The sequence below is a fragment of the Betta splendens genome, chromosome 19 (genome assembly GCF_900634795.4).
Source record: "Betta splendens chromosome 19, fBetSpl5.4, whole genome shotgun sequence".
Lineage (NCBI taxonomy): Eukaryota > Metazoa > Chordata > Actinopteri > Anabantiformes > Osphronemidae > Betta > Betta splendens.
Window position 1 is genome coordinate 14834590 of NC_040898.2, and position 138357 is coordinate 14972946.

Sequence of the window (138357 nt, forward strand, 5' to 3'; positions counted from 1 at the left end):
ACAGAGCAGAACGAGGCCGGAGTGGAAATAACCAGTGTCCATGTGAAAACCAGCGGCTGGACGCGTGTGACCAGCTGATCGACAGCTTCATCACTCATTCTCGTTCAGCCCTAATGCAGACGTTTCCTCAGGATTCTCCAGTTTGATGAGAAAATGGCAGCAGAAGGAAATGACAGTGATTTAGCTCAGACAGGAGATTGTGGGGGAGCTTTCTCACTTGTGCAATTTGATATAATATCTCCATCTAATAACAGTCATTTCTCCAGCCGGAGCCTTCCTGGTTTCTAACTGGGTTTCCAATGACTACCTTATGAATTACCTGCGAGAGTTGTTCCACTAATGTGTTTTTAATCACCCTGAAAATCACTATCTTTGCTGCTAAACCCGCTCCCTCTCTTACTTGTGGAGAAACTTCTCACTTTCCCTTAATGATCCTTCCGAGCGCGGCGCCTTATTGTTTCTTCTGAGTGTTTCTGTTTGGGGGTGAGGACGGTTCAGACTTAATGGCGTCTCCCTTCACCAATCTCCAATTTATCCTCTGGTTCGCCTACATCATTTCTGACAAAGCAAAAAAAAACAAAGATGGCGCAACAGAAGGAGCCGCAGCGATGGTCCCGCGGATGTAGGGAGGTGATCTGAAACAAGTCAGATCCAGAGAACGGCGCCATCAGACTTCCACGCTCTCGTGATGCGGCGAGTAACTAATAAGGGAATTAATCCCAGCACTGCGGCTCGCAGGCTTCCCCTGTCTCCCCTGCTTCTCTAATCCATCATTTCCACCTCGTACAAACAAACACTCTGCTCCTTCACTCGTGTCATTGTAGCTATAATGGCGTGAACGCGGAGGCACCGAAACGCCATCACTTTAGGTGTCAGCTCTCGTTAGTGTAAACGTTGTGTACGTGCAGACGCCCCCGGCTGCTGTGAATGTGAGTGGGCAGCAGAAGGCGAGGCGCATTACGCTGCCGGCGTACCTCACCACCATTAAAGCTGACAGAGTAATGGTTTGGAAAAGGCCAGAGGGCTCCACCCATGACCCCCCTCATACGAGGAGGCCTGTGTTTCAGCTGAAGGACGAGACGCTCCTCAGACGCGCCAACAGCGGCACAGCAATAAGAGCAGAGCTGCATTCATGACTGTCGATCCAATTTAAGGAGGCTCAGAGGGACTAATGTGAGGATAATGAAAATACACAGCAGTGGATGAGACAAGCGTGACTTCCTCCAACTATTACAGTCAAACTTTATCCGCAACTAGAAGTTCACAGCTCACGGAGCTGCTGCACCTTTACGCCTGCGACCTGCAGACGACTCGGTCTGATTTGTATGGAGTGAGGCCTGTCACACACACCGGGCCGCGGGCCCGGCAGCCTGTGGCCCCGTGTTGGGCCCTTGGGGTGATCCATCATTCATAGGACTCCAATGCATCATCAGCATCAGGACCGCGGGTGCCTCAGGTTTCTGCACGACTCTGTGGAACTGGAGGCGTCAGCGACGATTAATGGAGAGCTCACGCGGACACGTCTTAAACCTGGATCGTTAGTCTGAGGTAAAGATCAGCACTGATCTGACCTTGATTTGAACTAATCAACAAAATAACCTGAAACAATCTAATATTCACACTCAGCTCAGCTGCAGCACGAACCAAGGGCGCTCACTGTGAGGTCCTTGACCTTCGCCCGTCACTCGCCTGCTGCTCCGCGGTCGAGACGTCTGCATTCATTCACAGGTTGCACTGTTTATGTTGAGAAGAGTCCGACTCAGTGAAGGATGCTGTCTCACATGTCAGACAGCATCCTTCACAGAGTCGGGCTCTTCTCTGACGGACGCGCTGCTGTAGTTCAGTCTGTGTTGGGATGAAGTCCAGCCTCTCTATTTGTTGACTCCTGTCGCCTTCCTCTGTCTTCCTGTGAATCCCGGCAGGATGACCTCATTTCCCACAGAGACCCATAATGCTCCTTTGTACATTATTCTCTTTGATCCCTCGTGCCGGGTTGCTCTTCTCTTACAGCACCACTCCGCCCTCATAATTTCCACTCACTGCTGTCTTGCACTTCAGTGAGAGGCTATTGAATATTCTGAAAGGGCTCTAACATCCCATGATCCAGCTGAGGATGAGGCAGCGCTGGCTTGGATTCAGACAGACTAAGCATCCGTGCTGCATTTGGTAAATGCATGTATGTCTGGTTAAAGGCTTTCTCTGGTGCCTGTGTCTGAGGGCGGATCCTCGTCTGTGGAGGTCAAGGCTGGGTGAGCTGCAGCCTCGGCCTCTCAGGGGCCGATCCCGTCTCTAAAGGCGTATTTATACATTCATATATTAGCTCCTTGAATGTTCATGCAGGCTTCAAGCGGGTTTTTAAGCTGTTCTGCACCGAGCGGGAGACGAGATAAATGGATCCACTCTGTAACGGTAAAGTGGAGAGGAGACGGGGTAAATATTCAGCATCGTGGGAGCAGTAGGTGCAACGTGAGCCCTTTCATTACAGCAGCACGTGGCTGCAGCCGGCTCAGAACTGGAGACTCTGAGCCCGAGCTCCTCCCGGCCTCCAGACCGAGTCACGACACTGGGGGGAGACGAGCTCGTCTGACTGTGATACCACCCACTGCCTTTAGAAGACGTCTTAATATCTTTTGGTACAGATCATCACCTAATTACCACTGACAAAGAGCAGCCGGAAGGTACGTGGCATTAGAGGAAGTAATGATCCCATGGTAATGAGAAGACGGGGAGGTTTTAGCTCCGTGTAGATACTGGAAGCACTGAGTGATGGAACCATGCGTGTCACAGGCCAGGAAGGTGAAGTTCTGCCCCAGAAGGAGAACTGATGTGGATTCCTGTGTACAGTCGTCATGGCAACAACCTCAATCTGACTGCCGTCTGTCTTCTGCTTTAAGTGGTTAATGAAGTCGACTGGAGTTGGGAGGCCGGTCGAGGTTTTAAAGGTTGCGCAGACGCTGAGTGACTCCAGGAAAGTCAGAGAGAGCGGCTGGTTCTCGCTCCACAGCGTCGGCACCGACTCAGACGAGAACAGGAGACAGGCTGAAATGTCACCGCGTTGCCAGGGAGCGTCTAATTTGGAATAATTAGCCGTGGGTGACAACGACTGCGAGGCTCTAATCAAACGGAGGAAGATTAGTGCCGAGCTCCCATGATGCACCTGCTGTGGCTGCTCAGACCGGGATAAAGAGCACTCTAGTTAATCCTTGGCTAATGCATCTGTTGGGTAATGGACAACAGGACCAAGATAACCTTCGTCCATCTGACAGCACGTAGGCCTGGACCGGGCCCTGCTTTGGGTTTTAATGGAGTTAAAACCAAAGGTGTAAATATCACATATTAGATCTTAAACGTTGTTTTTCATCTGCAATCGTTAATGAACCAAGTGCCAAACGCCGCTGTGTTCTTTCTTTTTCTTTCTTCTCTCGGATTTCAGTTGGATTAAAAACACCTCCAGCTGCTTTTTGTCTTGTTTACCACCTGCTCCGATACACAAACCTACATTCTGGTGAATTCATGTTTTTAATTTGCTGCTACATCACGTTTCCTGTGTTCGGGAACTAATACCTGAAGATTCGCGGGTGGGATTCTCTCCCACAACTGTCTGCACTGAGTGAGGGGTCAAAGGTCATGAGCTGCCATGGTTTAGGAACCCCTGTCATCCTGCTACTGTACCCAACAATAACAAAGAACCTTGTTTCCCCTTGTTTTGACCTCCTGTAAAAAGCCTGGGCAACGGTGGAGCTGCAGCTTCGCTCGAGGCCCTGAACAAAGGACAAAATGAGAAGAGCCTGAGGGGCAGGAGGTGGGACTGATGACTGCATCCACAGGATCAAACAGGTGACACATCCATTCCTCTGTAGCGTCGTGTGTATCACTTAGAAAAAAATATTAAACGTCCTCCTGCGAAGCTTCGCTTCAAGCTCAGGGTCGTGTGGGAGCTTTTCTGCATACGCTCTGAAAGCAGCATTCAGATCTGCAGCTCCGTGCGACCTGCGGTGCCGTCCTCCTCCTCTGCCTCCTCTTCCACGAACCGACAGGTCCACAGGGGCCGAGTCGTGACGGAAGCCGGTCCGGAAGCCGGTCCGGAAGCCGGTCCGGAAGCCGGTCCGGCAGCTCCACAGCCAATTTCACGTCTTCTCTCAGCACATTGAGATTCAGTGGAAGCATCAGACTCTCTAATAATCTGCTCATCGGCAGATGTACTTTCAGTTTGCCTGTGATAAGGCTGCGGGAAGGGATCAATACTTGACAAATCAATCCGATCGATAATCAGGGAGCTTAGTGAACCGGTGGTGGAGAGGATTCTGAAGCAGTCGCCCTCCTGCATTTTTAATCACAGGCGCACTTGAACATAACTTCAATGACACCGTCTTTATTTTAGCTGCATTAACTTTGTTCTTACTGATTCTCGCTCCAACACCGACACATCTATCGTGTCATGCTTGAAATTAAAAAGTAAATGACGGCTGCAGTCGAGGCTACGCCTACGTTTATCTCCCGACTCCGTGGCCTAAGTGAATCCAATAATGAGGCTTCAGTAAACTATTTGAGAGCATCTTTGGCTGCGTCTCATCCTGCTGATAACTGCTGTGCTGCCGGTCGCGCCGCCTCCAGGCTGCAGCCGATCATGTGCATCATCACCTGCAGCATCATCTGCGCTCAGCGCGTCTGAGCCGTGACCCCACTCTGCCTTTTTTAATGCGCCTGTGCTCACTTACAAAGTGTGATCATCCCTCAGCCTCGGGGTTCGCTTCTTCTAACTCCAATTACTACCTTTACACAAAAAGCATATTTTAGTGCGGGGAAACTATTTTTACAGCAGGCATGTCCAAGAAAAGGACTTTAAATGAGTTTTCAGCGCAGGATGGATTCACAAACGAACACTGCTGTGTAAATAAATTAACAGTTGCCCAAGGCCGGCTCATTAAAGATCCATCGTTTTCGGAGGGGAGACGGTAATTTGTAAGAAGAAATTATCAAAAAGCCGGGACAGAGTCTACATCGGTAAAGACTCACGCTGGACAAGTTTATCAGGAACAGAAGAGACTCCTACACATGTGGATACGCTGAGTTTCTGCATATTTGTTAAACTCCTACACGATCAAATAAGCTGTTTTACATATTTGTAAACAGACAAACAGCATTCGGTGCGGAAGTTGCTGCCTTTACAAACCGCGGTGAGTCATGGGCTCCAGCTTCTCCTTTGTCATCACTGTGAAGGGACGGCTCGGTCCAAATTAGCGGTCACACACTGCCCTCTACTGGACAAAGCTGACACTGCACGTGGAGAAAAGGAGTTTCTCAAAGCTGCTTGGCAAAGAGGATCATGTTTGTTGCTGCAGGAGCAAATGGAATAAGGATCCTCCTGGTGCAAAAGAGCTTTAGCTAAACCCAGCATGGTCATTTATTGTAATCTACGACTGAGCTGATTCTCCACTGCTCCCTGCATGTAATACATCCTCAGACACAAAGGTGGGCATTCACTCAGGATAACACAGATTATGTGGTAAAAATGGAACAGGACTAGAACATCTGGGCTGATGTTAATTGGACATGGGCAAAGTGAGGAGCAATGTGGCTGACGTATAATCTTCCTGTCATCAAGAATAATAAAAGACGGGCTGAGAAAAACGCACATTTCAGTCTCTGCTCTGTCGAGGGGAATGATTTGTGACAGAAAACAGCCGAGCGCAGTGGAATAAAACATGTGCAGTGTGGTCGTCCAGCCTGATTACTGAAACAAACCTCCCTCCATCATGACTGGCACCAGGCTGCTGAAACTTTTACATCCTGAGCGGTGGTAGAAGCACTGGATGCAGACGGCTGTGGACGCAGAGGTTCATTAAAGACGAGCGCTTTGAATGAATGCCTGAAGGTGACAGCAACACGACCTAAAGTATCCGACACAGAACCAATGGTGTAAATTATTGACATCCATCTTGAATAGTTCATGTGATCGGATTCAGGAAAGGCTTCACCTGCATAAGGTGTCATATAGAGCATACTAAAATGAAAACCAAGGGCAAACATCAGCTTAATCTGTAGAAATGTAGAACGACCTGAGATCAGCAGATCCACAGCCTTTACTGTCCACAGCAGCACCACTGGCTCATTAAATGTGTTCGGCTGCTGTGGAACTGTGGGAATACTCTTTGTGGGGAAAATAAATGAGAATTTCTTCAGTGGGTCCATTATGCTGCCGTTGGCTCTGTCTGTAAAGCATAATTCATCAGTCAGCAGGTTTGGTTCTAATGCGTGAAGCCTCAATGTTGTGGAAATGAACAGCCATAATTTACCTGAGAACGACCTGTCTCTGTCTGTTCGTATACAACGAAAGCCCAACACAGCGCTTTGCAGGAAACAGATTGGAGCGCGGCTGCAATTTCCTCAATTTCCTTCAATCTTCAAAGCAGCTCTCATGCGAAATGCAGAGCAGGTCCTCCTCAGTTGAACTCAGTTGAACAGTGTTTTTAAAACTTCATGATGCAGGGTCTCACCTGCGCATGTAGATTACACCCGCGTGGGGCTAACGGCTGCGTCCTCCACCGTTGCATTAAACAGGTCCGATAAGAAGCAACCACGCGTGGACTTGGAGCCTCGTCACTTCAGCTGCTGCTTCATTTGGCTGCTGCCTCACCCGCATGCAGCCTGACACCGCGCTGTCAGATAAAGCAGGATCACACTCTCCATTTCGGAAAATTGAACAGCACGTAAATAGAGCATGTGGTTTCTAACAGAGCCTTTCATCCTTCCACATGTTCTTATTTTTGTGCCAAGATCTTGACTATAAACATGTTTCTTCTTGTTTTGTGGGGCTTTCGTGGGTTTATGAGAAATTACAATATGAAAATACACAAGTTTACTTGATGTTCGCTTTTCTACAACCTTGACGATTGTTAGTGAAGCGCATGTCATTGTCAAATGTCATGTCTTATGTTGAAGGTGATGCTCAAGTCATATTGTGATGTTACTGTTAATTATTTGTGTACATAATCAAGAAATATTCTTAACATGTTAAAAACATGTTCTCCCCGTGCTTGCGTGGGTTCTCTCCGGGTTCTCCGGCTTCCTCCCACAGTCCAAAGACGTGCATTAGGTTGATTGCCCGTAGGTGTGAGTGTGTGTGTGAAGGGTTGTGTGTCTCTAACCCATCCAGGGTGTACCCTGCCTCTCGCCCATAGCCAGCTGGGTTAGACTCCAGCACCCCCGTGACGCCGCATTAGGGAATAAGTGGCTTGGAAAATGGATGGATGGATGTTAATTTACAATATACTGATCATGAAATGTATAAATAGATAAGCTTTATTTCATTTACATTACATTACATATGTCTTTAATTGTAACATATTATTACTTTAGAAAAGTAACAGAAGATATAAACATGTTCGACGTTTTTATGATTAACTAATATTTCGAGCGGAGTACTATGTAAAAGTATTGAAAATAATATGTAAAGACAGTTGCCACACAACGAAAAACGTGTGAATCGCTTTTCGAGCTTGTTGGTCCTGTGTTCTTGCCGTAGTGACGTATAAAAAACATTTGACCGGAAGTTCCGCCCTTTTGCGTCCATCTTCGTACGGAGATTAAGTGAGTTTCACATTTCTGTAGTACAAAATCAACATCCATCGTCTATAATTGTTAAGTTTACGTCTCGGGTCTTATTAACGTATTCTTGTTTTCAACAATAGCTATACGACGAAGTAATAATTTGTGTGCCCGGTCGTTTCTTGTTGGTGTTACTGCGGATGAACTAACCCCATCTTTCTCTGCTTTTCCTCAGCGCTCACACGGCAACATGGTAAGATTTCCTCTTCTAGTGAACAGGAATAGGGTCTAAATGGACTTTGGTGTAATGTGTTGTGCACATGTGGTATATTGCGCATTGTTGTGTTGTAGATAAAATAATCTGCGTGCACACAGGCTAATGTGTAGCATTAGCATTGTCTGCTAACAGGCCCAGTAGCAGTTTGCGCGAAGTCAGATATCAGTTATCAAGCTACTAACGTTTTAAAGCTACTTCAGTTTGAGCTTGCTTTAAATTTGAATATTCTGTGACATTTAGAGATAATGCGTCACATTTAGCTAACTAACGTTAGCATCTGTCGTTAGCAAGTAGTCCAAGCATCTCAGGCTCATGTGCCCGTGATGTATTCACACTCTTGCAAGAATAATGATGGACCAAGTGCCGGGTTTCGGGTTTTATCACAGAAACTTTGGTTCCACCGGTCCATTGACATCAATTCATGGCCTGATGTCAATGTGTCGTCACCTGCAATGATGCTCTGAAAAATCACTTTCTCTTGGGTTTGTTTGTTTGCAGCCTCGCAAAATAGAAGAAATCAAGGATTTCCTGCTGACGGCAAGGAGGAAGGATGCCAAGTGTAAGTTAAACCTGCCTGTGTGTAAATGTGTGTATTAGGACATGAGTGGCATGTTATGACTGATGCCAAAGCAAAAGCCGCACAGGCCCCAACTCAGCTTAATTATAGGGGGAATTATATTGTGTGGTTCATTCATTACAAGTGGAGAGTTACTTAATACATTTGAACTGAGTCAACAAATCTATTGTGGCATCTTTAGAAATGTCAACTTTTGTGTCTTTAAAAAGCTCCGTATCTGTGGAGACTTGTGTTAAAACATGTGTCTCCTCCCCACAGCTGTAAAGATCAAGAAGAACAAGGACAATGTTAAGTTCAAGGTGCGCTGCAGCAGGTTCCTGTACACCCTGGTCATCACAGACATGGAGAAGGCTGAGAAGCTCAAACAGTCCCTGCCACCAGGTCAGCATCAGCAAGTGCTTTTCTCTGTGCTCAAAACGCCAAAAAGCTGGTGTTAAGGTTTTCTGTGCCAGTCTTTTTTTCATGGTTTCAATTAAATAGTAACATATGAAGATTTAAAACGAGCACATAAGGAGCACTGTTTTGTTTTACTACGTTTGCCACAAGCGCTGCAGGGACACGATGCGTGCATTGACTGCAGAGGACAGCTCTGATTGTAGTAATGCGCCATAGATGGAAGCAGTTTACTCTAACAAAATAAGCCAACCATTAACATAGGAGACATTGCTGATGTGTTATGAAGCAGGGAATGAATTCAGCATGTTTATTGAGCCTTACGATTGTACTTGCAGAGCAGGGAAGTCAGAATTCATAAACTGTTTACAGCCCATTCTCAGCTGCGTTTAGATTTAGCTAGAGCTCCGCCGGGGATAAGTCCCGGTGGAAAATGACTGTGCCACTTCAAACAGAATTGCAAAAATCACTACAAAGAAAGTTTATAGTCTAGAAAACCGATTGTCTGCGGGCGAAAGAGCTGCACCAGAACTCAGGAGCAACACAAAGAACACTACGCAAACAACACCAGTTTAAGGGGTCAGGAAGCCGCACTGTTTGTCCATGTTGGACATCTAATGGTTTTCTCCTCTCTCCACAGGTCTGGCTGTGAAGGAGCTGAAGTGAATCTGATGTTCAGAGCTGTATACAATAAATATTTAAAATCCAGTTATGTCTGTTTTTTTTGTCTTGTGAAAGATGACAGCTGTAAAATGTTTTACAGTTTAGAAAATGCAGAAATGTGTAATGCAAGTAAAACTGAATCTGCAGCTGTGGAAACTGGGACAGTTTCCATGGACTAAAGTTAGTAAAATTCAACCAGTGTCTGAACTACAGGCAGGTTTGTTTTCCTTTACGCACCTGATGGTTGTAACACTCTCCGTTGTCCACCAGGTGGCAGCGCAGTATTTGAATCGATTCAAAGCACAAACACAAAGATGAAAAAATTAGCAGGATGAATCTAGACTCGTTGTGTATTAAACTAATCTACCGTTAGTCCGACATGATAAACGTTATCTGGGAGGCGCGCTCCCGCGTCTCTGGAGTACCCCCTAGCGGCGCGCGTCCCCGCGGGCTGCTGCGTGCGCCCGGCGCAGCTGTCGGTCGGACTGGAGCTGTGGGTCCGCACGCAGGGGACACATGGGCGCAGTGTGACGGCTGCTTTCAGGGGCACCCGCCGTCGGACTCGACTCTTCGGCCACGTTCTCGTCTGCGGGGTTTAATGGTCGCTTTGCTTGACGCGCGGCTGAGAGCGTTTCCGTCACGGAGCACGCTTCTGTCGGCGCCTTTGTTTGGGATGAGGCTGGACTGCCGCTGCTGCGGAGACGGGCTCCTGTAGGAACTTTTCTCGGGGCAGGGATGTCTTCGGCTCGGGTGGATTACGTTGCGCCCTGGTGGACTTACTGGCTTCACAATTTCCCTCACATCAACCTGAGGTTTGAGCCCATTGACCACAGCTTCCAGCCTTCGGAGGAGAACTACCAGCAGGTCAGTGTACGAAGATGGGACGCGGGTCGTTACGCGCGTCCGCTCCACAAATGGGACACGGTGTCGCCTGAAGGAGAACAAATAGAATATGAAATCACGTCATGCTTTATAATTCCTGACCTGCTGTCACTCACATCAGCTGTAGCACGTTTCTATTGTTGTATGTTGCTTTCAGGTCACTTTTGGAGTCAGTAATGTAAAGTGATGAGTGTTCTCCAGTGCCGTGAAGCCGCCACAGCTATGAGCAATGAACGGCCACACGTCGGTTGTTGGTGCTTCTGTCTGTGACAAACTGTGTAAATTAATTTGCTCTTGAAGCCTGTTTAACAGCGCGTACTCTCCATCTGAGACACGACGTGCGCATCCACTCATTTATTATAGGAGACACAAATAAGTTGTTTCTAACGACACAGATCGGATCTGGAAGCACACGGGGTGAATGGATGTGTCTCACTCATGGGAGTCAACAAGGAGATGCTCCCGTTACTCACAGAACAATACGTTCGTTTCAATTTAGCCTAATGATGCTGCTAGGAAACAAAAGAGCTCTTCGCCCGCAGGCAGTGAACGCAACACTAACGCATCGCCACCTATTAGGCTGATATACTGAACAGCAGATCCTTTTTCTGCACTCACAAAGCATCGTTACTACTCATTTGTTTCATTCCTGGGATCCTGGTAATTGAGTCCAATAATTACTTAGTTAATTATTAATTAAGGAGGGGACACTGTCCACTAATGAGATGAAATAAACAGAATGTGGGGCTCCTCAGACTGAAAAAGAATTTTGGATGAATAAGGAAAAACCTCAACCTAACAATAAAAAAGAGTCCAGTCTCCACATTCTTTCAAATTTTTAATGATTAAATTGTGGGGACGTTGCCGTCCATGAACACAGTCACTGAGCTATTTAATAAAGCAGATTTAAGCTATCACGCAAAGAAAAAGCTGCTGTAAAATGATCCGGGGTAAAGTGGGAAGCAGTTCAGTGTCCAGACATTAGAGCCTGTGGACCGGGCAGCCAGCACATCTGGACCGGCAGGAGAGATCCAGGTGTGGGATCCAACTGAATCCATCACAACAGCCTGGCTTCACAGGAGGAGAGCCGGTGCTGAACTGGTCCAATGCTCACAGACCTGCAGCCTGAAGCACGACCTCAGATCAATGTTTACAGGCCGTTGTTACAGGCAGAGGATCAGTGTCGGGGCAAGAACGTCCGTCACAGGACGCTCAAAGCAAAACCGGGCCTTCCAGAACAAACCGGCTTTCGCCCTGACTCCCATTTCGCATGCTCTCTGTGATAACGGCTCATTGATGGGACGCACGGCTCCAGGATGTGGGAATGGAGCGGCGCTCCCTCTGCCCGTGGTGAATTTGGGCCATTACATGTGCAGACTTCATGGGCTGTCACGTCAAATCTGATGAGCGCCCCCTGAACTGGGAGCTCTGGTGACAGTTTGCTGGGAAAGGCCCTGATCCAGCAGCGCAGGATGTGCAGTGGAGCGGCGCCGCTCGGTCAGAGGCGCTGATCCGCTGGCTGCAGCGTGGGCATGCAGTTGGCCGGGCGCCATGAGATGTGATGGAATGCACGAGGTCGTGATCCTTCACTGTGCTTTGTCTGCTGGATGTGTTGGCCCGGCCTCAACGCCGCTGTTGTCAGACGGGACATGAGAAGTCAGCTGACCCTAATGGGACGCTTAGGAGCCGTCTTCATCCTACAGCCGCATAACTCAGACCGATGAGCAGGACAGATAGTTATTCAGCACACGTTGATGAGGCCTTGTAGTAACCAATGCAAGCACAGGGCGGGCGCCTGCTTTGGCCAATATGTGGGTGTGTGTCAGCAGATACCATGTGTGGGTCAGCAGGTCCTCGTCCATCTGACTTCCCTGCTCATTTCCTGCAGAGACTCAAACAGGTTTACCCACAATGCTTTTCACGTCCAGCGCACAAGCAACAGTAATACAGAACAACAACGCACACATAAACATGCACACATGCACACATACACACATACTCACATATAAACACACACACACACACACATATACACACAAACACACATACACACACACACACATGGACACATACACACACACACACATACACACACACATACACACATATACACACACACACACACACACACACACACACACATATACACACACACACACATACACACACACACACATGCACACATGCACACATACACACATACTCACATATACACACACACACAAACACACACACACACACACACACACACACACATACACACACACACACACACACACACACACACACACACACACACATATACACACAAACACACATACACACACACACACATGCACACATATACACACACACACACATACACACACACACATGCACACATACACACATACTCACATATACACACACACACACAAACACACACACACGCACAAACACACATACAAACACACACACGCACAAACACACACACACACACACACACACACACAGGTTCCTGTTGAAGGCGTCTGTCTGAGGACACTGGATAAATAAACAAGCACAGAGTCAACACACTTCATCTTCATACAGAGACTCGTGTTTGACAGAATTAGTGAAGTCATGAGGATCAAACGTGTGTTTTCCCACTGTACAGAAACATAATTGATGCTCTCTGCTTTATAAAGTGCAGCTCTCATTTTCTTGTTTTACAGTCTCCAGCGTTGATTGAAATAAATTTGTCCAGTTTGCTGGTGAATCTGTTTCCGGCCTCTGGGTTGTTAATGCGGCCTCTGTGTTAACTTGTGTTGGTGAGATCGACGATGGAGAATTATTCATGGCAGCCACTAAAAATCCATTATGGCTGCAGCATCACAGCGGCGCTGATTGCATTGGACGTTCACCAGCTCTCATCGCCTCCTCTTTGAGACCATCGATCGCAGCGCCGACGGCCGTGATTGTCCTGCTGTGAGAACTGTGTAAACACATGATTCATGCGGTTCCGTGTTGCTGCTGCGCACACGTTCACAGAACCCTCCCCTCCAGGAGGCCGTTAACCCCCATCTGTCTGTGCAGCACTGGGAGCCGGTGATCAGCACCGCCTGACCTGCTGGATGCTGTAATGAGCCGTCCGTCCGTCCGTCCAGCGCTGGAGGGCTGCTCGTTGTTCACGGTGCCCTCGGCGCCGCAGAACCAACCTTAGCGGGTCAGAGCGGAGGCACGGAACCACAGCAGCAGAACCAACCTTAGCGGGTCAGAGCGGAGGCACAGACCCACGGCTGCAGAACCAACAGGCCTCCTCACCCGAGCTGTGGGGTTGGGTTTCACCTGACGGCCTGAGGGAGAGGAGGAGACGCTACCCAGCCATTCTTCCTCCTCTCCTCCACCTCCCATGGATCACTCTGCAGCCCAGCTGAACACGGGACCCCCGGGGCTTCGCTACGGCAGCCGCACGGAGCACTTGCTGCTCTGCTCGCACTTTACAGCTGCTTCAGCAGCTGCTTTAACCTTTAGGACAAACAGGAGACAATTACAGCACAATCCGACTAAAGGCCGCCGGGCATTCGCTGCGAGGACCTCCTGCTGTGAGGACCTCCTGCTGTGAGGACCTCCTGCTGTGAGGACCTCCTGCTGTGAGGACCTCCTGCTGTGAGGACCTCCACCTACACGCAGCCGGTCGCCGCCGCCGCCGCCGCGAGGCAGGCGCCGCTCGCTTCCTGCGGCTGCAGCTTTTAGCACCAGCCTGAACCCGTGGAACCCAGCGCCGCGGCTGAGGACACGCTCTGCAGCTGATGGAGCAGTAGGAGCTTCCTGCCTCCTCTTTCTACACCATGAATTCATCTTCAATAAACACACAGAGTTCGGAGGTCATGAGAGGAAAATCAGCTGTGAGACTGTGAAACTATAAATATAGCCTTTCACCTCCCACTTCCCTTCCTGCATTAAAGCGCCTCTCGCCTGCAAACGTCCTCCTCCGTATTGATTTTTGCCTTTTCGAGTGCATTTAGACTTTATCTCCTGCTGCTTTTTCATATTGTCCAACGCTAAGGACCCAGTTCTGTTGTGGCTGGTTATCGCGTCGGGGTTCATTATATTTAAAGGAGGCCCCTCACTGTCCCATCTGGTTCCTCCCTCTGGCTTTCATCACGCGTCTGATGGGACGTGGGGGTGGAAATGAGTGCCCTCGGGGTCGTTACCGCCTCATTATACTCCTCCTTTGTCCTACAGACGCGCGGCTGAGAGTGAGTGCAGCCTTTTACTGCACTGGAGCTGTTTACTCCACATCCTCCCTGCTATTTGAAGGGCTCATCCAGCTCTCTTCAAAGCCTGCACAGACGTTTGTGGTTTGTGACGAACACTGAGGTACATCCTGTGTCATCCAGACTAGAGGTTTGTCTCTATTACGGCTAAATCTCAGCGTTATGCAACACTCCGGCCTCGGGGCAAAGTCACTTACAATAGGAAAGTGGGCCGTGCAGTGAGCTATGAGTGGGTTTGAGCCATATGTGAGGAAGGAGCCACGTGCACCGGCCTCCACCGCCCTAAAAACCTTTACTCCATCATTCTGTCACCACTCCTTTGTCTCCCTTTGCACCGCAGAGATCGTGGGCACTGCCTTTCCACCCGGCTCCATCTTCCTCCAGCCTCACCCCCACCCCCTCCTCTCCAGCACGGAGACAATAGAAACAGAACAGAAGACGGTGCAGCGAGTGAGGAAGCAGAGCGGCGTTAACACGTGGAGTTTGCTTTATAGGAAACTACTCAGACCTAATTTAGGCAGTAGTTAAGAGGTCGGAGCTGCCAGTCTGGTTTTAGCAGACAATGAAGTGTGTACATGGCGGTCGGTGAAAGATAAATGGTGTTTTTAAACTTAATGGAAGGTTGGAGCTTGGAAGTGAAGCTTCCGGAGATGAGGTTGTGGTGTGTGCGTCGGTCCTCCCACAAAATGGATGCTACATAATTCAGAAGCCATTATTTTTACACTGCTGAGAATAAAGAGCAGCGAAAGACTGGAAGTGGAGAGTGTTGTTGTGGTCACGGCCGCTCTGAACGCAGGTTCCTGCAGGGAAGTGCACACTTGTAAAGCTCCATGCATCTTTTACAGGTTCCGACGCCCAAATGAGCGTTGGGTCCCAGGACTCGCTCCGCCTGCAGCCACGCTGCCTCCGTCCTCTGCAGAGGAGTCACAAGACAGAGGCCCCGCATTCAGGCACCGCTGTCACATGCAGATTAACTCAAAAAGCCTTTCACTCGTCCTCCCTCCACGTCGCCGGGGCACTAACCTGCCCGTTGTCATGACGACGGCGGAGGCTGGGTGGCCCGGCGCTTGGGCTCAGCGGGGGTCTGGCCTCCTTCTTGAATCTGCCCCCCCCCAAATCCTCCCTATTCTCCACCTGCACCCCCACGTCTCCATCTCATTACACCCGCTTTATCGCTCTTTAAACCCCCGTCCTTCACATCAGCACTTTTAGCGGCCCATCGGCCGTTTCCACACCTATTTTAATGGCGCTCAGGAGAATATGAGGAGGTTTAGAGGTTAATGACTCCTGGGGTCAGGCTCCGGTTGGCCCAGCCTTCGCTGCTGATGTGTGGCTTTGTAAATGGAAGGCATGTAGTCGTGAAATGGATGAGGACAAACGAGCCAGAAGAAGAAACACTGCAGGTCATTATGCTCCAGTCAGTGAAGCCACCGGAAGGTGTCAACATCTGTAAACAGCTGGTGAGGATTCCTCAGCGTGAGCTATAGCTCTTTACAGCCGTAATCCTAGAGATTCTTCCATTTATGGGTTTTAATCCCACTACTTGACTTGTGGGACGCGTTAAATCGCAGCATGAGAACAGATGGCTCAGCACCAACAAGATTTCAAGGGAAGTAAAAAGGAAGCGCGGGGGGACGGGGTGGGGGGTTCGGAGGGCCGAGCCTGAATAAATCCATCTGCTCAGGGTGGATGCAGAATTCATCGAGCTGTTGGGCCTTGCTGCTATTTTGGTCTCAGCGCTCGTCTCTGGCAGAAGGTGGGACGGGGCTAAAGGAGAGGAGGCGCACGAGGAGGTGCCAGGCAGAATCACGGGCTCCGATGGAGGCAGCTGGCCTCGTTTCTGGGCAGGTGCAGACACATTTATTAGCCTTTATTACCACAATCCTTCTGGAGAGAAGAAAATGTGATTCACGCTCCAGAGCTTCGCGCTGTGTCCTCACAGTAGCCTTTAACCAATAGTGTCCTTCAAAGCAGAACGGTTGAGTTCTGACACAGACACACTCAGAACCTAATAGAATATACACAACTGGGTTAAAGCCAGCGCCGTTCAGGCTGATGGAGGCCGAGTCAGATAAAGGTCAAACCCGTCTACGACTGCGCGGGTTCAGGGTGTGAGTCCTGCAGCATCTTACTGAGGCGACACCGTGTCGAGGCTGTTCACAGACACATCTCCTCTTCCCTCTCTCCCTCAGTCCCTGATCTTCCTGGGCTGCGTGGCGGCCGCCGGCCTCGGCCTCAACCTGCTGTGCCTGGCCGTCTACCTGAGCTGCCTGTGCTGCTGCCACAAGGACGAGGAGGAGGAGAGCAAGAAGCCCGGCTCCTGCTGCGTCACCTGGTCGGCGGTGGCCGCCGGCCTCATCACGTGGTGAGAGAGGCCGCTAGCAGCTGATGACAGTGAACGCACCTTCAGGCTGCTGACGCCGGCTGTGTGGAGTCAGTCACGCTGACCTCACTGGGACCCGTCCACGCTGTAGAACCCACAGAGCTGCTGTATCACATAGAATGAGGCCGCAGACAAAGGATTGGCTCATTAGCTCACAGCTTCTGCGCATTAAATAGAAAAAACATAAATATAGTAAAATGAGCAAACTACTGTGAGAATTATTCAGACTGGAGCCTTTAAAACCCGTGTAAATAAGGTTTCCCCTGATGTCATGTTTTCCTTCCACGCCGTAAACCTTATCAAGCGCAGCCTATTTATACAGCCTGTTTACATGCTGCATGGCTGATGCAGTAATGGAAAGCAGGTCACAGGTGACCGGCGAGGAGAACGGCACGTTTCATTACTCCCATCAGCCAGCGATGGTGGAGCTGTTGGGTCCTGTCGTCTGCAGACGAATGCCCAGCGTCTGCGGACGCGGTGAAAGCGTTCAAATTGTCTACATGATATCTGAAGGAGCTGCTGCATCTCATCACGTCTATGAGGAGATGGCAACGCTGCTAATGTGAAGCAACTTAATGTTGGGATGCGATGGAGATGAATGATATCAGCATCAAACGTCCCCGCGTACAAAGCGACGGGCACTTAAATCACCTCACGCGGCCTGTTAGGACAGCGGCTGAGACAGAGCCTGACCCCAGACCAGCGTTCTCAGTCATGTGACAGTCATGTTCAGCCAGCGGTATTAGATTAAACCCACAGCATCATCACCAAGCGCTTTCTCCAGAGAGGATCCGCGCGGTTCATGTTTCACTGACTCCAGCAGGTTTCCTCCTATAAATGCATCCTGCACTAATCACAGCGCGGCGCTCAGACATTCATTCATTCAGGGCTTTCTTTCTGTCCGCGGCGGCAAATGGCTCCTGTTCCCAGCAAGACAACCGGTCTTCATTACGCTGCCTTTCATTATTCATGTGCAGTTCCTTAAAATGTAAAGTGACTTAAAAGCGGCAGCTATTAAAGATTCATGGCGCAAAGAAATGAGAAGAACAAACTGGAAGAGGACGGAGGTAATTGGCGTTGGTGGAGATTCAGCAGTGACTTTTTCCCTTGGCAGAAGGTTTGACGCTCCAGGGATCGATCCATTGACATTAACCATCGACCTGCTGTGTGTCCGATCAGACCACATTAAACCACAGGCAGCGTCCGACCTCCCACAGAGACAAACACCTCCAGGTCTGTAAAGAGGCGACGTGTGCGTCATGAATTCTGGACCTAATCGCGCTCAGATGTGATCGCATCAGATTGACCCGTTTAGTTCTGGACTGGATCTGACGCGCTTACGTGGTCTGACTTAATGCCCTGAGACAAATGAGCTGGAAGGAAACTGTGGGAATTCCTCCCTATATCCGATTCGCCAGCTTTGATTATCAGCCTAAACGGACCGAGACCTGGACGTGACTGCTCAGAGGGTCGAAGACGGAGGAAGTGGCTTTATTATAATCTGCCTCAGTCCTGATGCCGTTTCCTCGTTCCTATTATGTTTGAGCCCATACGCTGTGATGTCCACGTTAATGAACGGACGTCAGCGCTGGTGTCCACGACATCTGCTTCACGAGCTACTGATAGCTGATAACGTTCATCATCCGTAATACAAACTGAAACCACATTTAGCTGCTGTAATCAGCCATCATGTACCGAACCACAGTCTAACTGAGCTCTAACTAAATGTTCAGTAACAGAATCGATCAATGCGTCTGGTTTTTCTCAGGCTGAAACCTTCTGAGAAACCGCAGCTGCTTAAAACCCGCACTGATTCCGTTTTAATTTGAAATGCCAGCTTCATCCCACAGGAGCAGTTTGAGCTCCCACTCAAACACCAGGCTGGAAACACACTGCGAGACACGAGGTGAATTACACCAGCGCTAATAGCTGCAACACAATCACCTCATTCAGCGACGCTCGTGATATTTATTTCCTTTTTAAGTGTTGCTGCTCAGAAAGCAGGACGTGGAGCGGAAGCCGAGCTGCCGCTGCAGGAGGACACGCGTCTTTGACCACATCGGCGTTAAAATGGAGCCGCGGCTCGCTCACCTTTTCCGGGGTCGTCTATGTTTAGCAACCTGCAGTTTATGGTTCGTATTTGCTGCACCTGAGGTTTCGCTCTGTGTTTGTATCAGTGCGTGTCAGTCGCGTCAGGTTAACAAGGCCTCCATCACTGCAGAAACCACCAAACCACAGATTAGTGGACTTTTAGCGAAGCTTTGGTCCAACACGCAGGAGTCGGGCCTCGGCAGCCCAGGTTCTGGCTCTGCTCTCGGCTTCACTCCTTCAGGCTCTGCACTTCTTCCATTTATTAACATGACAGCGTGGATTCCTGCTCAGAGCTCCGCGGCTCAGACCTAAGATACTCTTTCCCTTTGAATTAGGCTGTAGACGTTTCAAGGAGCAGCACTGAAGGGAGGAATGTAGGAAACGAAGGGGAGAGAAAGGAGAGGGGAAGGTTTCACACAAGTTTCTTCTCACTAATTAAATTTTTGTCCCAAAGAATGTGCGTGTTTGCCCCAGTTACTGTGACGTGATGCATTTAGCTGCTTCTGAACAGATGAAAGACGACGCGCCGTCATTGTCAGCGATTGTCTTGTTCCTTCGTCTGCTTCTTTTTACTGAGTCACATCGTTCCTGAACGCTGCCTTTTTCTACATTCAGCCAAACGCGCGCTCGCGTCGCATCTGTCACTTCCTGTCTCTCTCCAGACGGACGGTTGTGTTCCTCTCTTTAATTCGCCTCTATTTGCGTCTCTCCCTGTGAGTCATGTGAAAAGCTGCCAGATGCGAGGTTCACCTGCAGGGCGACGGTAATGAGACTCTCCTCAGACTAATCAGGGAAAACACTTCCCCTCAGCATCGACCCCTCACTCTGCCAGACGTCGGCGGCTCCAGGTGAACGTTGCAGGAAGCGCTGTGACCACAGGTGGAGTCTCTGCTTCCGCTCAGTGCTTATACAGACAATCAGAGCGGGGTGAGGAGGAGCCACGGGGTTGAGAACAGGGCTGTGGCTGCTGCAGCTTCCCTTTGGTTCTGACCTGACCTCCCCCGTCCTTCATCTGGAGCCACGCCGCAGGGAGACGGCGGTGCTTTATCTCCGCGGGGGTTCCTGTGCTGCAGGTTCTGGTGCAGAATAAAAGCCCAAACGGCGCGATGAGTGACGGCTCTATGACCCGTCAGGCCACGACATGAGAGACAGGCAGCGAGTACGGATAGTTGTCACAGTGAGCCCTGCCTGGCTGGTCTCTGAGGCACCACAGGCTACGAGACGTTACCCGACTCCACACTGTGACTGTGACGCTTCTGTCAAAGCTCATCTTACGTCCACACAGCGACGCGCTGAAGCCCAGACAGACTCGACTTAAGGCTGCATGTCTCTGTTGGAGGGGATTTTGTTTGTGCTGAAGCTCAGCTGAACAAATGAAATGCTTGGATGGCTGAATATGCAAAGTGGTTTCAAATCACGCTCACGCATCCCCAAACCCCTGTGTTGTATAATGTGTGGTTCAAGCAGCGCTGTTTACAGAACTGAACACGGCGTCTGCAGCTCAACTCTATGGATACGCTATTCGTTCAAGCTGCAGTGATGGACGGTCCCGTGAGATTAGCACACGTGACAACTGTCTATCAACAGTACACTTAAACACGTGAATCCATTACGGAGCACAAGCGCCAGTCACGCTTCAGCAGAGGAAACACGTACGTCTCTTTCCAGGAGTTGTGTCTTTATCCCTAAAAGTCATCACTGATGGAAAAAGCGATGATACAGCTTTATGTTAAAGAGGCATAAAATATTCATTAGGAGTGAGAAAAGTGCTGTTTCCTGCATTTAGTACATTCATCTGGCATCCTGTCATATACGTTTAGCCCCGGAAACACAAAATAATCATTTTCTGGACAAGATGTATTAAATTATGAATTGAGCAGCACTTCCACCGAGGCTGAAGCTGACCGCCAGCATTTACAAGTCAAGTGGGGTATTGTTCCTGGCGCATCAAAGGCTTACCTGTCCCTCTGTGGCTCCTCTCTTTGCAGCATCGCAGTGGGTGTGGGTTTCTATGGCAACAGCGAGACCAATGACGGCGTGTACCAGTTGTCCTACTCACTCTACAACGCCAATCACACGCTGGGCGGTGTGGACAGCCTGGTGAGTGCAAGTCAACTCACTTAGCCTCACGTGGACCACGTCTCTAAACACCCACATGCTGCACTTCACAGTCCTTGTGTTCTTGTGTTGAGTGACATCATTCAGATGAGAAGCGCATCCGGGCAGAAATGCTGCATTCACATACAGACCCAGAGGACTCCGCTTAGTCTTTGACTCCTTTCATTCCCCTTTACGGCTTTTTACCGCTACACACAAAATGACTAGTCTCTCCACACAATCACTTCCCTCCATTCTCCCAGCTGCTGTGGCCTCGGCACAAACGAGGAGCCGGCCTCACTTTAGCTCCGCGTGCACCGCCGGGCTATTTTTACCAGCCTCACTTCCCACCTTAGAAACTTGAGGGAGACGGCCACAAGTCGCTCACTGCTTCACATCTTCTGCAAATGACAAGCCATTTCTCCTTCCAGTCTAAAGTTCAACTCACAAGAATAAAGAAATGAGTTGACATTTTAAAAGCTGAATGGATTGACTTGATATTTGTGTAGATTGCTTCAGGGCTTTTGTGGCGTGAGACTAGTAATTAATCAGTATCCAGACTCAGGATCCCACCAGCACCCCTGACCCACTAACCAGTAGCCCGTACGGTGCAGGGTCGCTGCCCGCTCAGCGGGGGGTCCCGCTGTGCTGGGCCCAGAGTTCTCCAGAAAACGACTCCCCTCTTCACTAGCACCCACACAAACGCTCAACACAAGCCAACACAAGCTCAGCACAATGGAGTGAACCAGAATTGGAACCAGCACCAGCTAGGCTAAACCAGCTAACCTGCTAAGTGGCTAACCAGCTAACAAGCAAACAGGCTGCAAGAGCTGTCAAGCGCTTACAAGCCTGACATAAAAACCAACATGCAGCTGTGTGACCTCAGAACCCGGTCAACCTTTACCTTCAGTCCCTGTGCTTTGATTTTAAGCTTTTATTCCTTATCTGGGTTTTTAGGCACCCCCTCTTTCACCTCTACAGAATTCACACAATACACAACCTATTATGAACAAAAGTCTGAAAGGTCACAATTATAAAGTCCTGCTTTGTAAATCATGCTTTCCTCAGAGATGACCTTAAACTTCAGCGTTTCTATCCACAGCACCGTCCACTCAGGATGAGATGTAAGGATTAGAACATGTTCAGGCTCAGCTCAGACTTAGAATAATGTCAGACCTAATTTGAGACATTTAAATTGGCTGAGACTTGTATTTAAAACTTGAAGAATGTTCTGGTCGTTATTTCGTATTTTCTGAGCAGCAGTGATGCAAGCAGAGATGCTGGGGGCTGGGATTAGGTCTCCATTTGTGAGAATGGAGATAAATGTGGTGAATGTGAACTGCACACTTGGCCAAGAGGCCACAGAGGCCGAAGCACACTCACTTCAGCGCTTTGCACTGATGGTGATGGAGATCCCAGATTAGTCTAATCCAGCTGTCTGGATTTGGTTAATGCTCCATAAGTAGTGAGATGGAAGATGAACTGAGAGTCAGGTGGGAATAGTTCTTATGCTGCATTCGATACCCGCTGGATCAACTGTACAGCCAGTTTAAACACATTAGACTGGATTTAAACTCTCTAGTGCATCTGAAGGAAACAATGGAAGCTCCACCATGAACGGGAGGGTTAGAGTAATAAAGTGAACAGTATGAAATGAAACGACGGCAGGAGGATCACATCTGTTCCTGTTTCTGTGTAAAATCGTCGGTTTGTAAAGTCGCTGAAACAAGTGGTTGCACATGGTCGTCTTTATTTTTGGATCCGACATGTTCGAGTCGGCTCGGACGGGTCGTGTGTGAGTTCGCAGCTCACAGCTATAGACTGCTAAGGACTCCACTTGTGGAGCAGGACAAAGGGCCCAGTGTGCCAAACACTCAGTCTCCCCCCACCTAATCAACCATGCGCTCTGGAGACAAAGCCTTTTGACGGGGAAGAACAAGGAGCCGTGCTCGGCCGTCTGATTGGCAGAGTCGCAATTGAAATCTTCATTGAAATCCTGGACAATGACGGCCTGGCTGCTCTTTGGCCCACTCAAATGCCTTTTAGCGCGGCCCCTGGAGAATTAGCTTCTAAAGATTTAGCGTGTTGAAGAGGAAAGGACGGAAGTTAGACTTATTATTGTGGGGCTTTTTCCCAGCTCGTATTAAGAGCTTTATTAGTTACGGTCTGGAATATGTGCCCATGATGCGCGTATGAACATGAACATTCACACACTCAGAAGAACGCAAGAAACCTTAATGCTGACAGATGTGCATCACTCCATTACGTGGTGTAAAACAGAAGTAAGCGCTCGGTTGCTGGATGTCATGGGAGCGATGTGACATTAGAAGCATTTAGGGGCATTAATAATAACTGGTGAGAAGCTCTGGTTGTTAGTGGCTTCTGTGTGGATCAGTCGCTCAGCATTTGGCCACAGCTCAAACGTCTTGGCCGTCAGCCCATACATACTTCCACATTATTCTCCTGACGAGCTTCTTTTAAATAAAACAAAACAGTTCTTTGAAACTGGGGGTTTAGTTCAAGTAACAGTATGTGACTGTCTTGGGCTTAAGGGGACAGAACATGCACGGCCTCAGGACATCTGCACATCTGGAGGATGGAAAGGCTTCATGGCTGTGAGCAAATAAGCCACGAAAAAAAACAAGATGCCAACTCTCCAGCTCTAGAGTTGAACTGCTTTCAGCACGCTTTCACCGCTCCTCCTTCATTTCGCTCATCTGTCTGTGTGAGGTCTCAGCTCAGGGATTCATCAACAAACCCGTAGGTTCCTCTGAAGGTCAGCGTCGCTCGAGGTCTGTGCTGGTCAAGTATGTGAGAGAAGAAGAGGAAGAGAACATAATTCTAAATTCTGTCCTGCTGAGCCACCAAACACTTCAGATGCAGGTTTCATTTTATGCTCTCACTGACGCATTCAGGTTTAATTGAGTCAGATCTCCCCAGTATCAACAGAGGCAGCGAGTCATAGCATAGAAAGGTCTCGAGTGCTGATTCACCTCGACAGTGGATGTACAGCAGGCGACTCATGGCATGAGAGCTGAGGTGATTCAAAGAACATGAAATGCAAGAAGTGAACCCACATGTTCAAGTTCTTTAAAGTGAGATTCACAATTAATCTTTTGTAGGAAACATGTTATTTCATCTCAAAGACGCACTTTTACAGCGTTTCTCTGTTTCATGAAGTCGTCAGGATGAGAGGACTCTGTTTCCAGTCTTGATCCAGTGACTTGAACTCTCATACAAACAAACTGTCAGACACAGTATATTAGTATCAATACATTGACTTCTACCTCTTTGATACTAAAAATAAATTCATAAATAGAAGGAAATGGAGCCAGTGAAGCAGCCACCCCTACAGATTTACACAGTTATTCCCACTGATCTGCATTGTTTAACTTCTTCCTTCAGCCCACGGCCTCTTCTGCTTTTCCCACTTCTGTTATTTATCAGGGCTTCTTGTTGTTTTGTTGTTGTTTCCCTTCAGGGTTTAGAAATGAATGAAAGCTCCTCTGCAGTTTATCTTTAAGACGCGAGGCAGAAAATGCTCATCTGTGATTTGAAACATCAGAATCAGATAGAGGCCCAGAAGGCCGGGTCCGGGAATCGTATCCACTTGATCGGTGCTGATCACTTACACAGTGAGGATTAGACTGAGGCGAAGCAGAGATTAGCTGGATTAACCGTCTCCCCAAGCGTTTGAGATAAGACTCCATGCAGTGAGGCGGGACCCAGATGCACGCCTTCGTTTCTCATCTGTGATTTGATGATGTAGATAAGAAACCACAGACAGTCACGGGCTCGGGTCAGTGGGTGCGTTTCAAAATAAAACACTGTGTCTAATTATAACACGTCAAATGGTTGTGGCATGAAATTTTGTTTGTTCAAAAATTACAGTAGCAACGGCAAAGAGAATCTGAAAGTTTAGCAACGTGGCCACAGGGGGCGCCAGAGAGAACGGATCGATAGCATGAGTAAAGCTACTAAACAAACCTTTAATTTGACCTCATTTGACCTCATGTCTTCATGGACATCCTTCTGCTTGAGCATTTGGGGAACGTTTTGCTCAGATATTGGCGATATGGTAAAAATGAGGGATTGGTAACAAGCGGACACCTTCGTGTGTTTTGCTCTTCTTCTTGTGTGGGTTGCACGTTGGACACAAACCAAACACACCTCCCAAACACACACAGCAACAATATGAGCTGCCTGAATGCAAAGCGGCCAGAGCCCAGAGCATTTATTGGTGCTTTATTGCTCCATCAACTCCTCATTTCCCCAAAAACAGCTTCTCTGTTCAAGCAAAGCCCTGCGTGAACGCGAGGAAACGGGCTGAACCCGCGGAGAAGCTCCCTCCACACCTACAGCACAATGTGGGTCAAGCCCGTCACAATCACAATAGTAAATACAGGTTTGCTTTGGAGGATTAAGCGTCTCCTAAGGACTGGATCAGCAGTGTGACTCTAAACAGCTCATTAGTGAAGCATCAGTCAGGAAACGGCTGAAATACAAACTCCACAGCAGCGGAGCCTCTGCTTCGCCTCTGGACTCTGGAGTTCTGGCCGTGTTCCAGGCTGAGCTGTTTACTTTCATCGGACCTCTTCATCGCCACCCACTCTTCCAGCTCCAGCTCCGCCTGCCCTGCTGCTGACTGGCACCACCCCCCGGTCCTATTTTTAGGCTAATCTCACCTTTGTCCACTTTCCTGGGAAACTTTCTCAGGCAGAAACTGAGCTGAGTCTGAAACAGATGCTGCAGCGTAAACGGCGTTCACGCCACGAACCGTTATTTACACTGAGCCGTGAATGAGCGAGCGAGCGTCTCTCCTCAGGTGTCCGGCACCATGGGCGGCATGAAGACGGGCCTGCACCAGCACCTGGCCCGGCTGGACGAGATCTTCGCCACGCGCGGCGACTACGTGCAGACGCTGCAGTTCATGCAGCAGATGGCCGACAACGTGATCAAGCAGCTGCTGGGCCTGCCGGACTGGGCCGGCGCCGACGTCAGCCTGGCCTCCATCGCCGACCGCACGGCCACAGTGGAGTACTACAGGTGAGCCGCGTGCGTTGCTGAAGCAGAGGATCCAGGGTTTGTGTGTGTGTGCAGGAGTTGGTCTGTCTGTGAGTCAGCATGTTTAATGGAGCACAGCAGTAAACCTCCCTTTGATCCTCTCCTCCAACGCAGCGTCGGCCCCTTTTGACTAGAGGCACCTTCAGAGCTCCAGCAGACAGGTGGATTTTCCATCCTCAGCCTGACTCTGGTGCAGAGCTGCCTGAGAAGCTGGGAGGTCGTCTCTTTCCAGCTTTTCGCCTCTGTTGTTTGTGACCCCCCACGTGTCTCTGTGCCGCTCTCTGCTCTAATTGGATTAAGATAACACAGACCAGTGCTGCATCCACTGGAGGGGAGGATGAAAGGAGGCGGTGAGGGAGGGAGGGACGGGGGGTGAAAGAGAGACAGGGAGGAAGATGAAGCAGATGAAGGATGCTGCAGCGTGATGGAGGAGACAAGGGAAGATGAGGCAGGAAAGGAAGCGCCAGAAGGAGCCCACAGATGAAGACTGGGATCTGATCGGCCCACGCTCCTCAGCCCAACGCAGGGCTGTGGGCTCCGTGGGTCCAGTCCGGCCACTGCCGTGGCCCCTTAGGAGCAGAGAAGCGGCCGCGCTCCCTCAGAGCGCCGCAGTCACACACTGTTTGTTTAATTTTGCAGTAACTTGACCTGTTGCACGCTGGTCCCTGCAGGTGGCTCATCTACCTGCTGCTGCTCATCCTGGACCTGATCATCTGCCTGCTGGCCTGCCTGGGCCTGGCCAAGCAGTCGCGCTGGCTGCTCACCACGTGAGTACAGCCACAGAGAGGAGGCTGGGACGGCAGATTAGCCCAGAGCCAAGTGGGAGTAACGGCAAATTAAATAAAACAAACACCTCACAAAGTAAAGATCAACGTTGGTGCGTTCTGACTCTCAAGTTCAGGTGAAAACGAATTAAATCGCTTCATAAATTAAATCTGTGCTCGACACCGGTTCACTGTAGATGCGGAGGAGAACTGTGAGTGATGATGCATGAGGCTGAGATCTGGGTCACGTTTGCCTTCAAGCATCTCCGGCACCAGAACTTGTGCTGCTCGTCTCTACAACGTGAACCGGGAGCGAAGCCACGTGACGTTCAGCGGCACCGTCCTGGAGCTCGTCAGAACCCGAGTCACAAAGCGTCGGGTCTCTGGTGCTGCGGTGCCGTAGATCCAGTTTGGTTTCAGCCCGGCCTCCGTTGACGCAGCCGCGCGCCGCTCGTCTCTCTCCATCAGTCAGTTGAGGGTGTGAGCTGCACTGGAGCTGCCCCATTAACCACGACCCCCCCCCCTCACCCTGTGAGTCTCTGCCTCCCAGGAGACGCTCTCTTCCAGCAGACTGGAAGCGTTGGAGGCAGATTCGCTGCGGGGCGACCGACGCGCTCTGTGCTTGTAGTCGACACAGATACACCCACATGTGAGAGACGTGGAGATCACTGCTCATTTCGCTGTTTCCCTGCAGAGTTTCACTGTTTCTTTATGCACAGACGAGTGCAGAAGCGACGTGACATCACAGAGTAACAGCGTCGACCGAACCGTGAAATGTCGCCATGTAAAACCTGCGTCCGTCGTCTGCGCCGAGAAAAGGAGGCAGAATAATCAGAGCTAAGATAATGAGGTGCAGGAGGAAAGGGCTGCGTTCCCAGCTCCAGCTTCCTGAGTCCGGGCCCAGACCACGGGCTCGTCTGGTTCAGACTCTGCACCTCAAAGTCGCAGTTTCTCACAAAACATTCACACGATTTAATGAGCTGTTTTCTGAGTCACTCGCTAACGATGATCACGAGACCGAAGCATGAATCTGAGAGACGTGATCGTCGTGACGGCTAATTAGCATCGGCGGCGCGTTGCCATCTACGCTGATTCAATCCGCAGTGACGCGACCCGGTCCCCTGAGCGTCGTCCACTCTGAGGAGAGTGCACACGTGCAGCGTCTCTGGGAGCAGCAGCGCTCGCAGTCAGTGTATGAAAACAGAGCCCAGCGACGTCAGCGCTGACGCTGTGAGGTCATCAGGCGGAGAGTCTGCCCACACAAACACACAGCGCCTGAGCCGTTCTGCTGATCCCAGGCCAGTGAGACCGTAGACGCATCCTGAGCAGCGCGGCCGTTAATCTGCGCTGATTCAGTGGTTGTGGCTGAGGTGACCTTTGACCCCCTGCTGTTTGTCCCTGCAGGATGATGGTGTTTGGAGTGATGACGCTGATCCTGAGCTGGACGTCCCTGGGAGCCGGCCTGGCTGCAGCCGTGGTGAGTTCAGGGCACCGCCAACGGGTCTTCAGCAACAGGAAACTGCTCGAAGGCAGATCAGCTCCTGCAGGAGCTCAGGGCCGCGAGAACAGCGTTTCAAAAGAGCAACATATTGAAAAGGCCCGAGTCCTGGTCTCTGCCCGGCCTCACGTCATCATCGTCTCTACCTGTCGACTCCTGCACTGCTGATCAAGCATCACACATCTAAAAATAGGCTTATTCCCAAATCTGCCCCCGTCAGCACAGTCGTCCGAGCCGAGCTATGACTCACAGTAAAGACAGCCTCTATCTGATCTAATGGTCTGATGGCCGGAAATGTGAGTCTCAGCAGGTTAGTGCATTAGTTGCATAATGAAGTCGCAGTCGTCTTAATTAAAGCAGGCGGACGCGGCTTCGCTTTCTCTGAGATTTGCTGCTTTTCCTTCAGGAATTCGAGCTCAGTTGATCCCAAATCCCGGAGCTCCTCAGCGTTTCGTCTTTCTAACAAAGCGACTCGGCTGCTTCATCTTCATCGTGTGTGTGTGTGTGTGTGTGTGTGTGTGTGTGTGTGTGTGTGTGTGTGTGTGTGTGTGTGTGTGTGTGTGTGTGTGTGTGGCTCATTAGCGTAGCCCCCAGAGGAGGATCAGCTACACGCTGCATGTTTGTTCTGAGCTCAGACTTTAACATTCACAGCATTGGGCTCAATAGAAACAGGAGCTCTAGTTTCCTGTTAGTGAGGAAAGTGTTTGTCCAGACTCGTTAGAGCGGATTAAAGGAGCAGTTTTTCTATTTTAGTCTCTTCTTTCTGTGATGAGGGTCCTGGACACGGATGGATGATGATTGGCTCTAAATATTTCCACTCTTTTTGCTTTGTGTTGTTGGTTTCAGGGGACCAGCGACTTCTGCGTGTCCCCAGACAAGTACCTCATGAGCCAAACGAAGGGCGTCGTCGGTGCTGGTAAGACGTTCGTGTAGTGAAACGCATGAGACCAACTGTGGCGAAACGTCAGCTGAGCTTCTGTTTCCCCAGATATCCTCCATTACTACCTGTACTGCAACCAGACCCTGTCCAACCCGTTCCAGCAGGTAAGAACCGGGTCACATGGTTCCTGACGCGCCACAAGTCATAACCTTTGACCTCCAAACTAATCCATTCAATCCTCCAATCAAACTGAACCTGTAACATGCGCTGTGCCTTTATTTAGAACCATGAATAGAAAGACGACATTTGACCCAAATATCCAGTAACTGAACAGTTTGGACCTAAATGTCTAAACATCCTTCAAGCTTTGATGGAGAGTCAATTTCTCTGCTCTTTAAGCCTCATCACCGTCAAACTCTCTTCGAGAAAGACGGGACGAGCAGAGAAAGTTGAACGATTTACGAGACGGATAAGGCAGAGAAAGCAGAGGGAGAAAGAGAGAAGAGATTGAGAGAGAGAAGAGGAATGAGAGAGATGAGAGCCTAGAGAGAGAAGAGAGAGAGGAGAAGAGTTACGAAGAAGAAAGTAAGAGAGGGAGAGAGAGAAGAGGAGAGAAGAGCAGAGAGAGGGAGAGTAGAGAGAGAGAAAGGAGGAGTATAGAGAGCGGGAGGAGAGAGGAGAGAGAGAGAGCGAGAGAAAGGAGAGAGAGAGCAGAAAGAGGAAGAGAGAAGGGAAAGGGAGAGAGAGCAAGAGAGAGAGAGAGAGAGAGAGATGAACACCACCAGAGAGAGAAATAAAGAGGGGAGAGGAAAGAGAGAGAGAGAGAGGAGAGAGGTGAGGAGAAAGAGAGGGAGAGGAGAGAAGGGAGAGGAGAGAGAAAAAGAGAAGAGAGAGAGCGAGAAGAGAGGGAGAGAGGGAGAGAGAGACGAGAAGCAGAGAGAGAGAGAGTGAGAAAGAGAGGGAAGAGAGGGAGAGAGAGAGAACAGAGAGGAGAGAAGAGAGAGAGAGGGAGGAGAAGAGAGAGGAGGTACGAGAGGTAGAGCGAGAGTAGTATCTGAGTGCTCTAAGTTAGGAGACAATCGATCTTATATTATTATCGCAGAGCCTCTCGATAGATTCTCGACTCTCTCTCTCTCTCTCTCTCTCCCTCTCTCTCTTCTCTCTCCCTCTCTCTCTCTCTCCCTCTCTCTCTCTCCGTCCATCCTCTCCTCTGATCCTCAGTCCGACCTCCCACCGTGCTTTATTTCTCCGTACATCGTCTCTATAACGAGACAGACACGTGCCGCTGGAGCTCAGCGGGCTCTAAAGTTGCAGATTGAACAACGCAATCTGTTAAATCCTCCCAGTGTGAAGTTGTGCGACTGACTGGGCTCCGCTGGTGTTCTGCTTGTGGTTCGGGAGCAGAGGGCGCACATCTGTCCAGGCCCTGCTGCTCCACAGCCAGTCTTTTCTTCAGCAGGTGTAAAGTTCACACAAACCACTCCAGGCACCACTCCTGCTTCAGCTCCACTTCCTCCCAGAGCTCGGCCTCATTGTCGTCCGCTCTCTCTTTGTCCCACTTCTACTTGATGTGGCTCAGAACGAGCTCATCCAGGCGGATCAGCACAGAGTGTTCCGACCACGGACAGTCACGCAGAGCCGCAGAAAAAGCCAGATCAGAGCAAAGCTGGGACATTTGTGGACGGTGGGGTAATTGGCCGTCTCCTGTTTCAGCCCAACACGGAGCAGAGCTTTCAGGCTTCTCTCATTGTGTGACTGAAAACATCGTTTCAGATGTAGACGTGTTAAGTCATTTATGCTCATAAGTGATTACGAGTTTAAAAAAGGCTCCAGATCTGAATCTGAATGTCTGCATGTGGAGGCTTCTTTTGCCCCCTGCTGGTGGGAATCTAAAACTACAGGGCACAAGTTAAACGCTGGCGTCACACATTTTACCTGTTGGAGGCTTCAGATGTTCTGACTCCATCCATGATGAAACATGGACTCCTCTCATGTGCTTCCTCCTCCCTGTGTGCAGCCTCTGACCATCTTCCAGAGGTCCCTGACCACCATGCAGATCCAGATCCAGAGTCTGCTCCAGTTTGCCGTGCCTCTCTTCCCGACCGCTGAGGTAGCTCCCTGCTCCCGCCGCTCCTCCTCCGCGTTGTGCGGGAGGTGACCGTTGTCCTGTCCTCCACAGGGAGACCTGGTGGGGATCCAGCGCCTGCTGAACTCCTCCGAGGCCGGGCTGCACCAGCTGACCGCCCTGCTGGACTGCAGGGGGCTCAACAAGGTCTGTAGCTCCACTGGGTCGGGGGGGGGTCCTGGTGGGCGCTAACGGCCGCGCTAACGGCCGCGCTAACGGCCGCTCTAACGCAGGACTACCTGGACGCCATGGTGGGCGTGTGCTACGACGGCGTGGAGGGCGTGCTCTACCTCTGCCTCTTCTCCGTGCTGGCGGCCTGTGCCTTCACTGTCATGCTGTGTGCGATTCCCCGCGCGTGGAGACAAATCGCCTGCAGGTCAGTTCGTTCTCGGCGCCCTCGTTTCCTGCGGTCGCTGCAAAGGACGAGCCCAGTCATTTTTACAACCATGCATCATTTATTTAAGGCTCCATACGCTGGATTTGCATGTAAGCCAATGAAATATGCAGCAGACACATTACGGCTCATTCCGCTTATGACAATTAATTATACATATTTGCACCTTTGAACTGAGCTAAGCAGCTGCCGCCTCTGCTCCCAGGGAGCGGGACTACGACGACATCGACGAGGAGGACCCGTTCAACCCGCGGGCCCGGAGGCCGGGCTCCCAGAACCCCAGCCACGCCAACATGCACAGCTTCTGCAGCTACAGCAGCAGCATGGGCAGCCAGAGCAGCCTGCACCCGCCGGCGCCGGCCGTGTCCACCGCGCCCATGTCCCACGAGTACATGTGAGGAGGGGGGGGGGGCGGCGCCCGCGGTGGACGCGCGGTCTCAACGCTTGTCTCCTTCTTCCCCAGGAACCAGACGGCTCTGTTCGGGGGGAACCCGCGCTACGAGAACGTGCCGCTGATAGGACGAGGTTCCCCGCCCCCTTCGGTGCGTTGGGTCCCAGAGGCCACGTCCTGATGTGATGTCACTTCCTGTTTCTACATTAGTGTCTTTACTGTGACACAAAGCATGGGAGGAGAAGTAATGCTGTTAAGATTTAACCACGATGTGAACTCACCCCTCCTCTCAGGTCCTCACCCATAAACTCGCCCCCTGCTGGGCCTCACGCCTCCCGTCATGTGCGGCGCCTAAAAATAGAAACGGTCTAGATTAAATTTTGATGTTGCAGCCGGAGTTCGTGTGATGAAATGCAGGTGTCGTTCCTAAAGACCAGTCTTTACAGCCGATCAGAAGTGTTTGTTAATAAAAGCATGTACATGAATGTCTAACCTCTGCAGCTGTCGTCTTCCGCTAACGGCTTCTTTTGTGTATTTTTTGTTTGTTCGTTTGTCACCTGTGTGTTTCTTTCTTCTATCTTTCTTTCATTTCTGTATTTCCTCTCTGTTTAATCGACTTGTGGAGATATACTCTCAGCAGTATAGGAGCCGAGTAAGTGCTTTCAACTCTTCACCTCTCGGGGCTTTGTTGCACCTCTGTCCTTCTTCGCCCTGTTGTTGGGTTTGTGTGCGTTTTTCCTGTTGGCATGGCTGCGTAGTCACACCCTGTAGGATCAGAGCGACGTGTGGACCCGTGCTCAGTGTAGTCCTGCCTGGGCCGGGGCAGGGGTTCTTAGATCTGTGTAGATGTGGCTTAAAGGAGACTCCTCTGAACATGTCTGTTTTTATCTGAGCTGCAGCAGCAGTAACGAATCCATCTGCTCCAGACATCAAACCATATTTACAGTATTTTGAAAATACTGTAATTCTGTCTTTAAACAGAGGTGTTTGAGTGGATTGTTCCTTTAAGCCGATCCCCCTCCTCTAGCTGCTAGTGACGCTGGGTCCCCCCCGCCCCCTCACTGACTCTGCTCTGCTCCACAGTACTCCCCCAGCATGAGGGCCACCTACCTGTCCATGACCGAGGACCACAGCAGGCACTTTGGCAACGACTTCCAGGCGTAGAGGAGTCGGAGGCGGGCGTCCGTGGAGCAGGAGGCGGCTCCAGCTCCGTGTTGTCCTGTTCTGTGATGCTCGTACATAATTAACCACGCGCCTCCTGCTGTCGACTCCTAATCTGTTGTGTCCGTTCACTCCGTGAAGCGTTTTGTTTTCCTTCCGAGTGTGTTTTACTGTGGGGGACGATGGGTTGCTCTGACGCGTCTGAGCCCAGGTCCCTCAGAGGAACAACACTGGACCTGCAGTGTTGTTCCTGGTGCTTTGTGAGCGAAGCACCAGCAGCAGGTTTGATCCACTCACACACAGCGAAGCTTCACGACTCCTGAGACACGGCTTCTGTAAATAAGTTGGACAATAACAGACGTTTGTCTGGCTCTGATTTGATTTTGTGCCATTTTGATATGTTTTTCTAGTCTGTGATGATTATTTTGTGTATTTTCTAAAAGGCCATTAACTTGTCGTCCATCTGTTAACATTCTGCTCTAACCACGACTGATATTCAGGTAATTACTTCAAACTGGACGTGTATCGACTAACATTTCTTTCTGTAGAGATTCTTATTGCAGCTGTTGGTTATATTCTGTTCAGCATGTTACACTGTACAGGTACTGGGAGCGGTGCTTAATTGTGTGTGTGACCTCATTGTGATAAAGAAATAAATAAATAAACCTGTTTTTAGTACAACTCAAAGCGTCTTCATGTTAAAGATTACAGGATTAGAACAACATCTAAAGTTGTCTGCATTTGTTTAATTCTCGTCTCTAAATCATCATAATAGACTTTATTTCAATACCGGGTTTAGAATATGCACGTGTTTTAATGAACTGTAGTCTTTCATTCGTTTATTATTATTTTGTAGAACCAGAGAGGTTGTTTTCAGTTCGTCCAGCAGATGTCAACCTGGAGCTTCTCACTGGAAAGTGTATGAGGGAAGCTGAGGTTCTGTCACATATTTGGGTCAGAAGGTGAAAATATCTCAGCGGAAACCGTCAGTTTTAATGTGCACACATTCAAAGTGTTCGTTGCAGCAGAATCCCAGCGTGTTTGTCAGTAAGTTAAAGGAAGAACGGGACGGATCCCAGTCTTTACTGTAGGTCGCCTGATACCGGAATCACCAGGGACAACACGCACGCAAACACACGGAGCCTGAGGAGGAGGAGGAGCAGCAGGTGGGTTCCTGCTCCTCTGACTCCACGTCCCCGTTCAGAAGCCTTCGCGTCTCTAACTGCGCGCAAACAAACGGGAGGAGCGAGCGTCGACGCGCAAAGACGCAGAGAGAGAGGACGGAGTGAAAGGAGGACGCGGCGCGAGGCTGGAGCTCCCGGTACCGATCCATACCCACGGCCAGGGCCCGGAGACCGCGGAGCCGACCCGGTTCCGACAGAGAGCAGGATGCCCCAGAGTCCCGTCCGCCCCTGACTCACGCAGCAAGTGACCATGAAGGACACGGGGGAGTCCAAGGACCAGCAGCTCACTGTGAGTTCACTCTCATCCCCGCGGTTCTGAAACAGGTGAAAGTTCCGCAGCAGCGGCAACAGAACCGACCCGGTCCGGTCCGCTGCCGGGTTGTCAGCAGGTGATGCAGGACCCCATTTAAATGTATTTAGTCATTTGGCGTGAGTGTTGCTCTGCAGTGAACACGACTGGTTGTTATTTAACTAAGCCTGTCGTCTAATAAAACCCTGGAAAACGGTAAATTTGCTTAATTAATGAAAGTCTACATTTAAAAGAAAAAGTTCAGTCCAGACAGTTTTCAGGCCATGGTTTGTTAAAACATTATGTTCATTTGCAGTCGGACGCTGTTCCATTACTTGTGGCCCACCTGCACTGTTCTGCAGCCTGTCTGAATTATTGACGTGGCCTCCTCTTGTCCACTATAATACTCGGTCTGCAGGGTGCTGACAGACGCATGGCCAGTTTTTCCACCTGTTGATCAGTGGGATAATTATTACAGTAAAAGCCCAAACAGCCCATAATATGGAACAAACACCGAGAGACGGATCTCTGAGTGTTCATCAATAGGAAGACAGACTGCAGCGTTATTGAACATTAATGTAATAGTACGATGTTCCTGATAAATTGTCCTGATGGTCAGAATTTACCGTGTGAATTTGATGGAGCTGAATGTTCCAGATTGTTGTTAACTGTTTGTTGATCTCCAATCTGGAGATATTGATGTTAATTAAGTGATAGAAACAGGAAAAGGCTCTGGTTTGGTTTGAGGCCGCTGAGCTGAGAGGGAGTTTTGGGTTTGGGTCCTGTGGTTCTGACTCAGTGGAACACAGCAGCGTCAGGGCTCGGGGTAAAAGAATGGCTTTAAGTGCTGTCTCATTGTGACTGATGTCGCTCGCTCTCTGCAGGTCGCCCTGAGGATCCGACCCCTCAGCGACGCGGAGCAGGAGGAGGGGGCGTCGATCGTGGCCCACAGAGTGGACGACCAGGTGAGACCAGCGCCAGGATCCGGTTCAGAACCATCCTCCTGCCTCGACAGCTCCAACATCTGTGATTAGCCGAGGCTTGAAGGCTTCACTGTGAGCGAGAGAAGCAGGGGCTTAATTGGCTTCAGCGTCTTCAAAACATTCTGCTGATGGTAGTCGACTCCGTTCAGCGTCTGACAGACTGGAATAATGAGCTGTAACGAGGGGAAACTGATTATTGCTGTTGTGGATTCAACAGCTTCGTCATTTTAAAGTCATCCTGAAACTCCAGCTTTTTTATTCTTATTGAATTCAGTCTCCATCAAATGAATAAACAGGCTCATCGTTGCCTGTGATCCATAAGGACCATATTTAGCCACGGTCCCTGGTGGAGGTCATTTACTGTGGCTGCACCACAGGGGTGATGATGATGATGAAGGCCGTGTGAGTGATAATGAGGAAGCTGCCGCTCAGTGAGTGCATGGAGGTCGCGGCGGCTGACACAGTGACTCAGATCGGTGCGAACGGCGCGAGCGCTGGAGGCAAACGAGGTTGAGGCGGGAGCGGCGAGCGCTTTGATCGAGGTTTTACTAGAGAACACTTACAAAAGCAGATAATCCACAGCACCGAGGTCTGACTGGTGCGTCCGCCTTCTCGGAAGTAATTCAATTAAAGCAAGTCTTAAGGGCAGCATCAGCACTTCTGGCTGCCGTGACATCATTAAAATAGGCTTGGGGATTAGAGGCTCACACACAACAACAGGCCTTTGTTACCGGCCTCCTGCTCTTCTTCATGTGGCACAGAACGGTCTCTGTGGGCCGACGCCGGGCTCCTTCGCAGCCTGGATTAGTGCAGCTTTGCTCCACGCTCTTGTTGTGGAGAGTTGCTCGTTGGCGTACGCCGCGGTCCGTGTGCACTGATTGGCTCAGACGGGCAGGCGTGGAGCATATGGCCAACAGTTAGCGCTCAGACAGATTAGCGCCGGTGGTTGGCGCGGGCGCCGGGGTGCCGGTTCTGGGATCCGGCTGTCCTGGCACAGAGCAGACGACTTGAACGCGGCTAAGCCTGCAGAGATGAGCTCCCAGGACGGGCTTTGAGCTCAGGTTAAGCCTTGTGCCACCTGCTCCTCTGCTCGGTCGACCCCCACCAGCAGCCCACGACGCGTGGCTCAGTGGGCTCTGCTTTAGTAGTGAGCAGGGTCATTTATGGAGGAGACCTGTCTCCATCGAGGCCTTGATGCCACAGAGGAAAATGTGCATGTCTTCCACTCTGCGTGAAAAGCTCAGCTGTCACCTCTCTGTTTACGTCCTTAACTGACTAAGAATAGCCTCAGTCTACGATGAGTAGAGTAAAACACCTGGAGAGGTGATACAATCCGCCCTTAAGAGGCTAGAAGCTATGTTTAGCCCCCGAGGGATAAAGATGGTCACTCAGCCTCGTGAACGTGACACCAGAGAGCCCTATTGTATCTCACTAACCAATTTCACTCCCCGGACAAAAGGCCCGTGAGGCCGTACATACACGAGGCAGAGCATGTGAGTCAGAGGCAGGTGGACGTGCAGGCGTTTCACACCCAGAGGCTGGTTTAGGCCTCAGGTGTGAGTCAGTTGTTGTAGAAGCCAGAAGCCCCCAGAACGGGGTCGGCCTGTCAGCAGCACAGTGGGGAGTGCTGAATAGCGAGGCCTCGTCTCCATGGAGATGCCAAGGCAAGGTCACGGCCATTGTTTGAGTCCGTGTAGGAAAACGGGACAGACAGCGGTCGGCGCTGATGAGGTGCATGCTGGGATGTTTACCTGAGCCTGCACCCAGGTCACGTCCGCGTCCTTGAATCGCTCAGGGCACAGTTGAACGGAGGCTCAACCTGCTCCCTGCAGCAGCAGAACGTACGCACGCACAGCTACAGGGACCCAGAGGAAGCGTAGCGCTCTGAGAGCGAGGAGCAGCCGCACTCAGCGCTCGCTCTGTCGTTTCTACAGTGTTTGAACAGCTTCGTGTTTGGACAAGCGTGAAAGGAGCCATAAATAGCCCTGTTCCAGAACCAGGCCCACGGAGCACCCCCCAAACCCTGACCTGCGCCAACGGCCCAGCGCTAGCAGGCCAGCGCTAACGGGCCTTAGCTAGCAGGCCAACGGGCCTTAGCTAGCAGCCTAGCGCTAGCAGGCCAGCGCTATCAGGTGTTAGCTAGCAGGCCAACGGGCCTTAGCTAGCAAACTAGCGCTAGCAGGCCTTCGCTAGCGGGCCAATGGGTCAGCGTTAGCGAAGCGTGGGTTTGTTTTGGTGCTTTGCACAGGTCGACCTCAGAACAGGGCAGCACGTGGACACAAATAGCCCGTCTGACCCGAACCAGGGATTATCTGTGCTTCCCGCCACTTTCCTCTCCTGACCTCCAGAGGACACTTTCTGATTCCCGTCAGGCCTCGGGGGACTGCGAGGGTGTGGCAGCCGCTGTGGAGATGAGATTAGACGCTGCTGCTTCTAAACAGGTAAACACAGCTGACTCGACTGGAGACCAGCGGTTCATTACGCAGGTTAAAACCGAAAGAAACCAAACGGTGCATCAGGTGTGAGTTGTTTGTGTCTTCAGAGACTCACCAGGGAGTAATGACAGCCACCGAAGGGCTTTTACTGGAACCTCATCAAATAATGATATGATAGATGACACAAACAGCAGCGTCCTGGCTTTTCCACCTCATCTTTGACCCAAACAGGAAGTTCAGGCCAGAACCACCAACCTTAGGAGCAGTCAGAAGGTTCTGAATGCCCCACATTCGCTCTCACAGGCGAATGTGGGGCATTAGAGTAAATACATCTCCCGATCCCTGGGGTTTCAAGGAGCTGCTGGGAGTCGGCCTCCGCGGGTTCGTCTGTGTGACGCTCCAGTCAAAACAAGCTGTTGTTTCCCGTAAGCAGCTAGTTTTCCAGAAGAGCCCGAGTGTCGGCCGAGGTCCAACGTGATGGAAATGTTTACGCGCGGCTCCAAAAACAGGCTTATGAAAAAGGATGAGCGCTGAGTCACATCCAGAAGGATGAGACGCATCACGGCGGGGCGGTTCGGCGAAGGCCAGCGTGACCCGGGCGTTAAATGTTGCCTTCCATCCTACGGTTCGGTTTCAGCACAATGAGCCTCGCAGCCGCTTTCTTCTAAATAGCCTCGTGTTTGTTAAGACCCCGAGGAACGGAGACGCGAGGCTACGCAGAAGGACTAATGGCTGCCTTTGTGCCTTTGTGCTTGGCTCAGATGACGTCTTACACGCTGTCATGTCAAAATGGCCTCAAAGCCCTGAAAATAGCTGCTATTAGCGCTGCCTGTACTGTACGTCAGAACACAAATGGCTCCTACTGCTCCTAGAAGCTAACTTTGTGTGCATTCAATCCACCTGTTATTCATGAAAACCACACCTGCTTTGGTCCTCAGTCGAGCTGAGGCTGCTCTCTCTTTGTGAGTGTGAGCTGATGTTTTTCACTAGACGCTAAACCTACTTTTCATTCACTATTTTTTCAGAATGCATCACTGTTTTCTTCTTCGGTCGCCTAGCAACAGTGTCCTCAGGATGTAAACCACCTGCACAACCAGCGGAATTACTTTCCTCCTCCCGTTTGTTACCTGCTCTGAACAGGATGTGGAGCTGGAGCCCAGAGCGGCTCTGCGTTCTCCTACGGCTTCAAGTGTGTGTTTGTCTGGTTAATGGGTGATTGTCTTAGTCAACGCGGTGGCCGACCTCTGGCCTCCGGGCTGCTTCGAACCTTGATTATCCTCAGACTCTGGCATCCAGCCCCTGAGCGCTGCCAGTAGTTTGTTGTTTGTGCTGCTAATCTAATAACTGACACGCTGTGTTTGCTTGTTGTTTGTTAACATGAGTTTTAAATGTGTTGTCCTGCACGCACCTCACCTTCATCTTCACCTTCATCTCTGATTCGTAGCTGTGGTTTGATGCGGTGATAACGACCGTCTTGTCCTGGTTATCCCTCGTCACCATCTACGCCTCCACTCTGATATTACACGTGTTCTCCTGTGATCTCTGGTTGCATAAGTTGTTAGGAATCCTATTGCACCGACTTGTCAGAGTCGGAATTAGAGCAGCCCTCTCACTTGCGTTAATTTGCCGCAGCCAGACATCTTGTGTAACCTCAAATGAGGCGCAGCCCTCGCTATCAGGTGCACAACACACGCCTCCAACCATCGAGAGCCCCTGAAACGGGATCTCCTGCAGCATTGTCAGGGTGCGGAGAGGGCAGCTCTGAGGTTTTCTATCAGATAACCAATCCCAATTGTGTCGGCTGGACTTTCCAAAGCTTTGGTTGCATTTGTGAAAGAGCAGCTCGAGAGCTGTCCCTGCAAAGGTCACGGCTTAGATCTGATTGCTTTCTGTGTCTGATCTTGAGCCTTTGCTCTTTGAGGCGTTCTGGACACTGCACAGAAGTGGTTATTAAACTAGTCTGTCGTCATCCTGACAGAGACGAGGCCGGGACCCTGTGCAAACAGAGACGCTGCTGCAGCCTCGTATTAGGCTCACATTTGCTGTAGGGTGACGTTTAGCTAAAGGTGGAACCGGAGCGTATTAGACCAAACTAACATAAAGGGTAAAATGTGCCTCAGGTGAAACGGTGGAGAGATCGGAGGCAGCGATACGTGGCACAGACAAAGGCTTCCTCTTAATCTGCCCAGCGCAGCACGGCCGCCATGAGCGTGATAACGAGGGCCGTGACCTCATCACGTCGGAGGCCGAACAATGAAGCAGGACAAGCTGAGGTTCAGCCCTATCGCCTCCATCCAGGCCACGTTTTCTCTTATCGCTGCGCTCGCGTCACATCTGAGGCTCATCTGCTCCGTCTCCCTCACCCACAGTCTTGTTAGTTGAGGTTCAAATTTTAATGCTCATAAGAGAACGTTGGTTTTGGTTTTTCCTGCGATCTGAGCCGCCCTTCGCTGAGGTGAGTCAGGCACGTCCAACCAGAGCGGAGCGGCATCCAGGCTTTGAATTATGGATCTGCGGTGGGAGCTCGCGGTGCGATGAGCAGCCAGACGGCCGAGCGAGGACCTGAGCGGAGCCGGCTGATGAGAGCGGCCCAGAGCCAGGAGCGGCGCCGGGCCAGCGCTCCATCTCCTCCCAGTGCTTTTATGGCATTTGGACCCGGCCATCAGACTAATTGGTTGCATGTCGCTGCATGAGCAAGCTGTTGACTCTGGCTGATCCTTGTGCTAATGAATATTTCAGGATCCTTTTTCTTCCTGGCCACATTGTGTAGATTCACGTAGTGGCCAGTCGTTCAGTCAGCGCCTGAGGTCGACCTCAGTGCACCCAAAGCGAAGCCGGCTGTAGTGCCTGATCCACTGCGCTCACGGACAGAATCGTTAGAACTGCTAGAAATGAAACGGCCGTCGAGCAGCAAGTAGCTTTTCTTTTCACTGGGTCCTGGCGCCGAGCCGGCGTGTGGTGCACTGACGTCTTCAGTGCCTTGATGCATTCAATGAAAACTCCAACTCTGGTCCCAGAACCCAAAGAGAAACAGGAACCAAGAGTCAAACCTGTTCAGCCATCAGCTGAGTGTAATCAGTGATGCGTCCTCAGCGTCTCTGCTTCTCTTGGTCTGATCTGGTTCCTGTGTCTGGAGAGCGAACGCAAAGAAGAGTCAGCGTGCTTGTAAAGACCACTGTGATCAGCTGATCGTGTTTCCAGAGCAGGAAACTGATCAGACTCAGTCCTCATCAACCACGTCGCGCTCTCAGAGCTTTGCTCGTTGCAGTGGACATGAAATGACATTTCTCAGTTTCTCCAACATACAAATGTGTTTCCACGCAACATGAGAAAGACAGAAGTACTGGTTTCCATGAGACTGTTTGTTTCCTACAGAACCTGTTCTGCCACGAGCCGCTGGCACTGACCTCTGCCTCACCCGAGACCCTTTGTTTCCCAGAAGCCCCAGTTGAACACAGGACTCGTCCAGTATTGGCACCGAGGCCCTGACGCGGCCGCGGTCTCGTGTTCCGACACCAGCTCTTAAGAAAGAAAGAAAGACTTGAGAAAAGGAGCAGTTCAGAGCAGCAGCTGGTGCACGTGGACGACGTAGGGTGGAGCAGGGCCTGTAACAAAAGACGCACAGATGACGGACGGGAGCAGAGGCGCCATCAACACCCTCAGCGCTTAATGATTCACACGCTGCTGTTTGTGTGAGGCATTGTTCAGGTGTAGCTCGCATCATCTGGGCTCGGGTTTCAGCGAGGCCTGAAGAAGTCGGTGGATTAACCAGTAAAGCCCCGTTTAATCTGACCACGTGCCTAAACATAGTATCATGAGGTTGGAGACCAGGAGCACATAGGGCTTCTGGTCTGACACTGACTCAGACGGTCCCTCGCTGACGGGATCTTTCCTGTGAAACGCGATCAGAAGCCGTACGTCATGTCAGTTAGACGGCAGGAGAAAAGTTACAGCAGATGCAGAGTTAAGAGGAGGAAGAGGAGGAAGGGATCGCTTGCCCTCACGTGCTCCTCTGGATGCTGCAGCACCCCCCCCCCCTCCATCCGCCGCTGTCAGTTTATTAAAAGTGAATTCGCTCCTCTTGAATTTCAATGGAGAGGCTTCAAAGTGAGCGGCCCAGCGGCGGCGGGAGTCATCAAACGGGCCGGGTTTTTCTGCATTACAGCAGCTCAGAACCGGGAGGCGGCGTTGCAGCCTCCAGGTTCCTCACGTCTGTGGGCAGCGCTAGTTGGCCTCCTGCGTTCACACATGTAATCTCGCATCCTTCCTCATCAGATGGTGGTTCTGATGGACCCCATGGAGGACCCGGACGACATCCTGCGTGCCAACCGCTCCAGAGAGAAGACGTACATGTTCGACGTGGGCTTCGACTTCTCGGCCAGTCAGGTGAGCTGCAGTGTGAGCTCCCAGTGTTACGAGTGCCTCGGCGCCGCTGACTGGACCTGTGTGCAGGAGGAGGTGTACCGGGCCACCACCAGAGGACTCATCGAGGGCCTCATATCCGGCTACAACGCCACCGTGTTCGCCTACGGACCCACAGGTTGGTACCGCTCCGTCTCACACATCCTCCTGCTGCTGCTTCTCCACTGATCTAAAGCTGCTCTTCTCTGTTGAGCAGAAGTCGACCCAGAGTTACGGTGTGTGCTCGGCCCAGAGCACGCGCTCCCATAAACCGCCCGCTTTCTTCCCACAGACGGGCTGCCTGCTTTAACGCGCTGCCGCTGTGTTTCAGGCTGTGGGAAGACCTACACCATGCTGGGGACGGACAAGGAGCCGGGCATCTACGTCCGAACGCTCAACGACCTGTTCCGCGCCATCGAGGAGACCAGCGACGACATGCTGTACAGCGTCTCCATGTCCTACCTGGAGGTACCGGTCCACTCCTCCCATTCTGGCCGCTCAGAGCTGGCAGCCTCCCAATTAGACGCCGATAGGATCCGAGGCTGTCAGTTAGCGCCGGCGCAGGACGAGGCTGCGGGTGTCGCGTTTCCTGCTTTTGTGTCACACCTGGAATGAGCTGCTCAGAAAACGGCACATCCGGAACCCGCTTCTAGTGCCGTTCATCTCTGAGTGGTCATTTCTCCTCCTATCGATCCAACAGCTACTGTAGAACCGCGTATCATGATCATAGCTGAACAAAAGACTGTATTTTTCATTTAATAGCTTGTAAAATAAAGGCACGGCGGCAGCACGACTCAGAATGAGTCAGATTTGAAAGGAACAAGGAGAGAAACGCTGCCGGTGGCCTTGAATACTGAGAATCCAAAGAACGCTGGTTCTGGGCGGAACGCAGCCTTTGGTTCCAGTGAATGACAATGTTACTGAAGCAGAGCTCTGAGTCGTCTGGTCCTGAACCGAAGTCAGGATGATTTCTGACACGGCGCTGAGGCTGACGTGTGTGTTTGCGTTTCCAGGGACCGAGGCTCAAAGGCCACAAAGGCGCCTGGTTTTACAGCCGGCACATCTGCGCCGTTCCCCAGCTCACGCTCCGGTGCTAGTTACACGACGGGTAGTTGCTGGTTCATCCCAGTCGTTTAAATGAATGTTTTTCCTCCTGCGTTGAAGAAAACGCTGAGCGGGCAGTAAAGCGTCCAGCCGAAATGACCGGCCCTGATGCCGCGCTTAGAGAAGCCTGAACCCTTCATTGACCACTTTGTGTCTTTGTAGATCTACAATGAGATGATCCGCGACCTGCTGAACCCGTCCTCGGGTTTTCTGGACCTCAGAGAAGACTCTAAGGGAGTGATTCAGGTCGCCGGCATCACCGAGGTGTCCACCATCAACGCGCAGGAGGTGAGGCCTCACACCGCGAGCCGTTCCCCTCAACCGTCGGACGCAGCATCACCATCTGTGCTTCCAGATCATGGAGCTGCTGGTGCGCGGCAACAAGCAGCGGACGCAGGAGCCCACGGCGGCCAACCAGGCGTCGTCGCGCTCCCACGCCGTGCTGCAGGTGGCCGTCCGGCAGCAGAGCCGCTGCAGAGACGTGCTGCAGGAGGTCCGCTTCGCCCGCCTCTTCATGATCGACCTCGCCGGCTCGGAGCGGGCGGCGCAGGTGCGTGCGCGTGACGCTGATCCTGATTGGCTGTCACGACGGCCGACAACCTGTGGACTCTTGTTTGCTTTGCATCAGCTTTGGATGCGTCGAGGTAAAAGGCTGAAAGGCAGGTAGCGCAGCATTATTCACTGGAACCACTGCACAGGACCTGTTCTTTAATTGAGTGCTTCCATTCAAGCCACTTTTACTGGAGCACACGAGAAAGGGTCTGTGAGTGGAGCTGTAGGCTTTAAGCTTGAAGTCAAGTGACGGTTTGTTGCTCGCTTTTTCATTCCATTGGTTTTTAATAGCTTGTAACTGTAGCTACACCAGGAGGGGAGTGGGAGGCGCTGCCACCTACAGGCCGACAGCGGCGACGCGTCACGCCGCCAAAGCGTTTCCAGGTTTCTGCGTCCGCTGCCTCTCACGCCGTCTCTCTGTCCGTCAGACGCAGAACAGGGGTCAGCGCTTGAAAGAGGGCGCCCACATCAACCGCTCGCTCCTGGCGTTGGGCAACTGCATCAACGCCCTGAGCGACAAAAACGGCACCAAGTACGTGAACTACCGCGACAGCAAGCTGACGCGCCTGTTGAAGGTACGAGCCTCGTTTCACCCGCGTTTCACTCCTGGGCTCTGTGGAACTCAGGCGCTTCCCCTCTGATTGACAGGACTCGCTGGGCGGGAACAGCCGGACGGTGATGATAGCCCACATCAGCCCCGCCTCCGTGGCGTTCGAGGAGTCCCGGAACACGCTGAGCTACGCCGACCGCGCCAAAAGCATCCGAACGCGGGTGAGAGGCGGCGCCGCTCGGCTCCAGCCGCGAAGCGGCCTCATTCTGACTGCGTGTGTTTCAGGTGAAGAAGAACCTCATAAACGTCTCCTACCACATCGCGCAATACACCAACATCATCTCAGACCTGCGCTGCGAGATCCAGCGCCTGAAGAAGAAGATGGCCGACCAGGCGAGTTGGCAGCTCAGCTCCGACCGGGCCGACATCCGCCACGTCCAAGGTACAGCCTCTCTGTCCGTCCTGCTCCCTGCTCTCTCTGCTCCAGTCTAACGACCCTCCGTACGCGCAGCCGAGGTCCAGGCCCACTCCACCCAGAGCCAGGCAGAGATGGAGCAGCTGAAGGAGCAGCTCCTGGACGCCTTCCGCCAGCAGATGGAGACCAGGAGGAGCCTGATGGAGCTGGAGAACTCCCACATGGAGGTCCAGATGGACACGTCCAGACACCTGCTCACCATCGCAGAGTCAGTGTCTCATACTCACCACACGTATCCTCCAGGGAGCAGCCCTAACTGCTGCTCCCGTCCCACAGCTGGGAGCAGGAGCGGAGCCGGCGCAGGAGGAAGTGGCGAGCAGAGAAACGCAAGGAGAGCGTCAGTAAGGATGAAAGCGAGAAGGACTCCGACTCCTCCGAGTCTCCTCCCGACACCACCGAAACCCAGGAGGTGGCGGTGGCCCGAGAGAACCTGCTCACACTCATGGCAGAGCAGAAGAAGATCCAGAACCAGAAGGTAGGATTTCGTCTGGATGAGCTGCAGTAGCTGCACCCCCCCCTCACCTCCCGCTGCTCCTCCCAAGGAGCTGCTGGAGCGCCGCCTCCTGGAGCTGCGGGACCAGGCCCGGCGCCTGGAGGAGCTGCTGCCGCGGCGGGCCGGCTCCGAGGAGCAGCGCCAGGTGCTGGTGCTGCTCTGCAAGGTGCACGAGCTGGAGGTGGAGAACGCCGAGATGCAGTCGCACACGCTGCTCAAAGACAACGTCATCCGGCAGAAGAACTTCGTGGTGCAGCGCTTCCAGCAGCACCGGCACCTGTGCGACGAGATCATCCAGCAGCAGAGGCAGTTCATCGATGGTCAGTCGCCGCCTCTGGCTGCAGCAGCGACTGCGTGGTGTAGTGGGTGAAATGGGCTCGTGTGTGTGTCAGCTCACAGGCTCCTGGTCCCGCCCCACCTCCAGGACCTCTATGACGTGTACATGCGGGAGCTGGACGAGCGGAAACTGGACCGGGCGGTGGCCCTGGACGCGGCCACGACCCGACACCCCATGAAGGTACGGGACGCCGTCGCCATAGCAGCGTTTCCACACGCAGGCTCTTGCTAACAAACGCCACTCTGCAGGAGGCCTCGCTGCCCAGGATCGCTCTGCCGGGCCACGGGCCGGGCCACGGGCCGGGCCGCGACCTCCAGGACATGGACTCGGACCAGGAGAGCGTCCTGTGCTCCGACAGCAGACGAGGCCAGGCCAGGGTCCGCAGGCACACCCTGCCCCCCCTTCTGCCCGAGGCCGAGCTGTAAGTGGAGCCGACAGCCACGCGTCCGTCCTGCGCCGTCCTGGCCTCACCTGCTTCTGTTTCCTGCCAGGGACAACAGGGTGTTTAAGAGCAGCCCACACGCCAGGAAGATGAAGCACCCGGCTGTGATGACGCCGCCCCCCATCCACATCAACGGGAAGGGCGGCAGAGAGGTGAGGCGTCCTCACAGGCGCCAGGCGTCAACGACAGGCCCGTTCCTCACCCTGGTTCTTCTCCTGTCCCCAGCTGCAGCCCAGGGCTCCTGACAGCGGCCTGAGCTGCAGCCACCTCAGCCACAGCGCCAGCAGCCACCTGGACTCGTCCCCCGAGAGCAGCGAGGCCGGCGCCGACACCCCCCACTCCCTCAGCGGTGAGTACACGGCTCGGACCCAGAGCGTGAGCGTGACCGGGCCCGGCTGACGCCCTGTCCCCACAGAGCGGCAGCAGATCCTCCGCGGCGTCCAGAGCATCGCGGTGAAGGCGGCGCGGCGCCGGTCCAAGGCCCTGGAGCTGGACGCGCTGCGTTTGCCCCCCCCCCACTCGCCGCTGGAGCCCAAGAAGCAGCAGAGCAGCCTCTCCCTGAGCGAGGCGCCCCCCAGGGGGCCGCCGCTGCGGCGCGGCAGGCGGCCCAGCCCCGAGCTCCGGCACGCCACGTCCGACGACAACCTGTCCAGCAGCACCGGGGACGGGCCGGGCCTGCAGGGCACCTGGACCCGCCCACGGAACCGCCAGGTCAGCACCAAGGCCCAGACGCCCAGAGAGGCCGACTTCGAGGCTCGGCGCAAAAAGAGGCGCTCGCGGTCGTTCGAGGTCACGGGTCAGGCGGTGAGTGGGACCGGTCCACAGCCTGCAGATGTGGTGCCGTCACGCACCTGTCACGTCTTCCTCTCTCCCACTCGCAGGTTCCTCAGACCAAGACGACCACGGCTCAGAGGTTTCGCCCTCTGGACAGCACGTCGGACCCCCACCTCCACATCAACGGTCAGCCCCAGGCCCCCGCGCTGCGCCCCCACTACAGAGGGGTCCCTCCTCTCGCCAAAGTCAGGGCCGCACACGGCGGCCAGCACACAGGTACCGCCAGCGCCAGCGGAGAGCCAGCGGCGCCGCTCCGGTCCGGTTCTGTCATTCAGCTCTGCCTCTGTTGCTCCCGTCTCCAGGCTCCAACGCCGAGTCCTCCGCGGCGCACGCGAGCGGCCTGAAGCGTGCGCCCCCCCTGCGCCAGCCGCAGCCCCTCCTCTACATCACCTCCACAGGCACCGGGGCCCCGCGCTCACGCAGGCACTGAGCACCGGCGCCAGAACCAGCAGAACCTCGGCCCCAGCCCGAGGCGGGGGGATGGGGAGCGGCCCCAGCGACACAGTCTCACGCCGCGCGCTACAGGGCTGGTGGAAGGCGACGCTAACAATCCGCTAATATGAGCGTCTTATGAAGGAACCGCTGCATTAATCTGGTGAGGCTGCACCTCCCAGCGACGATGCAAGACAAGTATTTATGGAAATTAAAACAATGGCCTGCTGTCAGAACGTTTCAGCATCAGTGTTCCTCCCTTTGGAGGTGGCTTTAAGTTGATGACACGCTGATGTCTGAGTAAAGGTAATGCTGTGCTCTTCTGTTGTGTTCCCCAGGTCTCTGCCTTTTTACCCAAAGTAACTGCTGCATGTCCTGCTTGTTTGTGTAGATGTACAGTAAAGTACCACGAGATGCTTTTTACACTAGTTGGTTTTTAATGATTTATTTAACTGTTGCCTTTTGTTTTGTTGTGTTGTTGTCATTTTCATAATTTCTACTTTCTATGCTTTATTTTGTACATTTTTTTTATTAGTACCCAATAAAATCAAATGGAAACTCTGCGTGAACTGTATGTTTGCAAGACGCCACTAGATGGCGCTCATTTACCACACACCTGCTAATTATTTAGTAGTGTGCTTTGATGCTTTTATATATATGTCATATATAAAAAATAAAAGAAATTATGAATAAAACTAATACTAAAAAATAAATCTTCCACAGGAAGATTTCCAAGATTTCCAAGTTTTCTACAGGTATTGGTGAGCCCTAGCTTTTAATTTCTACTTCTGTAGCCGTAGATTAAAAAATAAAATGAGTACTTCAAACACAAGAAACATACGGTAAACTTAAAAATTCTATTTGTAACAATAACGAAACACAAATAATTTTCACGTTTTTGTCCTATTATTTTTATCAAGACAAAATCGGATATCCCGCCCCCTCCGCCATACTGGCAGTACCGCCGTCCAATAGCAAAGCCCTAGCTGCATGATTGATACATCCACTGGCCAATGAGCGCTGAGATTACGTCTCCCGGGCGGTAGTGCACGTAGAGCTGATTTGCAACCCGCCGAAGCTCCAGCAGAGAAGGAGGAAAAATGTCGCTGGAGTCGACGCGGACCGTTCTAGGATCAGTGAGCTCTTAGGAGAAAACGCACAGCAGTTCGGTGAGTGGGACTACCGGCACTAGTTGCATCCAGACTCAGGGCTGTAATTGGGTCTGTCCCGTTCAGAACCGCAGCGGTTCCGTGTTAAATTAGTGTAACGCGTCCGGCCTGTTGTTCAGAGAATAAAGCCGCCATGATGTCAGTGACGGCGCCGCAGATTCAACAGAAGGAGCCGCAATAACGGTCACTCAATTAAAGGGTTTAATGAAACTGTCACATAACAGAATAAAAACTCTGTTATGTGTTAGTTTCAGGAAAACAGCGTTAACGTGAGCCGCTGATCTGAAAGTTGATACGGGACAACCTAAGTTTTTCCAAATCTGCATGGACACAAGTTTGCGTCTTCAAACTGAGTGACAGTGGAGAAACCGCAGTGAATTTGAATGAAAGACATTTTCCTAGAACGTGTCTCAGTACAATTAAATGCATTATGACTAACTCATTTACGGCCGAACAGGAAGTGAGTAAAGCTACTAATTACATGTGGTGATTTGCAGAAACTCCACATGTGGCCAGATGTGAGGCGTTCAGGAGCCTTCTCCCCTCCTGCAGTATGTAGGGCGTTTGTGTAACGAACTCCAGCTTTGGGCAGATTAGCAGCCATGACGTCAGCAGCAGCAATGAGCCCACTCATGTTTGGCCTATTTAAGAGCATGTGTCGGTGAACTGTCCACTGAGCTTCTCTCTCTTCCTTCAGAACAAACCTGTGGCGCTGACATGGACTGTTTGACACTTTTGTTTGGCCAACACTACACAAGCCTCTGAAGGTTACTTGGTCTAATAATCACAGCCTCCTGACCCCCCAGCTACCGTGGTTCAGTTCCAGCCCAAGCATGGACCAGTCTGCCAGAGTGGTGAGTCTGGATGCCCAGGGCAACATGGTTTTCACCGTAGTGAAGCCGGTCATGGGCATCTTTCAGGTTTCCTCAGAGCCAGGAAACAGTGTGGCACAAGCCAGCATGGACCTACAGGGCTTGTCAGAAAGCACGCTGGTCCTCCCGCAAATGCCAGGACAGGCCCTGCTCGAGCCCAACCAGGTGGAAATGCACGCCATGCAGCCTCACGTCCAGCCCCAGGTGCCGGGTTCTGGCCCGGTCCAGTCTGAGGGTGCCTCGCAGAGTCAGGAGCTGGCAGCAAACTCCAGCTCGACCTCCGGGACCCAGATGCCGTTTGCAGAAGTGTCGTCACTGCTGGATCCCAACATGAAAGGCTCCAAAGCTCGTGAGTGGCCGGTTGCTATGGCAACCGCTGTGCCTAAAAGCTTTGGGTCACGGCAGCTGGTTTTATTTATACCTGCTTTGTGTCTCCAACCTTAGGCAAGTATCTCATCTCGTATGAAGAAATCAAACGGCGCCTGCAGGCCCCAGAGAGGATGTCCCTGCGCTCGCTGGCGGCGTACACCCGCGTCAGCAGAGGCCCGGCCAGCAAGAAAACGCTGCTGGAGTCGCTCAATGTGCTGGGCCTGACGCCGAGCACGACCACGTCCGTCTCCTCCGCCTTCTCCAAACTCACGGAAGGTGACAGAAACCCTTTACTCTGACAGCACGGAGGGCGCCGACACTCAGCCCGCTTTCGTTTTGGTCCTCAGGCGACACCAGAGCTCTGTGCGACGACATGAAAGACTTCGCCCAAGACTACATCGACTACGGCAACATGGCGAAGCAGCTCATCCCTGAGACCAATACAGTGCAACACTGGTCCAAAATCATTGAAACCAAGTATGTGCGTATCTGTACAACAAGGTGAGATGGAAATGAAGAGTATTAATACTTCATCTGTTCTGTCAGAAACCACCTTGAAGACATGAGGAAATGCTTCAAGGACCCGGTCAACGGCGGCGCCTTCGACAGCGTCACCCACGGCCTCGGTCTGGGAATGCTGGATGTGGCGCTGGACGTGGTCGTCATGGTGATCGAGCAGCAGATCCGCATCCTTTCCGGCGCGGCGGCGTCAGAGCCCGCCGACTCTGGCCCAATGATGCGACGCGTCCGCCGGCGCCACCGCAAAGTCCGCTCCCACGACCACGAGGTGGCGGCCGCGGTCAAGGAGGAAGGAAAGGGCCTCAGCCAAGGAAGGGGACGAGGCAAGATGAGGAAGAGGCCCCGGCGGGAACAGGGAGCGCTTGGCTGTGTGGAAGGCCAAGCGGAGCAGAGCAAGCCGCACGATGTTCTGACGCTGGTGTCCGTGGGATACGAGACGGTCTCCAGTGGCCTCAGTGCAGCTGGACCCGTTTGACACCGGCCCGACTGGTCCACAGAACCAGGGAGGGAGGTCAAACCCCTCATTGCCCAGTCGCCACCAGCCCTCAGGTAGCTGCTAGCATCCTCACCGGTCCCAGAGGAACCGTTAATTAGCCCGTAGTGACTGAAGGACTAGAACTAGCAACCTACGAGTCGACGGACGGCAGGTTTAAGACTGTGATATCAAACCTGTCACTTAGTTTTTTACACTTTTCTTCATAAATGTGATATAATGTGTTTCCTAATGAGCTTCATGGCTTCAGGTTGCAGCATGTTTGCACTGAGCCGGCTCTGGTGAGTCTTCATTAGCAGGTTTGGTGTCTGGTCACAGGAGCAGCTGATACTTCACATACATGTATGTATATGTGTTACGTATGTTTAGATTTGTTGCATTAGCTCAATAAAACAAAATCATCTTCACAACTCTGTTGAGCACTTTGCATTCTGGGAAAGCTGCCATCTCGTACTGTAACACCGACGCCTGCATGTTGCTGTTCTGCCTCTGATTCTCCAGAAGCTAAAAGGCAGTTTAAGGTGGTAAGATACACTGAGAGTCAGCCAAGTGCTAATACCTTACACACAAACAGGGAGGGGTGAGGAGCTTTAGGGAGGATTTACTGTGCATTAACCCTGCGAGGGAACACAACCTGCTGGAGAACAAAGAGGCATGCTTAAAAAACACAGGCGGGACGAAGATGATGAAGATGGGCTGCTTCTGAATGACGCTGCTTCACCCACAGCTGTCCACCGACGGCCGGACGCAGCAGGATGGGACACGCCACCGCCCCCCACACCTACAGCTACACGCGCCCCCCCCGGGACGACGGCGGCTCCGGCCGGCTGCAGCCTCACGCGCCCCACGGTGAGTGTGAAGCGGAGGGTGCCTCCCGTTAGCATGACGCTAGTGCTGCGTGTTCACAGCCTCGCTACTGTCATGAGCAGGGGCCACAGGTTCATGATGATCGTTCGTCTGCGTCGTTTCCCCACAGACAACCTGAACCACGCGCTGGGCGCCATCAGGGTCCTCGGCCTGGAGCTGATAGAAGGAGAGCTGAAACCACACCTGAACACGGTTCTGAGCAGCATCAAGGAGCGGAGTGAGTCAACTCCTAATGACACGCTGCTGTGACATCACAGAGCATTATCACCGAGCATTATGGGAACGTTGCTTCTAACAACAACAGGGGGCATTTTGTCTCAGGGCTGTTTTACCTCATGCAGTTTGAAGTGCAGCACCTCAGCCTCCAGTCCTGAGCAATAAGACCTGCAGCGCTGTGTGTGTGTGTGGGGGGGGGGGGGGGGGGGGGGGCAGGAGGGGATCAGGTGTATGACAGTTGTAAATCCCTGGAGACGCTAAGCTGTATTTGTCTCCTGTAGCATGAGGGGATAGAAGCTGAAGAAGCAAAGAGGGTCAAAGAGATAAAGCAGCAAGTAAAGAAGGGAAACGGCACAAGATTCCGCTCGGGTCCATCTGCTCCCGCGTTGAGACGAGTCACAGCAGCTGTGCCTCGCATGCACCGTAACCACTGCTGTGATGTGAACCTCTGTCCAGAGAAAGGTGCTGCTGAGCAGGTGGTGGTCAGTGGGATCCTGCCCGTGCTGGCGCTGGCCCTGAGGCACAGAGGGCCCGTCCGGCTGCTGACGGCGGAGCTGGTGGCTGAGCTGGCCAAGGAGTGTAAGTCCACGACGGTTCTGGTTCCGCCCGCTGTGGCCGGAGCCCGGGTTCATGCTTCTCTCTGCTTCTCAGCCGTGGTCCGAAAGGGTTTTGGCGACGCCGGCTTGGTCGTGGCTCTGCTGTCGGTGCTGACGAGTCCGGACCCGGAGCTGCTGCTCCACGCTGCCAGAGCCGTCTCACGCATGTGCTATGACAGCGGTGAGTATACGGGGGGCTTTGATGGACCCAGGGGATGATGTGAGCATCTGGCCCGGTTCTGTGTCCCGCAGCCAAGCAGCAGGAGCTGCTGCTGCGCCGCGGGGCCGTGCCGCGCCTCGTGGCCGTGCTGCGGCGCTTCCCAGACGACGAGGCGCTGGAGGGAGGGTGTCTGCAGGCGCTGTGCAACCTGAGCGGCCTGGGCGTGGCGGAGGAGGCGGGGCCGGTGTGGGAGCGGGCGGCCTCCGTGAGGGCGGGGGAGTGGCTGTTCCACGGCGTCTCGCCCCACGCCTGTGGCTTCGCCTCCGTGACTGTGGTGCGCGTGTGGCAGTGGGCGCCGGGCCAGTGCTCGGTCCACATCCAGGTCTTCCAGCGCTGCTCCCCTGTGTTCTGGAGGCTCCACGGGGGCGGGCGGAGTCCTCGCTGGTTCCCCTTCTCCACCCTGGAGAGCTGCTCCAACCTCTACAAGGTGATCAAGTTCTCCACCAAGAAGGTTCCTCGCACCAAAAGTCTGAAGACCCGCATGTTCCACACTCTGCTCTGATGCTGCCACGCGGTTCTGCTGCGACCCGGACACGTAAAGCATCTTCTCCCTGCTTCTTTGTTTACACACTGGGTTCCTGTGCTTGAAATAATAAATACCTTGACTTTTAATCTCCCACCACCAGGTGGCGGACACGTGCTTCCAACGTACATCTCTGCAGATTGTGTTTCCACACAACAATAATCGAATAACGGCAGGTTCTGAATATTTACAACAATATGAAAAGCTAAATCATTTTAAACACAAATGACAACAAACATTCCTCGTGCCGCTGTAATTATGTCTCTTATTGGTTTGAGGCAATCAATTCAAACTTTATGACTGTGGAACTGTTTAAATATTTCATGTGATCGAGATGAAGCATTATTCACAGGTAGACACACGAGGTGCACACAGTCCTGACTGGCCTGTGGAGCACCTCCCAAATGGAACGAATGTAAATAAATACAGTAGGACTCGCTGGAGGTCAGCGCTCCATGTTCTGGAGACGTCCCCAGAATCCGCAGCCCGGAGGACGTCATGTGTTCTAATGTAAAGGTGTCACGTTCGCCTGATGAAGCTGCTGCCTGTCTGAACGGCCGAGGTTCAGTTGAGGATTAGTTTTCATTTGGTTTCTGAGTCCTTGTGAAAGGTAGAGCTGGTGTAAAACTTTCTGCTCTTTTCATAATAAGACTTATAGACATAGATTTATACTTCATAATCTAGCAGCATTTCCTTGTGTTGTGCTTCAATATGTCAGAGAGACAACGACTCAAAAAACATCCCGCCATTAAGAACTTGGCTGAGACAAACTTGCGTGAAGTATTTAATCACTGTAACAGGAGACGCAGCAGCAAGTATATATTACTTTTAATATGAGACTCATTAATTATGCACGACGAACTCGGTTTATGCCCCCGAACGCAGCTCACTCAGCTGAAGACGCTTTTATTGCGCGTCTTTGCAAATGAGCCTTTTAAATTTTAATTTCTTGTTGTTTCCTGCAGACGCACACAATAACTGCATTAGGACTTGGTCGCTGAACTTCTCATCACCGCCTCCGTCCTGACTTTATCGCGGCCAACAGACGAACGCAACCAAAGCGAGGTCGGAGATCGGAGCGAAACCATAGCAGCGAAAGGAAACGGGCCGAGCGGAAGTGCTGTCGTTAATGAGTTAATGCACGTCGTTAATGAGGCTCTTCAGGGTCCGATTCCTGGGTTCTGATTCCTGGGTTCTGATTCCTGGGTTCTGATTCCTGGGTTCTGATCAGGACCATAACGTGCTCATGTCCCCACCGCCACGTCGGAGGCCCAGTACCGGCACGTCTTCTGCCCAGAACCTCTTGGCTGGTTGTTTACAGGGACCAGGACACGTGGTCGGGCCTTCAGACCCGTCAGCACCTTTCTCCTCGTCCTCCGCGCTCACACCTGCGGCTGCAGCACCGAGCTGTCCGGGTTATGACAAGCAGATGTTAAAGTCAACAGCGAGCAGCGAAGCGCCCGCCCGCCGCGTCGCAGACAGCTTATTTTTACCCAGAGATGTCAGGGAGCTGAATGGTCGGTTCAAACGCCAGCGCCTTCGCTGCTATTTCTGTGCAGACTTCACAGGCGAACGCGGCACAGATGCAGCTCACTCCTGCTGCTGTGAGCGACAGAATAAGGCTAGAAAACAGGCAACAACAGACATCAGGCTGCGCTTCAGGCGCGTGTTGGGTACGAGCATGTAAATGTGTGTCTGGAGGGGGAGGGGGGGGGGGGGGTGAGGCCATCTGTCCTGCCCTGTTACCTCCATCACAGGCCCCACAGACGGGGAGCCTCATCCATGGAAAGTGGACGGCTAATATTGGTTTTTGATGGATCCTCCATCTTGACATCATCAGCGGGGGAAAGTGGGAACACGGCGACGGGACAGAGGGAGGGAGGACGGCGGCGCACGCGGTGACGCGGCAGATGGTTGATTGAGATCATCACCGGAGGAGGAAACTCCAGGAAGCCAATTAGGGGAGGAGACGATGACGCGCGCTCGCTCCCAGGACCAATCAGGGCTCTGAAGCGCTGATTGAGCGTTTGACAGCAGAGACACAGACGCTGCAGACAAACCTCTACAACCACAACCAGGCTGCAGGATTAATGAACAATTTGAGGAGCTGATTAGAGCCGAGGCCTCTGGGACGTTCCTTTAATCAAGGCGAACGTGACAACAGCGCACTCAGCTGATGCTGGTGCGCGTGGTGAAGATGATGATGATGACGAGTCCTGACTGGTGTTTTTGCGAGCATCCGTCTGGAAAAACGAACCGAGCCGAGGATTCTGGAGGTCTGTGGTCCAAAGGGACGGTGCTGATGCTCACACCTGCCTCCAGCTCCAACAGAACGAGAAACGCAGCAAAGTTGTAAAACGCCCGACCAACTAGCTTCACCGTGGAGAGAGCGGGAAGCTACTGTAAATGCTACTGCTGCTCCTCGCAGTGAACGGATCAGTGACCTCTGAGGAAGCAGAACCCTCGGACCCTGGACCCACTGAGCCTCAGCACACGCAACTGGACAATCAGAATGAGCCGAAAGCGCCGCGACATGGAGGCATTCAGTCAAATACACGCGCGACCTAACAATGTCTTTACATCAGAACCGCACACACACAGAACGAGCACGACGGGCCGAAGCCAAACGCAAAATAAAAAGAGGAAACCTCAAATTCCTCTCACCTTTGCTGTTTTAATGACCAGGCGGTTGCCTGCTTCCTGTTAGTCCTACTTCCTGTCCGTCCTTTAAACCGGACCCTCAGCTTCAAAATGAAACTGGACTAAAACCTTTCTAATTTGCTTTACTTTGCCAGAATCACTGCGGTTAAAGTAATGCTTATAATTATTGAGTTTAAAGCTTCACCTGCGTCACCTCTTTCCCAGAAGATACTCATTTTATTCTGGAGATGCAGGTTTGGGCTCTTAGCATTAGCAGCGAACGTGAAGCGTTTAATAAAACAACCTCATCAATAAAACGTCCTCTCGGCTGAAACGAGGCTGAGGCAGCGACACTCACAGGCCTAATTAAGATACTGGGCTGATTGGGCTCTTCATTACATGTGCTTTCACACCGCTGATAGCGCTGAAGGACGCCTCGTGGACACGGGCCTAATGGAGCCTAATGCGGCACACGTTGCACCTCTCATGCCCGCGGGTCCGGGTCCTTCGGCCCCGCGCTGCCAGGCGTCCCTCCCTCCGCTCCTCCTCCTCCTCCTCCTCCTCCTCTCGTCTGATCTGTCAGCCGGTGTCTCCCAGCCTTCACTCTGTGACAGACGGTCTATGTCGGCGTCGTCAGTCACTCGCTGCCTCTCCGGCGCCGCCGTCTCCACCCGGCAGGGACTCCCCCTGAAACACAGCCGTCGCGCCGCGGATGAAGAGGCCCCGCGTCTCCTGAGACGGAGCACGTGACCAGAATATTCCTCTTGATTCTCCTGGTGGGGGCATTAGCATCGCTATCAGTGGGCGCAAAGGGAATTTTAATAGTGAGGATGAGGCTTGACCTTGAAGCTTTAATAGGTGGAACGCACACATTTAAACAGCGTCGGGACTCAGACGCAGCGGAGGTGAACACACGTCCTGTTGTAGCATTTTATTTGTTTCATGTCCTGGTTTCTCATCACAGCGACGGGAAACCAGGCCAGCTCCCGTTTCCATCCGTCTCCCTCCTTATTTCCTTTGATCCTAATGATATTAGCACTTTGAAATTCAAGCTATGGCATATTTTAATACCAAACGAAGACAAGTCCTATAGGGAGAGTGTGATGACAGCAGTGACGTGACGACACGCGCAGCGAGAAGAATTTCTTTTTGCTTTGTTGAAATTGAGATTTCTCTTCAAGCGTGACTTTTTGAATAAAGGGATCAGTGATGATGGGCTGAAGTCTGCGTTTGCTGTGTGTGTGTGTGGTGTGTGTGTGTGGGGGGGGGGCATTCTCCTCGTCCTCTGGAAACCAGTGTCTGCTCGCAGCAGAGCCTGCTGGTTCACACTATGGATGTAGGTGTTCCTGTATGAAGCAGCTTTGTTGGTCGTAGTGCTTCTATCTTCACAGTTGTCTCTTAAAGATGAAAAACTGATCACAGTCTGTGTTTCTTATGATAAACTGAACAGAACCTAATATTTGCCTGTTTTAGTCTAAGCAGATTTGCTGACTCTGATTTCCTTGAGTCCTGCTTGTTGTCAGCGCTCCGTCCTCCTCCCTGTGTCCTTCGTAAACAGAAGCAAACAGCGTTTGTTGGTCTCTGCTCAGTTTATTCTAGTGACGGCGTGAACAGAAACACAGGCCCAGCGTTGGGTTTGAGGCCGTGTTTGGACTCACTCTGTCGCTGTGTCCACAGATGGAGCTCATTTACTCTGTTCACTGTGAGCTGATGATGAGGATGTGGATCCACAGAAGTTTGGCCTCGGCTTATTAGCTGCACATTTATGATCCGTGATCGATTATGACTATTTATTATTTACTAATTATTACTATTTACTGGAAACCACCACGCCAAAGTTATTTCTACTTGACCAAAACACAGGAAGTTATTCCTTTAAATCCTTAAATGTTCTTTTTGGATTTATTAAGCAGATTTGTGATATTTATTGATAATAACCCACAGATCACTGTGTATCGGACTCATGCCGGTCGAGGCAGATAGCCGCCCACCGCTCTGCTCCTCCTCCCTGTTGTCCAGCTACACACCAGTGTCGTTGCTGGAGCCGCTCCACAGTTCCAGACACTGGGACCAGCTGTTTCACGGGGGTCTCGTGTGATCAGGACCAGAGGAGACGAGCGCTGCTCCATCAGGTGTTTCCTGGGCGAAGACAGCGCCAGATGAGAAACCTCACAGGAACAAACAATCCTTCCCCGTCCTCGTCCTCTTCCTCGTCTTCGTCCTCTTCCTCGTCTTCGTCCTCAGCCTCCTCCTCAGCCTCAGCCTCCTCCTCAGCCTCAGCCCCATCCTCGTCCTCAGCCTCGTCCTCAGCCTCAGCCTCAGCCCCATCCTCGTCCTCGTCCTTGTCCTCGTCTTCGTCCCCGTCCTCGTCCTCAGCCTCAGCCTCAGCCCCATCCTCGTCCTCGTCCTTGTCCTCGTCTTCGTCCCCGTCCTTGTCCTCGTCCTCAGCCTCAGCCCCATCCTCGTCCTCGTCCTCCATCCCAGCTGGCCACGGCAGACGGCTCACGTCTGATTTCCTCCTGTCCTTCTGTGTTCCATCCTTCACTCTTCCCATGTCCTTCGCTCTGCGTCTCTCCGTCGTCTCCTCTATTTATTACTTATTGACCATCTCCGTGTCACTCCCTGCTACGCGGCCCGATCTCTGTGCCTCAACACAGAGACACGGGGAATCTATGAAGACAAATGTGACCCCAAGGAGACGTGATGCTGGATCTATTTTCCAGCCAAAGTCAATCTGCCACCAGGTAACGAGGACAGATTCTCACTCGGATGCAGAGAGAGAGAAACAGAAAGAAGAGGGCGAGAAAATAAAATATTAATATCTTCAGAAAATACTGACTATGAGGCTGGAACACGGTTTCATCCTTCTTTTATGCAGGATAAAAGCAGCTTATTATATGGATATTATATGGAAGAGGAACTGGTAAATTATAACGATGAGACAATGGACTGAACGTGGCTTCTTCCCGTTGGCCCTGGGTCTGTTTGCTGACGCCTCTCATTATTCTGATTTTCTTTGGAGCACTTAATTGGTGTTTTGCAGAGTGGCCCGCAGTACCGCCGGCCCGCCAGCAGGAGCAGGGTCCTGGGGGTGCGTTCAGGTGCCGGAGCTGAATGTTTGCTCTCAATCTGTCAGCGCTTCGGCCGCGTTGGCAGCGACGCGTGCGCCGGCTCACCATCCTTCAGGCGGCGCCGCGACAGGACCCATCTGCCAGCCAGAACCCAGGGACGGGCCGGAGCGGCTCTGGCACCGGCTCTGGCACCGGCTGAGACACCGCTCCACCTCCCTTTAATAAGGCCGTGTTTGTCCCAGTCGCCTTCGCCGCCTCCGTCCAGCGTCACCCCCTCTTCATACGTCTCTGTTTGCAGCTTTGTCGCCTTCTTGTCACCGGGGATCTTGTCTAAATCTAAATCAGATCTATTTTAGACTAATGGAATGATCCAAGTTGGATCTTATTTTTACCATAAATCCCCCCTTAAAGCTGTTGGGTTCTCTTCTTATCCTTCACGCCATATTCCCACTGACTTAATGAAGTGTGTTTTGCACATGCAGTAGTGCTGTACTGTCCCTGCAGGCGCTGCTGCCTTCACTGTGGCCTCCACCTTTGCAGAGTTTTCAGATTTGACCCCTGGAGGGCAAATTAAGAGGAGGTCAAACAGGTGGGCGGCCCAGAGGTGGGAACAGGAGTTCTGGAGATCAGTGTGTGTGTCCGGCTAATTGGGAAGCGATTATCAGCCTGTCGCTGCTGGAGTGTGACTGACAGACTTTCAGGTCGGGCTTCAGTGAGTCATCCAGCGGCGACACAGGCGCCAGCGGCGGCAGCAACGCACACGGGGCGGATGAAACGGACCCGAGCACGAACGCAAACAGGCGTCTGTTTGGGCCGCGCTCGGCCGCGCACGCAGCAAACGTGGTTCCATGAGCTTAAGCTGTCGAGGGTGAGCAGGTTCAGCCGTCCTGAGGGCTGTGGTGCGTTCAGGGACTCCGCGTGAAGCCACACACTGGTTAAAGAGGGTGAAACGAGGTCTTACTCAGTCTGGGACTCAGCTCCTCCTCTGAAGAGTCTGTAATTATCATTAGTGTCATTACGGCCCTTCCACCCCCCCGCGCTCTGCACCTCCCACCGGCAAAGTGTAATCATCAGGGTTATCAATCACGGCGCTGCCGAGGGCCGGAGCTGCAGCCAAGTGATTCACATCCAACAACACCCACAACCTGCAGCAGCTGAAAACATTTATCCCCTCGCTCAAAGGTGGGACTTGAATTAGTCAACACCTAAAGTATTAACGTCTGATGGGTCACACAGAATATCACCAGCGTCGGTCCCAGCTGAACCCGGGGTTCTGGTGACTCGTGTCTATGTGAGACTTCAATAATGAACTCTTTAAAGGAAACAGCCCAAGCTGTGAAGGTGCTCGTCTGCTGCGAGATCAGTCTCCAAAAACAGCTAATTATTAATGACAGAGTGAGACGAGTCGACAGCATATGTTGCTCTGGAATATTCATGTCCTGAACGTTCACAGCGCTGGAAGCGTCAACCTTTAGGCGACGACCCGCTTTGGATGTTCTGCAGCTGCTCATTCGAGGACCGGGAGTTTGGACCGACTCTCAGCATCACGAGCAGCGAGCCTCGTCTTCGTCCGACCTCCAGTCTGTCCGACGAGGTCGTTGGTCTGATGCACGTGTGCGAATCCGGTACAGATGCTGTTTGTTTCCTTATTTCTGTTATGAGAGTCGGCGACAGAGACGAAGCCAAACTTAAACATGAATATTTAACAGAAGTCGGCTCCAAATCAGCAGGTTTTGTGTTGAATGCCAACATGTCCCACACATCACGCACGGAGCAGCTGGCCGTGAGTCCAGCAGTGGCCCTGAATTCAATATTGTACCTTTAAATATTTAATATGGGAGCTTCCACCAGGCTCCACTCGCCACTGCAATAATAACAAACTGAAGGTCGGAGATGAGCAGAGTTTAGCTTTGTGCCCGTTGAAGGTCACCGTTCAGTTACGCTCAGAACGTAAACATGTTATTTCCAGTGACGCCCGACGCCTCAGATTCTCTCTGGGCCTCGTGTGAGGAAGGTCGTGCCAGGAGCCCGGACAGGGACCCTCCCTTGGAGTTCCCTTCTGTCTGACAGTGGGGCCGAACCGATGGGGAGCAGCGCTGATTAGGACCAGGTGCATGCTGGGAGATCCCCTCCATACCAGACCAATGACCATATGTTCAAAAGCACAGGGCGATTCTAGAGACGCTGCAGATGTCTCGCTCTTGTTTTTTCACTCACCTTTAGACGCTGCACCACCACTGGGCTGAAGAGCATCCACAGTATTGTTATCTAGGTCTTTATAGTTTGTTGTTATCACTATGAATGCTGAAGAGCATTTTCTTAATGATCTAATGTTAAGTCCTCCTGAAACACACACTCTGGATGGCATAACATTAGCTTCAGCTTCTACTGTAAGGAACCTTGGTGTCATCTTTGATCAGGATCTTTTACATCATACATTAAACAAATCTCCAGAACCGCCTACTTTCATCTTAGAAATATAGTTAAAATCAGAAGCATCCTCTCTCAGAGCGATGCAGAAAAACTGATCCATGCATTTGTTACCTCTAGGCTGGACTACTGTAACTGCTTACTCATAGGATGTCCTAACAGCTCCTTAAAAAGCCTACAGCTTATTCAAAATGCTGCAGCTTAGAATAAGAGATCACATTTCTCCTACATTAGCTTGTCTGCACTGGCTGTCTGTAGGATAGAATTTAAAATTCTCACTACTCACCTACAAAGAAAAAGACCTCATAGTTCCTTATGCTCCCAGCAGAAAACTTTGTTCTGAGTTCTAGTGCTACTTGTGGTTCTTAGAGTCTTTACAGTTTTTATCGCTTACTTTGGCCTGTTTTGCATAACTAGGTTCCATTTATTGTCATCATCACTATTACAGCAGAGCATCAGACGCACGTAGCAAATGTGTAAACCTGTACACATTTTCTCCTCCAAAAAATTCCAGCAAGGTTTCCACTTGTACTGTGTGCCACTGTGTTTTTGTTTTTGTATTGTTTTAGATGGCCGCCCACATCCAGCCTGGTTCTGCTGGAGGTTTCTTCCTCGTTTTCCTCTACACTGTTGCTGTCAAATTAAAAGGCTTGCTGTATGTGGGATCTGTTGGGTTTAGTTGTGTAAAGTCTTAAACCTTACCCTGTAAAGTTCCTTGAGGTAACCTTGTAGTGTGCTATATAAATAAAATTGAATTGAAATGATAAAAACAAAGCTGATTATATGCAAACAATTGAGGTTTACAGCTTTTTTATTTTAAAGAACTAGAAAGAAAAAAGGAAAGGTGCAGCAACATTAAACACAAAGTCTACTTTCTGTTTAAGCTGTTGAGAACCAGAGTAAGGTTTAAACCTTGTTAATGATTACAACACAGTTAGTGAAAATAGCTTTATTTATTATAACAGAGTTTGATTATTTACACATTTATTCTTGTTGTAGCTGTTATAATTTCAGCACCATGACAACCATGTGTAAGCAAATCAGTTAAGCAATCGGTGCAAAATACATAAGCTGGGATGAACCTTAGGCTAACACATTCATAACTAAACAACTGCTGTACTGTGGTTTACCTTGGAGATTAATACTAATACCAATAATAATGTTAATGTATGTGCACACACACTCATACAAACATATACATATATCATATACATACACATATGCATTGTTATACATAATCTCATAATACGTTATAATAGCCATGACATACAACATCACAGCTACCATATTCACACATTATTGATGTTTGTGGTGATAAGTACCAGTAATACTTACAGTTGGGTTTAAAGCCTGTTTATCAGCTAAGGTGTTGAATCTCCCACTACAAGGTTAGTAAGGCTGTAGCTTGATATTATTCACCCAAAGGTGAGGCAGACGTTGGTGCATGAACTATGCCACTTGTGAAAGCCAGGGTGATGTGAGGGGCTCCGCCACTACGCCCATCCAGCAAGCAGAGGAAGGAATCCCAGCAGCCAGGGAGCCCACACACCTTCAGTTCAGGAGGGCAGGTGCTGCGACCCAAGCCGCCCACACAGAGCCCCCCAGGCAGAGCTGCAGCAGCCACAGAGACAGCACCCGAGGTCAGAGTGGGCCACCGGGGGTCAACGCTGTCCGCCCCATGAGAACCAGGGGCAAACACTCCCCCCGGCGGGAGGGTCGGCCTGAAAGAGTAGAGCCCGAGGACCCACGGTCCGTAGGGAGCCTGACAGGAGATGCCCCGGCGCCCAGAGTGGGGCCCACCCCCAGTCCACCACCCCCACACGAGCGGAGCGGGGCCTACCCCATTGGTCCAACCAAATACCTGGCACCACATTGGACACTTTGTCCAGTCTGTTACTGTCTGCTCCAAGGTTCTTAGTTGCTTGTGGATTTTTATAAATATATCTAGAGCCACATTATAATTTATAATAATTATGATCTGTTCGTCACCTTCAACAATTCAGCAAAAAGAGACATCAAGTGATTTTACTAGATGCCAGTTTTGTTGTTTATCCTTACTTGAATGTTGTGACAGTGATTTACAAATCTCTCATATTTTTCATAGGTCATCAAGGTCAACAGAAATTCATTTGTCATTTGTTTAACTTGTCTTTGAAAAATATATTATTTTTACAGTATGTCATAAAAACACCTACAGAATTAATACCTGTTAAGGTGAATTCTGCATTAAAAGGATAACCTCCATTTAGTCCAGATGCAAGTATGAAGACTAGTCCTACACCTGCAGCAGCAGATAGTAGAAGTCTAGTTTTTTTTACGTCCACTTTCTTTATCTCAATATGGTCTCCTGTTTTACGAAGTGCATGTCCAACGGATCTGGGTTCTGTGTTATAAGACTGGTGCACAATTGCAGGTGTATGGGTTTCCAGATCAGAAAAGAAGATCAGTGGATGTTCCTTGCTTTTTCTTCGTCTTATATTAAAGGCCATTTATCAGAAGACCGGTTCTTTTACCAGGTTAATTTAACAGTTTGTGAGCTTTTCCAGTAGATGTGTCAGCTCTTCGTCTATTCAGGACATGAACTTTATTGTGTTCAGATTCTTTTCTGTAAAGTAGAAGAAGACAATAAAACCCAACACAATAAAATAACAGCATGCACTCTGACCTCTGCAGCGGCTTGTAAGATACTGCGGTCAAGTGAGCCGTCGTTCGTCCAGCCGCGCTTCAAAAACGTCTTGCGCCCGTATTACGCGCTTTACAGCAGATCACAAAACACGCTCGTCGCGACTTCTTTTCATAGCGAGACGTCCCGTCGATTCAAAATATGGAAAACTACGAAACAAAATATTGCCTATATAGAAAAACTGTCGCCTAATAAAGATCTGTGCACTTTTACTGTAAAATTAAGCATTTATTAGTATTTAAAACTACCATGTCATACTGTAAAACTTTTATAATTAATAACTTGACTTTGGTGCATAGTTTCAGGCTCAGACCACTTTCTCTTTGTTCTACTAGAGGTGTACTGCATTACAGTATGACATGGTGGTTTTGAATACTAATTAATCCTAAACTATACAGTAAAAATACACAGATCTTTGTGTCGTGATAGTACACATCTAGTAGAACAAGGGGAAAGTGGTCTGAGCCTGGAACTATGCACCAAAGTCAAGTTATTAATTATAAAGGTTTTACAGTATGACATGGTAGTTTTAAATACTAATAAATGCTCAAATTTACAGTAAAAGTACACGGCTCTTTATTAGGCGACAGTATTTCTATATACGCAATATTTTGTTTGGTAGTTTTCCATATTTTGAACAGACCAGACGTGTCGCTATGAAAAGAGGAAGTCGCGACGGGCGTGTTTTGTGTTCTGCTGTAAAGCGCGTAATACGGGCGCAAGACGTTTTTGAAGCGCGGCTGGCTGAACGACGGATGAACGAACGACGGCTCACTTGCCCGCAGTTTTTAAGATAATATCGAATGATAACTGAGAGTCCTTGATTTACCTGAAGGCTGACGTTAAACATGTAGAAAATAAGAAATCATGACTTTGATTCAATTCAAGTCCTCTTGTATCTTTAGTCCTGCTGCATTGAGGCTCCCATAGTTTCTTCCTCAGGAGTTACCAACAGTACAGTCGTATTAGGAACGTATTCCGTGTTATTTAAACGAAAACTTTCCGCTCGCTTGTTGCCGCGCTCTTCCGGATTCACCTCTTTGCACGCGCCAATCGTGTTCTGACCGCTGCCGGTTCCGGGAAGTCACATGTGAAGTCACATGACTGAGTCTCTTCTGGTTTTCATAACCAGATAATCAGGTCAATAACTTACAGTATTGTTATTTGAATCTTTTAGGTTTACAGAACATTAATGAGAACATATAGAAATGTATTTATCCTTTACATTGAAATTAAACTATTTCTGCTTCTTCTGTGCACGGTAATCGCTGTTTACACCATCTCTATGTCTCTTCAGGTGTATCTGTACATTCAGTTCTTCAGCTACGTCCTGTTACGTTCTAAATGTTTCAGCATTTCATCTCGCTGCAGAATGTGTTTTTCTCCAGGTGCTGCTACAAACAAACGGCGGCGCTGATGGAATTACAGGTCACAGACAAGGTCGCCGTGGCGACGCGTCCTGTCTTAGAGAGCAGAGAGTCTTTTTCAGCCACCTCTGGGTTTCAGTCCAGCTGTTGGACCTGAATTCTCTTTTATCCAGCCAACACTTGCTGAGACACTTTAAGGCTTTTTATTCAGGGGGAGTCTCAGTGTTCACTCACTGAAAAAGGCACCAGTCGTTTGGATGTCACCTGTACAGGCCTCGCTCCCCACGTTCTAACACATGGAGTAAATGTAAAGCTGTTATTAAGCTGATCTACTGTAAATAATCAGTGTTCAAAAGTCCGTCAGATGCCTTTTACAACCTGTTATTATTACTATTAGTATTGTTGGATTAAAAGTATGGAACATAATCACATGACAAACAGCACATGTCGCCTGCGGTTCACCTGAAGTCAACGTTCTTCCAGAGTTTATAGCTGAGACGTGTCTCCTGAAGCTTTTATTAAATAAGGAAATAGGAGCAGAAATGAACAGCACAAACCTTGTGAATGACCTTGCATTTTAAATACTGCATTAAAATAAGGCTTTTAAAAAATTTTAAAACTTTGAAAACACATAATAAACAAATGCTTAGGAACAGACAAACTATTTATAATTGTAAGAAGTTTTAGTCTCTGTCTGAACTGTTAAGAGCCAGAGTGGGATTGAGCGTTGTTAATGATTACAACACATAGTGTCCTTAAAGGAAAACTTTTACCTTTAATACAGCAACATTTTGATTGTTGAGGTCAGTTTGACAAACTATGTATAGTATACAAAAAAAAACAAATATTCACATCACTCTTGATTAAGCTAAACAGACAGAAAGAAAAGGGATGACGATTGATTAAAATCTCAAAATCCAAATACAGTCAATAAAACATGTTCCTTCTCTCCCTATGTCTATGGCCTGTCTCAACCCCTTCGTCTCTGGAAGTTCGAGGCTGCTGGAGAGTTGATGAGTCAAAGATGTGTCGACGGTTGGTTGGAACTTGATTTTCTCCATGATGCTCATCGTGCCTGGATGAACAGCTGCCTGTGGCAGCTGTTTCTGCCGTGGTGTCTGTTTCTTTCCTCTTTTTCCCAGCAGACAAAACCTGGGGTTTTATGCACATTTTCTGCCCATCATTCTTAGTTTAACGTTTTTACCATCACCTTTTACACGTCCCATCATCTGATTGGACCCCTTACAGCGTGATCCACATCACCAATGACAACACATCATGTACACGTGATCTATTCCTTGTCTCACTTTGATCAACAGCGTTTCCTGTCCTCTTTTGGCCGTTCTCGTACTTTCCAATGACACTGGTTCATTAAACTTCAATTTGCCCACAACATTTCAAACTTGTAGCTTGAGCACTCATATTTGCAAGACCTGCACCTGAATCCTGCACTCAAACATTAAACTTTATTTCACCCTGATTACAAGTTCACAAACTATTACGTGTATTAAAAATTACTAATCATTCAAACATAATCAGACTGTTGTATTATTAATAATCATCTAAATCATCAAACATCAACTGACTGTTTGTCCACCTCTGCTCATTCCCAGCATGGAGCTGCAGACCTGAAGGACCTGAGGAAGTACATCCTGCTCTGAGCCTCTTGTTCACAGCTGACGACTTCTTCTGGTTAGAGTGTGATGCTGCTAATATCAAGGTTGGGAGGTTCATCCCCGCTTATTCATTTTGCACCGATTGTTAACTTAACAGAGTTGCTTGGTTTCAGCACAAGTTCTCATAATCAGAGAACCTGTGGAGATGACAGGACTCTGACTTGTACCTGAAGTCTGAGGATTCTTAATACAAACACTTTACCATCATTATCATCTTCTGTGTTTCCACAGTCAAGAGATAATGGGGCTGAGTTGAGATGTAGGATTAGGAAGATGCAGATCATCCTGAGGTCTGACCCATAAAACACAAACACAAGGTCACTGGTATGTTTACACTTAACTGTTGTTGCTCAGTCCTTAACCAACATTTATCGTTAGTGTCAATACAGGTTTAAACCTGTATTGACACTAATGCACATTTTTGCTCATAGCATTTTTGTTCATAGCAAACAAAAAATTCAAAAAAACAAAACAAAAAAATGTACAAATATCTTTTATATTAATGATATTTGACACCAGGCCGTCGCTCATCAACCAGTGGTTTCACCAGAAATTCATTTTAACTTCACAAATAATCATATATTGACTTTACAGTATTTGTGATAAAAACACCTAGAGCTCTAATAACTTTTATAGTGACTCCGGCTGTAAAAGGGTAACCTCCAGTTGGTCCAGAGGCCAGTTTAAGGACTAGTCCCAACCCTGCAGCAGCGAATAGTAATCTCTCTTTTTTTGTGTACACTTTCCTTTTCCTAATGTAATCTTCTGTTTCCTCAACTGTGTTTCCACAGACAAGAGATAATGAGGCTGAGTTGAGATGTACAGTAGGATTAGAAAGATGCAGATCATCCTGAGGTCTGACCCATAAAACACAAACACAAGGTCACTGGTAATGTTTACACTTAACTGTTGTTGCTCAGTCTTTAACCAACATTTATCATTAGTGTCAATACAGGTTTAAACAAATGCACATTTTTGCCCATAACATTTTGTTCACAGCAAACAAAAAAATCAAAAAAACAAAACAATTTACAAATATCTTTTATATTTTAAGGTTGTCAACCAGTGGTTTCACCAGAAATTCATTTTCACTTCACAAATAATCATAAATTGACTTTACAGTATTTGTGATAAAAACACCTACAGCTCTAATAAATTTTATGGTGACTCCTGCTAGTTTGAGGACTAGTCCCACACTTGAGGCAGCGAAAAGTGATCTAGGTTTTTTTGTGTACACTTTCCTTTCCTTATTGACATTGACATTGACATCTCCTTCTTTACAAAACAGAGGTACACAATTTGGATCTATAGACGAAACACAGTAACTCACTTCAAATGGCGAAAAGCAAACTTGCATAGAATCTTCCTCAGAAACTTCCTCAGAAAGGAAGATTAGTGGAGGTTCCTTGCTGCGCCTTCTCTTTCTTATTTTAGAGGCCATTACTTATGAGGAACTAGCTCTTTTAGAGTTCATTTAGCAGTTGGTCTGTGAGCTCCTCCAACGGATGGGTCAGTTTTCACCTGTTCAGGACATGAACGTTATTGTGCTCAGGTTTTCTGTAGTAAAAGACAATAAAAACAGTCATATAATGATAAATGTACACGTAAACATGAAAGCGTGTACTCTGACCACTACAGCAGCTCCTTAGACTGGTATCAACTGATAGCTGAGAGGTTTGTACTTACCTGAAGGCAGATGTTAAACGTGTAGAACAGAAGATTTAAAAATTTATTTGGACACAATTCAGGTCCTCTTAGTTCTGCTGCTTTGAGTCCAGTCCAATACGAGTCCAGTCGTATTTATGAGTTTAGTTACTGGTTTTCCGTGTTCTTCTTGTTACTTAAACCATGTGTTTCTTGTCTAGCCTGTCTTGGGACCGTGTGGAATCCAGAGCTGCGTTTCCTGTCCACTGCTTCTGCTCAGTCTATAGCAGTTTTTCCCAATAAGAGGACGCGAGGACGTTTTCAGTGGGACTTTTTTCAATAAAGACGCACCGTCCACACTCCTCAGATGTAGTGATTACTGTGTTTCCTGTAATAGTAACTGACCGCATAGAACAAACCCTCTCCGATCGCACGCGTTAAACGTGTTCTGACCGCTGCCGGTCACATGTGAAGTCACTGACTGAGTCCCATGCGTGAAAGACTGTAAAAGCCATGATTGTTTGTGGCGCAAATGTGATGGTGATGGTGGGGAATAAAAGTAAAGGATAATCGTTTCCTCCTCTTTCGCCGCTGCTTCCGTTTCTCTTCAGCTTCTTCTCTACACAGCAAAAATTGGAGAGTTGAAATTTGGAAGTTAAAAATTTCAGAGTTAATTGTAACTCCGAAAGAGTAATATTTACACATTCTGAGTAAAATGTTGTTCAGTGTTAGGGTTATTTGACAGTGTTGATCACAGCGGAGTCAAGGAAACTCTTCAGAGAGTTAATGATGCTCCACCCACAATGCACCCAGTTCTTCGGTTGAAAAGTCAGCGCCATTGTTGTTTCGCATGTGGACTGTGGAACGGTAAGTAAAAATATATATCTTACATATAAGCATTCTAGTTCATCCTGTGATTTGAGTTTTGAATCTCGTATCTAACATACATGGGTAATGTTTTTCAAAGCATATTGATGCTAAACGGTTATGTTGTAAACGTTGTACAGGTGATTAGAATTTCAGCTAGCATCGTGGTAGCTAGCTAGTGGAAACGTGTATAACTTCATTAAGGAGCTGCAGTTGATGGGATAAACTAAGTTATTGTAGTGTATATATGCTCTGTGTGCAAATATTAGGTTTGACAAATTCAGCTGCTAACATTAGTCATTTCTGTGTCTTTATCTTTGTGAGCAACAGCAACCGTGAACATTATTATCGTTACTACCCTGTTAGCGTGCATTAAACGCGGATATGTTTTCGGCAGTTGCCGCCGCATATTTTCACAAACGCGCTCTGTCCTGCACTTGCGCAATTGCGTGTGCATGCGCGCGTGTATTAGCGCGCTCAAAAAGTTTAAACTTCGTGGTGGTTGTTGCAGAGCACCGAGATGACTTGTTGACATGTGAAATGCGAGTTTTCAATGTGTACTGTTCTTGTATTTCTCAGATGAAATGCTGCAGGTCAGTTACAAGCAACGGTAAAGTGAAACTGGCTGTTGCTGAAGGAGCGTTGGACTTTTCATTAGAAAGTTTTTTGTTTTACTCATTCACTTAAAGCCTTGTTCCATAAGCTTCAGTTTGTAGTACTTTAATACACAAGCATTTATTTTAAGGGGTTAAATCATCAAATATTATCTTAAATGAGCCACATCTCACTTCTCTGTGCCTGTTAGTAGTTGCTCTGTAACTGTCATTTTGTGTAAAATAAGGATGGACATTTACTTTCTGATTTTATCTTTTTCAGTCATTGAAAGGTGTTGTAAGACAAGGCAATGTGGTGTTGACTGTTTTTAAAATGGTGAGTTATTTTCAAATGTGAAACTGGTAAAATGTAGTGTTTCTGTTCATTACTGCCAGTTTTGTGCTGATAAGCAGAATATGTACTCCTTTCAATATTTTCCATTAGAGTTCTCGGACACCTTATCAAAGATTACTGTGACGTCTGAATCAAGTTGCAGCTCAGGTGCATCAACTCTATTCATAGAAGAGATTCCAAACAAGCGACAAAGATCATCTATTGCAACACAGGTCAGAAAAAAAGCTTATTTACATTGGGCCCATTTTGATTCAGTCTGCAGAAATTTATGAATGTGTTCTTGTGCTTTTATTTTCTATTAGTTGGCTCAGGGTATGCTTAAGTTAAAGGCTGGTGGTGAAGAGGATCTACAGCAGTATCAAGCAAGAGAAACCCTTACAGATGCCACAAAAACACAAATGGTTAACAGACTAGTGGCTCACATCATTGATACTGGTGCGTATTTTTCCTGCAGTTTGTTTTCATTTGACAGTAAATGATTATGTGGCAATTATATATAAGAATAATAATTTGATATCTCTTGTCAGGAATGTTCCTACTAAAGGTTTCATCAAGCAGTTAAATTCAATACCAGAACTGAGTCAGTTGGTGCTAATAGCAGAAGGTCCCACTGGATGTGATGTTGATGAAACAAGAGGTGAGTTGTATTTTATATTTTTGTTTTGAAACGTTATTTGAAGTTAGAGTTACCTTTTTGACAAAGTAAACGCCCTATGAGAAAGGTCTACGTATAGTGGCATTTTCATTCTGTAAATTAACATTTATAGATTTAGATACATTTAAATATAAAAAGTAACTAAAATTTTGTGTCTTTTTGCCCACAATCTGGGACCAAGAAACGGCCTCCATGTTACATGTTCGCCGCCACCAGGACAGAAGTCTGTAAAAGTTTGTGCAAGTGATGCAGCTGAAAGCCTTGCCATCTTTCACATGGTATTTGTAACCTTTTGATATATCTGTTACTTATTTTGATGAGATCAAAATCAAGTCTTGTTGAGTATCACCAATGTCCTAGCATCAGTAGTGGTTGATGAATGGCTAGTCACTTGTTTGTTTCAAATATTTGCTGATTCCTTGAGGTATTTGATAAACTGTTCAAGGCTCACTTTGCTTTATGATGATGCACTTTTACACCTTCCTACTGCTTCTTCTGAGAACAGTGACACGTGTCTATCTACAGATCTGACCAAAGAATTCTACTATTATTTGGTTTTATTGCTTGAAGTGTTTTAACTGTGTCTCACTCTTGGCATGACAGTTTTTTCGAAACATTTGATTGTTGACCAACACACTATTCAAGTGAGACGTTTTTAAACTTCATTATGCATTCGAAGTACTGTGTGATGACTTATTTATTTATTTAAAATGTCTGAGCTTGAATTTTATAAACCACTTGATAGTCTTACAGTGTTGTAAGGTTTGTCTAGTATACCTTCCTTTCTGATGTTTGTTCAACTGCAAGACAAAAATAAATGTTGTTATGGAAATTTAAATGTGTTTGGAGTTCATTTAACACATTTTCAAGGTACAAGGTTAACACTGAACAGAGTGACACCATCACTCCCAAAATTGCAAAACATGTAACTCTGACCTATTTAAAATTAATTCCCTCTTAGTGTTACCTTAACACTTTTGTGAGTTTAAAAAGGTAACTCTGAGAAAGTGTTAGATATTTAACTATTTTAAAAAGGTTAGTTTAACCCCAGTCCAGATGGAACTATATAAACACCAGAAATGAGTCAAAATTGACTCTGAGAGTCAAATCAACACTGGACTTTTTGCTGTGTATAAACGTCTGTTCTTCTGGTTTTAATAACCAGATATTCAGGTCATTAATAACTGAATGCTGAAGAGCACTGACAGTATTGTTATTTGAATCTTGTTTACAGGACAGTAATGAGAACATGCGATTAAAAGTATGGAACATAATCACATGACAAACAGCACATGTCGCCTGCGGTTCACCTGAAGTCAACGTTCTTCCAGTTTACAGCTGAGCCGTGTCTCCTGAAGCTTTTATTAAATGAATTAATAGGAGCAGAAATGAACAGCACAAACCTTGTGACAGTTGGTTGTTTCTTTGTCATTAGACTGTTTCAGAAATGACTGTACATGAATTCTCAAATCAAAAAACAGAGGTTGAAGATCCCCGCTCCCCCTTTGTCTTGGATTAGAGGCCATTTCTCATAAAACCGGTACTTTGACCGGGTTCATTTAACCGTTGGTGAGCTTTTCCAATGAATGGGTCAACTTTTCACCCGTTCAGGGCATGGACTTTACTCTGCTCAAGTTGTTTTCTGTAAAGTAGTAAAAGACAATAAAACTCGTCAAATAATACACCTCTGCAGCAGCTTCTTAGACTGGTATCAGGTTTTTACTTACCTGAAGGCTGATGTAGAACACAAGAAATCAGGCTTTAGACAGTTTTTTTAAATCCTGTGTGTCCTATTGTATCTTCTATTGTATCTCGTTGAGGCTCCCACAGTTTCTTTCTCTGGAGTTACCTAGAATCCAGCTGTATTAGGAACATCTTTAGTTTAGTTCCTGGTGTGCGTGTTCTTCTTGTTATTTTAAAGATGTGTCCAAACCGTCTTGAGACCGTGTGGGATCCAGAGCTGCGTGTCAGCTCACTGCATCTGCTCAGTCTGTGGTGATTTTCCTCTGGTGGGTCGGGCCCTGTGGTCTGTAATGGTAACTGGCACCGCCGTTTGATCGCATAGAACAGATCCTCTGCGCTCGTTTGCTCACGCGCTCTTCCGGATTCACCTCCTCGCCGGTGCACGCGCCAAATATTTTCTCACTGCCGCGTTCCTGTTCGTGTCCGCGCTCCGTTTGGTTCCTCTCCGTATTTACAGTATGAACCTTGTGCGTCCGCAGGTGTTTTCCCGCGTGTCAACCGCCGCTCATTGAACGTGGAAAAACGCAAGTCTAACTCTCGAAAAACTGCTACTTACTGTATGAATGTGAATTTTGTCACAGATTCCGTGAGTATTCTTACTGAATCGCTTTTTTACGTGAAAGCACCAACTGATTCTGTTAAAAATTATTACATTTAGAGAAATGTTGCTGAAATCTTCTGATCATTAAGTCAGCCTTTTGAAAACCGGTAAATTTAAATTGAAAAGTAAATGAAGAGGCGATGGATGGTCCTCATGCCAGGCCACTTGGGAATGAAAGCAGAGGATGATGGTTTCTCTTCCTTTTCCTCATCTTCCTCTGCTGCTTCCGTTGTTTTTCTTATCTACTCAGCTTTTTCTCCATCCATAAATGACTCTTCTTCTGTTTTTCAGCCCTGTCTGTTGTGCAGCTGCAGAAGAAGCTGGAGCTGTTCAACTTCTAAATGAAGAAAGCGGATGTTTCTGCTCCCACCTGTAGATGAGTCGCTGTGAACCCGCCCTTGGCTCCTCCTCACTGTTGCGGGGTTGTTGTGTAACATGTTCCACTGCCAGCAGGTAGGGTGTGTCCTTGGGTGTCATGTACCTGCAGTGATGCGTCGTTCACCAACGAGCCGATGCTTCGTAGCAAACGAGAAGAGACGACTGCAAATCTTCCGCCGACATTGTCCGATTCTTCTGAAAATTCATACAAACGGGGGACTGCTTTTATGGGCGCACCATTTTTTCCAACAACCGACCGACAACCGAATAAGAAGCAGCATCTGAGTGCATTTCAATGATACTGGAGACGGCAAACCTGAGTGCAGACTTAAATATTATTAAATAAAATATTATTAAAATAAAAATATCTGTCAACCTCCACTAAACATTATTATTTAAAGTGTTTTAATGTTAACACCCAAAGGTTTGATTAAAATGTTAAACAGAAGTGACTGTGTATTTTTTTAATTGCATTTTAAAAACTGCATTAAAATAAGGCTTTTAAAAAAGTTTAAAACTTTGAAAACACATAATAAACAAATGCTTAGAAACAGACAAACTATTTATAATTGTAAGAAGTTTTAGTCTCTGTCTGAACTGTTAAGAGCCAGAGTGGGATTGAGCGTTGTTAATGATTACAACACATAGTGTCCTTGAAGGAAAACTTTTACCTTTAATACAGCAACATTTTGATTGTTGAGGTCAGTTTGACAAACTATGTACAGTATACAAAAAAAAACAAATATTCACATCACTCTTGATTAAGCTAAACAGACAGAAAGAAAAGGGATGACGATTGATTAAAATCTCAAAATCCAAATACAGTCAATAAAACATGTTCCTTCTCTCCCTATGTCTATGGCCTGTCTCAACCCCTTCGTCTGTGGAAGTTCGAGGCTGCTGGAGAGTTGATGAGTCAAAGATGTGTCGACGGTTGGTTGAGAGTCTCCTTCCAGAATGGTCTCGGCTCTGAACTTGATTTTCTCCATGATGCTCATCGTGCCTGGATGAACGGCTGCCTGTGGCAGCTGTTTCTGCCGTGGTGTCTGTTTCTTTCCTCTTTTTCCCACCAGACAAAACCTGGGGTTTTATCCACATTTTCTGCCCATCGTGCTTAGTTTAACGTTTTTACTATCACCTTTTACACGTCCCATCATCTGACTGGTCCCTTTACAGCGTGATCCACATCACCAATGACAACACATCATGTACACGTGATCTATTCCTTGTCTCACTTTGATCAACAGCGTTTTCTGTCCTCTTTTGGCCGTTCTCGTACTTTCCAATGACACTGGTTCATTAAACTTCAATTTGCCCACAACATTTCAAACTTGTAGCTTGAGCACTCATATTTGCAAGACCTGCACCTGAATCCTGCACTCAAACACTAAACTTTATTTCACCCTGATTACAAGTTCACAAACTATTACGTGTATTAAAAATTACTAATCATTCAAACATAGTCAGACTGTTGTATTATTAATAATCATCTTAATCATCAAACATCAACTGACTGTTTGTCCACCTCTGCTCATTCCCAGCATGGAGCTGCAGACCTGAAGGACCTGAGGAAGTACATCCTGCTCTGAGCCTCTTGTTCACAGCTGACGACTTCTTCTGGTTAGAGTGTGATGCTGCTAATATCAAGGTTGGGAGGTTCATCCCCGCTTATTCATTTTGCACCGATTGTTAACTTAACAGAGTTGCTTGGTTTCAGCACAAGTTCTCATAATCAGAGAACCTGTGGAGATGACAGGACTCTGACTTGTACCTGAAGTCTGAGGATTCTTAATACAAACACTTTACCATCATTATCATCTTCTGTGTTTCCACAGACAAGAGATAATGAGGCTGAGTTGAGATGTAGGATTAGAAAGATGCAAATCATCCTGAGGTCTGACCCATAAAACACAAACACAAGGTCACTGGTATGTTTACACTTAACTGTTGTTGCTCAGTCCCTAACCAACATTTATCGTTAGTGTCAATACAGGTTTAAACAAATGCACATTTTTGCTCATAGCATTTTGTTCATAGCAAACAAAAAATTCAAAAAAACAAAACAAAAAAATGTACAAATATCTTTTATATTAATGATATTTGACACCAGGCCGTCGCTCATCAACCAGTGGTTTCACCAGAAATTCATTTTAACTTCACAAATAATCATATATTGACTTTACAGTATTTGTGATAAAAACACCTAGAGCTCTAATAACTTTTATAGTGACTCCGGCTGTAAAAGGGTAACCTCCAGTTGGTCCAGAGGCCAGTTTAAGGACTAGTCCCAACCCTGCAGCAGCGAATAGTAATCTCTCTTTTTTTGTGTACACTTTCCTTATCTTAATGTAATCTTCTGTTTCCCCAACTACACATTCAAGGTTGGCTATTGGACTGTCAGAGCTAAGACTGTAATACGTTTCAGAGCTCTCACGTCTGAGAGCATAAACGTGCGTAAAATCTACCTCAAAATCTTCCTCAGAAAGGAAGATTACTTGCTTAGAATCTTCCTCAGAATCTTCCTCAGAAAGGAAGATTAGTGGAGGTTCCTTGCTGCTCCTTCTTTCACTTAGTTCAGAGGCCATTACTTATCAGAAACTAGCTCTTTTAGAGTTCATTTAGCAGTTGGTCTGTGAGCTCCTCCAACGGATGGGTCAGTTTTCACCTGTTCAGGACATGAACGTTATTGTGCTCAGGTTTTCTGTAGTAAAAGACAATAAAAACAGTCATATAATGATAAATGTACACGTAAACATGAAAGCGTGTACTCTGACCACTACAGCAGCTTCTTAGACTGGTATCAACTGATAGCTGAGAGGTTTGTACTTACCTGAAGGCAGATGTTAAACGTGTAGAACAGAAGATTTAAAAATTTATTTGGACACAATTCAGGTCCTCTTAGTTCTGCTGCTTTGAGTCCAGTCCAATACGAGTCCAGTCGTATTTATGAGTTTAGTTACTGGTTTTCCGTGTTCTTCTTGTTACTTAAACCATGTGTTTCTTGTCTAGCCTGTCTTGGGACCGTGTGGAATCCAGAGCTGCGTTTCCTGTCCACTGCTTCTGCTCAGTCTATAGCAGTGTTTCTCAATAAGAGGACGCGAGGACGTTTTCAGTGGGACTTTTTTCAATAAAGACGCACCGTCCACACTCCTCAGATGTAGTGATTACTGTGTTTCCTGTAATAGTAACTGACCGCATAGAACAAACCCTCTCCGATCGCACGCGTTAAACGTGTTCTGACCGCTGCCGGTCACATGTGAAGTCACTGACTGAGTCCCATGCGTGAAAGACTGTAAAAGCCATGATTGTTTGTGGCTCAAATGTGATGGTGATGGTGGGGAATAAAAGTAAAGGATAATCGTTTCCTCCTCTTCCGCCGCTGCTTCCGTTTCTCTTCAGCTTCTTCTCTATAGACGTCTGTTCTTCTGGTTTTAATAACCAGATATTCAGGTCATTAATAACTGAATGCTGAAGAGCACTGACAGTATTGTTATTTGAATCTTGTTTACAGGACAGTAATGAGAACATGCGTCTCTTCAGGTGTATCTGTACAGTCAGTTCTTCAGCTACGTCCTGTTACGTTCTAAATGTTTCAGCATTTCATCTCGCTGCAGAATGTGTTTTTCTCCAGGTGCTGCTACAAACAAACGGCGGCGCTGATGGAATTACAGGTCACAGACAAGGTCGCCGTGGCGACGCGTCCTGTCTTAGAGAGCAGAGAGTCTTTTTCAGCCACCTCTGGGTTTCAGTCCAGCTGTTGGACCTGAATTCTCTTTTATCCAGCCAACACTTGCTGAGACACTTTAAGGCTTTTTATTCAGGGGGAGTCTCAGTGTTCACTCACTGAAAAAGGCACCAGTCGTTTGGATGTCACCTGTACAGGCCTCGCTCCCCACGTTCTAACACATGGAGTAAAGCTGTTATTAAGCTGATCTACTCTATATAAACAGTGTTCAATCAAAAAAAGTCCGTCAGACGCCTTTTACAACCTGTTATTATTACTATTACTGTTGTTGGATTAAAAGTATGGAACATAGTTAAATGACAAACAGCACATGTCGCCTGTGGTTCACCTGAAGTCAACGTTCTTCCAGTTTACAGCTGAGCCGTGTCTCCTGAAGCTTTTATTAAATGAATTAATAGGAGCAGAAATGAACAGCACAAACCTTGTGACAGTTGGTTGTTTCTTTGTCATTAGACTGTTTCAGAAATGACTGTACATGAATTCTCAAATCAAAAAACAGAGGTTGAAGATCCCCGCTCCCCCTTTGTCTTGGATTAGAGGCCATTTCTCATAAAACCGGTACTTTGACCGGGTTCATTTAACCGTTGGTGAGCTTTTCCAATGAATGGGTCAACTTTTCACCCGTTCAGGGCATGGACTTTACTCTGCTCAAGTTGTTTTCTGTAAAGTAGTAAAAGACAATAAAACTCGTTAAATAATACACCTCTGCAGCAGCTTCTTAGACTGTGTGGTGGAAATTTTCCATAAAGAAGTAGATGAGAGAGAGTTGTCCTTTTGTGTGATTTATTGAAATAATAAAGAAAATAAAAATAATGGGGAAAGCAAATCAAAAGCATGGATGTTGATCGTGCACATCAACAAACCAAAAACCAGCTGGGGAGATCAGTGCACACACCACGAAGGTGTGATGCAAAGAGCCCACGATCCTCAAGTTGCTTCTGCCTTTTAGCTTCTCTGTCCGACTAGGGTGGAATGTCTTTCTAACCCAATCAAATTACATGCACCATCTCCTCCCTGTCGCAGTGTGTGTGAAGATATTTACATTCTCACACCTGCATTGCTGACGTCCAACTATCTGTGAGAAAGGAGCACCAAGTCTCAACAGACAGAGACACAACTCCCCGACCTTGGGTTTGGGAGCTAGAGTTGAGAGTCTATCAGGCAGAGACAACCATTGAACAATCTAGGTGAAATGTCAAATGCATACAGTAAGACAAAACATAAGATATTAATTGCAGAACATAAGTCATAAATCATACAATAACTGCATAGAAATAAGGAAGAGACAATTTTTCCCATAACAACTGGTATCAGGTTTTTACTTACCTGAAGGCTGATGTAGAACACAAGAAATCAGGCTTTAGACAGTTTTTTTAAATCCTGTGTGTCCTCGTTGAGGCTCCCACAGTTTCTTTCTCTGGAGTTACCTAGAATCCAGCTGTATTATGAACATCTTTAGTTTAGTTCCTGGTGTGCCGTGTTCTTCTTGTTATTTTAAAGATGTGTCCAAACCGTCTTGAGACCGTGTGGGATCCAGAGCTGCGTGTCAGCTCATTGCATCTGCTCAGTCTGTGGTGATTTTCCACAGAAATGAAGGGGCGATGGTGGGTCCTCATGCCAGGCCACTTGGGAATGAAAGCAGAGGATGATGGTTTCTCTTCCTTTTCCTCATCTTCCTCTGCTGCTTCCGTTGTTTTTCTTATCTACTCAGCTTTTTCTCCATCCATAAATGACTCTTCTTCTGTTTTTCAGCCCTGTCTGTTGTGCAGCTGCAGAAGAAGCTGGAGCTGTTCAACTTCTAAATGAACAAAGCGGATGTTTCTGCTCCCACCTGTAGATGAGTCGCTGTGAACGCGCCCTCGGCTCCTCCTCACTGTTGCGGGGTTGTTGTGTAACAGTTCCACTGCCAGCAGGTAGGGTGTGTCCTTGGGTGTCATGTACCTGCAGTGATGCGTCGTTCACCAAAGAGCCGATGCTTCGTAGCAAACGAGAAGAGACGACTGCAAATCTTCCGCCGCCATTGTCCGATTCTTCTGAAAATCCATACAAACGGGGGACTGCTTTTATGGGCGCACCATTTTTTCCAACAACCGACCGACAACCGAATAAGAAGCAGCATCAGGGTGCATTTCAATGAAACTGGAGACGGCAAACCTGAGTGCAGACTTAACTGTTATTAGATAAAATATTATTAAAATAAAAATATCTGTCAACCTCCACTAAACATTATTATTTAAAGTGTTTTAATGTTAATACCCAAAGGTTTGATTAAAATGTTAAACAGAAGTGACTGTGTATTTTTTTTATTGCATTTTAAAAACTGCATTAAAATAAATAATAAAAAAAAAAATAAAAAAATAAAAAGGCTTATGAAACAGACAAACTATTTATAATTGCTAAATTCAGCTAAAATTTAAGGTGCAAAGTGATAATAATTTAAGAGCAGACTGGGAGCCACAAGTGGCGGCTCATTAAAGAGAGCCAAGCCAAAAGAGCCGAATCTGTAAAAAGAGCCGGACTTCCCATCACTAGTGTGATGTGTGTTGTGGAAATCTTCTTATAAAGAAATCAACCAGAGATCATCAGTGTGATGAACCATCTCAAAGTTTACTCTCATGTCGACACGGAGTGGATCACAATTACATCTAAGACATAAGGCACATCTCACTATGTACAATCTATCCACTGAAGGACTGAGGACACAAGACCTGTATTTATACCCTGTTACAAACCCCCACATGAGCTGTTGACTGGTCTTTGATATACATGAGTGCATGTTCCCGTGGTCACTACAGTGAAAACTCCACCATTTGATAACCAAATGCTTGATGACCCCCCAGGAACAACCCTCAACCAGAGGCACAGCCTCTCATGACAAACACAAAATATCCCACATTCCTCCCTTTTTGACACTAAGTGTCAAACATACAAACAAGGGAAATTATTGTCAACATTTGAAGTTATTGTCCATTTACTGTGTGTCTCCCTTTTAAGTCATTGATGTTCTGTTGTTGCTCGTCTACATTTATAGAGGGAAACATGGTTTCCCTACTCACAAGAAGATTCCTTAAACCCGTTCTGTTTAAGGAGTTTCCGATGCTGCTCTTCTGTTAATTCCATCTCTGTTGTCCTTCGTTGTTTTTATGTTGATTTGTTTCCCACTCTGTAGACATTTAAGCAGTTGAAGTTGATGTTCCACTGACTTCCACAGTCAGCAATTCCGCCCTAGCAGAAGCATCGCTGATGACGCTTTCATCAACTTTCTAGTCATCTGTGGTCCAAAACAGTAGGTCAGGTCATCTCCTGCTTTCAGGGGGAGAATCGTCAAGGGAAGCTTAAAAGTATAAAACTGTAACAAGAAAACTAAAAGCACCCTGTTACACCCTGGACATAAATGACATCATCAATGACACAAAGCAGTAGCAGCTGATGATAGTTAGATGTTAGTGTTAGTAAGTGTTAGTGTTAGAAAAATAGAAATAGAAGAACAGTTTCTTACAGTGTGAAACAGGAAACGTTTCATAAAATATAAAACATGTTCAAAGTAAAAGCAAAAACTGTTCTAAAAGCTATTGTGGAATAGTCTCCAGTCTCCAGTAACCATGTTGTTACTGTAGTCAAACATTATAAAAATGCATTTTTAAGGAATTTGAATAAAATGAACATCAATAAACAATAGACTTCTGTTTACTTCAAAACCAATCATTTTGAAGGATCTAATCATTCACCTTTTCAAACCTTTGCTTTGGAGGTTACAGGTGTTAAATAGTTCCTGGTAAACAGTACCTTGAGACTTATTTTTATTTTATGTTTTTGACTGATTGATAATGTGGCTTCGTATATTTGCATTTGTGTCATTGGCCCCAATTTTAAGATTTAATTTGATTTGAATGTATTTTTAATCCAGTTTTGATTGTCATCTAGAAACCAACGCTATCATTCTCAGAAGAAATTGTCTAGGTTAACATCAATGATATTCAGTCTTTTTCAACTCTTAATATTGGATGAGAAATCAGAACCACTTTCAAAACACAAAAAATGTAAAAATCACAAACAAATATTTCGACCTCCTCTCTTTTGATACATGGATTTAACCCATGAGTCAATTGTGCTAAAAAGAAAAGAGATGTTACTGTAGCATGTGTACCTGGATTAACCCAGGTTCACCCTTCATCAAAACCTGATTTCACAAAGATGATATGGATTGAAAATGACAAGAACAGAAATAATTGTATACCGTGGTCCTTCAAACATCTGTATAAAGCATCTCATTAGAAAACTCATTTTACTGCAGATAATCTGAGGTTAAAACAAACAAAAGCATATAAAACAATCAAAAAAATCCCCAAAAGAAGAACAAAACTATATACTGTATGTACACTGAATTCAGTAGCACCTTCTATAACTCTTAGAAAGAAACATCTGTTTGTTTCTGTTTGTTAAATGAGACTTTCACAGAGTATGATTAAGTTAAATAAATGAAACAAAATAAAAATCAAGTCTGTGTTGCAGTCAGAAGTCCAAGTCAAAAAGTCATGTATAGTCACAAAAAATTATCCCATCTAAATTGTTATATGGAAGAGATCTCTTCAAAATCGCAAATCCATGGACAGTAATACACTCCTAAAAACTTCAATTAAGATATTGCTTAGTGATTCTATTAAATGTTTTGTTTGTAAATTTAGCATCTCCAATAATCCAATATTTCTAGGAAAATAGAATAGAATAGAATCAATCATTTTGTAAACCTTCCATTGCTTTGTCTACCAGTAGCTGGTGTTTTTCCCCCCTGGTTTTACTACCAAATCCTTTCTGGGCACTGCTCATGTATTGGTCCATCTGCCTGCCTATCTGGGCTGCTATGATGCCTGACAGGAGCTTCCATGTTGTGCAGTGGCAGGTTATTGGGCAGTAGTTGGATGGTGACGGCTCCCTTCTGGGGGTCCTTCAGGATCAGGAGTATCCGGCCTTCCTTTCTTAAAGTTCCATCCACTAGTAGCTTGTTTGTTTCTGCTGATACATGCAGTTCATCAGCCACCGGGCATTGCTGTTATGTGATGTCTCCTATGTTATCTGCACTATGACAAAGTTCATCTAAAACATGTTGAAGTCTTTCTTCCTTGTTATTACAATTTTTCAGAAAGTACTGTATACGGATTCTCAGAACAGAAAAGGGTTGATATTCTTTGTTCTTTTTTTGTCTTGGGTTAGAGACCTTATTTTATAATAAAGGACTGATAATGCATCTGCTGCTGCTGCTACTGATGATGATGATGCTAAGGCTGCTGCTGCTGCTGCATCTGCTGCTGCTGCATCTGCTGCTGCTGCTGCTGTGGCTGCGGCTTTGGCTGCTGATGTATCTGCTGTGGCTGCTGCGGCTGCTGCTGCAGCTGATGCTGCAGCTTTTGCTGCTGATGATAATGATGACGATAAGACGGCTGCGGCTGCTGACACTGCTGCTTCTGCTGCTATATACGCTTCCATATCTTCTGCTAATTCTTGAAAACATGCTGCCAAGGCAGCATGCCGATCTTCTTCTTCCGCTGCTTCCTTCTTTCTTTCCTTTATGTTACCTGCCTTGTTAAGAAGTCCATGTAAAACTTGCTGAACTCTTGCTTCCTTGATATTACACTTTAGCAGAAATGACTGTTTTATCAGATCAGAAAACTCAAGTGGTAATTCCTTGCTCCTCTTTCTTTTTCTTGGATTATAGTCCATTTTTCAGAAATCTGCTTCTTTTAACGGTTTGATTTAACAGTTGGCCTTCGAGCTGGGTCAGCTCTTTATCTGTTCAGGAAATGAACTTTACTCTGATTGTGTTGCTTTCTGTAAAGGAGTAAAAGACAATAAAACTCATCATAAAATGATACAGCACGTACTCTGACCTCTGCAGCTGTTTTTTTGAATGATATTCACACATAACTGAGAGGTTTTGACTTACCTGAAGGCTGACGTTAAACAACTTGAACAGAAGTAATCAAGTTTTAGACAAAATTAAAATCGTAGTAGTGCGACATTGAGAACGCAATCCACCGCAATCCTCCACAGAAGAAGAAGACCCACTACAGAACTGCACAACATTAGCCAGCTGAGTCGTAGCGTAGTAGAACCATACGTCTACGATCCCGAATCTGACCCTGAAGCTGAAGAGGAGGCTGTTGAAGTCGCCACATTTCGGCTGATGCAAGATGTGTCTCATTGGTAATGTCGCATTTACTTCAATTTAATTGATTTATGTAATTTGCAAAGCGACTAGCGGTTGCTAATGCGTATGCTAAATGGCCTCTGCCGCTAGAATATTTACAACACGACTTACCTGGAAAACTCTCGTTAATAGAAAACACTACTTTAGCTTACATTATACAAATAAATAAGTTTGAGAGCATAGCTGAAATAATATAAATACATTTACATTTACACATTTCACTGTTTTTGTCTTACTTGTGCTGCTGCTCTGAAAATTTTATTTAAAAAAATGTGCATTAATATTTAGAGCAATCACTGCATGACCTTCCTGGGAACAAAAAGCATTGGTTCAAATTATATATTGACCTAACGTATTTTTACTGCTTTTAATTATGTTTTTTGTCATTCTTGATAAATCTGACAGTAATATGTCTCTGTATCTAAAGTTGTTACAGGTATCTAGTCTACAGAGGCTAGTGAGCTGGTGCTGAGGATTCCTGGGGTGAAGAATCTGAGTTGCCATCTCTTCATGCTTGGGTTGTAGATGAAGGCAGTTTCCTGATGGATAAAACACTAAAACACTCATAGTATGATTCATGTAGACCACCTGTGGAATAACTCCTTTACCGTTTGAGTAAATGTGTTTTTTGTGTGTGCAATACTCATTAAGATTTTTTTTAATTATATATATATAATTTATTTGCTTTTTATTTATGGCCGGTTCACCTTTATAGTTTACCATATTAGAAAGAGAAAGACATGTAATTTCAATACTATGATTTCCTGAATAAAAGTGTTTTCCCTTCAGAAACAGAGTTCAGTGAAATACATAATAGTTAAAGCCAACTTTATTGTAAACCAAAAAAATACACCACTACTCCAAAGCTAGAACAAACTGTTACCTTCACACTCCAGTGTGCAATGTATAGGTTACTGAGTTAATTAAGAAGTCTGGGGGTTTGAGGACAGATGCTTTTGCAGGGCCTTGCAGATGAAATGCTTGATGGAAGTAGGGTAAACAGTCCATGTCCTGGGTAGGGGGTACACTCGGTTATGTTGGAGATTTGTTTCTGCAGCAGAACAGGTATAGTTGTAGACAGATGACCACGGAGATGTGGTGATCCTTGTTCCTTGGTCTCATCATTATTTGGAAGACTGAGCGGAAGCAGTCCTCTACCGGATGGGATGAGAGGGGGGAAATGGCGGAAGTCCAGTTTTGGTCTGTATCATTGTGGGGGTGGTGGTTCAGGATTTGCAGGGAGGACTTCCTGCAATTGTGACGACACCATTGTAACAAGGTCTGTCTCCATTGGATAAAGTCTCAAAATGTGAAAAAAGGAGGAAATGCACTTCTACCGTGCTCAGTGTGTGTGTAAATGTGACCCATAGAGTCATAGGAACGCTCCAAAATGTCTAAAAAATGGATTTTGCATGATATGACCCCTTAACAGTGAGATTCTGTGTTTGGGTCGTGCATTTGGGGTCTTCCCTCTCCTGGTTTCCCTGCGACCTGGTCAGCTGATTGCTGCCAGGTGTCTGTGTGAAGGGTTACTCACAGAGTGCTTTATTAGCGTGGCGTGTCCGCGTGGTGCTGGATGCACGTTGGCCGCGGGGCCAAAATCGTCGGTACCATGAGAGCTTCCCCGCTCGGAGCGTGTGCTGTCCGTCCTCGATCTCCAACGCATCTCCTCTCCTGTCCCCATTCAAACTCCGCCGGTTCGGAACCGACGGGGCGAGTCTGTAACAGTCTCAACTGATTGTGTCTGCTTTATTAAGATTTACAAAGGGAACTAACAATTTCCCCAACATAATGTAACTGAGCATCAACGATGTTATTTAAACTTGATGCATTTCCATAAATCCACAGTGTATGCTGTCACGCTGAATTTCTGAAGAAATGCTAAAACATTTCAAATAGCTAAAAGTAGATGAATGTATCTGAAGAGAATCAAGAGTTGTTTAAACAAAATCTTTGCAACAGAAACAAATTGAGGATAGTTGAATTAGATCTGCTAGATTTGTTTACTTACCAACTGCTGAAAAAGCTAAAGCGTTGCTGAAATGATAAAAACAAAGCTGAACATATCCAAACAGTTAAGGCATATAGCTTACATGTTTTACAGAGCTAGAAAGAAAAGATGAAAGATGCTGCAACATTAAACACAACTAAATGTAGCTGCAGGAGCTGGAAATGTTGAGGAAAACGGCTCCTTTATAATATATTTGCTGAAATTGAAGAACTGCTGAACGTGAGGTAGATGATTGAACACAGACCTGTGTTCTGCTGAGGTGGATGTTTACAATAAAAGGACACAGTTTTAGTTTCTATTTGAGCTGTTAAGAGCAAGGTTCAAGGTATTAACCTTGTTAATGATTAAAACAGTTAGGGGTAAATTATTCAACAAACTTTATTACTTTTGTGAGAGAAACATTTTTGGTGGTCTGTCAAACACAACAATCAAAAGTCAATACTATAAACTTTGTTCAGATACATGTCATAAATATGAGCTTGATTATTTACGTTTTTCCTGCTTATTATAATTATAGCGACATGATAACATGAATAAAGTTCAAAATAGGAACAATTATTTGCATTACTAGAAAGAAACAAAAGGTAACCAACAGAGTGACGACAGATTTGTTTGTATTTTACTGACATATACAGAAGTACTGTGTTATACAGACAAATGATATATTTACTAATACCGATCAGCCTCTGGCTGAAGGTGCTCCTCTGTCCAGCCACACACTGTGTAGGGGTGGAGGTGTTGTCTATAGAGAGGAACTGGACCAGCATCCTTCTCTCAGCTACAGCATGTGGGGGGTCCAGCTCCACCTCAGAACAGAACCAGAACCTCCTGATCACTTTGTCCAGTCTGTTACTTTCTGCTCCATTCATGCTGCTGCCCCACAGACCACAGCCTAAAACACTGGACCCACAGACTCATAGAACATCCTCAGCTGGAGCTGCACACGTTAAAGGACCTGAGCCTCCTCAGGAAGTACATCCTGCTCTGAGCCTTTTGTTCACAGCTGATGAGTTCTTTTTCCAGTCCAGTTTATTGTCCACTCACAGGTATTTGTACCTGGTCCAAGTACACTCCCGGGTATTTGTACTCGTTCACTACCTCCACCTCTTCATTTTTAATAGTGAGAGAGGTGACAGCGCTCCCCCATTTCCTGAGGTCTATCACCAGCTCCTTGGTTTTACTGAAGTTCAGTTGGAGGTGGTTCTGTCCACATGTCCACAAATCTGTTCACCACTTCCTGATACTCTGTGACATCACCACCCTGGATACGTCCTACAATAGCAGAGTCATCAGAGAACTTCTGGAGATGACAGGATTCTCAGTTGTACCTGAAGCCTGAGGATTCTTAATAGAAACACTTTACCATTATTATCATCTTCTCTGTTTCCACAGAACAGAGCTAATGAGGCTGAGGTTAAGTTATAGGATTAGAAAGATGCAGATCATCCAGAGGCCTAACACATGAAACAAAGGTCACCTGTATATTTACAATTAACTGTTGGCTGCTATTCAATCCTTAACAAACATTTAACTTCAAGAGCTTTGTACAAATGCACATATTTTTTCACTGCAAAGAACAGCTTCTCTGTTCTTCCTCAAGGGTTCTTAGTTGCCTTTGGATTTGCAGAAACGAACCTAGAGCCAGGTTATAATTTCCAACTGATGCTGTGATCTTTTTGTCATCTTCAACAACTTTCAATACAGAAAAATGAGACAGAAAGTCATTTATACTAGTTGCCAGTGTTGTATACTTTTTCTCACCTGAGTGTTGTGACACTGATTCACACATGTCTCTTATACTTTTAAGTTCATCAACCAGTGATTTCAAAGTCTCCAGAAATTCATTATTCAATTTTTTCACTCGTCCTACATCAAAATAATCATATACCGTCTGTACAGTGTCATTTACAACAAAACCAACACCTCCAGCAGCTGCTATGGCAAGTCCTACTGGTCCAGTTGCAAGTGCAACAACTAGTCCTGCACCTGTAACAGCTACGGATTTCCATTTTGTTTGGTCTGCTTCCTTTTTCCTTTCCTTTATGTTATCTGCCCTTTTATGAAGTTCATGTACAACTTGTTGAAGTCTTGCTTCCTTGTTATTAGACTGTTGCAGGTAAGACTGTATACAGATTTTCAGATCAGAAAACACAGGTGGATATTCCTTGCTGCTCCTTCTTCTTCTAAAAAAAAAATTCATTTTTCAGTAAAACTGTTTGCTTGGTTTTTAATTTAACAGTTGGTCTGTGAGCTTCCAAGAGCTGAGTCAAGTTTTTGCATTCAGGACATGAACTGTACTCTGCTGATGTTGTTTTCTGTAAAGTAGTAAAAGACAATAAAACTTGTCATAAAATAATACAGCATGTACTCTGACCTCTTCTGGTTTCTTTGGTATCGACTGATAACTATAAGGTTTTTACTTACCTGAAGGCTGACGTTAAATATGTAGTAGTAGTCATGATTTAGACAGAATGTGTGCACACAAGTGCTCTTGTTGTATCTTCAGTCCTGCTGTAGTTTCATCTTCTGGATTTTGCAAATTGACATTATTGTATGTTACAAAGAGTCCAGCTGTATTAGGAACATCATTTAGTTTAGTTCCTGGTTTGCCGTGTTCTTCTTGTTATTTAAAAGTTGTGATACTTGTCTAGACGGTCTTGAGTCTTTTAGGATCCAGAGCTGCGTGTCCTGCTCACTGCTTCAACTCAGTCAGTCTACAATAAAGTAAAAAGCAGAGGTAACGCCCATCCTCAGTTTATGACCTTTAAACCAATAATGTGATATAAAGCCCTGGTCCTAACAACAGTAACTGTAGATGTTTAACTAAAGGGAACGGTTTGACAGTTACAACACATCTGATATCAGATGAACATGAGTCATCTGAAAACATCTGCAGGCGACGGGATGCTGAGCTGGACATGAAGTCTGCGGTGTAGACAGTGAACAGAAACGGAGCCAGAACTGTTCCCTGTGGGGCTCCTTTGTTGCAGACGAGCATGTCAGACTTACAGTGGCAAGCCCTCACATACTGCAGTCGGTTCGAGAGGTAGTCCAGCATCCATGCAGACAGATGTTGGTCCACCCCATGTGCACCAAACTCAGCAGCAACGGTTGGATAGTTTTGAAAGCACTGGAGAAGTCAAAGAACATGATTCTCACAGAGCTCCCAGCCTGCTCCAGGTGTGACAGAGCTCTGTTCAGGAGGAAGATGACAGCATCCTCAACTCCGATACCGGGACGGTAGGCGAACTGCAGTGGGTCCATTGACTGGCTCATCATAGGACGAAGGTTGATTGGGCTGAGGGCTGTGCTGTCAGAAGTGTTGGAATGGCTCACAGTGGTGGTAGAGGTCATGGAATGCAGCAGTGGAAAAAGGGTGGGGGTGGGCAACTGGTCGAATCTATTGAAAAACAGATTCAGGTCGTTAACCCACTTCTGGTCTCCCTCAGCCTGAGTGCCGGGCTCCTTGTATCCAGTGATGGTTCTCACCCCCCACCACACTCCGCTGACGTTGTTCTGCTGCAGCTGCTCCTCCATCTTCCTCTTGTAGCTCGCCTTTCCCGGCCTGATGTTGCGTCCCAGGTCCTTCTGCACAGCTTTCAGCTCCCACCACGGAGGTGTGATGCAAAGAGCCCACAATCCTCAAGTTGCTTCTGCCTTTTAACCTCTCTGTACGACTACCGTGGAATGTCTGTGTGGCCCAATCAGACTGTATGCACCATCTCATCCCTGTCACAGTGTGTGAAGATGTTTACATTTTCACACTTGCATTGCTGACGTCCAACTATCTGTGAGAAAGGAGCACCAACTCTCAACAGACAGAGAGACAACTCCCCGGCCTTGGGTTTAGAGCTAGAGTTGAGAGTCTATCAGGCAGAGACAACCATTGAACAATGTGGGTGAAATGTCAAATACATAAAAGAGATGTTACAAAACATACGATACTAATTGCAGAACATAAGTCATAAATCATATAATAACTGCATAGAATAAGAAAGAAACTGTTTCTCCCATAACACGTAATAACGTGCAAGAACTCCCTCGGCAGGTAGAGTGGCCTCATGCTAACGGCTAACAGTTCAATGTCCTTGTTGCAGATCATGTGATGCTGCAGTGCAATGCTGCTGCAAGATGAATTTAAGGATCAGCATAAAGGCACTTCATCTGTCAGATACCTCTTGTTGTGTTACTTTATTATAGTACTTATAAAATAAGTTGTTTCTTCTTATTGGCTGTCAGTTGTTTAATAAAACATTGTATAAATTATATTGGTATTATTAAGCTAAACACCAAAACACAAAGTGGTAAACTACAGGTGTGAATGTTGTTTCAGAGGACAGTTTTGGAAAGTGAGCAGATTTTTCTATTAATAAAGTCAAATGACTTAGTAACATAAATAAAATACTCACATATTGTGATTGTGAGTGGAATAAAGGTGAAGATGATGGTGAGGAATGAAAGCAGAGGATGATCCTCTTCCTTCAATCACATCTGATTGAATCAAAAAAAGTCCGTCAGATGCCTTTTACAAGCTGTTATTATTACTATTACTATTGTTGGATTAAAAGTATGGAACATAATCACATGACAAACAGCACATGTCGCCTGTGGTTCACCTGAAGTCAACGTTCTTCCAGTTTACAGCTGAGACGTGTCTCCTGATGCTTTTATTAAATGAGTAAATAGGAGCAGAAATGAACGGCACAAACCTTGTGACAGTTGTGACGGGTCATTAAACCACATCTCCTGCCTTCACTTGGACACTGTCCTGTTGTTAACCTGGTGTTTGTATAGAAACCAGAGGTCTGACAGTCTGTCAGCACTGAGAAAGAGGAGGGAGTGGACACTATGTTGTGTCTTTATTGCCGTCACCACCATGTGCCCGTGAATTGGGACCGTCCCTGTTAAACAAGCCTGAATCCATGTTGGAGACGTTGGACATAAACTGAGGAGCTGAGAGGCTGTTTGCAGTCTCATCCTGAAGCACTAACCTTAGAAAATATGGAAAAAAGATGTAAAACAAGTATCGGCCATCATCTGCGTCCAGCGTCGGGTCTGTGGTGGGCTCGGGGTCAGAGGTCGTGGACCCCGACAGGTGCAGGAAAGCTGCTCCTGCTGTTTCTGACTCTCCATCTGTCTGACGGAGTAATCGAATGAATGTGTCCCATAATCTGTGGACATAATCTGCAATCTCATTTGGCCCACGGCCTGTGAAAAGTCTGTGTCATAATCTGAGTGATGATCTGGGGTGTGTGTGTGTGGGGGGGGGGGACTGGGTGGTCTTGGTCCTCCTGGTTCTGTAGGGCTCCTGGTCCAGTACAGCTCCCGGTCCTGGTCCTGGTGCTGTATGGCTCCTGGACCTGGTCCTAGTCCTGGTTTTGGTCCTAGTTCTGGTCCTGGTCCTGGTGCTGTATGGCTCCCGGTCCTGATTTTGGTCCTGGTCTTGGTCTTGGTCCTGTATGGCTCCTGCACGTAATCCTAGTCCTGATTTTGGTCCTGGTCTTGGTCCTGGTCTTGGTTCTGGCTGTGGTTCTGGTTCTGGTCCCGGTCCTGGTCCTAAATGGTGTCCTCCTGGTCCTGGTCCTGGTCCCGGTCCTGGTCCTAAATGGTGTCCTCCTGGTCCTGGTCCTGGTCCTGGTCCTGGTCCTAAATGGCTTCCTCCTGGACCTGGTCCTGGTCCTGGTCCTGGTCCTGGTCCTGGTTCTGGTCCCGTTCTCGGTCCCGTTCGGCTCCCGGTCCAGCCCAGCAGCCTCGTGGAGCTGCCACATCCTTTTTCCCAGCTGGTGAGCGTCCTGGCTGGTGATGAGCCCACTGATGTCACCTCCAGGCGCCGCTGCCGCTGCCAGCACGCGTGTTAGCGTGTGTTTATATATAGCTTCATTTTGACCAACATTTGACGCTGCTGCTGTCAAGAACCTGAAAATGAATCCATGTTGTTGCATTTGGGTCCGTTATGGAGAGAAGCAGAACCCCAGCAGTTCTGGTCCTGTCTGGATCAGTCGTGACGTTCTGAAACGGAGCCTGCTGCTCCTCATCCGTCCTCTGTGGAAGCTCATCCCATAATACAAACGTGTTCCACAACCTGAAGCTCGAAGCTTATTCTAATTAAAGGCCTGAATGTCTTAGTTCAGACCTTTGTTTGCTCAATGTGCCTCAGACAGCAGGTTTTAAACAGAAGGTTTGATGTGTGATGCGTTCAGGGAACTGGGAACAAACATTATTACAGCTTTAAAACAGCTGTTAGTCCTACGGTCTTTTCTGTCCCTCGGCTCTGGAATGAAAACATTCATTCAAGATGGCCGCCGCCTCTGCTTCTGTTGAAGCATGCGTCCTCCGGGGACGCGTCCCCTCGTCTGGTGGCGAACGCTGAACTTCACGGCACCGACTGAACCCCGGGTTCCTCCTGTGGAACCGCACGTGTGCGGGTTCGTCAGCGGAGCGTGAACACGTCCGTCCGTCAATCGGCGGTGACGGCGCCGGCAAATAAAGCCACGCTTCCACTCTTTGCTGGGAGCAAAACACGCCTCGTTGCAGCTCCACCGCCAGAACCTCCAGCCATCGAACGCCACAACAGGCTCTGCTTCACGTTTGGCGCTTGAAATAATCTCTCACAAGTCAAGACGTTTAACACAGCGTCGTTGGCGCTTTCATTTGAAGCTGCAGGCTTTTAAAATAACCCAGATGCTTCAATTAGATCCTGTTTTTCCAGGAGCAGCATTGATTGGAGCAGCGCGTGTCTGTACAGTATGTGTTAACACCAGGCCGTCGCTCTCTCACCTTGTTAACCTCTCTCCCTCCCAGCGAAGGGGCGAGCGAGGGCGAGCAGAGGAGGAGGAGAGAGACGGACGAGTGATGGTCCTATTACTTCTGTGCTGCTTCCAGCGCTGCAGGGAGGAAGAAATGGAGCAGCATCTGTAATAGAGCAGTGTGTTTGTGGACAGATTAGTCGGGGTCCGTGCAGCGGAACCGCACGTCAGAACCCAAAGAAACATTACGCTCCAACCTGCATCTGATCTGATCTGCGTTTATTCAAACCCTGTGGTCGGATTGAGACGCGTTTTTCATGTAAATGGAGGATGTTTCACGTCAGCCAGAGGAGACGCTGCTTTTAAAGCACGGTGTCAAACGGGTCGGACGGCTTCGAGCGCTGCTTATTTTTAGAGTCAGTTATTCAGGTGTGTTTATCTCCATTTATAGTAAGTGGATCTGTTGACTCGTGGCCTCGTCAAAGAATAAATTAAGAAGCAGTGAGAGGTAAAAGCTCGTTAGAAGGAGAATCATCTGAACCGGTCCAAAAGGTGAATTTGGCCCAATTAAAGCAGAACCAGCTGACGTTACAGCACTGACTGGTCAGTGTGAGCAGAGACCGGTACCAGCTCCACCTGCACTGGAGGCTGCAGGGCCCGAGTGATGGGAGTGGATGTAGAGCGTGAAGCCATTTAGGGGACAGGACATTCATTACCTCTGCAGCTCTGGACGGAAACACGGCCCCACGTTCTTGTTTCCACACACGTGACTTCATCTGCGTCCTGGAGCAGCTCTGATTGGGCCCACGGACCGCTGGCGCCGTAGTTCAGGCGTGAACGGGCCGTGGGAACGGAGTGGACCCCCAGACGTGCACATCTGGCTCCTCCGTCCTCGGAGCTGGATGATGTTCTCTTCCTCTGCTCCGTCGGAACCAGCGGTCCTGATGCTCATCAGACGACGTCTCCGTGGCGACGCCTGGTTCCTTCAGCATGCGTTTGCTCGTGAGCTGAAGGACGACGCCTGGGGTCGTCTGAAGGTCGTCTGAAGGTCGTTCCACCATCGCTCCACTTTACTAATAGTCGTCGTTTCGTCGGGGCACAAACCAAAATGGACCTTTCTCAGGTCAGGAGGCCTCGCGCGTCTTCTTCTCTCCACTGTTTAAACTCTGTTAGACGTCAGACAGTTCAAACCAGAGCAGACGGCTCTTTGTTCCTGCACGTGGCTGCAGCGGATCAGAACCGCGCCGGGCTGCCGGGTCAGGAGGGTGGGCCTGCTTCATTAGAGGCAGAGCTGCCTCCAGCCTGCAGCGTGTGTTGGCAGGCGCAGGACGTCTGTTCACACTCTGACCGCGTGAGGAAGTGGACGGTGCCAGTAGAACCCAGGAGGCGTCACCTTGGGAGGACGGAGGCAGCGCCACGGCGCCGCTCGCGGACCGCCGTCACGGCCCAGACATCAGAAGCCTCCAAAGACGTTTGAACAAGCAACACACTCTGTTTATAGTGCTCTGATTCAGCTCATGCAGCCAGATTTGGATCAGGCCCGGTCTGGAACCGGGTCCTGAATGGCCCGACTCACTCCCTCCCAGAGATGGACGTGATTGTGGGAAGTGAGCCTGAAGATTGGTGAAGTAATTAATGTTCCTGCCGGCCGGCAGATCCAATCGTCTGGGGTGGAGGCGGGGACATACACACACAGAGAGACACAGACACACACAGACACACACACGCATACACGCAGGCACACACACACACACACACACACAAACACACACACACACACACACACAGAGACACACGCACACACACACACACACACACAGAGACACAGACACACACACACACACACACGCATACACGCAGGCACACACACACACACACACACACACAGACACACACACACAGACACACACACACACACACACACACACAGACACATGCACACACACACACACACACACACACACACACGCACAGACACACACACACAGACACACACACGCATACACGCAGGCACACACACACACACACACGCACACACACACGCATACACACAGAGACACACACACACACACACACACACACACACACACACACACACACACACACACACACACACACACACACACACACACACACACACACAGGCTGAGCCGTCACACTCGAAGCCGCGCTGCTTTGATGAGTGACTCAATGCGATCGTCCAAACAGTCACTTCACAGAAATGGCCCCAACACAAGTTTCTCCTTTTCCTCCCATGAAGCACTCAGACGTGACACAGATTTGTCTCCTCCCACCTGTTCTCACGCCGGCTCCTCCTCCTCCTCCTCCATCCTATCTGTTGAACATCTCTCCTTATGTAACTCTCTCTTCCAGCTCCACTTTCTTCCAAACGACTAAATTCTCTCCACTTGCCTTTATTTCCTGCCTCCTTATCTCCCTCGTCTCCTCCCTCCTCTCCTCTCCTCCTCTCCTCCGTCTCCTTCGTCCTCTCCTCCTTCATCTCCTCCCTCCTCCCAGCGCTGCCCAGCCTTTTGTTTCAAGGTGACTGTGGAGCATCTGGAGCTGCTGCCACGTTAGGTGCCGTCCTCTGCGTGCGTGTGTGCGTGCGTGTGTGCGTGTGTGCGTGCGTGCGTGCGTGCGTGCGTGCGTGCGTGCGTGCGTGCGTGCGTGCGTGCGGTGGAACGGCCTCTGGCGGCTGCAGACGCCGGCCGACGGCCCTGTCAAGGTTGCTGGCCATGGTTTCATCTGCGCGATGTGAAATCAATTAGGGCGTGCGCCTGCGTCTGCAGCTCCTAATCTTATTAAAGAGTCAGAAGCAGGCGTTGGATGAGGCCACGCGTCTCCGAGCGTCTGCCGCCGGTGACGAGGGCTGATTTGGCGTCGAAGGGGGTCTTTCTAGACGCGCCGCCGTCCTGACGTGAATGTTAACGCCTCACGGCCCCCGACCGCTCCTCGTCTGCGTGTGTTTATGAATGTAAATGGATTATTTCCACGCATCAACATGTTTGTATGACTTCATCACTGTCACTGCTGTGTCTCAGGCGCTGCATTGATTTCTTGATATGCTTGACATATTAGTTGAGACAGGTCGTTTGTCAGACAGGCGTGTAGTGAATTATAATCAGTTCTTTGGTTAATGTCCTCAAACAGCAACAAATAATCATTTAAATAATAGAATAGATCCAACCGTGTGAAGGCTGCGTTGGGATCAAAGCCTCCTTCTATAGATCTTTAGATCTTCATCCTCCGATGAAACGCTGCTGAGTTGGAGTGGAGCTATTCTGGAGGAGCTAAGTGTCTCGTTCAGTTACTCTCTTACCTTCACAACTGTCCTTTTTAATTCTACGATTCTATAAATAGCGCGTTTAACTTTTTTAGGCTAATTTATTCCACAACACTAAAAGGAGCGTGTGAGTGATGATGGCCCAGTTACTATACTTATTATTATTTGTACAGGAAAAGATCTGATGCGCTCGTCCAGGCATGAATCAGGCCTCACGTCTTAATTATATCATTATGGAGACAAGCTGAGCTTCCTGCTGTGCGAGGTGGAAAGACGTCCAATTACCTTGAACTCCACGAATATGGGACTGTGGCCGCGTGGAGGATTAAATCAATGTTATGGTCCAATCTAGGCCAGCGCTCCAGTAACAAAGCCGGGAGTAATGGAAAAATCAAAGCTCTGAGTGTCCAACATTACTCATCCACACTTCTGAATGGAGTCTTATCTCGTCATGACAACAGCACAGGGAGAGAGTAATCGCCATGGCAACAGGTCACCTTGAGCCGGACTCCCATCTCTACCTTAGTGGAGGTTTAGAGCTGTGTCATGACGGCTCAGACGGTTCGTGCGTCAGACGGTCGATGTGAAGCTGAAGAACATGGTCGGCAGCGGCTGCGTATTTGTGTCAGGCATCAGCTGACGTGGCCCAAACACCAGAGCCGTGTTTCTCTGGGGGCTGCAGAAGATGCCTGACCCCCATATGATCAGAGTGGTGTCTCAATCCTCTGTCCCGCCTGCTTTCTGTGTCATCTCCTTTCTATCATTTCTACATTACTCCTTTCTAATCTGTTCATACAAACATGTAAAAGGTTTCCGCACCAGAGCAATAAAAGACGCCACAAAGAAAATTCAAAAGGCTCTTTAATTAGTCTAAGTGATTAATTACACGGTGAGGGAGCCAGGTAATATAGATACTAGAATAGTTTTCAATTACCTCATTTAAATTTGATCATTAAACGTTAGAGGAGATGCAGGAAAAGAGGGAATATAAAAGAGAGAATGATGAGTATCTTACTGTAAGTGAACTGATAGATAATACAATAATAAATAATACGACAAATCAGCAACAGCTTTACAAAAAGAAAACTCAGAATGTGCCATAAGTGTGATTAGAAAATGTTAAGAGTGACTATAAATTCCTATCATAAGTAGAATACATGAATATGACACGAACAGCCTCACATCACGTTTGTCTATACTGATATACAGCAGTACTTAGAATACATGTTTACCGAGGCCCTGTGTGATGTTGTGCTGCTCTGGGGCCTCTGAGGCCCAGTGAGGAGCGAGTCCATGGTTTAAGACACCTTGTGCTGGTCGACGCTGTCCCACTACGTTCACTGAGCAGGTTGTGTTCAAATGGACTGCTTTCACAAAGTCTCTGCCTCCTCAACTCGTCACCGAAGCAACATGTGAAGGGTTTAGCTCCAAAAGACAATGTCTAAAGTTACCTGAAAGTCATCCACTGATACTGTGTTTGAACCTAGAAAACTGCGTCTCGTGTGTCTGGAGGCTAAATGCTTGTGTGATCTCATGTTGGAATTAAAGTCTTCACGTGTGGCAGCTGTGTCGGAACCTCGTGCTACAGTGGCGGCTTGTTTTTGGTGGCGGTGTCCCGTCCTGGTCCACGGCTCCTCGCCTGCTCATCTACTTGACACAATCCCAAACACGACAAACACAGTATGAAAACTCTGCTTATGTTCAACCAATGTGCCAACACGTGGACTGTTGTAAATCTTAGTGCACATTAAAGCACAGAAAACACAGAAGCGTCATAGGAAAGCAGCACGTGATAAATCACAGCTGGAGAACATCCGACAACTCTGTAAACTTTGCAGACTTTGCTTTCCAACACACTGTCACATCAAAAATTACTTCAAGTCAGAACAACTCTTCAATACGATAAAAGCACTACACCTACAGCGGTCCTGTCCACATCTGGTCTAGCTTCAGGTCCCCTTGATTCACACTCAAACCTCAGACTCCAGACTGGACACCCGTCGCCAGGGCCGAGGAGCGCAGGGGCTGGCCCCCGGCGGACCGCCCGCTCCCTGAGCGGCCTGAGCCTCCGATCCAGACTGGGAGCCCTGGTAGACCCCGTAGGCCCCGTACACGCTGTCCTGGTACAACAGGGCCCTCTGGGCTCCGCATCGCCCCCCACCACAGGCCAGCAGCTGGCACACCGGGCTGGGGTTCAGGTGGCAGCCGGGGGCCTGGTTGTGGTGCTGCAGGTCCAGAGGGCCGTGGTAGAGGGGGAGTCCGGGGTAGGAATTCAGATAATGGGCGTACTGTCTGCTGAGCAGGCTGGTGGCCCTGCGCACCATGCCTCGGCCCAGGCCTGCCCCGTGTCGCACCGCCTCGCCGTACGTGGGCAGGTGGGTGGACTGCGAGTAGCGCAGCTTCTGGCCCTTCCGCCCGTTGGGCCTCCTCTGGTCCTCCCTTATGTGGAGGTAGGCCTGGTTCCTGGGGAGGCACAGGTTGTTTCTGAGGTGGGCAGGGTTGCAGGGCTTGGCCGCCGTGGTCTGTGTAAGGAGGCAGGGGAACAGGTCCGGCAGGGTGGACGGTGACTGGCTGGACAGCGACGACTGCGACTCATCCAGCGGGCGGATCTGCTCGCTGCCCCAGGTGGCTTTCAGGAACGAGGGCCGGCGGTGCCTTCTCCTGCCCCTGAGCACCAGGTCCTCTGGGGGCCACGAGCCGTAGTTCTCCACCCTCGGGCACATGGTCTCCCCTGAGTAGATGTTGTCAACGCTGGGGGCGGAGATGTGGTTTTCCTGGAGGTGGTTTGCTTTGAGCTCGCTCAGAGACACGGGGCCTTTCTCACTCATGTCCTGGTCCCTTGGTTTCCTCCCCTCCACGTCCTCCTCGCAGTGGAAGCTCCTGGACCTTCTTTTCCGTCGTGACAAACCTGCTGGGACGTGATGGCCTTGAGGCGAGGAGACCGGATGGGAGGCGTAGATGTCAGGGAGCTGGAGGTCGGCGTAGGGGATGAACGGGGAGTGCGGGTACGCGTCCACGTAGAGCCGGCCCGTGGTCTGGTAGTGGTGCGGGTGCTGGTGAGGAAGCGGCTCGCCCACGGCCAGGTGAGGGCTGCTGAGGCTGGACACGGGGAGGGGCCGGTCGTACAGACAGGGGGCGGAGCGGGCGGGCAGCGTGTAGCGCAGCGGCGTGGGCCTGGCCACGCCCCTCTGCTGCTTCAGAGAGTTCACGGCCATCAGCGGGGGGGTCATGGAGCGCTGCGGCAGCGCCGAGTGGTTCTCGGTGATGTAGGCGAACCCCCCGGGCACGGCCTCCGTGGACACCGGGGGCACGCGCACCGGGAGGCTGCCGCCGTGGCGGCTCAGCTGCTCGATGGTCTTGGTGGCGTTGTCCAGGGAGCTCTCCACGTTGGCGGTGGAGACCAGGTCCTTGGCGGTGCGAAGCATCTTCAGCATGTTGGCTTGGGCGTAGTTGGAGGTCAGGTCAGGTTTGGCCAAACCAGAGGAGCGTCCGGGGTCCTCCACGCCGTTGAAACAGCTGTAAATACCCTGAGAGCGGGAGAATGACAAAGAGACGGAGAAGAGAGAAGCATGAATCAGCTCATCATTCGTAATTAAAAGAAATTTAAGCCACAGACTATTTAACCTTGAATAAATCCAGTCATTTCACACTTGAGACTTCGCCCCATTGGTGACAATCCTCCACCAAACTAATAAAAACCCACTGGCAGTAAAATATATTCTTTTCATTAATATCTCATTTTGTCACTGAGGCAAGACTTAGTAACAAATTCATTATGCATTCTCCCGGGACTCAAAGGAAAACAGTTTAAGCTGAGAGGATTGCCCCGATAAACACACATGGACACACACACTGGCTTTAAGTCCCCTGCAGAACAAACCGTCTCCAACTGCATGGACAAACAGAACCAAATCCCATGACTGCTCTCTGCTTACAGTTGGCTGAGAGATCCTGAAACAGCCAAATTTAATTTGGCCCTTGGGGCAGCCCCATACGGATTAATGATCAGATAGTCATTTAGCCGTTAATCTGATAAAACCCAGATTCAGGCACAATGGTGTAATTACACAGTAGAGCAGCCTGGACCCGTCCACACTCCTGGCTGTGTGTTCTGACTCAGCTTCCACCTCCACGTTCCCAAACACCCTCATCAACAAACCGGGACTTGGGCTGATTGAAAGCAAACGCTAAACAATCAGATCTAAATGCTAAATAAACTTTCTCTCATGTTTTCTTTCCCCTCCTCTCTAATAAATGTGCCGTGACAGTTTAGCTAATTTTATAACGAGGCCTTCCAATAATATCCTGTAATTACATGCAAATACACACTTGCACATATTTATCATCACATGAAAGCCACTTCACAGAAAGCCAAGCCTTCAATCACCCAATCAAGCTGTTAGTCGACTAATCAAATTACTGTGAGCCAACCGGTCGCCTGACGACATCATCAATGCAAAAGGCTCTGAGTCAGGTTCTCCCATAATCGTTGCAATCAGCAATCAAGCCAACGGAGGTTTCGTAAACAATGAGGAGCCCAACTGCTCATCATCCTCAGACTCCAGCGTCTCACCCTGCTGATGGCCAACAGGAAGTCGAGTTTGTGGGACTTGTGCAGCGAGTGGCGCAGCTTCCAGTAGAGCAGGTGTTCCCAGGCGAAGACCAGCAGGCTGAGGCCCATGGCCACCAGCAGCATGTAGAAGACGCCCGCCATGTTGTCGATGTCCAGCTTGCTGCTCATCACCTCGTTCTTCTCGTTCTGGCAGATGCCCGACAGCCACACGGTCTCCAGACGCTGGGTGTCTCCTGTGAAGACGGAGGAGGGTAACTCAGGCGTGAGTTTGATTAGAAGCTAGACAAGACATCTGAGGAGTCTGGATTCAGTTTAGGTCGACCAAGGTTGGACCCAGAGACCAACATCCTTCTCTGCACACATAAACATGTGCACTGGAGCGACAGTATTTACATTTTTGTAAAACCGATGGCTACATAAGCAGATAGAAAAAGGCAAAATAGGATTTTAGAGGGATTATCAGTTATTTTGTTGCAAATCCAGTGGAGAACTGAGCCAAACCAGTGTCAGGCTTTGTGGCGTAGCTACATTCACCCTATTGAACGGGTCCAAGTGGCAGCTTTTGAACACGTCTCCATCATCATTACCATGAAAGCTACTCCTCCAGGCCTGCGAAGAGGTGGCCACCTCGCGAGCTGCTTTCCTGCCAGTGGCCCCCAGAGAGAACGGCCTATTTTATCATACGCTGACCACAAATACACTATTTATTATGTGGTGGTGTGTGTGAGGAGGAGGTCCTAAGCTCTCAGAGGAGGGAGAATATTAGCTCCACACCTGCAAGGATCACGGTGTGTGTGTGAGAGTGTATAATGGAGATAATCATATCCCTGACGTGTCCCGCTGTCCTGCAGGATATTAACTCTTCGTGGTGAGCCTCCCTCCCACGACGCTGCTCACACTGAAGTGGACGAGCGCCAGTTCAGCGCGTTAGAGCGTCAGCGTGTCAGTGCAGGAGTGAGTGTGTGTCATGTGATGCGAGGCCTGGTTGAGTTCCCACCATCTCCAAGGAACTGCAGCAGAGCCAGATCGATGAGGCGCTTCCAGCGGGAGTCCTTCTGCAGAGCGATGCCGTATCCCGTGGTGGCGAACACCTTCCCGCTGCCGATGGTCACCAGCTTGCAGCCCTCGTCCTTCCCGGCCATGTAGTTCAAAACAGCGGCGTCGTAGATGAAGGCGTCCAGCTTACTGCGGGAACGGATCAGAGAGAATGTGTGGATGCACAAACCCACCTCGAACCGTCAACCTCCCATGTCATCTAATGTACAGGGTGACGCATGGAGCAGTAGAAGCCGTTCAGCTAACAGACAGGCTCACGCTGCAGCATAAAGCACTGTACAAGCTCTGTACACATGCACAGCAGAGCTGTGAGTGAAAGGCTGGTGTCAGCGTGCTGCTGCACAAGGAAAGTGAGCATAAAGTAAAAGTGAAGGGTTGGACACTGGAGATGTGTTAACAGCCGTGCCCATGGTTCCTCTGAGCCTGATCTGAGCTCTACCTGGTCTTAAGGCTGTCCAGGGCGCCTTCCACCGTCTTCTGGTTGTATTTCATCATGTGCGTATGCATGTCGGGGTAGTTGCTGCGGATGTTCCTCTCCGTGCTTCCGTTCGGGACGGTGCCGAAGCGAAAAGGAGGGTAATGCTCCTGTGGCTTCTGGAACTGCAGGGGGATAAAGGAGGGGGAGAGGAAGAGGGGGAGAGGCCAAGAGAGAAGGAATTAGAAAAGAGAAACAAAGTGGAAAAGGAAGTGAGGAGAAAATGAAATGAAAGGAGAGACTGGAGAGATTGAGAGCAGGACGGGGAGGGGAGAGAGAGTAGGACGACAAAGTAGAGGCGAGATTAAGGAGATGAAGGGGAATGAAGAAGGAAGAAACGAGAAGGCGATGGAGAAAGAAAAGTAAAAAGAGAGAAGGGAACAAAAAGGTAAAAATACATGTGAGGAGACAGAGAGAAAGCGATGGAGGGAAAGATCACGGAAAAATATGATCATAGAGGAAAAAGAGGAAGAGGAAAAAGGAAACGATGGAGGAGAAAAGAAAAGGAAAAGGGACTGATCATGATCTGATCAGCAGCTAAACTCAGCATCACCTCATCATCGCCATCAGATGATCCCACATCAGGTCATCTGTGCCAGATCGCAGGGCGACGTACACACACTCGCTAGCGATTGATCGGACTGTAAACGGGAACCAGCCATTCGTCTTTGTTCCAGTACTGACCTTTTGAGTGGAGCAAATGAATGGGCCCATCTGAACGTGACAAAATCACCCTTTAGCTGCAACCGCTCGAGATCAGAGCAGATATAAAATAGTGGTATTGTAGAATCAGCAGAGGTCCAGGTTTGAGCCACTGTCACGGTAGGACAGCGCGAGCAGCTGTTGTTTCCTGCCTATTTATTGCATTTATTACCAGTAGGAGACGCAGAAAGTGACGAAGGCCTGATCCTTTGATCCTGGAAGACGTGAACATAGCACTCCAGCACCTAAATCCACCTAATCCTCTGTCGTATAGGATTTGAATGAAGGGGCAGCGGAGTGCCTCTGACTCTGTGCATATGCAGCCAGTTAATTTATCCACAGATCACTGAGGTGGCTCTGCTGAGCCCTGCCGGGAGCTGTGTTCGCTATCTGTGCAGAATTAAATGCTTTTCCTCTAAACCTCCTCCGGGGCCGTTTTCTTACAGGTGGAAATCGTTGTGCGTGGAGGAGGAAGTGCGTGGGGGTTGTTTCCCTGCAGCACGGCGGCTTTTTGAATCGTTTGACATTTGGCGATGGTGCTTTAACAGTGTGAGCGAGATGAGAGATGGAGACAGCACAGGGGGAGTATTGACGGACAGACGGAAACACTGACAGGACAAGTCGAGACTTCATCTGTATTGACGGGAGGCAGTCATTGATTAGTCATTCATACCACTGGGCGCCCCACTGGTCGGAAAAGGACAGAGATGCTCACAACAAAGTTCTTTTGCTTGACTTGGTCTTTTCTTTCTTACTGCAAGTCAGTTTTACACAAGTCGATACAGAGTGATGAACTCCAAATAAGAGGTGATGCTGCCTTTAAGCACCAAGACGAGGCCTCGAGCCGTCTGCGCCTGACTGGACCTTCAATAGCTGTCCAACCTTTACCTCACAGCCGGAAGCGGTGGCGTGGCCTACCTTCTTGTCCGACAGCCCAGACACCGTGTCGATGTATTGCTCCTGGATCATGAAGGCGGCCAGGTTGGCGGTGTACGACGCCAGGAAGATCACAGCGAAGAAGGCCCACACCAGAACCATGATCTTACTGGTGGTTCCTTTGGGGTTTTCAATGGGGACCGAGTTGTTGAAGACGATGCCCCACAGGAGCCACACAGACTTCCCGATGGTGAACGTTGGACCACCGGGGGCTGGAAAAGCACAAAGGCATGAAACAGAACTGTAGGTTCAAGCTCATATCGCGGCTCGTGTCTCCTGAACTCTCTGTTCCATTTCTCCGTATTCCTGCTGTTCGTGTAATTATTCATGAACCCTCTCATGCGTCTCTGCAGACGTCTGCGCTGCAGAGCGACTTCGCACCCGGCCCGTTCCCATCGCTCTCCGCCACCGGAGCTCGTGCACAGCAGCAGAGGGTGCCACCGCCATCAATCACGCTTCGATTAGCACGGCGACGAGCGCTAATTAAAACAGGAAAATGACCTTTTGGACCTGGAGACGAGGCGCGCGCCGCCTGCGCCGCTTTGCAGGATTGATTATCCCTCTCCCCAAAATCCTGCTGGAGAAGTCCTCACGTTGCAGGTCGTGCACAGCGGGTTGGATTTAGCAGGCTTAGTGTAAAACGCCTTGTAAAATGCAAATTAAGTACATTTATGGATCCTTTTCATAACTTCACAGGCCTAGTTATTTTTAGATAGACTAAATATAAATAATGAATTCTTCCAATATTCCACTTGAGACAAAATAAAGCACAAACAAGGATTTGTGGAATGAAGACAGGCTTGTCTTCTTTCCTCTCAGATGTGGCTTGCCCACATTTAACATTCTGTCCTCAGACTCACCTTTGGCGCTGACCAGGCTGCGGTTGTATCCGACGGGACTGAAGTACTCGAACACGAACACCGTCACGGCCACCACCGTCAGGCACATCACAAACATCATGACCCACACCGCTGGGCTGTAGGGCTCTGAGGAGCAACATAAAGGGTTACAACGTGATGAGGAGCGTTCCACGCGCTGCAGCAGGACGGCACGAGGGCGACGAGGGACTGACGGAAGCTCAAATGAGACGCGGGGAATGCACTGTTCAGGATTTTGTGCTGAATTTTGTTGTTTGGGGTTTGGAAAGGGGATTTAGGTGTGTGCGCAGCACGTAAAGGGATTTAGTTGCTGGCCAGAGTTATCGGCATGCTAAAAGCTTAATGGGAAGTTTTCCTGAAGCGTCTGCAGAGACTGGAATAAGTAGGCCATCGCCAGGGAAAGCGTTGAGGAACACAACATGGCTGACACGCACTGTACGAAACACAACACGTCACGGGTTTGAACACAATCAGACCCAAATGGATGCAGCAGCAGCGGCTGTTTTTCTTACCGAGGAAGGCAGATGGGGAAACTGTACCGTTGCTGCGGGCGACCATGACGCTAATGCCCGTTTCAATGGTTTCAACGAATGGCACAGAGAAGTCGATGATTTCGGAGCGCTCTTCGTTGATGGTGAGGGAGCCGATGGCCATGTGCGCTCGTCCGTACACAACCTGAGAGGAAACACAGTGTGTCTCTGTTCTGCGTTTGCACCAAAGTATTTGTGGTTGCCGTGACATAAACATTAATGTGCCATTTTCATCACAGCACAAGCTGCATCCCATCGTCCCAGAGGACGCACTGACACGCATTCCTCTGGCAAAGAGGCAGCGAATTTTGAAAGTCATGAGCTCCACAATCAGACAGGAGCCACAGAGTGAACTTCATTTGTCCTGTCTTAAACATCCAGTGACACAAAGCGGAATCTCAGAAGCATTTCTATCCAGGATATTTTTCCTATAAAGCAGACGCACACACAGATCATGTGTGATGCCTTCAGGCACACAAAACCAGCAGGAAGCCTCTCCTGAGCAACACCTGTTCAGAGTGTTCACTTTCAGATGTGTTAGCTCCATATGTACGTGCACGGCTTCACACCACTGACCCAGATAAACTCATCCCCAGAAGCTCGGGGCGTCATGAGTGTCGTCCATCAATCACACAGCAGACACATTCGCCACTATATGAGTCAGTGATTAGCCCGAGGTTCACTACTACAGAGGCCATGATTTAAACCCAGGTCCTTCCAGCTGAGGCCACAGCGTCCACCAGCACCGTGACCTTGAAAACCTGCTGCACGTTAGTTTGAAACAGCAAATAATGCAACAGGACATTTAGCAGCTAAGGAACGAGCTCAGTCCGTCGGACGCTAATAGAGAGCGGCACAGAGCTGCACTTTACCCATCAGGCGGCCGCATGCATGAGTGATGACGTTGGTCCTAATAATGCTTCAGTGTCTAATGACAACTGAGGACAACTGCTTGAGCTTTAAATAATTCCTTCTTCTCTTCCTGTGACTTTGTGTTTTGACTTTGTCCAGTTTCCACGCCCTTTATTCTTCACCTTATTAACTAACCCTTCAGAGTATTTAGGCCATGTTGTTGCCTAAAGCTACATTTATTACATTCGATTTGTCCATGAACATTTCTAAAACACTTTGCTCTGATAAATGTCTGTGCGCGGCCACTAGGCAACCCAACACCAGCTGCTGCATTCAGGGACTTATCCTTCTTTAAATAACTCAGGCCCCGGTCTCACCTCTCCAATCATGCCATTCCAAATCCCACGGACCAGCTTGCCGTGCTTCCCGTTGGTGACCAAGTACAGGTCGTAGGAGAACTTGATGGTGCGGGACAGCTTCTTCAGGATATCGATGCAGAAGCCCTTGCAGCAGAGTTTGGTGTAGGACTCTCCAAAGAAGCTGCTAGAAGGACGAGAGCAATCACAGTCACACACGCAGTAAATACAGTCTTGTTTCCACATCTTATGATCAAAACCCGTCCTTGCAGCCGTGGCTATCTTTAGCCTCCGCGATCCTGCCTCGTTTCAGACTCCAACTGCTAAATAGTCGCGGCCTCTCACGCTGACAGCTGCTGCAGCTTCCAGCAACAAAGTGAAGGGCAGACGACGGCTGGTTCATTAGCTAAAATCAATGGCTGTTAACAAAGCGTCTCGCAGAGACAAGACAGAGACGACACAACGTACAAACAATCACATCCAACGATGAAGTGTGGCGAGGCCCACTGAACGCTTCAACGACTGCGACAGCCTCTAATCAAAGGCCATTAAGGTTTGTAGCATTTGAGGGACGCACTCACTTCCTCATTGTGGCCTCGCTGCTTAATGGGGTGTAGAAGAAGAAGACAGAAGGACAAGAAATGGTGAGAAGTAATAAAAGAAGAATGAAGAAAAACAACAGAGTGCTGCGAAGTAAATCATCGTTAGCGTAGCACTAACACCTACAAGTGTGAACCTCAGCGAGTCAGGAAGGAGCACGAGGCCCTGAACGCTAGAACCACAGCCAGTAGTTAACGCTGGAGCTGATCATTTTCACAAACCTGTGCATTCGCTTCACGTTTAAACGGCTCTTTGCTTTATGGGAGTCAATGGCTCTGATAAATGCAGCGTTACACACATGCACGACGCATACAGTACGGCACCGCAGCCTCCGAGGATTAGCAGCGGTTGTGTTGCTCAGTGGGTTGAAACTAGTGCAGCCATGAGGGAGCGGGAAGAGGGAGGAGGAAGATTCTCAAACGCACATCATCCAGTATATGTTAATGTTTGCAGCAAAAGCCCCAGAACAGGCAACACAGTGAACATTAGAAACCAAATGACTGTGGCATCACAACCAAACTCTGCCCATAGTTTACTGGGCTAAACAATACAGGGTCACGTAGCAGCGACGAAGCTGCTTCGCTCAGGGCGCAAATTCTGCTCTTAATCAGCTCAGCGTTCTGGCAAAACAAGCCATCATCTGTCCAAAGAAACTGTTTTAATGAGCAAGACAAAAACCTTTAATCGTGACAAACATCTGCTGTACAGGGACGCCGCTCGGACCACACGGCCAGATTAACTGCCTTCCCTCTCTCCTTCTCCCTGTCTGTTGGTCGCCGTCCAAATGGGACATGCCTGTCGGAGAGGAGTGGCGAAGGGGAAACCGTGAGGGGCAGGATGGGATCACACGGCCGGCTGTGACAGATGTCCCCGCGTCGGCCGGATAAATCTTCTTTACTTGCAATCAATGCACCGTGGAAGCCAGCAACCGCCACGACGTGTCTGTAACAAACGGTCCGCGTTTAACCGGGGAGACGCGGAGCAAACAAGAGCGGGGCCGTCCATCATCTGTGTGCACATCACAGTGTCACATATCTGTAAAATAACAGGATCAAACTGTGGCAGACGCAGGATCAGGCAGAAAATCCTCCAGTAACAGTTAAGATGGAAATAACAACTCTCCAGTGTGATGAAGAGATGAAGAAGTGGAGGCTGAGAGGAAGCATCGGAAAACAGAGGAAACACCTTAACTAAAGCTCCACATCAGAGCATGTCTTATGCAGGACTCATAGTATGTAGAACTACAGTAAGAAACAATGAAACAGCGAAGCTAAAACCACAAGGCTGAAACGACGAAACTGAAACGAGGCTGAAACGACGAAACTGAAACGATGAGGCTGAAACGAGGCTGAAACGACGAAGCTGAAACAACGAGCTGAAAAAACAAGGCTGAAACAACGTGCAGCCATTAGCAGCAGTTGTAGAAGTCAGAGGTGTAATAGCTGTTTAATGGCTGTGGACACTCAGCACACACACTTAGTCTGTGCTTAATGAAGAGTGGAGGGTTGCAGTAAATTGAGACGGAGCGTGTGTGTGTGTGTGTGTGTGTGTGTGTGTGTGTGTGTGTGTGTGTGTGTGTGTGTGTGTGTGTGTACTTGTACTTGCATTGAAGTGAGAACCAAGAAGCGTATTTTCCTACCAAAGTGAGGACATTTTGACAAAGTGAGGGCAGGTCCCCACCAGACCTGTTTGAGGGTCAAGATGTGATTTTAGGGCTGAGGTTAGAATTGGGTTTTGGTTTAGATTAGAGCAAAGGTTACACATCTGCCTTCAGTTGTGATGGTTAGGGTGAGGGGCTAGGGAGGCATTATGTCAATGGGGGTCCCCACTTCCATGGCAGCACAGGGACGTGTGTGTGTGCTAGAGCGTGTGTGTGTGTGTGTGTGTGTGCGTGCGTGCGTGCATGAGTGCGTGTGTGTGCGTGCGTGCGTGCATGAGTGCGTGTGTGTGTGAGTGCGTGTGTGTGTGCGTGCTCTCGCTACCTGTCAGAGTCATTGATCTGACGCCGGCAGGGCACCGTGTTGGGGACACACGTGCCGGTCTCTGGGTCCACCTTCTCCACCATGACGAAGGGATGCTCCTCCAGCGTGGCCACCTTCAGGTGCCGGTCGTCAGACACGTGCTCCGGGGAGCTGCTGTACCGAGGCCACACCGGGTGGCGGACGTAGAGTCTTCCCCGAATGTATGTGCCCACCTGAAGACGGAGCAGACGCTGAGTCCTCTGACCCCTCTCTTCTCACCAGCCTCGTCTTTCCTTTATTCACAGGATGACTGATATTTTTAAAAATGTATAAAGGGAAATTAGCATGTGCTGACCTGGAGGAAGAGGATTAGGAGATGAAAGAAGCAGGGTTCATTAATGCGTCCTGAGGAGACTTAAAAGACTTTGAGGAAGCAGATATTAAAACAAAGAGAAGCTGACGGCATCGCATTAATCAAACATCGCAGCGGGGGCAGATTCTGTTATTTATTTTCTTTTTTCATCTGCATAAACAGTGAAATGTCACCGTTCAAGTCCACGCGTGATTAGTGCCATTTGTTTCACGCTGTTCGCTGTCTTGTTTAAAATATGATGAACTTCTTTTAATGCTTTAACAGCTAAAAAATGCTGTTGCGTCAAAGTCAGCGAGCTGAAAATAACAGACTGGGAACACAACGGTAGACTGAGTTTTTTAATGTCACACGCAGCCACTTCGGACCAGAACCGCTGTATAATGTCACATCACACAATGAATTATCCCACTGATGTCGGCGCTAAGCTCAGTGAAACCCTCCCAGTGAGAGCCGTGACCGTTTGTCACATCAGCCGGGCCTAATGAGCCGTACGCTCAGCCGGCGCTCACCGCGTACGAGACTCAGTCCGTCACCGCGGTAATGAGGCCTCTTCTTCCCTCCAGCTCGTTTGTTCGCGACACTATCGTCGCACATGGACGACTTACAAATTTGCACAAAGGTACAATGATTTGTTTTTGTGCAGCGTCCGTGAGTGACAGGGCGGCAGAAGTGAGGATCAATCAATGTAATGGCGCTTTAAGCTCCGTCATCGACCTGTGGAGCCTCACATTCACCACCCTGGAGGTGAGGTTCTGGAAACAGTACGAGGTCTGAAGCAAAGCAGCCCAGACGTCTGGTGCTGAGCTGAACACAGCTCTGTGCTGTTGCTACTACTAACAAGGTTGGTGAGAGTAAATGAAAAAGCTGCAGTTACAGGGTGTGAAACCGAGACAACCGGCTGAAAGACACTAAAATGCTCTGCAGAGCTGCAGAAGGTTGAATAGTCATGCACACGCGTGAGGAGAATCACCTGGAAAGAGCCGGTGTGCAGCAACCGTTATGGACGAGCTCCAGGCCACAGAGGCAGCGAAGAGGCTGAGGATGAGGACGTTAACGGCACGGCATCTCTAACAAAGCCACACGTGAGGACGAAGCCACTCACGCACAAACAGCAACGTACACACCAGCACAAGCCCACAACGGCCGGCGCTGACATTGATAAAGGAGGTTGGTCTTTGGAGAGCAGAAATAAATTAGTTCAACTGGAGCTGTGAGATTACGTCCAGGTCTCTGTTTAGCCGCACTTTTTTAATACGCCCTGGGGCTTTGGAACGCGTGCGTGCGTGTAAAGGAGGGAATGAAAACCTCAAGACAAAACAGGAGGAAGATAAGACCACGGCTCCAACAGGAAGCAACAACAATCCTGATTACAGCCACACTGCACGCGTTGTTCAAAGAGTCTGGGAGGAGCTGAGGTCAAGATTTTAATCCACTTTTACTCCCAGAGCAACAGGCAGATGATGTGTGTGGGTCAGAGGCTCCGCACCCACATACAGTAAAAGCTGAATAGTTACAGGTGGCTGGAGCTGCACCAGCGCTCTGCTTCTACCCATTATCTCTAATGTAACGGCGTGGAGGGTGTACGTACATTTTCCCAGAGTCGCTCCCGATCCAGAGTGAAGATGATCATGGAGGGGTTGGAGAGGAAGCCTTGGCTGTTGAACGACAGGTCTTTGCTTTCCCACGTCACATTCAACATGTGTCTGAAAGCCACACAGACACAAACACGTGCAGCAGGAGTTTGCAATCAAGTAACTTGAGGATTTACATATTCGTGTCCAGCGATGCAAACAAACAATGATCACGTCATAATTAAACCTAAAGCTCCCCAGGGGGCCTAGTCTGAGAAGTGGGGGGAGCTCATTAGGCGACGACAGCGGCGGCGCGTGAGGAGGTCGAGTGTTCCTGTCTGCTAAGTGATATGTCCATGACACACTGGGCTGTGAATAATGAATTCAGGCAACTACTAGGCTTCATGTCATGTGAGCCCATGTGATGTGTAAAGGCTCAAAGTGCTCTCATGCATTTCTAATGAACCTCTTCAACTTGTTTTTATGCCAACAAAAGTACCTGAAAAGAGTATTGTTGTCTGAGCTTTTGGCCGGCTTGCTGCAGTCGCCGTGTCCCTCGGGGATGAAACCGTAGCGCTTCTTAAAGCCGGCGGCGCCTTTGGCTATGACGGCCACGCCCTCACGCACGCGCTGCCGCAGACTCTTCTTCCACTGGTCCGTGATGACGCCGATGACGCCGATGGGGAAGCTGACAGGTGGAGGACTGTCAGGGTTGCCCACGGCCAGGCTGGGAAGGATCCAGATGTAGCCCGGGCCCAGCAGGCCTACCTCAGCAGCCTGACTGAACAAGTACTGGGCCTCCTCATGGGAGCAGTACGCCAGCAGGACCCGAGAGTCCACCTGCAGTCAGAAACACAGCCAGGCGCTAATATGAGTCATCGCAAAAGCTCGTTTCGGAGTTTAACTGGATCTTATGATGGTTAAAAGCCAGAGTGCCGCTTACTGGGATCTATTTCATTGCATGATATTACCGGTTAACAGCACCTGCGTGTGTGTGGATTAAGTGATAATGTGCCCATTCACCTGCTGCAGCATCCGTCTGGTCCTCACATCATTGGCCCCAACAGACATTTCCATTGACAAAACGTCCTGTAGATTCCACAGGAAGTAGGACGTGTCCGTGTAGGACTCGACGATGTCCACGAAGGTGTCGTAGCCCGGCAGCAAACTGGTGATCACCGCAAACTCGCCCCAGTCGTACTCCTCCATTAGCTGTGGGATGGAAGTGAAATGATACGATGTCAATAAAGAAGACAGACCTCCAATTACAAAACAGTCAGGACCTTCAGCTTTAACCAAATACTGTGAAATCAACTCGAAGCATCACAAGTTCAGACTGAATTCTTGGGACTTTAGCCATTTGGTTTTACAACCGACATCATTCCTCAGCTGATGTCATTTCGTACCTTAAACATGCAGAGAATCTGCTGCTCTAGTGACGCTCCCATCTGTAGGAAGAACGATCCATCAGCCTGTGAAGACAAACCGCCTCTCATCAGAATCACCAACATCTGTATCACTGTGGGTCTGATGTGGATGAAACTGTGCCACTATTAGAACACTGTGCTAATAATCTGTCCTCCACCTGTTGGCAGGCTTGTGTGCACCAGTGGAACCACCTTCCAAAGCCAATTAAGATGATAAGACGTGTCCAACGGGAACAAGGCTTTAGTTCTGCTCACACTGGATGACATCTTTATGTGTTTAGAAGTGCTAACAAAAAACAACTACACAGATGATGAAGTTTTATTGAGATTGATGGATGCAACGCTCAGTGGTAAATATATATACTTGCACTCAAAAGCAATAAAGATCCCGTCTTCCTATGAATATTTACATTATAGTTTGCATATTTATGGATACCTGTCCATATCCAGCCTCAATTAACGGTGTGTAAACTGCCCGCGCTCAGTCCTGCTGCTCTCGTTCTGTCAAGTCGGGTGGTCCGGTGTTTTATGTGCCCGTGTTAGCATACATTTGCATATCAGCTCGTTGTGTGTCTGTTAGAGACTCAAACGCCCTCAGGTAAAGTAGGCTGAAGACAAGAGGCGGGTAAATAAAATGAAAGGCTTGTCGGAGCGTCCGCCTGCTTTTATATAATAGCAGGGCTTTGGTGGAGACCCAGGGGCCCGGCTGTGGAGCAGGCCGAGAGCAGGGCTGTGATGTAAGCAGGTGCAAGAGCCCGCAGGACCTCCAGTAGTAATATTCTGAATGTGATTCGATACCAGACAGGCAGCTGGTGCAAGACGGTGGAGAACGGGGCAACGTGGCTTTTTAAATTCCATATGTGTGTGTGTGTGTGTGGACGACACACGAGCATCCTGCTCTATGTGGAGACAGGAGGTCTGGGAAGTCTAAAAATACACAAGCTCACACGTAGACAGAGAAGTCACGCATGAGAGTGAGACAAGAAGGGAGCAGACAGTGTTGGACTGTCAAAGGCCATTTGGGAGCCGGTCTCAGATCTCTTCAGTCCGTTCTCGTCTCCAAGGTGAATCACTGTCAGCTCGCCTTCCCGTTGCGCTTCCCTTCCCAGCAGCTCAGCGCCTCTGCGAAGCCCCAGAGAGCTGTTCATCCTGAGGAACTCCACGGGAGCGGCAGCTCCGCTCGCCGTCACTCACTTTCACCGCTTCTGCCTCTGACTTTGTGTGAGCCTCGCATCCAGGGGCCGGTCCTGTGGCCGCGGCTGCTCCAGACTGGGCCGCACATCAGAATACTACAGAAATAGAAGTGGGCACGCCAGTCAGGCTGTCGCTGCATGAATAAGGAAGGAACAACTGGGTAAGTCTAGTGGCCCACTTCAGCTCAGAGGTTCAACTTGAAGAAGTGTCACTAAAAAGCCGGTTAGTCGCGGCTGCGCTGATAAACAAGCCAGCGGAGCAGAACCCGCATGGGCCCGGTGTCTCATCGCCGCTCAACTGGCAGCATCATAAATAGCTGAGAATCAAACATCCACGTGCGTCTCAGTGAAATCAAACAGCGGCAGAAGTGTCCTGTTGCGTGTCCACACCCTCCATCGCCTCGTCCTCCTCCTCCCGCTCTTCAGCACCCTGGCAGCGCGCCTGTCACACGCAGACATAATTAGCAGCGCTGCTGCAGGAGCGTATGCTAATGTGACAGGGAGACGGTGGACACGGTGGCTGCACACTCGCCTCCTCCCGCCGGTGCTGGTCCAACAGGAAGCAGGTCGTCCACACAGATGGAAACAGATGCAGCGTGCGTGTACGTGTCGCTCAGAGTGAATGTAGTCAAGGACCATTTGAAGGAGACTTTACTTCTGCTAATTAAAAGCTCCACTTTAACTGTTGACCTCTGAAAAGCCTGTTTGGTGAAAACGTAGACGTGTCCTGCAGGTGAACCGGTCACACGTCACCGCCATTTGTTCTAACGCATGTTTGAGGCGCCTCTGATGGATTTATAGCCGTGCAGTGGAGCTCCCTGCTTTCAGTCTATGTGCAACCAGCAGCAGCGCTAGCGCTCAGACTCGCCGCTGTGCTGAAATTACTGGGCCACGCTGTGAAGATTGCAGCCGCGCTGGCGCTAATGTGGTTTCTTCCCCGTTTCCAATGGGGATTCTGTGCATCCGCTCTGGGTTTCTAGTGGCCTCTTTTTGGAGTTGATTTCTGGATCACAAGGCCAAGAGAGATCCAGAAGTGAAGGGAAGGGGGAGAAGAGACAGAAGGACGAGTGGAGAAAGCGGGTCAGTCTGGCCGCGGAAACAAAAGCCCAGAAAGGAAACGTTTGATCCAGTGAGACGTCCGGCTCCTGTTCTGCTCCAGCAGCGTGAGCAGAGACCTTAGGCCTCCGTGACCTGACACAGTCCAGTTCTCATGGACCCTCAAAGCCACGCAGACTCCCGTTTAGTCGCCGATTCTTCCAAACACGTTCATCATCTACAGCCACAATTAATCAAATGCAATAAACAAAAACGTGTTTGTGATCAAAGACTTTGGTTGCGTTTTGTCTCTGGGAGCTTTTATGGTAATTGATAAGAGCTGTCATCTGTAGTTGATTACTGTTCGCTACCAAAAGCAGCCGTAACAAAGGCCTCGTTAATTAACAGACACTAAGCAGAAAACTCCTCTGTAGCAGGTGATTTTTTTAAATACTACAGAGCCTTTGAATTGTTTTAGCGTTGGATGGACGGATTGACTGACGACTGGATGGGCACAAAGCCAGAGGTTCAGCGGAGATAAAGATAAAGCAACAAATAGACCCAAATATCTAAATAAATATAATGTGAGATTTATTTCTTTGTCATAATAATTTATTGTAATTCATTTCTGCTTCTGCTACTTACGGTTTCTGTTTACAATCTTTGGACAGAGCTTCTTGAACCACATGCAGGGACGTGTTACAGCAGCAAATGACGTTGAAAATAGTTTTTCACCAATTGCATAATTAGACCTCAGTACGCTGATACACACTTTTGCACAAAGCAGACGCTGGTGCACAATCATTGCTATCGTAACGACTCATTTATCAGACGGCAGAACAAATTAAAATGATTGCTGATAAAGGTTGTCTTCGCTGTCTTCTACATCTGGATGCAGCTCCCTCTAATGATCACCCAGCTCACTGCACTGACTCACAGCCCCAACACAAAACACATTCAGCCTCTGCGCTCCGACTCCTCCTATTGAACAGCTCTCACGCTTTCTCTCAGCTCTTCATTTCCTCCTCTTCGCCGTCGCTTGATGTGCGCGACGCCTGACAAAGCACACACTTCCTTTCCTTCCTTCAATCTTTTCATCTTTGTTTCAATCCCTCCTTCCTTGTTGTTTGCCATAGAGAGATCACTGAGACAGGAGCCATAAATAGGCGGCCCAGGCGTCTGCTGCTTCTTTTAAAACCCGCCATCAAAGATATTCATCATCAGGCTATTGATAATCAAGCACTATTGAGCTCTTTTATCCCGTATGAGAATCGTGCACTCACGCGTCTTTCTGCGTCCGATACACCTGCCCCATTGTGCCAGACACCTCTGACAAGCTCTTTCCCTCCTTGCTGACAACAAAGCAGCGGATAAGAGATGGAAAGCGGCTGAGGCTGAATGACGCCTTCGACAGACGTCCCTCACGAGACTGTGCTGTACTTCTGACACTCTTCAGGAAATGTGGTCGCCTGCTGTGTTTGGTCCTTAGAGGTTAAATAACGCAACGTGAACCGCTACTGATCAACTCTGCTATTTACAAACCAGACATGGGTGAGAACCGGCAAACTTTGACCCAAATATTTTGTCATTTCAGAGACACTGCGCAGAAGAAGAACTGTGAGACGAGTGTCAAAAGCCCAACTGGGGTAAATATGAACATGTCCATAAGGAAATGAAGGAAAGCAAAAAAACAGAAAAAGTCCAAAGTGACTGGTTTTCTGTGTGTGTGTGTGGGGGGGGGGCTCCTGAAGGGTCTAATTAACAGCTTAATGGGGTCCTGGAGCTGTAGGAGTGCAGAAAGGAACAAAGGTCTTTCACCCAATGAATTCAGCAAGTGCACAACAGGGCAAAGAATCTGGATTCAAATGTATCAAATACTGAAGGTGATGGCAGGAAAAAATAGAAGCATTAAGGGAGGATTTCAAAGAGATACGGACACATAGAAAGTGATGAGCAGAGAATATATACCGAAAAAATGAATAGAAAAATAGGAACGACTACTTCTCTCATAAAAGAGGGAATGGAGAATTATGTGTGAGACATTAAAACATTGCCTTCAGGCAGCTGTCAGCAGAGCTTCACCCTGGCATCTCTCACCTCCGTCTTACTCACATACTCCTCCATCAAAACACAGCAAATCAATCATCCTGCTGCGACTAGAGCTGCTCCTCTTTAATACCGTTTTATTATATGACATCTGCAGATACCGTTTGATTAACAGAGAACTCACAGAATGTCATGTGGAGGTGAGAGCCGCCGCTCGCGGACGCAGCTGCACTTTCTAGCTCGGTTTGCAGCGCCGGATAGGTGCAGGAACACACCCATTTAGCTCCATGTGCAACTGTGCGCGAACGTGTTCATTTGCATGTGTGTTTCCACGTGTGAGAGTTGGATCTATAAATACAAGGTGCCGACAGTGACAGTAAAAGCAATTAAAAGGAGGACGGGATCACGAGCTGGAAGCAGAGAGAGGAGGAGATGAGGCGAAGCTGCAGAATAGGTGCAGATTAACAATCCATCCAGTGTCATCAATCTCCTCTTTACAATCTAACTACACATCTCTCTGCTCTACATCTCCATTCATCAATGGGATGCCTGGCAAATCATAGCAGGAAAGCCCTGCTGCCCCTCAGGTGCACAGGGGTGATTGATTGAGGCACAGATCGCCCGCAGCATTTGTCTCCTCTCACAAACTTTGCCTTCACTGAATTTTCCCAGCCAGGGATTAAACGAGCTGATGAGGGTCGATGGCTGCAGTCTTTGCTGATAATTCAACCATCTGTATTACTCATAGCCAAATATTTGCATGCAGCGAGCTGCTTGCCACCGATCTGACCTACTTAGGTTGTTCTAAGCTGAGTGACTCCGGTGAGAAAGACTTCTGACGGAGACGGGAGGCAGAGGCGCCGCCGCCAGGGTTCACGTACGCTACGGTCGTTACCGGTCTGTGATCCCGGAGCTGACGTGACGTGTGGACTGTACCTTGTACGGGATGACAACGGCCGAGCCGCCGCTGATGCCCACGATCGGCAGAGCCGTTTGAGTGGAGACGAAGTCCAGGATCTGAGCCACTTCTGCCACCTGAAGGCAAACAGACAGTTAGCGTGAAGGAAGCTTGGAACATGTGCAGTCACCCAGCGGGGAGGCGTTGAATAAAAGAGAGGGGATGAAATATCTTCTGGAACACACAAGCATTTACTCAAACACGGCCTGATACCGGCTCCTACGTTAACAGCAAACACCCTGAAAGCACGGCTACATGGCACAGGCTGCGCAGAGGTTAGCATAGCATGCTAACGGTATTAGCACGTGCTAGCGCCATGCTGCTCACATGTTATTTATATGACAAATACACAGAAACCATCTAAAAACGCATCCAAACACGCGTCTAATCTTATTTGACTATAATAATGTCTGATTTGATGAGGAGCCCGCACCTTTGGAGAAGATTTTCCCTAAAAAAACTTGTTTTTCCTCGTGTGTGAAGGCAGCGACAGAAGGGAAGCACCGTGACCTTCAACATGACCCCGCAGGTCAGAGCTCCCCTGCAGGACTACACCCGCAACTACACCTATGCGAAATAAAATAAAATACGTAATGCTGACAGCGAACACGTAACTGCTTCAGCCAGGAAACACACATGAACACTATAGAGTGCGTCACAGTTGCAGAGTTGTGCAGCTAAAGCTTAGACTGATTGATTGCCATCTGCTGCGGGTCAAACTGTTGCATATGAAACGCAGCAAACGGGAAAAGGAAACTGCTGCTCGTACACATGCAGGAGCAGAGCATTAACGAGGTTTTTAATCAAATGACACTCACTACTCAACGCCAGCATCTACTGTATTTACTGTACTGCTAGTACTGAGCTACTACAGACTCCGTTTGCTGGTCCATATGGTGGAGCAGGCATCTGAAACGTGGCCAGTTTGGAGCTGGACTGGGGATTATCATGAGGCACAAACAAAGCATGCACTGCTGCCCCTCAGACTTCTGTTTGTCGTTGATGAGTAAATGTTAAGTGAAACCTGGCGATCAATGCAGAGCTGTTGTTCAAACTAAATAAAATAAACATGTGGAATCTCTTTTTTCGAGCTGACAGCACAGGGGTTTATTTTAGATTTAAACACTGCCTTGAGTCGCTCCAGGAAGCATAAATACGCAGCACGGCTCCCAGGAGGGGACGGGAAGGGAAACCCGAAACGCTGAAACCATGTCGTACCTGAGTGTCGGCGTCGGAGCCCACGTCGTCTTCGAACACCACGCCGTGCAGCTTCTCCATGGCCATGGTGTCACAGAGGCGCGTGAGCAGGTCGCGCGGGTTGGTGTCATTGACCAGCACCGTCACCGGGCTCACCACCACCGGCAGGTCCACGAAGTTTTCCCCGCTGAGGTGGCCTCGGATCTCGCTCTGGTAGCTGGAGCCGCTGAACACCACCGCCACGTTGATGGACGGGTGGATGAGGAGCGGGCGGGCCTGCAGGGGGCACGCGAGGAGGAGGAGGAGGAGGAGAGGAGGCCAAGGAGAGGAAGGAGGAGATGCGCTGGGAACGGCCATGTCGGCAGCCTACTGCCTGGAGGGAGGCGCGGGGAGAGGAGGGGGGGGAGAGAGCAACCATCACACATGCAAGCTGCTTTACTTTTATGATGTTTGGACATAATGCTTGATAATCCATCAGGACATATCCATCCCTTGTTTCTGCCTCCGACCCCTTTGTGCCACAGTATTAGCCCTACATTTGGACTCCACGGTCCATGTGTGTTGGGTATGTGTGTTCAAGAGTGCGTGCATGTAATCCTCCATAATCCACCCCCGTGTCACCACTGTAATCACCTTCGTATCTGCACACACATGCAGTGCGAGCGGGATGGAGGGGAGAGCTGCCACACAGGTCGCTGCATCGCTGCATCGCTGCATCGCTGCATCGCTGCAGCCGGCTGCTCTCCACACGCTCCCATGTCATGACATGAAGCAACACGTCATGCATGACGCTGCAGCGGATGTGATATGTCAGCGAAATGAACAGGTTCTGATCATTTCTGGACCGTGGAGTTCAAATCATTGAGTGACGGCTCTGGGATAATGGAGGAATCGATGGAAACCTTTTAGTCACGATCACATAATCTGATCAGCCACAGGTTGCACCCCCCCCCCTCCCACACACACACACACACACACACACACACACACACACACACACACACACACACACACACACACACACACACAAAGGATTACACTGGGATGAACAATGCAGATTATTCGACAACCTCGTAATGGCTCCAATCAGAAGCTTCCACATTTTATTTAATCCTATAATAGATCAGTCGTCCGTCAAATGGAAAACCTTGAATCATCTGAACAAAAAGGAGCGTTTGACCCAATTTAAAAACTAGGTGCATTCATCAGTCAACACCTGCATCTGGTGGAGTCACGTCAATCCATTTTTTCTGTGCGCCTCAGACAGAACAGGTGACGGGGCTTCGTGCAGCCAGTCAGTGTCGCTGTGGCCGTCAGAGACGTCCAGATAATTAACCAGCTCTGGTTGGGGTTAACCGTGGCCCCTTCTCATCGCTCACGGTCCTGGAAATATCAATCATTCAGCTTAATAAGGTTTCAGGCTCCTGGGCTTAAAGCGCTCATAGCAGTAAATATAAAGTTTGAACCTTTGACACATTCTGTAGTGATGATTAATGTTTCTGTTGATACAGCTTTATTCTTGCTGTTGTTTATTGCTGCTGTTGTTAGTTGTTAATCACATATTTGTTTTCATGATGTTTTGAGCAGTGTCATCTGCATATAGATACGTTATCTGCAACCTCCAGCCCCACTGGACGACCTCATTGAGAGCCACAGACCTGCAGCAAACAGCGCCTGATTATGGTTTAAATGATCTGTGGGAGAAAGGATGGGTTCTGTAGAAACGGTCCTCCGACCCGAAACCACCATTTATAATTAACACTCACGTCAGACAGCATCACGAGACGTCTGAGTAACAAAAGCGTCAGCATCTTGGCAGAGACACTAGCGTCTCCACACAGAGACAGTGGTAAAATGAGCAGCAATGATCCTTTAAAAACACAACATCACCTTTAAAGGAACTGAGCCGTGAAAGAAGAAGAGAACTGGTTAAACACAAGCCACAGGCAGCAGAAGCCTGCGCGCACATTTTAACTGAGAGGATCATGTGATCCAGGTCAACTGTTCATGTATCGGTGTAATCTCAGCGTAACAGGGCCTCAGATTAGCAGAGAGTGTTTGAGTGTGTGAGTGGCTGCTCCAGATTAGCAGCAGTATGTGTTTAAACCACACCCACGATGGGGACGGGCTCCTCATCATGCGTAAAAAGACCCTAAAGTGAACAGGAAGCCCGGCTTGGTTCTGTGGTGAGGCCCAGATGGGGCCAGAGACAGCGTGGCGCTGCTTCTATTGTCATGGAGATTCCTGCATCAGCAGCGGCTTTGTTTCACATCCACTGAAGGCGAGAGAACGAGAAGGAGGCAAAACGCTGGGGCCGAAGCAGGCGAGCGGCCGCCGGAGCGTTTGGCAGGAAGTGATGGAGTCCCTGCAGCGAGTCCACGGGGGAGGGGGGGGGGGGGGGGGGGGGGGGGGGGGGGGTGAGCGTCGTCCCTGGAGAATTAGCAACACGTCGAGTTGAGCCTGAACAGCTCCAAACAGCTTTGATTGCATTAATTCTGACGCTGGACTTGTATTAATAGTTGAAGGTCTTCCTCCCGTCAGCTCACGGCAGGAGAGCGGCTCTGACGCGTGAGGCGTCAGGATTCTCCTGAGCCTCGTTTACGCAGAACTGACACCGGTCCAACAGAACCCGCTGAGAACACTGGTTCTGCAGCAGCAGCAACATGTTCTCTGCTTCTGGAGAGGAGGATGGTTTGGAACCTTACACACACACACACACACACACACACACACACACGCACACACACACACACACACACGCACACACACACACACACAGACACACACACAGACACTCACACACACACACACACACACAGACACTCACACACACTCACACACACAGACACTCACACACACTCACACACACAGACACTCACACACACACACACACACACACACACACAGCGTGTGACCCCAACGGGAGCAGAGACGTCCTGAGCTGATTCTGGGTCTGTGGAGCGTCAACGTCGCCGCATTGATCATATTTTACTTATTAACACTCTGTGGTTTCCTGCTCTGACACATGAAGACGTGACAGTTTTACAGGAAATTGTTACGGCGCCGGCGTCGGGGGCCGTTTGTGCCTCGGCTCGGCCTCAAACGTCACCTCATCACAACGTACGTGACACAAAAAACGCTGCCGTGAATCGCACTCGTCCTGGTTCCTCCGGTTCTCCATGTCTGACTTTCAGCAGTGATCGTTGACTCACTGGCTTCGCATGCGGCCGCTCCGTGGGCCGCGTGCCGCAGGTTGGACCCCATCAGTCCATGACATCAGAACCCACCCAGTTAAGCACAGGTTACAGCAATAAAAGCATTTGTGTTTCACGAGGGGAGGAAACACACAGCCATCAGTCACCAGGAGTCACCAGGAGTCACCAGGAGTCACGGCGCGTGCCGAGGACTCCCCTCAGCACCGCGAGGCTCCGCGGATCGGACCGCAGCCTTACCTGCGTGCGCGCTGCTCCATGCCGCTCCCGCTGTCACCTGCCGCTCTGCTCTCAGCACCTGTAGGAACGGGCATCTGGAGTCGCCAGCGTGACAGCCGGCGTGCGTGACGTCTCGGACTCCCTCTCCTCACCCGTCTCTCACCCCCTTCTTCTTCGTGGCGTCTGCGGTGGAGGTGAGGACGGGACCCGAGCGGAGGCGGCGCCTCAGCCCGGCAGCGCCTGCATCCCGCAGCCTCCCGCTGCCTCCCGCTGGATGGGTGAGGAGGGGGTGAGGCGGCTCCTCAGCGCAGGAGCGCGAGCGCGCGTTCCTCCCCCGCTCTCCCCCGCGCTGCCTCCTCCGGCTGCCGGCTCTGAGGCACCGGGCTCAGCGCATCCATGGGACGGGCAGCGGCCGCGTCCTGGGACACTAACTTTTTCGCCTCCTGTGGTGCGGGTGCCGGCTGGTGCCGTCCTGTGTGATCCGGTGAGGGGAGGGTGGGATTCGGTGCTGGCCCCTCCTCGCCCTCGCTCCCATGTGTGTGAGGTGATCCAGCTGTCGGCACGGAGGCGCTGGGACAGATGGCGGGTCTGTGGGTCGGCCGGCTGTGCACTAGCAGGTCTTCATCCTGTTGCACTGATTTCCTCCCGTGGCAGAGTTTCTCTCTCTCTCTCTCTCGCTCGCTCGCCCGCTCGCCCTCGCTGCCGGTGCTGTCACACCAGTAATCCTGCTTTCCGTTCCCTCTTTAACTCCATCTTTTCTTTATCTCTCTCTATCTGCTCTCATTCCATCACAGGAGGGGCTGCATGTGAGTCCTGGTAATAATGGTGTGAGGATTTAGCCTGCTTCCCTCCCTCTCCTCCCTCTCGCTCGCTCGCCCCCTCCTCCTCCTCCTCCTCTCTCACTTCTGCTCCCGTTTCCTCCGTATTATTCACCTTCATCCTGTCATGTGTCCTGCCTACTTTTGCTAAACCCACCGTGTTGCTCTGCCGGTTCGTTCCTTATCTCACACTCCTCTCCTTCTCGCTATCAACAAGTCCAGAACGAATCCCTGCCGCCGCCGCTGCTCCGTCTGTTTATCACAAGGAGGAAATGTCAAATACCTGACGCTCGTCACTCACGTGTGAGGAAACATCAGGCAGCTCCTCAGAATAAAGGGGCGATCCACCACTTTTACATGAAGATGAGCGCCTTCACCCAGTGACTGCGGTTACATAATGTTTTCAGCTTTTTATAGCCTGAGAAAATAACCTCCCGTCGTGTGATCAGGGTTTTCTCAGCGGTGGCTCAAAGCCAAAGGTTTAACACAAAGTTTGCGTGACTGCGGCTCAAAGCAACATTTTGCTGTCTGACGTAATTTATTGTTATCTTCGCATCTGTGAGAAAACACAAGGAATGTGTTTGTTTTATTTGTTCAAGCTGACACACTGAACATAGATGCAATAATTAATTCACACGTTTTCACAGACATGTGAAACGTGGGTCCAGACGCGTCTCTGGTTCACGGTTTCTCGGTTTGACAGATGAGAATTTAATCAAATAATAATTGAAGGAATGAAGCTTAAAGTGGAGTCCAGCAGGTTGTCAGTGATTAAAGCAAACAGGAAATGAAGTAAATACCGGAACACAAGCCCACAGACCTTTAGGTGCACGTGCAGTCAAGCAGGAGCAAAGACACGGGAGACGTCTCATCCTGAGTCTCATTCATGGATCAAAGCGCTGAAACCTGAAAAGCGCATCAATCCATCACGAGTCTCACCGCACGCGCGCCGCAAACACGCGTTCTCAGGCAGCGCCGACTGGAATCGTGTCGACACGCGTACAGTGTGTGAGTAAAGCTGCTGCTCAGCGCTGACAGCAGAAACAAACAGCCCCCCCACCCCCCGCGGGGTCGGACAGGCTGCCGGCGCGCGCAGGTTAGCATCACTCCTAATAAAAGCCCGTCAGGAGACAGGCCTTTTAACGGCGCTATAAATACAGACGAGCGTTAAAATAGAGCGTTTGAGGTGTGAGGCGCGTGACTGAGGCGCCGCGTGGGATCTGAATGTGTAGCAGCCACGCGCTGATGAACGGACAGATGCGTGAGCGTCTCCCCAACAGCTGGACGGCGTTAGACGCGTTCACAGGTGAACTAAAAGTTTCCATCCGTGACGAGCCGGATCCTGTCACAAACATCTGCACATGCGCAGTTACTTCAATGAACACCCAAACATTCATCCTGTTTGTGTTTAAGCAGAACCTGCTTCACAACGATTCACGTTTAGAAGTCAAACCAGCTGAGCCTCATGTTTTATGGGAGTCATTATCTCATTTATGTATGCAACACCTGGGATGGAAGCTCTGGGCCGCAGCGTTCCTCCAGGCGCTCTCCAGGTGTTCTCCAGGTGTTCTCCTGGTGTTCAGGTGTTCTCCAGGTGTTCTCCAGGTGTTCTCCAGGCGTTCTTCGTGTGTTCTTTGTGTGTTCCTTATGTTTTCTCTAGGTTTTCTTCGTGTGTTTTTCATGTGTTCTTCAGGTGTTCTTCATGTGTGCTCCAGGTGTTCTCCAGGCATCCTCCAGGTGTTTTCCAGGTGTTCTCCAGGCATTGTCCAGGTGTTCTTTAGGTGTTCTCCAGGCGTTCTCCAGGTGTTCTCCAGACATTCTCCAAGTGTTCTTCAGGCATTCTTTAGGTGTTCTTCATGTGTTTTCCAGGCGTCCTCCAGGTGTTCTCCAGGCATTCTCCAGGTCTTTTCTAGGCGTCCTCCAGTTGTTCTCCAGGCATTCTCTAGGTGTTCTTCATGTGTTCTCCAGGCGTCCTCCAGGTGTTCTCCAGGCATTCTCCAGGTCTTTTCTAGGCGTCCTCCAGTTGTTCTCCAGGCATTCTCTAGGTGTTCTTCATGTGTTCTCCAGGCGTCCTCCGGGTGTTCTCCAGGCATTCTCCAGCTCTTCTCCAGGTGTTCTCAAGGTGTTTTCCAGGCATTCTCCAGGCATTCTCCAGGTGTTTTCCAGGCGTTTTCCAGGCGTTCTCCAGGCATTCTCCAGGTGTTTTCCAGGCGTTTTCCAGGCATTCTCCAGGTGTTCAGGTGTTCTCCAGGTGCTCTCCAGGTGTTCTTCGTGTGTTCCTTATGTTTTCTCCAGGTTTTCTTTGTGTGTTTTTCATGTGTGCTCCAGGTGTTCTCCAGGCATCCTCCAGGTGTTTTCCAGGTGTTCTCCAGGCATTGTCCAGGTGTTCTCCAGGCGTTCTCCAGGCGTTCTCCAGGCATCCTCCAGGTGTTTTCCAGGTGTTCTCCAGACATTCTCCAGGTGTTCTCCAGGTGTTCTCCAGGCATTCTCCAGGTGTTTTCCAGGCGTTTTCCAGGCGTTTTCCAGGCATTCTCCAGGCGTTCAGGCGCTCTCCAGGTGTTCTCCAGGTGTTCTCCAGGTGTTCTCCAGGTGTTCAGGTGTTCTCCAGGTGTTCTCCAGGTGTTCAGGTGTTCTCCATGTGTTCTCCATGTGTTCTCCAGGCGTTCTTCGTGTGTTCTTTGTGTGTTCCTTATGTTTTCTCTAGGTTTTCTTCGTGTGTTTTTCATGTGTTCTTCAGGTGTTCTTCATGTGTGCTCCAGGTGTTCTCCAGGCATCCTCCAGGTGTTTTCCAGGTGTTCTCCAGGCATTGTCCAGGTGTTCTTTAGGTGTTCTCCAGGCGTTCTCCAGGTGTTCTCCAGACATTCTCCAAGTGTTCTTCAGGCATTCTTTAGGTGTTCTTCATGTGTTTTCCAGGCGTCCTCCAGGTGTTCTCCAGGCATTCTCCAGGTCTTTTCTAGGCGTCCTCCAGTTGTTCTCCAGGCATTCTCTAGGTGTTCTTCATGTGTTCTCCAGGCGTCCTCCAGGTGTTCTCCAGGCATTCTCCAGCTCTTCTCCAGGTGTTCTCAAGGTGTTTTCCAGGCATTCTCCAGGCATTCTCCAGGTGTTTTCCAGGCGTTCTCCAGGCATTCTCCAGGTGTTTTCCAGGCGTTTTCCAGGCGTTCTCCAGGCGTTCAGGTGTTCTCCGGGTGTTCTCCAGGTGTTCTCCAGGTGTTCTTCGTGTGTTCCTTATGTTTTCTCCAGGTTTTCTTCGTGTGTTTTTCATGTGTGCTCCAGGTGTTCTCCAGGCATCCTCCAGGTGTTTTCCAGGTGTTCTCCAGGCATTGTCCAGGTGTTCTCCAGGCGTTCTCCAGGCGTTCTCCAGGCATCCTCCAGGTGTTTTCCAGGTGTTCTCCAGACATTCTCCAGGTGTTCTCCAGGTGTTCTCCAGGCATTCTCCAGGTGTTTTCCAGGCGTTTTCCAGGCGTTTTCCAGGCATTCTCCAGGCGTTCAGGCGCTCTCCAGGTGTTCTCCAGGTGTTCTCCAGGTGTTCTCCAGGTGTTCAGGTGTTCTCCAGGTGTTCTCCAGGTGTTCAGGTGTTCTCCATGTGTTCTCCATGTGTTCTCCAGGCGTTCTTCGTGTGTTCTTTGTGTGTTCCTTATGTTTTCTCTAGGTTTTCTTCGTGTGTTTTTCATGTGTTCTTCAGGTGTTCTTCATGTGTGCTCCAGGTGTTCTCCAGGCATCCTCCAGGTGTTTTCCAGGTGTTCTCCAGGCATTGTCCAGGTGTTCTTTAGGTGTTCTCCAGGCGTTCTCCAGGTGTTCTCCAGACATTCTCCAAGTGTTCTTCAGGCATTCTTTAGGTGTTCTTCATGTGTTTTCCAGGCGTCCTCCAGATGTTCTCCAGGCATTCTCCAGGTCTTTTCTAGGCGTCCTCCAGTTGTTCTCCAGGCATTCTCTAGGTGTTCTTCATGTGTTCTCCAGGCGTCCTCCAGGTGTTCTCCAGGCATTCTCCAGCTCTTCTCCAGGTGTTCTCAAGGTGTTTTCCAGGCATTCTCCAGGCATTCTCCAGGTGTTTTCCAGGCGTTCTCCAGGCATTCTCCAGGTGTTTTCCAGGCGTTTTCCAGGCGTTCTCCAGGCGTTCAGGTGTTCTCCGGGTGTTCTCCAGGTGTTCTCCAGGTGTTCTTCGTGTGTTCCTTATGTTTTCTCCAGGTTTTCTTCGTGTGTTTTTCATGTGTGCTCCAGGTGTTCTCCAGGCATCCTCCAGGTGTTTTCCAGGTGTTCTCCAGGCATTGTCCAGGTGTTCTCCAGGTGTTCTCCAGGCGTTCTCCAGGCGTTCTCCAGGCATCCTCCAGGTGTTTTCCAGGTGTTCTCCAGGCATTGTCCAGGTGTTCTCCAGGTGTTCTCCAGGCGTTCTCCAGGCATTGTCCAGGTGTTCTCCAGGTGTTCTCCAGGCGTTCTCCAGGCTTTCTCCAGGCATCCTCCAGGTGTTCTCCAGGTGTTCTCCAGGCATTCTCCAGGTGTTTTCCAGGCGTTTTCCAGGCATTCTCCAGGCGTTCAGGCGTCTGCTGAACGGGGCTCTTGTTGTGGCGCCCGGAGGCAGCGCTCTGACGCTGCAGCAGGGACTCGAGGCCTCAGGACGCAGCCTGATCTTCTCTCAGTGCTGCAACCTTCCGGGCACCGTTGCAGCATCTGTGTGGACTCAACGTCTGTCAGATCTGTCATGCATGCGTTGTGCTCTCCACCCTCCTGCAGCGCTTTCCACTGTCCAAGCACCTTCAACATGTGTCCAACATCAACATGTTCAACGTCTCCAGAACGAGCAGCGTCTGCAGACGTCGGACCCTGAACATGCGCAAACATTACATTTATCAGTCAGAATCCACTGAAACCTCGAACGCTGTGGACTGTAAATATTGATAGTTGTAAATTAATTCCATATCTTTGGTAGTTAGATTAAAGCCGATAGTCCCACTGTCTGATTGTGGACAGATGTTTAAACAGACAATCATCACTCTGGATATTGGACTAATGTCTGCAGAGAAGAGCGAGCGAGCGAGCGAGGTGGAGGAGAGAGAGGAAATAAACCCCCATCACTTCACATTAGGGAGCAGCCGTCAGGACACGAGCACATGAGATATTTTTACCATCCAGAGCAACTTTCTGATCACAGCCACGTGCCGCCAGTGGAACCTTTTACCCCGGGTTAAAGTACCGAGTCCTCGGTGCCACCGGTCCTCGTTGGCTCGCGGCCCGCTCACCTCTCCAGCAGTTCTGTCCGTCCGCATCTTCATCTCCGTCCTTCCTCCTCCTCCTCCTTCGTCTAAAGACACTTTGAAAGCAAAAATAACTTGAGAGCAGAACAACGTGAGGCGTCAGATCCATAAATAAACCGGGCCTCTGTGCATCTGCTTCAGACGTTTCCAAGCAAGTCGCTATTAATTTCTCATGAGACAGATGCATTCATGCGTCTGCATAATGTAATCATGCAATCTGCATCTGTGACTTTATCGCATGTCTGTGCACGTATGTGATGCGTGACAGAAGCAGGTCCTGATGAGACTCTTCCCCTACGCTGTGCTGTAAAGTCCAGCCGGCGGAAGCTTTCAGGGCGTCTGGTGACGTCACAGCAGCAGCGACAGCGTCCTCCAATGGCAGATCAGCGGGTAAAGGGTTAAACATGGAGCACAAACTGTGTCCATGCTTCATAAAAAACTACTGCCAATGATGTTACGTCAGTTTATTCACATAGAGCCGACTCACAGCAACAGGAGGTTTACAGTGAAGACGATGAACTCCCTTTAATGTGTTAAACTAGAGAGCTCGCTGCCACGGCGCTGACCCGGTTAGTGGCGGCGGGTCGGGAGGAAGCTGAGGTTAACACGCGCAGGTCCTGAACGGAGCTCACGCTCACTCTCTCTCCTCATTCTGTTCCACAGGGTGCGGGTCACCGGTAACTATGTGCTCCTGTCGGACCCGCGACGCTCAGGTCACCTGAGTCTGATGGAGGCGCCGGACGCCGCGTCCACAGCGAAGCCGCAGGATGTGTGGAGTTTCATTACGCTGCTGATTTGGTCGTTCATCATGTCACAGCGAGGTCACACGCGCACGCGTGTGTGTGTGTGTGTGTGTGTGTGTGTGTGTGTGTGTGTGTGTGTGTGTGTGTGTGTATGTGTGTGTGTGTGTGTGTGTGTGTGTGTGTGTGTGTGTGTGTGCGTGTGTGTGTGTGTGTGTGTGTGTGTTTCCTAATCAAGTCGTGCAAAGACAAAGTGGCCTCAACATGTTTGTCTCCAATCAGACGGATGGAGACAAATGTTTACATGTTAGTGCAGGCTCCGCATTCATCATCTGAGCAGAGAGCAGTGCTGATCATCTCATGTTGGTTCAAACAGGAGCATAAATACAGACTTTTGTCTTTTATGAGATAAAAGAAGACGTTCTTAAAGCTTTAGGCTCCGGTTTCTTACTTTAAATGCAAATGACTGCAATAATTGCAGCTAAAGGTGATTATATGATGAACTAAATAATGCTTCCAAACAAATATATTGTAATGTATGCACAGCTCAAACGAATGTTAAGTATGTTGTGGCATATATTTCCTGCTGACGTGGAGCTGGACCGGGTGTGAACGTCCCTGTGTGGCCGATCAGATGGTTCCGTCCTCATCAAAGCTGGGCCCCGGCCTCGGCTCCGCGGCGGCGGTGCGGTTCTGCAGAGCAGCCTGTGATCTGGTGGCAGAGAGGTCAAACGCGGTGCGAGTGTCGCCTCTGCACCGAGAAATCAAGATCGGATCAAACTAATGAGGCAAAACACTAATGAGCGAACGCTCCTCCGTGCTCAGGTCTGAGTCTGTGGACGGAGCCGATCGCTCCTCAATGCTGCTGCTTTAGCGCCATCTAGTGGCTCCGTGGCGCAGGTGACGGACGACCTGTGTTACTACACAAACACTGAAAAGAAGGACACGTCAGATTATTTATTGAGGCACTTGACACAAGCCATGGAATGTTCACTTCACCTATTTCACATTCTTGCATCTGTAAACGTGACAGAGATTATACATTCTGACATTTAATGTCTGTTCACGCTCTACGACGGCTGCACGGAGACGAAACGACAGAGCTGCCGCCAGCTGTGCTTCCGTCTCACCTGGAATGAGGTAAAAAACTAGCAACGAGGCATCTACGTCTACGGGGCAGAACCAGAACACGCCTGCCGCTTGTTCACTGGACACGTGCGCAGACAGACTCTGAGCACAGACGATATGATCTACATTCTACCTTCTCCATTTGCATTTTCAGTTGTGCGGCGCTGCATCAGACACTGGTAGAGACGCCTCCGATAAGGCTGCTGCTGAGCTACAATCAAGACGCAGGCTGAGGTTGGAGCGTGAGGGCTACAGATCGGGATGTGAAAGTCCACCAGCGCCAGTGAAGCGGACCTGCGGGTTCCAGGAGGCTCCCGGCGACGGCGGGCGGCGATAAGGCGTCCGTCAGCAGGCAGGAAACCACCAGTCCCGGCTGGATGTGTCTGTTTCCGGTGGAGAGCATGAAAAGTCCTGTGTGAGACGTCCGACCTGCTTCCAGCCTGCTCACACACAGGTTCAAGGCCGCGTTAACAGGCGGCAGCCCGTTAGCTGGCGCCGTTGTGCGGCGTCAGACTCTCCCAGGGGCAGATGATCTCTTTGGCGCCGACCCCTCGGGAAGCGGCCCTGGCCTCCTCGTCCTCGTCCTCAGACTCGATGGGGTAGATGCGGCACTCGGGGGGGATGTCCACTTTAATCTGGAAGAAACTGCACAGGACAGGTTGAGGCTCTGCGCTCTGCGCCCTGCGCCCTGCGCCCGTGCACGTGCGCGGCTGCGGCTCCCACTCACTTGCCGGTCCGTCTGGGAGGAGCCTGGCCCGGCTGCTCCGGCCCCACGCGCTGGACGCGGCTGCTCGTCCCGCCGGCCGACTGGCATTTGGGCGACAGGCTGGCGAACATGGCGGAGGGCGCGCAGCTCCTCCTCAGCAGCCGGCGCAGAGACAGCGCCACGCGGGACCGGGGCGCGGGCCCGGCCGCCGGCGCCCGCGCCTCCGGGTTCCCGTCGCCGGAGGCCGAGGTGCTGTCCAGCGCCACGCTGATGGGCGACGGGCACACGGGGCTGTGGGCCAGGAAGGGCAGCGAGGGCGAGGCGTGGGCGTGGCCGGGGGCGGGGCCGGGGGCGGGGCCGGGCGGCTCGGCCACGCCCGAGTACACGGCCAGGTGCGGGACAGGCGTGGTGAAGCGGCACAGCTGTGAGGTCAAAGGTCAAGAGACGAGTGAGAGGGAGGCGAGAGAGGCCAAACACACACAGATGGTGACGAAATCAAAGAGACGACAGCGAACGACTGGACTCAAACACGATGGTTTTATTGGCTCATGGGAACAGAACAGATGACGATGGACACACACGATGTCACAATGCAAGAAAGAACTGGATTTTACATTTTTCCAACATGTTAAACACGTGACAAAATGATTCAGCGTTTCTGTTCTAGATCGATTCGTCACCAAACTGAGGTGAACTACAATAAATAGACTTGTACTAATAGAGCTGTGTGGAAGCAGCAGACGAGGAGGTCTCATGTTCCCCTGACTCCCTGAGCAGCAGGACGGGGCTCCGCGTCCTTGCTCCGCCTGCTGAGTCGGCTCATGACCTGCGTTATGTCCACGGGGGCGCTCGCTGCCGTCCGGGCCCTCTGCTCCTGCTCCTGCTGCCGGAGGATGATGGGGCTGAGACTGGGCCGTCTGTTCCTGGCGTTGTGCTCCAACTGGGCGTCACTAGGACCACAAATATGTGGATTCATTATGTGGATGGAGGAGGGAGAGAGAGGAGGGCGAGAGAGGACAAGGTGAAAATTAAGTTTTGGAGCGTGATGGATGTGGTAGTTACAGGACGGTGCAGGGCTCTAATATCACCACGTCCAATGTCACTGCTCTCCTTTGGGGCTTCTTTTCCTTTGGCCGTGATTAAACGCTGTAAAAAAGCTGCGTCTCACGTGAACTTGTGCTCCTCAGGACACGCCGCCTTCCTCAGCGTCTCCTTGAACACCGGGGACTTCAGGTAGCGTCCGTAGGAGTCCTGCAGGACACGCGCGTCAGAGCCGGGGCTGCTGGGAGTTACTGTCCGGCCGCTGTGGTGCGTTCACTGACCTTCTTCATCAGCATGTAGATGTGCGTCTGCGCCGCGTCCAGGACGTATCTGTGCGGGTGTTTCAGGCCGTTCACGGTGATTTCCATGGTCTTCCCATCGATGTTGATCCAGCGTGGGGCGCCTCTCGCCAGGAACGTCCTGGGAGCGGAGCACAAGGAGCTGTCAGTCACGCTGCTGCGAGCGGGGGAGCGCTAACGAGGGGAGGACACTACTTGTAGATCTGCTCCGCTTTCTCCCTCATGGTTGCAGCCGCTCCCCACTTCAGGTCCTCGCAGGCCTCCCAGAAAGCCAGGTTCTCGCCTGAAACACAACGTCCTCATGTTTCACCTCCCTGCTCCACTCACAATCACAATCAGAATCAGAATCCTCGGATTCGCTTCGGTACCGCTGAATTCTTTCCTCAGGAAGAGCCTGAAATCGTCTCTCCCTCGAGGGTCCGACAGCAGCTCCCCGAAGCTGAACGTCCACCTCTCCACGCGCATTTTAGTGGGCGTCTCCACACTGTCGCACACAGACAACGGTGATGAGCGGGCGACAACAGCGGCTGATTCTAGGTGCTGGTTCTGACTCACTTGGGCATGTTCAGGTTCCACGACGTCACGTCGTCGGTGAGCCAGGGGTTGCTGGGAAGACACTTGGAAAGGAAGGGGTCGTGTCCGTGGTAGATGGCGCAGTGTTTGACCAGTCTGCAAGAAAAACAGCTGTGACAGGAGGAGAGGAGGAGGTGGGAGGAGAGGAGGAGGTGGGAGGAAGGAGCAGGTGGGAGGAAGGAGGAGCTGGGAGGAGGGGGGAGGGAGGTGGGAGGTAAGAGGAGGTGGGAGGAAGGAGGGGAGGTGGGAGGAAGGAGGTGGGAGGAAGGAGCAGGGGTTGGGAGGTAAGAGAAGGTGGGAGGAAGGAGGAGGTGGGAGGTAAGAGGAGGTGGGAGGAAGGAGGAGGTGGGAGGTAAGAGAAGGTGGGAGGAAGGAGGTGGGAGGAAGGAGGTGGTGGGAGGAAGGAGGAGGGGGGGAAGGATGGATGCTATGGTGGGAGGAAGGAGGACGGGGCGGAAGGAGGATGGTGGAGAGGAAGGAGGAGGGGGCCCGGCTTACACCGAAGGAGGTGGGAGGAAGGAGGTGGGAGGAAGGAGGTGGGGGGAGGAAGGAGGAGGGGGGAAGGAGGAGGTGGGAGGAAGGAGGAGGGGGGAAGGAGGAGGAGGCGGGGAAAAGGAGACGAAGGTGGAGGTAGGAGGGTGGGAAGAAGGAGGACGGGGGGGAGGGTAGAGGTTAAGAGGAGGGGGGGAGGAAGAAGGGTGGGAGGAGGAGGAGGGGGAGGACGGAATAGGGTGGTAGTTAGGAAGGAGAGGGAGGAAGGAGGGAGGGGGTGGACGGGGTGGAGGGTCAGTGCGGGGAGGAACGTAGGAAAGAGAAGGGAGGGCGGGAAGGAGGGAGGCGGGAGCGATGGTGGAGGATGGGGGGAGGAAGGGGGAGGGAGGAAGGGAAGGTGAGGGGAAAGGACGGAGGGCCATGGAGAGGTGGTGAAGAGAAGGGTTGGGAGGAAGGAGGAAGGAGACGGGGGGGAGGAGGAGGAGTGGAGGTAAGAGGAGAGGAGGAGGTGAAGAGTGGAGAGGGGAGGTAGGTAAGGAGGTGGAGGAGGAGATGGAGGTAGAGAGGGGGAGGAAGAGGAGTGAGGGTAAGGGGGGAGAGGAGGTGAGGGAAGGAGGAGGGGCGGAGAGGGGAGGTGGGGGGAAGGAGGAGGGGGGAGGGGGAAGGAGAGGGGGAGTAGGAGGTGAGAGGTGGGAGGATGGTGGAGGAGGAGTGGTGGAGAGGGAGAGGTGGGAGGAAGGAGGAGGGGGGAAGAGAGGGGAGGAGGGGTGAGGGAGGGAAGAGGAGGACGGGTCGGGAGTAGTAGAGAGTGGAGAAGCACGGGGGAGGAAGAGGAGGTGGGAGGAAGGAGGTGGTGGGAGGAAGGAGGAGGGAGGAAGGAGGAGGTGGGAGGTAGGAGGAGGTGGGAGGAAGGAGGAGGGGGGAAGGAGGAGGTGGGAGGTAGGAGGAGGTGGGAGAGAAGGCAGGGGTGGAAGAGGACGGGCGCAGGCAAGATCTAGGTGGGGGACAGGCAAGGGGGACGTGGGATGGGAAGGTAATCGGTGGGAGTAGGAAAGGAGGACGGGGGGAAGCAGGATGAGTGGGACGGGAGGGAGGACCTGGGGTAAGGAACAGGACCAGGTGGGCGGAAGGAGAGGGCAGGAGTGAGTGGGGGGAGGAGGATGGGTGGGAGTGAAGAGGTGGGAGGGGCGAGGTTAGGGCAGGATCTGGGAAGCAGGGGGGGGAGAGGAGGAAGGAGGAGGTCGGGAGGAAGAGGAGAGGAGCAAAGGAGGTGGGCAAGGTGGTTCCAAAGTTGCGGAGGAGAGAGGGGGAAGGAGCGAGTGGGGAAGGAGGAGGCGGGGGACTTGGCGGTGTGAGTAGAGGAGGCGGGAAGGAATGGGAGGCTCCAGGAGGTGGGAAGGAGGGAGAGGAGAGGAGCCTGGAGAGGGCGTCGGTGGGAAGGAGGAAGGGGCGGAGGAGGAGGGGGAGGGCTAGGCAGAGAGGGGTAGGCAGGGGCAGAAGGAGGAGTGGGAGATGGTGGAGGAGTCGAGGAGGAGGGGGGGAGGAGGACGGGAGAAGGAGAAGGGGGGGGGTGGGAAGGAGGAGGGGACTTAGAAGGCTTGAGTGGAGGAAGAGAGGTGGGAGAGGTGGGAGGGAAGGAGGAGGGGGGAGGAGTGGGAGGTGAGAGGGGGAGAAGGAGGATGAGGGGAAGGGAAGGGGAAGGCGATGGTGGTGCGGAGTGGACGAGGAATGGTGGGAGAGGATGGTGCAGAGCGAGGAGGGGGGAGGGTACGTTGGAGGAAGAGGGGGAGGGGGATAGGAGGAGGTGGGACAGAGAAGGGGGACGGGGGGGGTAAAGGAGGATGGGGGGAAGGAGGGACTGTGGGAGGTGAAGGATGGGAGAGCGGCGAGGGGGAGGAAGGATGGTGGGTAGGGAGGAAGGAGGTGGGAGGAAGGAGGTGGTGGGAGGAAGGAGGAGGTAGTAGGAAGGAGGAGGGGGAAGGAGGAGGGGGGAGGTGTAGGAGGAGGCGGGAGGAAGGAGGGGGGGGAAGGAGGAGGTGGGAAGGAGGAGGAGGCCGAGGAACGGAGGCGGTGGAGAAAAGGACAGGGGGGGAAGGAGGAGGTGGGGGGAAGGAGGAGGGGGTGGACAGGCAGGGAGGGGGGAAGGAGGAAGGCGGGGATGGTAGTACGAGGGAGGTGGTGGAGGGAAGGAGGAGGAGGGGGGGGAAGGAGGACGGGGGTGAGGAAGGAGGAGAGGGGCGAGGGGGAGGACTGCGTGGGAGGTAGGAGGAGCTGGGAGGTAGGAGGAGGTGGGAGGAAGGAGGAGGTGGGAGGACGGAGGAGGGGGGAGAAAGGAGGAGGTGGGGGGAAGGAGGAGCCTTACGCGCCGATGGACACGGACGACTTGACTCTGGGCCTCATGATCGACTGCTGCGTGAAGATCATCTGCAGGAAGCAGAGGAGACGTTAGCGTCCTGCTGCAGCGGCTGCTCTGGAGCAAAGAGCAGGAAACACTCACAATTCTCTCAAAGAAGTCGGGAGTTGTCACCTGAGGCAGAAAACACAGAGTTACACACATACAACGATGAGTGACATCACTCTTTATTGCGTGCAGGCCGTTGGATAACAGCAGCTTATCTGGGCACAGTGTGACTCATGACGCTTAGAAGGAACGTGATGCAGGTGGAGTCCTGGGCTGTGAGCGTGTTAGTGTGGTTAACCAGACAAAAGCAGCCTGTAGGAGAGAGGAGAGGAGGAAAGGAGACGAGAGGAGGAAAGGAGGCGAGAGGAGACGGGAGGGGGAAAGGAGACGAGAGGAGGAAAGGAGGCGAGAGGAGACGAGAGGGGGGGAGGGGAGGAAAGGAGACGAGAGGAAAAAGGACATGAGAGCAGGAAAGGAGACAAGAGGAGGAAAGGAGGCTAGAGGAGGAAAGGAGGTGAGAGGAGACGAGCGGGGGAAAGGAGACCAGAGGAGACTAGAGGGCGAAAGGAGACGAAAGAAGACTAGAGGGCGAAAGGAGACGAAAGGAGACTAGAGGGGGAAAGGAGACGAAAGGAGACAAGAGGAGGAAAGGAGGCGAGAGGAGGAAAGGAGACGAGAGGAGACGAGAGGGGGAAAGGAGACGAGAGGAGGAAAGGAGACGAGAGGAGGAAAGGAGACCAGAGGAGACTAGAGGGGGAAAGGAGACGAAAGGAGACAAGAGGAGGAAAGGAGGCAAAAGGAGGAAAGGAGACGGAAGGAGACGAGAGGGGGAAAGGAGACAAGAGGAGGAAAGGAGGCTAATGGAGGAAAAGCGATGAGAGGAGGAAAGGAGATGAGAGGAGACGAGAGGAAGAAAGGAGACAAGAGGAGACAAGAGGAGGAAAGGAAGCAAGAGGAGGAAAGGAGACGAGACGAGACTTTAGTATTGACTCAGGTAAACACTCAGCACCGCTCACTGGGTCCGACCAGCACTCACCTGTTACCTCGTCGGCGCCGGGGTCCACCCGTCGGTTCAGTCCGTAGTCCATGGCGCTCACCGTCCCTGGCTGCACAGACAGTGTTTACCAGAGCGCTCGTTAATTAGAGCAGATGCTCGTTATGTGTGTTTAACTCATCTGCACTGAAACATGTGCTTGTATGTAAATGATGTCAACGTCTATGTGAGACTGAACACGATTAAAGTGTGGTCTTTTAAACGGAGCGTTCCTCCTTTTACTGGAGCAGACAGGGACACGGCTGGACCGGGTCATGACGGAACCCAGAGGTCTCAGAGCCTCCAGCACCAGGTGCGACTGCTGCTGACGCTGCTTCACCGTGTCAAATATTAATCACTCGTGCCCTTTTGCTCTGACTGGACGTGAACCAGTAATGAGGCATCATGGGTGGAGATAATGAGACGCCCTGAGAAGCAGAGACGGGCGGGACGCGCATTCTCATACCGTTATCACAACAGCTACATCCTGTGATCACTATCTGTGTGTGTGTGTGTGTGTGTGTGTGTGTGTGTGTGTGTGTGTGTGTGTGTGTGTGTGTGTGTGTGTGTGTGCATGTGTGCGTACATGCGTGTATGTGTGCGTGCGTGCGTACATGCATGTGTGTGTGTGCGTGCGTACATGATGCATGTGTGTGTGTGTGCATACATGCATGTGTGTGTGTGTGCGTGCGTACATGCATGCATGTGTGTGTGTGTGTGCGTACATGCATGTGTGTGTGTGCGTACATGCATGTGTGTAGGTGTTTGTCTGTGTGCATACATGCGTGTTTGGGTGAATTTGCGTTCATGCATGTGTGTGTGTGTGTGTGTGTGTGAGTGTGCGTACATGCATGTGTGTGCGTACATGCATGCGTGCATGCGTGTGTGTGTGCGTACACGCATGCGTGTGCGTCTCACCGGGGGCCTGTGAACCACCCAGTACGCCCTCTCCTGGCAGTCAAACACCACGCGGTCCGGTTTCTTCCTCTCCTTTGCAGCCCTGAAGTGAGACACAGGTTCAGAGCGTCGCCACGGTGACGTTAACGTGGAGCGAGTTGTGCTTGTGCGGCACCGACCTGTACTGCTCCTTGGCCTGCATCACTATGAAGTCCCACTTGTGGTTCATCCACTTGTGAAGATGGCTGTACTGCTCCTGGGGGTGGAAGCACAGCTCAGCAGACGCGCCTCCGCCTCCCCCTCCGCTCCGCCTCCCCCCTCCTCTCACCTGCTCGTGCAGCTCCAGCATGCCTTTC

The 138357-nt window shown here is 49.7% G+C and overlaps 8 protein-coding genes and 5 long non-coding RNA genes across 21 annotated transcripts in view; 7 read left to right on the plus strand and 6 right to left on the minus strand.

Annotated features, from left to right (window-relative positions):
• The first annotated feature begins 7462 nt into the window (after window positions 1-7462).
• On the plus strand, window positions 7463-9503 carry rpl38 (ribosomal protein L38). Its single transcript, XM_029134340.3, has 5 exons — window positions 7463-7590; window positions 7784-7801; window positions 8324-8384; window positions 8661-8783; window positions 9436-9503. Exons 2-5 carry the CDS (start codon window positions 7799-7801, stop codon window positions 9459-9461), a joined length of 213 nt encoding a protein of 70 aa, XP_028990173.1. The 5' UTR covers window positions 7463-7590; window positions 7784-7798; the 3' UTR covers window positions 9462-9503.
• A 349-nt stretch (window positions 9504-9852) lies between these two features.
• ttyh2 (tweety family member 2) lies at window positions 9853-34107 on the plus strand. 3 transcript variants are annotated; one of them, XM_029134258.3, is made up of 15 exons: window positions 9853-10322; window positions 16771-16943; window positions 21041-21152; window positions 25975-26195; window positions 26885-26980; window positions 28382-28454; window positions 29322-29391; window positions 29464-29519; window positions 31373-31465; window positions 31535-31627; window positions 31714-31856; window positions 32080-32268; window positions 32338-32416; window positions 32891-32917; window positions 33349-34107. In XM_029134258.3, the coding sequence occupies exons 1-15, from the start codon at window positions 10194-10196 to the stop codon at window positions 33427-33429; spliced, it is 1635 nt and encodes a 544-aa protein (XP_028990091.1). In that variant the 5' UTR covers window positions 9853-10193; the 3' UTR covers window positions 33430-34107. The 3 variants fall into 3 exon arrangements, with proteins under 3 accessions (XP_028990091.1, XP_028990092.1, XP_055360525.1); XM_029134259.3 differs by lacking the exon at window positions 32891-32917 and having other exon boundaries at window positions 9856-10322; XM_055504550.1 differs by lacking the exon at window positions 16771-16943 and having other exon boundaries at window positions 9859-10322.
• A 196-nt stretch (window positions 34108-34303) lies between these two features.
• On the plus strand, window positions 34304-48360 carry kif19 (kinesin family member 19). 2 transcript variants are annotated; one of them, XM_029134221.3, is made up of 20 exons: window positions 34304-34899; window positions 35784-35864; window positions 42593-42703; window positions 42770-42857; window positions 43050-43186; window positions 43985-44110; window positions 44178-44372; window positions 44803-44949; window positions 45023-45145; window positions 45210-45366; window positions 45436-45607; window positions 45676-45874; window positions 45942-46212; window positions 46285-46409; window positions 46478-46650; window positions 46721-46823; window positions 46897-47020; window positions 47087-47475; window positions 47553-47721; window positions 47808-48360. In XM_029134221.3, exons 1-20 carry the CDS (start codon window positions 34861-34863, stop codon window positions 47933-47935), a joined length of 3057 nt encoding a protein of 1018 aa, XP_028990054.1. In that variant the 5' UTR covers window positions 34304-34860; the 3' UTR covers window positions 47936-48360. The 2 variants fall into 2 exon arrangements, with proteins under 2 accessions (XP_028990054.1, XP_028990055.1); XM_029134222.3 differs by lacking the exons at window positions 34304-34899; window positions 35784-35864 and adding an exon at window positions 37574-38323.
• A 591-nt stretch (window positions 48361-48951) lies between these two features.
• On the plus strand, window positions 48952-51769 carry si:ch73-127m5.2 (uncharacterized protein LOC561202 homolog). The gene is made up of 5 exons (XM_029134304.3): window positions 48952-49106; window positions 49804-50327; window positions 50423-50623; window positions 50695-50824; window positions 50894-51769. Exons 2-5 carry the CDS (start codon window positions 49940-49942, stop codon window positions 51339-51341), a joined length of 1167 nt encoding a protein of 388 aa, XP_028990137.1. The 5' UTR covers window positions 48952-49106; window positions 49804-49939; the 3' UTR covers window positions 51342-51769.
• Window positions 51770-51914: 145 nt separating this feature from the next.
• On the plus strand, window positions 51915-57632 carry si:dkey-21e13.3 (uncharacterized protein LOC100150043 homolog). Of its 2 annotated transcripts, none has more exons than XM_055504559.1 (6): window positions 51915-52208; window positions 52336-52443; window positions 52899-53021; window positions 53094-53219; window positions 53291-53793; window positions 54747-57632. In XM_055504559.1, the coding sequence occupies exons 1-5, from the start codon at window positions 52115-52117 to the stop codon at window positions 53758-53760; spliced, it is 921 nt and encodes a 306-aa protein (XP_055360534.1). In that variant the 5' UTR covers window positions 51915-52114; the 3' UTR covers window positions 53761-53793; window positions 54747-57632. The 2 variants fall into 2 exon arrangements, with proteins under 2 accessions (XP_055360534.1, XP_055360533.1); XM_055504558.1 differs by lacking the exon at window positions 54747-57632 and adding an exon at window positions 53885-54736.
• Window positions 57633-62715: 5083 nt separating this feature from the next.
• Window positions 62716-65680, minus strand: LOC129603416 (uncharacterized). The gene is made up of 2 exons (XR_008693255.1): window positions 65435-65680; window positions 62716-64527 (listed from the first exon to the last, which is right to left on the minus strand). It is a non-coding gene; the product is annotated as an uncharacterized LOC129603416 (long non-coding RNA).
• A 4336-nt stretch (window positions 65681-70016) lies between these two features.
• LOC114845832 (uncharacterized) lies at window positions 70017-72600 on the plus strand. 4 transcript variants are annotated; one of them, XR_003783933.2, is made up of 7 exons: window positions 70145-70159; window positions 70739-70769; window positions 71036-71089; window positions 71198-71319; window positions 71410-71542; window positions 71635-71744; window positions 71944-72600. It is a non-coding gene; the product is annotated as an uncharacterized LOC114845832 (long non-coding RNA). The 4 variants fall into 4 exon arrangements; XR_008693252.1 differs by lacking the exon at window positions 70739-70769 and having other exon boundaries at window positions 70017-70159; XR_008693254.1 differs by lacking the exon at window positions 70145-70159 and having other exon boundaries at window positions 70632-70752.
• Window positions 72601-73105: 505 nt separating this feature from the next.
• LOC129603417 (uncharacterized) lies at window positions 73106-74408 on the minus strand. Its single transcript, XR_008693256.1, has 2 exons — window positions 73490-74408; window positions 73106-73404 (listed from the first exon to the last, which is right to left on the minus strand). It is a non-coding gene; the product is annotated as an uncharacterized LOC129603417 (long non-coding RNA).
• Window positions 74409-74491: 83 nt separating this feature from the next.
• Window positions 74492-76454, plus strand: LOC129603418 (uncharacterized). Its single transcript, XR_008693257.1, has 3 exons — window positions 74492-75417; window positions 76026-76132; window positions 76320-76454. It is a non-coding gene; the product is annotated as an uncharacterized LOC129603418 (long non-coding RNA).
• Window positions 75411-82976, minus strand: LOC121201876 (uncharacterized). Its single transcript, XR_005897058.2, has 3 exons — window positions 79556-82976; window positions 77315-78889; window positions 75411-77185 (listed from the first exon to the last, which is right to left on the minus strand). It is a non-coding gene; the product is annotated as an uncharacterized LOC121201876 (long non-coding RNA).
• A 14341-nt stretch (window positions 82977-97317) lies between these two features.
• On the minus strand, window positions 97318-123476 carry LOC114845782 (glutamate receptor ionotropic, NMDA 2C-like). Of its 2 annotated transcripts, none has more exons than XM_029134216.3 (16): window positions 122646-123476; window positions 119215-119566; window positions 117975-118073; window positions 112744-112809; window positions 112361-112549; window positions 111837-112177; window positions 111355-111469; window positions 109415-109626; window positions 106854-107016; window positions 105607-105769; window positions 105077-105202; window positions 104199-104428; window positions 102543-102703; window positions 102045-102232; window positions 101048-101280; window positions 97318-100001 (listed from the first exon to the last, which is right to left on the minus strand). In XM_029134216.3, the coding sequence occupies exons 2-16, from the start codon at window positions 119548-119550 to the stop codon at window positions 98445-98447; spliced, it is 4179 nt and encodes a 1392-aa protein (XP_028990049.1). In that variant the 5' UTR covers window positions 119551-119566; window positions 122646-123476; the 3' UTR covers window positions 97318-98444. The 2 variants fall into 2 exon arrangements, with proteins under 2 accessions (XP_028990049.1, XP_028990046.1); XM_029134213.3 differs by having other exon boundaries at window positions 106854-107019.
• A 6897-nt stretch (window positions 123477-130373) lies between these two features.
• LOC129603415 (regulator of G-protein signaling 9-like) lies at window positions 130374-131702 on the minus strand (the record flags this gene model as incomplete). The annotated part of the gene is made up of 2 exons (XM_055504561.1): window positions 130374-131204; window positions 131287-131702. Coding segments are annotated over 2 exons (576 nt in total), but the record flags the coding sequence as incomplete, so codon positions are not given.
• An 81-nt stretch (window positions 131703-131783) lies between these two features.
• Window positions 131784-138357, minus strand: part of LOC114845791 (regulator of G-protein signaling 9-like) — a 9327-nt gene continuing 2753 nt past the window's right edge. The window contains exons 6-17 of the mRNA XM_029134251.3: window positions 138330-138357; window positions 138181-138257; window positions 138023-138104; window positions 137115-137177; window positions 136168-136197; window positions 136033-136094; window positions 133161-133274; window positions 132974-133089; window positions 132801-132888; window positions 132588-132726; window positions 132434-132516; window positions 131784-132215 (exon numbers count right to left, since the gene is read on the minus strand). The exon at window positions 138330-138357 is cut by the window's right edge and continues 31 nt beyond it. Coding sequence (XP_028990084.1) covers window positions 132017-132215; window positions 132434-132516; window positions 132588-132726; window positions 132801-132888; window positions 132974-133089; window positions 133161-133274; window positions 136033-136094; window positions 136168-136197; window positions 137115-137177; window positions 138023-138104; window positions 138181-138257; window positions 138330-138357 — 1081 coding nt within the window. The 3' untranslated portion in view covers window positions 131784-132016. The remainder of the gene's footprint in view (window positions 132216-132433; window positions 132517-132587; window positions 132727-132800; window positions 132889-132973; window positions 133090-133160; window positions 133275-136032; window positions 136095-136167; window positions 136198-137114; window positions 137178-138022; window positions 138105-138180; window positions 138258-138329) is intronic.

Coding starts and splice junctions, on each gene's coding strand:
- LOC114845782 (XM_029134213.3), bottom strand. CDS start 119,550: ATGGCCGTTCCCAGCGCATCTCCTCCTTCCTCTCCTTGGCCTCCTCTC. Junction 112,178..112,360: donor CCAGACGGATGCTGCAGCAG/GTGAATGGGCAC, acceptor TTCTGACTGCAG/GTGGACTCTCGGGTCCTGCT. Junction 104,429..105,076: donor CAGCCTGGTCAGCGCCAAAG/GTGAGTCTGAGG, acceptor GTGCTTTTCCAG/CCCCCGGTGGTCCAACGTTC.
- ttyh2 (XM_029134258.3), top strand. CDS start 10,194: ATGTCTTCGGCTCGGGTGGATTACGTTGCGCCCTGGTGGACTTACTGG. Junction 28,455..29,321: donor CCGGCCTGGCTGCAGCCGTG/GTGAGTTCAGGG, acceptor TGTTGGTTTCAG/GGGACCAGCGACTTCTGCGT. Junction 31,628..31,713: donor ACTGCAGGGGGCTCAACAAG/GTCTGTAGCTCC, acceptor GCTCTAACGCAG/GACTACCTGGACGCCATGGT.
- rpl38 (XM_029134340.3), top strand. Junction 8,385..8,660: donor AAGGAGGAAGGATGCCAAGT/GTAAGTTAAACC, acceptor TCCTCCCCACAG/CTGTAAAGATCAAGAAGAAC. Junction 8,784..9,435: donor CAAACAGTCCCTGCCACCAG/GTCAGCATCAGC, acceptor CTCTCTCCACAG/GTCTGGCTGTGAAGGAGCTG.
- kif19 (XM_029134221.3), top strand. CDS start 34,861: ATGAAGGACACGGGGGAGTCCAAGGACCAGCAGCTCACT. Junction 43,187..43,984: donor TCTCCATGTCCTACCTGGAG/GTACCGGTCCAC, acceptor GTGTCTTTGTAG/ATCTACAATGAGATGATCCG. Junction 46,410..46,477: donor CGACCCGACACCCCATGAAG/GTACGGGACGCC, acceptor GCCACTCTGCAG/GAGGCCTCGCTGCCCAGGAT.
- si:dkey-21e13.3 (XM_055504559.1), top strand. CDS start 52,115: ATGGGACACGCCACCGCCCCCCACACCTACAGCTACACGCGCCCCCCC. Junction 52,444..52,898: donor GAGCAGCATCAAGGAGCGGA/GTGAGTCAACTC, acceptor ACCTCTGTCCAG/AGAAAGGTGCTGCTGAGCAG. Junction 53,220..53,290: donor ACGCATGTGCTATGACAGCG/GTGAGTATACGG, acceptor TGTGTCCCGCAG/CCAAGCAGCAGGAGCTGCTG.
- si:ch73-127m5.2 (XM_029134304.3), top strand. CDS start 49,940: ATGGACCAGTCTGCCAGAGTGGTGAGTCTGGATGCCCAGGGCAACATG. Junction 50,328..50,422: donor CATGAAAGGCTCCAAAGCTC/GTGAGTGGCCGG, acceptor CTCCAACCTTAG/GCAAGTATCTCATCTCGTAT. Junction 50,825..50,893: donor TCCAAAATCATTGAAACCAA/GTATGTGCGTAT, acceptor CTGTTCTGTCAG/AAACCACCTTGAAGACATGA.